At 50.6% G+C, this 105,805-nt stretch overlaps 1 pseudogene and 15 gene segments (V, D, J or C); all 16 read right to left on the reverse strand.

The window, feature by feature from the left end:
* Positions 1 to 3,046: 3,046 nt before the first annotated feature.
* Positions 3,047 to 3,450, reverse strand: LOC120593201 (immunoglobulin heavy variable 3-23-like). The segment is given in 2 exon segments: positions 3,047 to 3,303; positions 3,405 to 3,450. Coding segments are annotated over 2 exon segments (303 nt in total).
* A 2,004-nt stretch (positions 3,451 to 5,454) lies between these two features.
* LOC120593198 (immunoglobulin heavy variable 1-46-like) lies at positions 5,455 to 5,959 on the reverse strand. The segment is given in 2 exon segments: positions 5,455 to 5,771; positions 5,854 to 5,959. Coding segments are annotated over 2 exon segments (363 nt in total).
* Positions 5,960 to 10,274: 4,315 nt separating this feature from the next.
* Positions 10,275 to 11,059, reverse strand: LOC120593189 (immunoglobulin heavy variable 3-74-like). The segment is given in 3 exon segments: positions 10,275 to 10,293; positions 10,554 to 10,854; positions 10,956 to 11,059. Coding segments are annotated over 3 exon segments (366 nt in total).
* Positions 11,060 to 26,042: 14,983 nt separating this feature from the next.
* Positions 26,043 to 26,525, reverse strand: LOC120593200 (immunoglobulin heavy variable 1-46-like). The segment is given in 2 exon segments: positions 26,043 to 26,359; positions 26,442 to 26,525. Coding segments are annotated over 2 exon segments (363 nt in total).
* A 3,963-nt stretch (positions 26,526 to 30,488) lies between these two features.
* LOC120593194 (immunoglobulin heavy variable 4-30-2-like) lies at positions 30,489 to 31,114 on the reverse strand. The segment is given in 2 exon segments: positions 30,489 to 30,844; positions 30,929 to 31,114. Coding segments are annotated over 2 exon segments (402 nt in total).
* Positions 31,115 to 33,889: 2,775 nt separating this feature from the next.
* Positions 33,890 to 34,406, reverse strand: LOC120593197 (immunoglobulin heavy variable 3-74-like). The segment is given in 2 exon segments: positions 33,890 to 34,242; positions 34,344 to 34,406. Coding segments are annotated over 2 exon segments (399 nt in total).
* A 6,800-nt stretch (positions 34,407 to 41,206) lies between these two features.
* Positions 41,207 to 41,690, reverse strand: LOC120593199 (immunoglobulin heavy variable 1-3-like). The segment is given in 2 exon segments: positions 41,207 to 41,523; positions 41,606 to 41,690. Coding segments are annotated over 2 exon segments (363 nt in total).
* Positions 41,691 to 46,433: 4,743 nt separating this feature from the next.
* On the reverse strand, positions 46,434 to 47,123 carry LOC120593184 (Ig heavy chain V region MC101-like; annotated as a pseudogene).
* A 4,459-nt stretch (positions 47,124 to 51,582) lies between these two features.
* LOC120593185 (immunoglobulin heavy variable 7-4-1-like) lies at positions 51,583 to 76,214 on the reverse strand. The segment is given in 3 exon segments: positions 51,583 to 51,899; positions 74,584 to 74,654; positions 75,976 to 76,214. Coding segments are annotated over 3 exon segments (627 nt in total).
* LOC120593196 (immunoglobulin heavy variable 3-11-like) lies at positions 59,758 to 60,335 on the reverse strand. The segment is given in 2 exon segments: positions 59,758 to 60,125; positions 60,227 to 60,335. Coding segments are annotated over 2 exon segments (399 nt in total).
* LOC120593192 (immunoglobulin heavy variable 3-23-like) lies at positions 67,392 to 67,973 on the reverse strand. The segment is given in 2 exon segments: positions 67,392 to 67,747; positions 67,849 to 67,973. Coding segments are annotated over 2 exon segments (402 nt in total).
* A 1,246-nt stretch (positions 76,215 to 77,460) lies between the features above and the next one.
* On the reverse strand, positions 77,461 to 79,695 carry LOC120593186 (Ig heavy chain V region MC101-like). The segment is given in 3 exon segments: positions 77,461 to 77,608; positions 79,068 to 79,452; positions 79,537 to 79,695. Coding segments are annotated over 3 exon segments (579 nt in total).
* A 5,707-nt stretch (positions 79,696 to 85,402) lies between these two features.
* LOC120593187 (immunoglobulin heavy variable 3-74-like) lies at positions 85,403 to 90,454 on the reverse strand. The segment is given in 3 exon segments: positions 85,403 to 85,579; positions 89,928 to 90,238; positions 90,340 to 90,454. Coding segments are annotated over 3 exon segments (537 nt in total).
* A 6,012-nt stretch (positions 90,455 to 96,466) lies between these two features.
* On the reverse strand, positions 96,467 to 96,926 carry LOC120593188 (immunoglobulin heavy variable 1-69-2-like). The segment is given in 3 exon segments: positions 96,467 to 96,655; positions 96,743 to 96,783; positions 96,866 to 96,926. Coding segments are annotated over 3 exon segments (276 nt in total).
* Positions 96,927 to 101,371: 4,445 nt separating this feature from the next.
* On the reverse strand, positions 101,372 to 101,997 carry LOC120593193 (Ig heavy chain V region 1B43-like). The segment is given in 2 exon segments: positions 101,372 to 101,727; positions 101,812 to 101,997. Coding segments are annotated over 2 exon segments (402 nt in total).
* Positions 101,998 to 104,773: 2,776 nt separating this feature from the next.
* On the reverse strand, positions 104,774 to 105,350 carry LOC120593195 (immunoglobulin heavy variable 3-74-like). The segment is given in 2 exon segments: positions 104,774 to 105,126; positions 105,228 to 105,350. Coding segments are annotated over 2 exon segments (399 nt in total).
* Positions 105,351 to 105,805: the final 455 nt, after the last annotated feature.

The following is a 105,805-nucleotide window of genomic DNA, read 5'->3' on the forward strand; positions in this document are numbered from 1 at the left end:
TCCCACAGACCCCTGTCTGACACCTGAGACACTCACCTTGGGGGGCTGTCACCAGGCACAGGAGAAGACCCCACAGTCTCATCTTCACCTCGACCACAGCGCTGCTTCCCCAGAGACCTGAGCCCTGTGTGAGGAGAGAGCTGTGAGCGTCCACAGCCCAGCCAGGTTTTACCCTGGGGCTGGAGGAGGAATTTGCATGTGGGCAGCCTGCTCCTCATAAGTGGGGAGGGACCGGGTCAGGCTCCCTGGTGTCTCTGGGGTCCAGCTGGGGCTCTTCCCTTTAATACATACGGTGTCTGAGTGTGGGATGGCAGAGCAACCGATCTCTAAGATACATTGAAACAAGTCAAAGGAAACCCCGCTTTTCATAGTATGCGAATTAACACTGGACTATTGAGTAGGTCACCGTTTTTAAACTTATAAGTGTTTCTCATAATTATGAAAGTGATTAGCATGATGGTCAGACACATTTGTACTTCAAACACATTGAATATATTCACAGTTCCCAACTATTTATAAACATAATTCAAGTAAATAATACTTTTTCACCTTTGTTATAAATTACATCGAAAATAATAGACAGTCTTCTCCAATTCCCTCCTTCACTGAAGCACATGTGAGTTGTCTTTGTCTAAGTAGCTGCCTCTCTCCATAATCAGGCTGGAAGACCCCTGATGCTGGACACTTCAAATTGTGCTTTTTCTTATTTTTTTTTAAATAATAAAGTCTTTCCATATTTTATATAATCTTTTTATGACATATATTTTAATTTACTAGTTTATGTGGAGATTTAACTAATTTTTAAAATAATATTTGAAATATCACATATTTATATTCACCTACATATTCCTTAAGGTCCAACCTGTGTGTGTCACATCTGAGAAATCCTTGGCTGATCCAAGGTCACACACATTCCGGTCTATCGATCTGTGTCATTCCCTCAACTAGTGCCATGCAACCTTTATTATTGCAGGAGGAAATCAGGGCAAAACTGAGTTTATCACACTTAGAATCCTAGAACCTGGAGACCTGGATGCCACCAGGGGCCACATGGAAGACACCAGGGTGTCAGGAGCCATGTATAGGAGGGAGAGGGGAGCTTAGAACTAAGTTTTCCTGGGGTTTCCTGGGTAAAGGATGAGCAGGACTGGTGAAGAGCTTGTGCCTGACTTGTGTGAATCATTTCTGTGGGCTCAGAGCTGGACGTGGTTCTCCATTTGCTGGCAGCTGGGCCTGGGATGACGAAGGTGGAGGAGTATCGTGTCCCGGGATGTGCGGGCAGAGATAGTCGGGTGCCCTGGGGTCTTAGTTTCCATGTGAATGACGTGTGCCAGGCTAGTATCTGTGCTGTATCTAAGAACTGGTGCGGTCATGAGGGGAAGTGTCTCCCATCCAGAAATATTTGTCAAGTTGTTAAACATCATAATGTAGAGAAGGCGATAAAATACGTAAACACACTCAATGCAGGGAGCCTTTGCATTCACACCAACTGCAGCACCTTGTCCTATTCTGCCCCCACTTCATGCGGAAAAAATCACTGCATCATTCATCCTCCACTGTGAACCTTGGGGACAGGCCTGGGACACACAGTCGTATCCTCAGGAGCTCCTCATTTGACCCTGAGCACATCATGAGCGAGCACCCACTTCCTCCCTAACTCTGGGTTCATCTCCCACTGTGTTTCAGCTCAGGCTGAAGCTTTAATATTGGGTGTGCGTGTGGGGGGCTGTATCACTGAGTGATGGATGGGGCTTTTATAGACTAGTGGGTCCGGGGTGTGAATTCCTCTTCATTTACATGCTTCATTTCTATTTGATAAAGGAGAGAAACCCATAGTTACCTGGGACACAATGTGGGTGCTGTAGAGAGGCTTGTTTCCCTAAGGAGATCTAAACAGCTAAGATGGCCTATAGGATAGAGTGATCCATCCTTGTTCAGCTTGTATTAGGGGTGCTGAGTCACCCCATGAGGCCTGGGAAGAGAAATGCTCTTTAGGGTAAAGAGGAGGCCACGTGTGTGGGGAGCTCATAGTGCTCCATCCTCTATCCGACCAGGAACCAGAGAGAAGTCCAAACACACGGGGTCCCTCACCTGAACCCTCACCACCTGCAGCTACCCTCTTACTAGGAGCTTTCTCGGATGTGGGGAGAATATACAGCAATGACTGTGATGGCGTCTGAAGGCACAACAGCTGAGCGACTGTGATGCCAGGACATAGTGCAGAATCATTGGAGGAGACCCATGTCAAAAATTATTAACCCTCTTTGCTGTGACTGGTACGTGGGGAGGGCTTGAGAGTGAGGGGCACGGAAGCACAGGAGACACATGGCTAAACAGATGTCGTGTAACTAGGACAGTAGATGATAGTGGGTGATGTTGGGGTGTTTCAACATCCACCTGAGTAAATGAGGAAAAGAGGTTAACGTGCTGTAGACAGGACAGGGACCCTGTGGGCCAGAGTCCTGAGGGACAGGTCCTCCCATGTGGGCCATGTGTCCTGTCTGAAGGGAGGCCCACGTGGGGACAGCGTGTGTCTGTCGGGGGCAGAGCCTGAGCTCAGCACACAGGTCCCTGCACTGTGCTGTGTCTCTCTGTGTGGAAACAGTTCCCAGTCTCAGGACACAAAGCCCACAGATGGTCTCTCTGTCATGAAATCAGAAAGGACACATTGAAAGCTGCTGCAGGAAAGGTCCCCAGGCCCTGCTGATACGCTGTCAAGAGACAGGTTATTTCTTCATTTCTTGCGTGTGTGAGAATGTGGAAAATGAGAGCCACAAAGAAGCAGTAATTCTCCTGGGAGGAAGCTGAGAGATTTGAGAGGAAATTGCTGCTCCCAACAGGAAGCCCCTTCCCCAGCTCCCTCTGCACCTGCTGCTGGGCTGGTCTGTGTGTGCTGTGCTATGTGTACCCTGAGCGCCCCCTGGTGTCCTGAGCTCCCCTCCTGTCTCCCTCAGGGAGGTTTGTGACTGGGCTCACACTGAAGTCCCCTCACTGTGTCTCTCGCACAGTAATACACGGCCGTGTCCTCAGCCTTCAGGCTGCTCATTTACAGATGCAGCGTGTTCTTGGCGTTGTCTCTGGAGATGGCGAATCTGCCCTTCACAGAGTCAGCGTAGTATGTGCTACCGCCACAACTACTAATGGATGAGACCCACTCCAGCCCTTTCCCCGGAGACTGGCGGACCCAGCTCATGCCGCAGCTACTGAAGGTGAATCCGGAGGCCGCACAGGAGAGTCGCAGAGACCCCCCGGGCTGCACCACGTCTCCCCCAGACTCCACCAGCTGCAGCTCACACTGGACACCTGCGAACACAGACACGTCAGGGTCAAGAAACGGTCACACATCCCTGTTCCAAACTCATATCTAGTCATGTACTCAGTGTCTCTGGTTCCCCATCAGTCACCTCGTAAAACAGCGAGGAAGAAAACCCAGCTGAGCCCAAACGCCATGGTGCGGCGTGCGTGTTCAGACCTGATCCCGGAATGGGGACCCCTGGGAATCGTGGGGCTGGGCTCCTGTCCCAGAGCTGCAGGCTCAGGGCTGGGCTGGCTTTGATCGGCAGAGGGGCCCTACTTACATGCCCTCATTCTATTGGCACAGCTTTGAGACTGGACGTGTGTATGAAAGGCAGTGCCCTGTGCAGGTGTGAGTGTCCTGGACACTTTGGTGGCTGAGATAGCGTCCCATGTATCATGACTTCTTAGTAAGTGATTGTGCTGGGACCATACTCAGCAAGGATTGTCTTCTATTTTTATATGTGCACAAAATACGTGATTTGGGTCCGTTTTCCCTTCCCTTGGCCGAAGCGAAGCTACACGCTGCCGCGCAGGAGAGCTGGGCACTGTGTCGGACAGCTCCCATCTGGGGAGAGTTAGCTCGCATGGCTGTCTCTGTGCCACCCCCTGGGCCCTGCTCCCCTGAACCAGCTCCGGGGTAGAGTTGGGCATGCCCCATGGGATTTGTAGAAACCGCTTCCTATAGCTAAAAGTCGCTTTTTAGCATCGTAGTGTCTGTGTAAGATTGTATAGAGAAATGAAGAAAAATTTTTGAGAGTCTCTGAAGGTTAAGCTGTCATCTATGTGTATACCAGTCTACTGGAACCATCCGTCCATTGTGTACTTGCAGTAGCCCTAATGGTGCATGTCTGACCATTGTAAACTGTACAGCACAGCAGGATGCAGGCATCATTTGAATCTACAGGCACGTTATTGGACCCGGAAGCAAGGAGCACAAGTGCGGACAACCCCAACCACTTGTCCTCTACTGGCGTTCTTCCCAATGACCCTCTAGAGGGACCTGTATAAAGCCCAGCTGAAGCAGGCTTCTCCTGAAGAGACTGACAGGCAAGAGCCACCATCCTCGCAGGAACCAGGGACCCCATCAGTAGGGCGATGCTGTGGGGGACGGTGTTTAATATTAGTGGACCTGTGGGTGGATGAGAATATTTGGTGGGCTGCTAGAGTCTGCTTCATGCTTAAAACCTGTGGCCGTTCCATGGGAAAGACACTTTGTCATTCCAGGTTCATTAGACGTCTTGAGATACAATAACTTTCTTGCGTAATCTGAGCAACACCTGGCAAAGCCACAAGTGTTCACACCGGAACCAGGCAGAGGGAGATCAGACTCCAGGAGAAGAAAGAGGTCTATGACCAGAGATGTGAGGTGACGTCCTCGAGGCTGTGGGGATGGAGAACGGGCCCTGAGGCAGGATGGAAGGAGAAGCCGCTGCAGAACCAGGAAAGACACAGAAACCTCTGTCAGAGGTTCTGGCTGCTGAAAGAGACCACCACATCCTGGGTAGCATGTGACCAACACTGTTGCACGACCCACAGTCCAGGAGGCGGAAATGCAAGGTCCATGCGGCAGCAGGGTCACAACCGGTGAGTGTCCACTTCCTGCTTCATGTGTCCTTGATGTGTCCTCATATGGGAAAGACATGCATGCTCTCTGGGGCCTCATTTAGAAAGGATCTAGTCCCCTTCATGGGGACAGTGTTCTCACCACCCAGCACCTCCTAGAGACCCCACCTCCTAACACTGTCCTCTGTGAGGTTAGTAATTCCACATGTAAATATGGGGAACACACGTGTTCAGACCACAGCACACCCCCAAGATTCTGGGCACATGTGTTCCTGCCAACACCTTGATGTCTGTCCAGGAGACTACTCAACCTAACTCCCCTCATCCAGAGACCAAGGAGGTGCATGTGTGCCCTCTGCAGAAGCAATGACAAATGACAGACACCTGTGAGGAAACGCGGTCCCTGCATCTTCCTGCAGGACACCTGGACTCGTGACACCTTTCCCTGAGTGCCAGGTGTTCCCGTGAGTGTCATTTATAGTGACAGGTTTCCGTCTCTGTGTGAGGAAGTCAGAGGACACTGTTCCTCCCTTCCTCAGCCCCACACAGCTGCCCTCTCCCTCAGGGTTTCTGTCACTCTCAGGATGTGGGTCGTCACACTCTGTCTCTCGCACAGTAATATGTGGCCGTGTCCTCAGGCCTCAGACTGCTCAGCTCCATGTAGGCTGTGCTGGTGGACTTGTCTGCGGTCATGGTGACTCTGCCCTTGAACTTCTGTGCGTAGTCCGTGCCACCATTATTAGGGTTAACGCGTCCCATCCACTCAAGCCCTTGTCCTGGTACCTGTCGCACCCAGTTCATATAGTTATCGGTGAAGGTGTATCCGGAAGCCTTGCAGGAGACCTTCACGGAGGCCCCAGGCTTCCTCACCTCGGCCCCAGACTGCACCAGCTGGACCTGGCTGTGGACACCTGTGGAGAGGAGACAGCAGTGGGTGCAGAGCCCTGACTGGCCCTGGTGCCCTCGTCAGCCCAGGGCTGGGGATCCCCTTACCTGTGGCCACTGCCACCAGGAGGAGGACGCTCCAGCTCCAGTCCATGCTGAGGGTGGTGCTGTCAGGGCCTCTGTGGGGGAAGGCGTGATGGTGGGTGCTGTGAGGACACAGATCCCTACTTAACCTAGTGCACCTTGGCTCATTTGCATATTCATGAGACAGAGTATTCATAGCTGAAGATTTGGCCCCACCTGACAGAAGTTGATAACACAGAAACCTTGATCAATGAGCATATGGTTTCCCAGGTACAAATGCTTGTTGTGCATATGTGTCCCTGTCAGGGGTCTGATCTCTGTGCAGACAGAGCTTTTCCCTCTGAGGAACGAGTCTGACAGGACGTCTCCTCACTGTGCACCTTCCTTGAATGACATGGGAGACTGGGTGCATTTGGGCTCTGATATTAGACCTCGTATTCCTGCGTCAAGTTGTCTCTTAAATGTCACACTGAGTAAAACATACCCTGCCACCAGCTCCCCACATTCAGATGTCTAGATGCCCTAGACCTGCCCCTTGGTGTGTGGTTCTTATTGTGTTCTCAAGATTGTCAACTGATCTTGACAGAATAGAACCTTTATTGTTGCTTCTCCAGTCCCAATCTATTTGTAAATTTAGATGATTTGTGTAAAGAGGAAGCCCCAGGCCCTCAGAGAATTCCCTTGCCCACATCCTCTGCACCTACTATACGTGCACAATACTTGCTTGGTGGGTCCGGAGTGGCCCCTGCAGCCCAGCCCCCATGCTGCAGGGGAGGGTCCTGTCTGGGCTCAGAGGGCATGACCTCACAGTGGTATTAAGTGTCCGTGCCCTGACTTCAGGATGCTCCCTCAGGGACACCATATGCTTTTGGCTTCACTTCTTGATATAGTGAATTGGCCTCACTCGTCCCCAATTTCTGTGCGGGTAGGTCCCAAGCAAGGGCTTTGTGAACCACGAGGGAACCTTTTCTCTGGGGCTGACACAAGCCCTGACGCAGTCAGCATTCTATGAGTTTAGAAGCTCTCGAGGGTTTGAGGGAGATTCTCTATCCTTTAGGTCCCTCTGTTTGAAGGTGACACGTGACAATACATGCAGATACAGAACATCTGGCTTGAAACAAAGTCCACTTTTATTATTCAGTACATTAGACACACACAGCAGAGGTTCCCTCAGAGGTTCTATTTGTGCTGTTACTAGATGTAGGGATCGATCTCACCAAGTGTAAGTGGCCCCTGGACTGACATCACTGGACATGAAATCACTGAACATCTGGGCAATGTCAAGTCTCTCCCAGGAAATTAGAATTCAGAACGTACTACAGCCAAGGGACCTCTTAGACCTCCGGTGATGCCCCATTATAAAGGGTATTCATGCCACTGGGTGGACCCAGCAGATGCAACTGCAAACCCACACCAGGGACTGTCACCCCTGAAATATGAGCCAACCCATGAGAGCTCTGTCCCAGGGGGAGCTGAGAGCAGGCAGGAGGAGACGCAGAGTCCTGGCTTCCAGGATGTGCTGGGACACGAGGTCCACGATCACGTCTGAGAGGCACTGGTCTCTGCGTGAGGACGTCTCATAAGCACTGCTGTGAGGAACCTGTGCCTGTGCCGACAAACCAGGAACGTGATGAACATCCTCTGGTCAGTGAACTCTCTCAAAGTTAACCCTGGGATCTTGCTATGTGTGAACTGTATGCCCACCATTCATGTGGTGAAACCTAGCACACCATGAACTGTATGGCAGAAGGGTTCTTAGGAAGTGTCAGGGATAAATGAGACTGTAGGGTGAGTCCTCATCCACTGGACCTGGTGGCCTTATGAGAAGAGGGGGCGAAAGAGACACATCTCTCACTTTCTCCAGCACGTGAGATTGCACCTAGACGTCAGCTGTCTGCCTGTGGGGAAGGATTCTCACCAGGTATCGATGTATCTGGACCCCGTAACTTGACTTCCTGACTCCATCACATGAGACAATAAGTTACTGTCATCTAAGCTGCCTAGTCTTTAGTCTTTGCGATGGCAGCACATGAGACAGACTGTGGTACTGGGGTGCTGCTGGAATAAACACCAAAGATGGTATAAGTGGATTGGAACCAGATGATGGGTAGGAGGTGGGAGACTTTTAAGTGCCTGCTAGAAAATTCGAAGCTTGCTGTGAGGGTGTTACAGGTGGTTGTGCGGAGAGCTCAGAGAGAGGACGGGAGAGCCATGGAGGAAGCTCTCACACTCTGGGAGAAGTGAACACAGTCACAAGGACAGCGGTGGTTGGGGTGTCGACATTGGGAGCCGTTCTGGTGTGGTGTCCATGGAAATGAGAAACACGTCCCGGGTTATGCAGGACATGTGACCTTGTCATAAAGTGTCAAAGAGCTTGGCTGGTGGGTTTGGGGGAATGTAGCGCTGTGAGCAGTGAAAGTGTGTATTTAGCTGTGGGGATTTCTAAGCAAGGGCAGGAGTGGTTGGTTCTTCCTCCTGCATCTAGTGAAATATGTGTGAAGGCTGATGGATCGGAGATGGCAGTGGACATCGAGTGCTAATCAGAACTCGGGGACTTGAAAGGTGCCAGCCCATCCATGCAGCCAGAAGTGTGACATTTCTTATGAAGCGGGCAAGAAAGATGTTGTTGAAAAACAATTTGATAGAAAAATTCATGGGCATGACCAGCAGGTTTCATCAGCCATCTCTGCACCAGCCAGGATTAGAACTGTGGATATTCCAGCACAAACACTGTTATTTTGAAATAAATGAGACAAAGTCATGGGGAAGAATGGAGGAAGGTGGTCAGAGCTCTTACATTGTACAGACAAGGATCATAAGCCACTTTGGCTGTGAGGACACAGTCTGTTTAAGAAAAGGAAGAACAGCCTTGGAGGAGACTCGAGACCATCAGGGAGGACTCCTTGCTTTCAGAGTCTTGAGCCACCGCCTTAGATTTAATAGGTGACATAACCTCCAAGCCAAGCTCAGGTGTGACCGCCACCTAGTGGAGCCTGCGGGTGTGACCACCGCCCAGCAGAGCTGCAGCGAGACTTCTCTTTGGGGCACAGAGCGTGAGTCAGCACCTCAGTGGGTCTGCGAGGTGGGACCGCCATCCGGAGGGTACAGAGTGGGGGCATCCAGCCAGAGCGGACCATCTCCAACCTTAAGGCCTGGCGGGATTGCCTTGCTGGGGTGTGGACCAGCGTTCGCCCCTAAATCTCTCTTTCTTTCCTCTTTATCCCATTCGGGATGGGAATGTCTACCCTCTGGCTGCCCCATCGTCACATTTTGAAGGCCATACTTTGAGAGGACATTTGCTTCAGGATGAATCATACGTCAAGATCCACCAGGATCTGATGAGATGATGTTTAGATGAGAATTTGCACATTAGACTCTAAGTTTATGCTGTAACGAGTAAGACATTTGTGGATGTTGGATTAGAGTTCATTTTACATGAGGGAGAGCCGTGGATTTTGGAGTCCACAGGTGTAATTTTATGGACTGAATTGTGACCCTCAAACTTCGCATGTTGGAGTTTGCATTCTGAATGATGGTATTTAAAACTGGGCTTTTAGGAGGAAGAAAAGGCTAAGTGAGGGCATGGTGCAGTGGTCCCACCCCACTAGGACAGGAACGTTGGGAAAAGAAGAGACATGAGAACTGACAGGCACATCCAACGAGTTCCCTGACCCTGTCTCACCATAGTCACCGATGAGGTGTCCAACGCAGTGCTCTATATAGGTGCGTCCATCACGATGTCCTCTCTCATAAGGTTTCTGAGTTCTTAGTGGTGTCCAATGGTCAGCAGCCAGCTGTGTCCCCACCTGACACAGACCTGTCCTTTAATAGTGCCGATGTGACCTTGAATCATAAGTGTGCATGACACGTAGGGTAAGCAAGTCACCTTTAGACTCCCTGAGTATAACCTGTCTGGGTGTCAACAAATGGACAAACGAGTTAGATTAACGATAGCAGATGAACTAGGGACAGGTGAAGGCCATATATGCACGAAATCCCTCTTCTGTGACTGGTCTGGGTGGAGGCTGTGAGATTGAGCTGGGATCCAGCTTCATGGAGCTCAGACTTAGTGAAATTAGGACAGTAGATGAACCTGGTCATGTTGGGAGGATTTCAAAATCCACCTGAGTAAGTGAAGACCTGGAGGGTACTGTGTTGTAGGCAGGACAGAAATTGCATCGGATAGAGTCCTGGGGGGCTGATTCTACCCCTGTGGCCACGTGTCCTGTCTGAAGGGAGACCCAGCGTGTGTCTGTGGGGGGCAGAGCCTGAGCTCAGCACACAGGTCACTGCACTGTGCTGCGTCTCTCTGTGTGGAAACAGTTCCCAGCCTCAGGGACATAAAGCCCTTAAGTGGTCTCTCTGTCAAGAAATCAGAAAGGACACATTGAAAGCTGCTGCAGGAAAGGTCCCCAGGCACTGCTGATATGCCTTCTACAGACAGGTTACTTCATCATTTCTCGTCTGTGTGAGAATGTGGAAAATTAGAGCCACAAAGAAACAGCAGTAATTCTCCTGGGAGGCAGCTGAGAGGTTTGAGAGGAAATCGCTGCTCCCAACAGGAAGCCCCTTCCCCAGCTCCCTGTGCACCTGCTGCTGGGCTGGTCTGTGTGTGCTGTGCTGTGTGTACCCTGAGCGCCCCCTGGTGTCCTGAGCTCCCCTCCTGTCTCCCTCAGGGAGGTTTGTGACTGGGCTCACACTGAAGTCTCCTCACTGTGTCTCTCGCACAGTAATACACGGCCGTGTCCTCAGGCTTCAGGCTGCTCATTTGCAGATACAGCATGTTCTTGGCGTTGTCTCTGGAGATGGTGAATCGGCCCTTCACGGAGGCAGCGTAGTATGTGCTGCTGCCATCAGAATAAATTAATGAGACCCACTCCAGCCCCTTCTCCGGAGCCTGGCGGACCCAGCTCATCCAGTAGTTACTGAAGGTGAATCCAGAGGCTGCACAGGAGAGTCGCAGAGACCCCCCGGGCCGCACCACGTCTCCCCCAGACTCCACCAGCTGCACCTCACACTGGACACCTGCGAACACAGACACATCAGGGTCAGGAAACTGTCACACGTCCCTGTTCCTCACTCAGACCCACTCACGTACTCAGTGTCCCTTGTTCCCCATCAGTCACCTCGTAAAACAGCGACGAGGAAAACCCAGCTGAGCCCAAACGCCATGGTGCGTCGTGCGTGTTCAGACCTGATCCCGGAATGTGGACACCTGGGAATCGTGGGGCTGGGCTCCTGTCCCAGAGCTGCAGGCTCGGGGCTGGGCTGGCTTTTATCAGCAGAGGGGCCCTATTTGCATGTGCTCTGATGTATAAGGAGCTCTGGGGTTGGGGACCCACAGAGAGGGCAGAACCCAGATCAGGTGTGCGTGTGTTTGGGCCCCTGGTGGCAATGAGGACATTTTGTAAAATATGCCTTTTATTGTGACATGTGTTACTTAAACACTTAGCACCATCATCTTATTTCATTTTACTCATGCACGTAAGTCATGTGATGTGATATCATTTACCCGCATCACAGGTGAACAAAGCCAAACAGGACCACAGAGAGCTTGCTGGTGTCGAGAGCACACGTGTCTAAGAGTGAACTCATGTGTCTGGCCCTGCACGCTCCCCACTGCACCCCACTGCTCCCCTGGGCCACCTCAAGGACAGAGTGGACGTGCCCAGTGAGGTGCAGGTCTGTGTCTTGCATCAGTGCGTGTGGGATTTGCTGCCTTCTAGTGCTAACGGAGAGCACGTGCGAGAACCAGGGTCACAGGTGTATTGCAGGCGTCTGTCCCATCTGCAGTGTCACCTTCCTTGCGTCTAACTTTCTCTGTCCACTGATAAGTGCACTTGTACGGTAGTCGTCTTGCTGTGGTAGAGCTCTGTCAGCCACAGCCACACCAGGATGACGTGTAGAGTTGGAATCGCACACACACACATGATGTCCATGTTACATCCTCAGCATCATAATTTGAAATGCAGTGTGTGGTGAGACCCGGGCTCGCACGAGTCAGTGCTGAGTCTTCTTCTGATGCATGTGTCCACCTTCGTGTGAGTCCGTGTAGCAGCTGAAGGGTGTTGGATTATCCTCAGTCCCTGGGCTCTACAAAGAAAACCAATTCTCAGCCTGTAGATGTAGAGACCTGAGAAAATGTTCTTATTCTTGTGACACACAGCCACAGTGAAGAGCAAGCTGCACTAAGTGCCAATTAATCCATTCCTTTGAACATTTGGGTATGGGAAGTCACACCCATACCTAAGGAAATTGCACCCCGAGGTCTGGAGACTGAGGTTCCTGCAGAAAATAAGGGACCATACTCAGCCTACCCATGATAGCTCTTTGGAGGGCAGAGCCCTAGAAAGAACAAATATTTAACTATAAAGAGTTAATCTTTTAAAAAACCAGTGTGCTAAATCAGGGAGCAGTTCCCCCAGTGAGGGCACAGAAGGCCGTGTGTGAACCAGGAAGCGAGACCTCAAGATGCCGAGTCTGTTGTCTTTACCGTGGATTCGTCTCCCCCAGGACTGTGTGAAGAAAATTCCAGTGGTCTTTTTAAGCCACTTCACTGACTACTATAGTTATATATACACAGTCATCCATTTTCTTCCGCACGTGCCTTATCTCCATTCCCCTTTGCGAATCTGGATCTTTGAATCCTCCCCTTTTCAGTCATTGTTGTCTCAGTTTGTCCCTATGTGTGCTGAACGTTCGTTACTCTCTTGCTATAGCAAATCTCTTGTTATTGTTTAAGCTCGTAATGCCCTGTTCTGAGTAGGAGTTGTACTCCTCTGCTTCTATCACCCTGCTAGTCACTTTACTCCTAATTATGGTTTTTTTTTCTTTGTCAATGTTTTAGGTGAGCTTACCCCTTTCAGTATTTCCTGTAATGCCAGGCTCATAGTGGAGAATTCCCTTAATTTTTGTATGTCTGGAAAGGTCTTTATTTCTCCCTCAAATCTAAAGGAGAGCTTAGCTAGATGTATTACTCTTGGCCGGTAGTTTCTTTCATTTAATCGTTTGAATATTTGATTCCACTCCTTTCTGGCTTGTAAAGTTTGTGCTGACAAATCTGACGATAATCGAATGGGTTTTCCTTTATGGGTTACCGTCTTCCTTGGCTGCCCCAAGAATTCTCTCTTTGTTGTTGATTTTCGATAATTTTAATACAATGTGTTTTGGTCAAGGCCTTTTTCGGTTGAAATAATTGGGTGTTCTGATGACTTCTTGAATTCCAAGCTCCAGCTCATTCCTTAGATTTGGGAATTTCTCATGAACTATTTGTCTGAAAATGTTTTCTAATAATCTCTGCTCCTTTCCCTCCCCTTTGATAATGCCCATTATTCTTATGTTTCCTCTCCTGATGGTATCAGCTAGTTCTTGTATTTCCCTTTCATTATTTTTCATTCTTTGGTTTGTCTCTTCTTCTTTCTGATTTCTTTCTAGATTTCTGTCTGTGCCATCACTGATCCTTTCCTCCATTTGGTCGACTCTATTTGCCAAGCTTGTTATTTCATTTTTCAACCCTTGCAGTGTGCTCGTTATCTCCAGAAGCTCTATTCTGTCCTGATTGAGTTTCAGTTTCCTTGCTAAAGAACTCATTCTGCTCATCTAGTTGTGTTTTCAATTCCTGAAATTGTTGATATGATTCGTTTTGGATCTCATTGAGTTTTTTCAGAAGTATCATCCTGAATTCTCTGACATTTAAGTCACATATTTCTGTGTCTGTAAGCTTATTTTCTGGAGAGTTTTCTCTTAGTTCCTGAGATGCCTTGTCACCTTGGTTATTCATGGTGTTTAATGGACCATTTCTCCACCTGGGCATTAATGGAAATGTTTTTTGCCTTTTTTTCCAGAACGAAGATTTATTATATAAAGGTCTCTCTTTAGCCTGTTGCAAAGATGTCGCTTTTCTTTTGGTTTCCAGTAGGTGGCGTCTAATCTCTTGGATGCCTACTTCATATAAAGACTTAACAGTGTCTTTTTTTTTCCTCGTAGATGTTTAATCACACTCACTACTCTGAGTCTCAGTCCCTGTCTATGTTAGCAACAGTTTCAGGAGCATTTACTCAGATTCCCCTGGGGCTCTGTGGTGATTGGTCTCGGAGGGTATGGGGCAGGGGCTGTCTGGGTTGGGGGTTGGAGGCTGCGGCTCAGCCTCCATTTTGCAGCCGCAGCTGGTAAAAATCAACGGTTATTTCTCTGCTGCCCCCTCTTCTCTGCTGTCCCCACTTCTCTGCTTTCTTCCCCGGTGTCTGGGCACTGATGCTGGCTGCGTAGAGCTCTCAGCTCTCCCAGTCAGGGCTGTTCAGAGAACTCGCCGCACCTTTTCCCCGCCCTCTCCTCCTGCAGGGAGCTCCAGTACAAGAGGCAGCTTCTTTGTTTCTCCCAGACCGCTGCCCGACACTCAGGGTTCTGATTTGTGGTAGCTCTTATGCACAGATCCCACACTCAGATGTGCTGCTGTGCACTTTGGGTGTTTCTTTATTGCTGTTGTTCAGTTTTAGATGTTCAGCTTGTTGTTTCAAGGGGAGAGATTTGGGGACGGCTCACTCCACCATGTTTCTTTAGTGTTCTTCTACCCAGCTCTTCTATTAGGATCGTGTTTAGTGCTTATCTTTTCAGCTGAAGCCTCTTACTCTGTTAACAGCAGCAGCTCTCTCTTGACAAATGCATCTTGGCTGAGGTGTGCATGGAACAAAGTTGTTGCATCCAACTCAGAAGCTATCAACACTCGCTGTGAGTTTTGAGTTGTCTCAGGACTCTGATTTGGAGAAAACTAGCAGAGTCATTTCTGCCTCTGAAAGTGACCCTACGTTTGGCGAAGGAGATAAATGTGATCCTCATTGTCATGAAAAAAGACCACCTTTTGTATCAGAAACATGAGGGGTGAGCTGAGAATGATAAATGTGCAAAGGTTCCTGTGACACTGTTGCAAGAAGAAGAAGCCGCAGAGCACAATAGGAAACCAGTCCTGAGCCTCCATCTGCATGCGCTGCTGGGGCTGAGACACGAGTCCATGGGGTTTGTGTGCCCCCTGCAGGCCCTGACCTCCCTGGAGGCTCTGAACCCCTGGAATCCCTGACCACTCGGAGACCCTAAACCTCTGCAGGTGTAGAGCCCCTGGAAGCCCCGACCCGTGGAGGCCTTGTGCACTGGAAGCCCTGAGCATCCTGGTGTCCTCAGCAGACTTTGTCTTTAAATCCCCCACTGAGAAACAGAGAGTTGCCTGGTCCCTTCCTTTACCCAGCATTCAGTGGTGCGTCCCTCAAGGTATAGACATATGGAGCCTCCTGTGCAAAGCACGTCCCCTCTTAGTTACCTCTGTCAACTGAGCCCGCCCTCTACCCCTTGACTACAAATTCTGAGCTACGTCTGCGGCTCTCAGAGGTACCCTTCTGTCTCTCTCCTATGGCAGGACCCATTTTGCCAGTGTCATAAATAAGACCTTCCTTTCAAATTTAGCAGTTGTTGGAAGAACGTTGTATCAGTCATAGAGACAGAATAAAGTGATTGGAGGCTTTGGAGTCTCAATCATCTCCTGGCAAGACACAGGTGACGAACATATACCTCTTCCGTCAGTTGGCTCCACAAGACCCAGGAAGGTAGATCCGAGGACAGAGTGACAGGTCAGAGGTTGGGTCTGAGCCATAGCAGCTCATCCCCAGGTCTTGAGACCCAATGGAGTTCTCTCAGATGGGCATAGAATCATCTCCGACTGGTGATTTCTAACTTCCATTTTCTCTCTTAAGGAGGAAGGTGTCTGGACTGTGACCATGTGCCTGCCCTGCAGTGTATTTTAGAATGAGGTGACTTGTCTTCTAGGACCACAGGTCTGCAGCTGGAGAGGATTTCACTGAAGAATGCATCCATCAAATTCTCACTGATACCTGATTTAGAGGTTATATTGGGAGGTTTTGAGGTGATCCCATTTGATATTAGGCTCGTGTTAATCTTTGAAGAAGTTAGCATTGGGGGATGTTAGGATGTGCTAAGTGGAACCGATCTGTGGGATGGATGTGAATATCTGCAGGGCTGTTAGCGTCACATCATGCTTGGAGTCTGATGTTACATGGGAAAAGGCACGTTCCAGGACCACTAGACAGCTTGAGGTAAATGGTTTCCTGTTTCATCTGAGAGATTCCTAACGCAGTCACAAGTGTTCACGCCAGAGCGAGGCAGAGGAGATTAGACTCTAGGGGAGAAAGAAAACAATGTGACCAGTGATGTGAGGTGTCTTCCTCCAGACTGTGGGGATGGGGAACGGGGCATGAGTCAGGATGTAAGGAGAGTGGCTCGTCAACCAATAAAGACACAGAAGCCAACTGCTGTCTGAGTTTGTTCAGGCTACAGTAAGAGAGCAAAATCTTCTGAGTAATTTATTGTTAACAACCATTCACTTTCCAAATTTCAGGAGGTGGTAATTCAGGATCAAGGTGCAACATGGTCACCACTGGGGAGGACTCTCTTCCTGGGTCATATCTGGTTTGTTCTTGCTACATCCTCAGGTGGAGGAAGTGACACACATGGTCTCTGGGGCCTCATTTTGTTAGGTGCTAATCTACTTCATGAGACCCCTGACCTTGTCATTGAGCACCACCCAGAGAACTCATCCCCTAAGATGGTCCTCTGTGGGGTTAGGATTTCAATATGTAATGTTGGGGAGCACATGTGCTCTGACTACACCTCTCCCTCAATACTCTGGGCATGTGTGGTCCTGTCAATACCTTGATGTCTGTCCAGGGACACTGACTTCCTGCTCTGACTTCCAGACTGTTAAGAGTCAATGTTTGTAGACTGTACCCGGAGTGTGTGGTACTGTGATTCACCAGGGACAGGGAAGGCTGGACGTGGATCCCATGTCATCAAGTGTCTCCCCGTACTGCTCCCTGTGTGAGAGGACAACAGTCCTGCCCCAGGGACAGGGACACTGGGGGCTGTGGTCGGAGGGGAGGAGCCTCTTCAGGAGCTCAGCCCTGCAGGACAGAACTGAGGCGGAATGTGCTAGAACTTGACTCACCCGTCACCATGACTTTGGTAGCAAGAGTCAGGATCGTCTTCCCAGAAGGTCATGTGACTGGTGTTAGACCTCAGACTGGGCAGTAGGGGTTCACCCTTCAGTCTTTATACTTACCTATATTGAAGCGTAATTCCCTTTCAGAAACATGGGAAAGTGGGAGGAGTGGCTGGGGGATCTGCAGTCCAAACCCTGAATCTGACACCAACACGTAATCCCAGACGATGTCTGAACTAACTCCCCTCATCCAGAGACCAGGGAGGTGCAACTGTGCCCTCTGCAGAAGCAATGACAAATGACAGGGACTTGTCAGGAAATGCTGTCCCTCATCTTCCTGCAGGACACCTGGACTCGTGACACGTTTCCCTGAGTGCCAAACAGGACCACAGAGAGCTTGCTGGTGTCGAGAGCTCATATGTATAAGAGTGAACTCATGTGTGTGGCCCTGCACAATCCCCACTGCACCCCACTGCTCCCCTGGGCCACCTCCAGGACAGAGTGGATGTGCCCAGTAAGGTGCAGGTCTGCATCCTGCATGAGTGCGTGTGGGATTTACTGCTTTCTAGTGCTAATGGAGAGCACGTGCGAGAACCATGGTAACAGGTGTATTTCAGGCGCCTGCCCCATCTGAATGTCACTCTCTGTGCTTCTAAATTTTTTGTCCACTGGTAACTGCACTTGTACGGTAGTCGCCTTGCTGTGGTAGAGCTCTGTCAGCCACAGCCAGGCCAGGATGACGTGTACAGTTGGAATCGCACGCACATACATGATGTCCATGTTACATCCTCAGCATCATAATTGGAAATGCAGTGCATGGTGTGACGCGGGCTCGCACGGGTCAGTGCTGAGTCTCCTTCCGATGAGTGCTTCTATGCCGTGTGAGTCTGCGCACCTGCTGAGGGGTGTTGGTGTGTCCCTTGTCCCTGGCTCTATGAGGAAAGCCAACGCTCAGCCTGTAGATGGAGAGACCTGATAAAATGTTATTCTTCTTATGACACGCAGCCACAGTGAAGAGCAAGCTGCAATAAGTGCTAATCATTAAAGTCTCTTCAACATATCAACTATGTGACATCATAGATGCTGCACCACGAGGGCTGGATACTCAGGTGTCCCAGAAAAATATGAGATCATAATCTGTCTGCCCTTGTGATAGGTTTCCAGAAGGCACAGCCCTAGAAAGAACAAAAGTTCAACTAGAAACAGTTAATCATTCAAAATGCCACTGTCTTAATTTCATGGAACACTTTCCCCAGTGAGGGCACAGAAGGCCTTGTGAACCAGGAAGCGAGACCTCAAGATGCCGTGTCTGTTGGTGTCTTTATCATGGTCTTCTCACCCCTGGACTGTGTGAAGCAACTTCCAGTTGTCCTATAAGCCACTTCATCTCATGTTATTCTTTAATAGCAACTCACATGTGCTATGAAATCAGTACAGAGAGATGGAGGTGCTGCTGTAACAGATACATAAAAACTGCATGCTGCGTTGGAGCCAGGCTGAGAAAAGATGCTGGAAGGGTGTTGAGATGCGTGTTAGAAGAAGCCTCCATGCTGTGGATGGGCCTTTAGAGGAGGATCTGGGGGGAGCTCAGAGAGGAAGAGGGAGCCGGGGAGCAGCCTCAGTCTTCGTGGGGGAAACCTCAGCCGTCCTGAGCAGACGCAGAAATGTGGGTGACGACGGCCATCGTGAAGGGTGCTCAGATGGTGCCGGAAACTTCTTATTGGCACCTGGAGGGAGGCGGTCCTTGTTATGGACGGTGGGGAACTTGTGTGACATGTTTCTCCTGCTGTTCTGTGGAAAGTAGAATGAGGAGAAGGGAATTGGACACTCAGCTGAGGCTCTTTCCACGCCAAGAGAGGCCAGTCAGACTTGTCCCCTGACGGCTCGTGGTGAAGGACAGCAGAGATGGGGCTAAACTGTTCGCATCATGTACGTTTGACCTTTTACATCCTCCACGATAACAACCACAACCACATTTTCTAATAAAAAAAAAGCACAGTGCATTGGTCCTAAGGAAGCCGTCACCTCCACGTAGAGGGTACCCCGTGGGACAGGCCCAGCTACTGCTCCTGGAATCCGATAATCTGGCTAGTGCTGGGACCACACACCTTTGAGTCACTTCAGTCTGGGACAGAAGGGACAGTGGGGAGGCCCATTGCTTGGTGACATGAACGTCCTAGGAGTGACAATTTGGAGGGACGACGTGCTGCAACCTCCGCCCACTGCAGGGCGACTTAGGGACATCACCTGCCAGCTCTCCCTCTGCCTGCTCTCGGGGTCGGACTTGCACTGGGGCCTGACACATCTGCAGCCTCCCCTGAGCCCTCAGCATTTTCTCTACAAGTGTGGAGGTTTCATAACAAAATACGAGTGAATGTTCCAACGAAAGTCATCTGTCGCCGAAGCTGCTTCTCATAAGGCCTTGACCACACCCCTTCTGTAAATGTCTGATAAAATGAACCTGCTTCTTCTGAAAACATAGAATGCTACATGAAACGGTCAGTTCCTTGTGAAAACATGGCTGGCCTCCTCTCTCTATTTTTTCCAGTACCCACTAATCCAGTTGTTGCTCTCAGGTATTCTCCATGTTTTTTTTAAAATCTGTAACCCATGTACTCTAAGTCAAAATTTATCATAAATAACCTCATCTGGGCTGACCCAAACACACCCGAATGGCATGGACTTCCACGGTGGACAGCGGCTTCAGGTTTTGCGGACACTTCCACTATGGCCGTCCCTATGAATTTCCCAAAAACTTTGTCCTGCCCAGTCTGTTTCCACAATTGATGGCACCCGGATCATAAAGCACATCCGAGGTTCCGATCTGCAGGTCCCCTCTAATGCCCACCTGAAGGCCATGACTCAGGAATAGTTGGAGCTGCACCAGGTGTGTTCTCTATAGCATCTAATTTTTACCAGACAACTTATCCACTTGGCTATGGATAGTCATTCGCCTTCCCAATGTGTCCACACTGAGCACGACAGGGCTGTGCAGTGCAGTGAGGAGGGGGCAAGTCCCATCTGCCTCTCCTAATGTGCCTGAAGGTACCAACCTGAGCTTCAGGTAAAGTTCCTGAGTTGCAACATTCCTCCTATACGAGCCTTTTACATGAGCTGATTGCTTGAATTGAGCTCAGACGGTTCGGTTTTAAAGCAGCTGGAATTGTTATGGTTGCAAGTAGTAACATTGGTAGAAGGGCGGGAGCTGCTAAGGGCTACCAATGGTTACAAATTGTTACAGGAAGCGGGAGCTGCTGGGGAACAAACAGTTCCATTTGCCCAGCAAAGAGCAAGTAGGGCAAAGTGCAAGTGAGCTCTGCAGTGAGCTCGTGCACCTGCGAGCATATTGACAGAAGCAGAACACAGAGCTGTTGGCCTTTTGTTGAAAATTCCTCTACTTTTCCTCTTCAAGATGACAGGTGTGGCTACAGGAGGAAGCATAGAAAGGGATCGGGGGAAATAGAGTTTTTCACACTCACAGGTCCTAGAGACGGGTGGTTATGATGCCACAAGGGTCTCATGGAAGACGCCAGAGTGTTCAGGAAGCAGCAGACGGGGTCAGAGGGGACCTTAGGACCTGGGATTTACTGGGTTTTTCTTGGGGAGGGAAGAGCAGGGTGGGCAATCAGCTTAGGGTTGATTATTTTATTGGCCTTGAAGCTGCAGGGGCTTCTCCAGTTGCCTGGCACCCGGGCCAGGAATACTGAAGGCAGAGGATATTGCATCCTGGGGTGTGTGGGCAGACAGAGGTGGTGTCCCCTGGTGGGCTTCTTTGCGTGTGAAAGGCATGTGCCAAGCCAGGCCCTGTGCTGACTCTAAGGATTGGGTTCCCGTGAGCAGAAGTCTGTCCACATCCAGAAAGGGTTATAAAGATGTTAAAACATCGTAATGTCGAGAAGCTAATAAAATACATAAACACGCAATTCAGAGGATGACCTCATGCTTTCTCTACAGCAGCACCTTGTCATAGTCTGTCCCCATTTCATATGGGAAAAGAGTTGTGTCCTTCGTCCTCCACCATGAACCATGGGGACAGTCGTCCCTCAGGAGCTCCTCGATTGACCTTGACCACATCATGTGTGAGAACCGGCTTCCTTCCTAACTCTGGGTTCATCTCCCCCACTGCGTTTCAGCTCAGGCTGAAGCTTTGAGGTGGGGACAGGGGGCTGTACCCTCAGTGCTGAATTGGGATTCCTATAGACTACTGGTCTGGGGTGTGAATATTTCTTCCCTCTACACGATTCTGTTCTGTTAGATAAAGAGGATCCATCTGTCTTTATCAAAGACACAATGTGGGTGCACTAGAGAGGCTCACTTCTCTATGTAAACCTAAACAGGTGAATGGCCCACAGGGTAGAGCGATCAACCCTTGTTTGGTTGCATTGTGGTGCTGGGCCACCCCATGAGGCCTGGACAGAGAAACGCTCTTCAGGGTAAAGAGGAGGCCACATCTGTGGGAAGCTCACAGTGCTCCTTTCTCTACAGACCAGGAACCAGAGAGACGTCCAAACACACGGGGTCACTCACCTGAACGCTCACCACTCTGGTCACAGTTCACTTCTTCATTTATTTTCTCTACTAAGACTATTTCAAACTAGAGCCATGAAGAGAAACAAGAATTGTCCCTGAGGCAGCTGAGAACATTGTGAGGAAATTATTTCCCCCAGTAGGTTAGAACAGGTGCAGAGGAGGGCATCTTCAGGGGGCACGATGTTAGCAAACAGAGGAATCTGCAGACATTGACAGGGCACCCCTCACTCTCCAGCTGCTCTCTCTGTGCGCGCATTGCAGGCTGACCTCTCTCCTCATTAGTCCGTTCACTCCTCGCACTTCCTCAGAGCTCCTGTCCTGAGTGTGCCCTGCAGCCCAGCCCTCCTGACTCCCTCAGAGAGCGTTGTGTCTGGACCCCCACTGATGTCCCCTCACTGCTTCTTGCACAGTCTCACACCAATGTGTCCTCAGTGGTCATGGAGTTCAGTTGCAGGGAGAACTGGTCTGTGGATGTGTCTCTGGAGATGGAGATGTGTCTTGTAAGGGTCAGGCTGTCGTAAGTGTTCCCACGGTAACGCATGTCCCCAACCCCTTCCGGCCCCTTCCATGGGGTTTGGTAGATGCAGCTGTAGAAATGACCACAGACTGCGTTAGAGAATCCAGACACAGCACAGGTGAGTGAGTGGGTCTGCGAGGGCTTCACCTGTCCTGGGCCCGACTCTTGAAGATGCATCTTGGACAGGACACGTGGGGACAAGGAGAATCAGTCCTGTCAGTCACATACTCTCACAGGAATCCCACAGTCCCTTGTCTGACATTTGAGACACTTACTTTAGGGCTGTCACCAGGCACAGGAGAAGGCTGCACAGTCTCATCTTCACCTTGACCACAGTTGCTTCCCAAGAGATCTGAGCCCTGTGTGGGGAGAGAGCAGTGAGCGTCCACAGCCCCATGCTGCAGGGGAGGGTCCTGTCTGGGCTCAGAGGGCATGACCTCACAGTGTTTCTAGGACGGTATTAAATGTCCGTGCCTTGATTCAGGATGCTCCTTCCGGGACACTCTATGCTTTTGGCTTTACCTCTTGATATAGAGAATTGGCCTCACTCAGCCCCAATTACTCTACAGGGAGTCCCCAAGCAAGGGCTTTACGTGACCCTGGAGAGCCCTTTACCTGGGGATGACAGATGCATGACACAGGCAGCACTCTCCTGAGTCCAGAATCTCTTGAGGACTTGCTGGATCATTTATGTTCTTTAGGTTTCTCTAATGAAGGACACTTCTGAGAAACTCTGCAGATACACACCATGTGGTCAATGCACACTCTACTTCCATTATTCAGCGAATTAGATGCATACACCAGATGTATGCTCAGAGGTGACCTTTGACCTGTTATTAGATGTAGGGATCTAATCTCACGATGTGTAAGTGGCACCTGGACAGACATCACTGGACAGGAAATCACTGAACATTGTTAAGTCTCTCCCAGGAAGCTTGAATCTGGAGAGCACAATGAGGAAGAGACCTGTTGGACTTCAGGTGAGGTCACATTTTGAAAAGGCACCTGTCCCCCTGGCTGGACTCAAAAGGAGCACGTGCCACCTCACAGCAGGATCAGGAACTGTCACTCCTGAAACAGAAGCCAACCCATGAGAGCGCTCTGTCCCAGGGGGAGCTGCAGAGCAGGCAGGAGGAGACGCAGAATTTCTGGCTTCCAGGATGCGCTGAGGCAGGAGGTCCACGATCACGTCTGAGAGGTACTGGTCTCTAGGTGAGGACGTCTTGTATGCGCTGCTGTCAGGAGCCTGTGCCTGTGCCGACATAACCAGTGCTCCGGCCAGCGGGACAATACAATGCGGGACGAGGAGGAACCTATGGAGGATGAAGGCGAGACAGGAGACACAAAGAGACGGAGGCAAGACAGTATTCTGATCAAGCCTCAAACTTTATTTTTCAGCGGGTATATTTATACAGGACAAACAAAGGGAGGCGGGGCTAGCTGGCGGAAGACAAGCGCATTGGCTCTTGGATGGTCCGAGTAGGCGGTGCCACACGCCCATTGGGTCTAAGGGGATGGGGTGAGGGTTATTGACAGCCTAAGGGGTGTGTGCTTAGGGGGAGGAAGTGATGAAAGTTAAAGGAAGTAGGGAGTAGGAAGTAGGAAGTAGGAAGTAGGAAGTAGGGCTCCGCAATGTCTGAGGCAGGCAAAACACCCAGTCCTGCAACCAAGCCTCTGCGGCCCGAAGACCCGCGGCTCCCCACACCTCAAGATGCCGAGTCTGTTGTCTTTGTCATATAGACTCCTCGTCCCAGGACTGTGTGAAGTTAAATCCAGTTGTCTCTTTCAGTGCTTCATCGCTGTTACTTTTTTATAGCAGCTCAAATGGACTATGAAATTAGAACAGAGAAATGGGGGTGCTGCTGTAACAGGTACATAAAACTGGACGCTGCGTGGAACCAGGGTGGGCAAAGATGGTGGAAGGGTGTTGAGATGCGTGTTAGAAGCCTCCATGCTGTGGACGGGTCTTTAGAGGAGGATCTGGGGGGAGCTCAGAGAGGAAGACGGGAGCCGGGAGCAGCCTCAGTCTTCGTGGAGGAAACCTCAGCCGTCCTGAGCAGATGCAGAAATGTGGGTGACGATGGCCATCATGAAGGGTGCTCAGATGATGCTGGAAACTTTTTATTGGATCCTGGAGGGAGGCGGTCCTTGTTATGGCAGGACACAGGTGATGAATGGGCTCTTCTTGTATCAGGTGGCTCCTCAGGACCCAGGAACTTAGGTCCGAAGGCACAGCGACAGGCCAGAGGTTGAGTGTGAGCCACAGCAGCTCATCCCCAGGTCATAAGACCCAATGGAGTTCTCTCAGATGAGCGTAACATCATCTTCAACTGGTGATTTCTCTCTAACTTCATTTCCTCTCTTGTGAAGGGCAGAGTCTGGACTGTGACCCTGTGCCTGCCCTGCAGTGCATTTTAGAATGAGGTAACTGGTCTTCTAGGACCACAGGCCTGCAGGTGGTGAGGATTCTGCCCCAGGATACATGCACCCGAATCCTCACTGACAGCTGAGTTAGAGATTACACTTGGGACTTTGGATATGATACTCTTCGGTATTTTAGGCTTCAGGTCATGTTTAATGAGTCAGCTGTGGGGGATGTTGGGATGTGCTTAGTGGAACTGGCCTGTGCGACGGATGTGAATATTTGGAGGGCTGTTTCAGTGGCTCTGTGCTCAGAAGCTGTGACAGTTCCAAGGGAAAAGGCACGTTGCTATTCCAGGGCCATTAGACGTCTTGAGGTAAATGGCTTCCTGTTTTATCTGAGAGAATCCTAATACAGCCACAAATGTTCACGCCAGAGCGAGGCTGAGGAGATTAGACTCCAGGAGAGAAAGGAAGCAACGTGACCAGTGACGTGAGGTGACTTCCTCCAGGCTGTGGGCATGGAGAACAGGGCATGTGTCAGGATGTAAAGAAAGTGGCTCCTGGACCAGGAAACACAGAAGCAGACCACTGTCTGAGTTTGCTCAGGCTGCTATGGGAAAATATGAATCCTCGGTATTATATCAGCAACATCGCTGTATTTCCCACAGTTCTGGAGGCGGCAATTTAAGGTCAAGGTCGAGCATGGTCACCACTAATGAGAGCCCTCACTGGAGTTTGTATCTGGCAATTCTCGCTCTGTCCTCACAGGGGGGAAGGGTCGCACATGCTCTCTGGGGCTTCATTTAGAAAGGACCTGATCCCCTTCACAAGGACTCTGCACTCATCATTCAGCACCTCCAGAGACCCCAACTCCTAACACTGTCCTCTGTGCTGTTCATATTTCAATATGTAAATTTGGGGAGCAGACGTGTTCAGACTACAGAGCCCCCCCAACAAGTACCAAGACACGTGTGGTCCTGCCCACACCTTGATGTCTGTCCAGGGAGACTGACTTCCTGCTCTGACCTCCAGACTGTGAGGAGTCAATGTGTGTAGTCTTTAACCCACGTGTGTGGTACTGTGATTGAGCAGGGACAGGGAAGTCACACAGGCTGGATGTGGGTCCCACGTCATCAAGGGTCTCCCCACACTGCTCCCTGTGTGTGAGGACAGCAGTCCTGCCCCAGGGACAGGGACACTGGGGGCTGTGGTCTGAGGGGAGGAGCCTCTTCAGGAGCTCAGCCCTGCAGGAGCAAACTGAGGTGGACTGTGCTAGAACCTGGCTCACCCGTCACCATGACTTTGCTACTAGGAGTCAGGATCATCCTCCCATAAGGTCATGGGCCTGGTGCGGGACCTCAGACTGGGCAGTAGGAGTTCACCCTTCAGTCTTTATACTTACCTATATTGAAGCATCATTCCCTATTCAGGGGAAATTGGGAGGAATGGCTGGGGGATCTGCAGTCCAAACCCTGAATCTGACACCAACACGTAATCCGAGACGATGCCTGAACTAACTCCCCTCATCCAGAGACCAGGGAGGTGCAGCTGTGCCCTCTGCAGAAGCAATGACAAATGATAAGGACCTGTCAGGAAATGGTGAGCCTGCATCTTCCTGCAGGACACCTGGACTCGTGACACCTTTCCCTGAATGACAGATGAGCATTTGAGATCTTCTTCTCCATCTCTGGTACCTGACTCTGTGTGAGAACTTCAGGGGAATTATTGTTCCCTTCCTTCCTGAGCCCCACTCAGCTGCCCTCTCCCTCAGGGTTTCTGTCACTCTCAGGATGTGGCTCGTCACACTGTGTCTCTCGCACAGTAATATGTGGCCGTGTCCTCAGGCCTCAGACTGCTCAGCTCCATGTAGGCTGTGCTGCTGGACTTGTCTGCGGTGATGGTGACTCGGCCCTTGAACTTCTGCGCGTAGTTTGTGCTACCACTGTTAGGGTAAACCCGTCCCATCCACTCAAGCCCTTGTCCTGGTGCCTGTCGCACCCAGTTCATATAGTAGCTGGTGAAGGTGTATCCGGAAGCCTTGCAGGAGACCTTCACGGAGGCCCCAGGCTTCTTCACCTCAGCCCCAGACTGCACCAGCTGGACCTGGGCGTGGACACCTGTGGAGAGGAGACAGCAGTGGCTACAGAGCCCTGACTGGCCCTGGTGCCCTCGTCCGCCCAGAGCTGGGGATCCCCTTACCTGTGGCCACTGCCACCAGGAGGAGGACGCTCCAGCTCCAGTCCATGCTGAGGGTGGTGCTGTCAGGTCCTCTGTGGCGGAAGGTGTGATGGTGGGTGTTGTGAGGACACAGACAGGTCCCTACTTAACCTAGCGCACCTCATACCATTTGCATATTCATGAGGTAGAGTATTCATAGCTCAATTCTTGGCCCCACCTGAGAGAGAGTCAATGATACAAGGACCATGCACAATGGGCATTTGTGGGTCCAGTCCCAATTCTTGTTGGAGACATTTGTTATCTGCCAGGGCCCTGATCTCAGTACACAGTTCCTGCCACTGAGGAGCAAGTCTCACAAGTCTTCTCCTCACTGTCCACCTACTTTGTGTGACACGGTGACACCAGAACTGGTTCTAGGCTCTTAGTGAGAATGTCTCATTCCAGGATCAGAGTGTCTCCTAAATGCCACACCTAGTGATTTAGTCAACCATCCTTGCCACCAGCTCTTCACTACTCAGAGGACTAGGTGGGCTAGATCTGTTCCTCGTGTTTGGTTCCTATTGCTTTCTTGAGTTTGGCAAAGGGTCCTGACAGAGTAGGACATTGTTGTTTCTTCAGCATCCCTGTCTGACTGTTAATTAAATGTTATGAAAGGAGGAAGCCCCAGACCCACCGAGTAAGGCCCTACCCACTCTCCCTGCACCTGCTACTGGAGCTGCAGCTGCTGTTTAGTGGGGCCTGAGTGCCCCCTGCAGCCGAGTCATCACCCTGCAGGAGAGGGCCCCGTGTGGGCTCAGGGGCATTGACCTTGCAGTGCCTGCAGTCCAGGATTCAATGTCTGTGCCGTGACATTGGGATGTTCCCTCAGGTACACCATATGCATCACCTCCGGAAAGAGTGAATAGACCTCAGTCACCCCACACTATGCTGCAGGGAGTCCCCAAGCAAGAGCTTTGTGAATCCACCAGGAGCCCCTTCCCTGGGGCAGACGGACGCACTGACACAGGCAGCACTCCCCTGAGTTTGGAAGCTCTTGAGGGTTTGGGGACTCCAGTGTCCTTTAGTTCCCTCGGGTTGAAGGTGACATTGGAAAATCCCTGCAAACACAGACCATGCTGTTTGATGGACAGTCTACTTCTACTAGTCTATGAATTAGATGCACACAGCAGAGGTTCCCACAGATGTCACCTTTGACCTGTTACTAGATGTAGGGATCTAATCTCACTACTTGTAAGAGACACCTGGACAGATATAATTGACACGAAATCACTGAATGTCATAATATATTCGAGTGTCACTCAGGAAGCTGGAATCTGGAGAGTACAACAGATGATGACGTGTTAGACCTCAGGTGAGGTCACATTTTGAAGGGGCATCAGTCCCCCTGGCTGGACTCAAAAGGTGCATGTGTCACCTCACTCCAGGACCAGGTGCTGTCATTCCTGAAACACTATTCAACCCATGAGAGCGCTCTCTTCCAGATGGAGCTGAGAGCAGGCGGGAGGAGATGCAGGAGTCCTGGCTTCCAGGATGCACTGGGACACGCGGTCCACGATCATGGCTGAGAGGCACTGGTCTCTGCGTGAGGACGTCTTGTAAGCACTTCTGTCAGGAACCTGTGCCTGTGCCGACATAACCAGGAAGGTGATGAACATCCTTCTGGTCAGAGAGAGGATGGGAGAGCCGTGGAGGAAGCTCCCGCACTGAGAAAACACGCACACAGTCACGAGGACACGGTGGTTGGAGTGTCAACATTGGGAGCCGTTTTGGTGAAGTGTCAATGGAAATGAGAATAGGTCACGGGTTTTGGAGGAAATGTGACCTTGTCACAAAGTTTCACAGAAGTGGGTGGCCAGGTTTAGGGTGAAGTTGAAGGTAGAGCTGTGCGCAGTGCAAGTGTGTATTTAGCTCAGGGATTACTAAGCTAAAGGTGAGTTGGTTGGTTCCTTCTTTGTAATGTTTCCAGTAGAACGTGGTAGGACAGTGATGGATCAAAGACAGCAGTATGAATCAAATGCCTCTCTGAATGTGGAGTTGTGAAATAGGACCATTCATGCATAAGCCAAAATTGTGGACTACGTTCTGAAGAGGGCAGGAAAAGTGTTGCTAAAAACATTACATAAAAAAAAATCTAAGTCCTGGCCTGCGGGTCTCATCGGCCATCTCAGCGTCAGCCAGTGAGGGATGATCCCAGCAGAAGCCACTTTGAAATGAAGGGGAGCAGATGGTGGGGTGGAATGACGGGAGATGTCAGACTTCATGGATTTTACTAAACAGGATCATAACCCACACGGTGCTGAAGATGCAGTATGTTGAAGAAAAGGGCAGAATGACCTTGGAGGAGACTCAGAGGTGATCAGGGAGGATTCTCTGGTCAAGACCTGGACCATCAGCTCAGTGTAACGGGTGACACGGCCTCCAATCAAAGCCTTTGGATTGACCAGCACCTGGCAGTGCCTGGGGGTGCGACTGGCGCCCAGCAGAGCCACAGAGAGACTGTCGTAGAGTCCAGATGGAGGTTCCCACCCTTTGGCGGCCCCTCCATCGTATTTAGGAAGCACATAAGTCAGCAGGTTTTATAGGTTCACAGTTGGAGAGAACGTTAGACTCAGTCTGAATCGTATGTCAAGTCCCACCAATAACTAATGAGATGATATTTAGATGAGACGTTGGACCTAAACTTTAGAGTTGGTGCTGCAACTAGTACTATATTTAGGAAAGTTGGGTTGGAGTTAATGTATTAAGCGTGAGAGAAAGACATGAATTTTGGGATCCACTGGTGGAATATTATGAACTGAGTTCGGTTATTCAAAATTCATGCCTTGGGGTCTGAATTCTCAGTGATGGTGTTTAAATAGGGCATTGAGGAGGCTTGAAAACTAAGTGAGGTCACAGTGTGGTGGTCCCGCCCCACTAGGACTGGAGTTGTAAAAATAAGAACATGTGATAAGTGACCAGCATATCCAGCGTGTTCCCTGACCCCTGGCTCACCATGGCCACAATGAGGTGTTTAGCTTGTGCTCTGGTTCATCAAGATATATTTTTTCATCAGGTTTCTGAGTTCTTAGTGGTGTCCATGGGTCAGCAGCCAGCTGTGCCCCCACCTGACACAGACCTTCAAAATCGTCTGTGTGACCTTGAATAATAAGTGTGCATGACACGGAGGGTGAGCACGTCGCTTTAGACCCCCTGATATAACCTGCCTGGGGGGTCCACAAACAGAAAGACGTGTAAGAGGGACAATAGGAGAGGAAGTGGGGACGTGTGAATGCCACGTATGTACATAATCCCTTCTCTGTGACTGGCCTGGGTAGGGGCGTAGAGATTGAGCTGAGCTCTAGCCCCATGGAGCTCACGGCGTAGGACAGACTTAGAGAGACAGGAGAGGGAGGGAGGGGGGGGGGGGGGGGGGGGAGGGGGAGGGGGGGGGGGGGGGGGGGGGGGGGGGGGGGGGGGGAGGGAAATCTCTGGGATGCAGACATCTGGCCTGTGTAAGGGATGGTGGCAAGGAAGAACCTGAGGAACCTGTGTGCTGCGCGTGACAAAACGGCACACAGTCCCTGGGGGCTGATCCTGCCCCTGTGTCCATGTGTCCTGTCTGAAGGGAGGGCTCATGTGGAGACAGCGTGTGCCTGGTGGCCAGAGAGCCTGAGCTCAGCACACAGGAGTCTGCACTGGGCCGGGTCTCTCTGTGCAGGTATTTTCCGGCCACAGGGAAGAAAACAGCCCTCAGGTTGGTCCCTCTGCTGAGACATGAAAACAGACACATAGAAAACTGGTGAAGGAAGGTCCCCAGCCACCAGTGATATGTCATCTACAGACACACAGGGCACGTTTTCAATTTAGTCTGCAGGGAGAACAGAAAAATTTAGAGCTACATCAAAAAAGTCAGGGTTGTGCTCGTGGGCAGCTGTGAACTTTGAGAGGAAATCGCTGTTCTCACCCAGACTCCCCCTCCCACCTCCCTGTGCACCTGCTGCTGGTCTGGTCTGTGTGTTCTGTGCTTTGTGTGACCTCGGCGCCCCCTTGTGACCTGATCGGCCCCTGCAGCGCCCCCTCCTGTCTCCCTCAGGGAGGTTTGTGTCTGGGCTCACACTGAGGTCCCCTCACTGTGTCTCTCGCACAGTAATACACGGCCGTGTCCTCGATGGTCGCAGAGTTCAGCTGCAGGGAGAATTGGTTCTTGGAGGTGTCTCTGGAGATGGAGGTGCGACTCTTCAGGGACGGGCTGTAGTATGTGTTCCCATTGTAACAAATTCTCCCCATCCACTCCAGCCCCTTTCCAGGGGGCTGGCGGATCCAGTTCCAGCAGTAACCGCTGCTTGTGAGGGAGACTTTATAGTCAGCGCAGGTGAGCGAGAAGGTCTGCGAGGGCTTCAGCTGTTGCAAGCCCCACTGCTTTAGCTCCTCCTCAGACAGGACACCTGGGGACAAGGAGCATCAGTCCTGTCAGTCACCTGCAGTCACAGGCATCCCACAGACCCCTGTCTGACATCTGAGACACTCACCTTGGGGGGCTGTCACCAGGCACAGGAGAAGACCCCACAGTCTCATCTTCACCTCGACCACAGCGCTGCTTCCCCAGAGACCTGAGCCCTGTGTGAGGAGAGAGCTGTGAGCGTCCACAGCCCACACAGGTTTTACCCTGGGGCTGGAGGAGGAATTTGCATGTGGGCAGCCTGCTCCTCATAAGTGGGGAGGGACTGGGTCAGGCTCCCTGGCGTCTCTGGGGTCCAGCTGGGGCTCTTCCCTTTAATACATACGGTGTCTGAGTGTGGGATGGCAGAGCAACCGATCTCTAAGGTACATTGAAACAGGTCTAAGGAAACCCTGCTTTTCATAGTATACGAATAAACGCTGGACTTTGAGTAGGTCACCATTTTTAAACTTATAAGTGTTTCTCATAATTATGAAAGTGATTAGCATGATGGTCAGACATATTTTTACTTCAAACAGATTGAATATATTCACGGACCCCAACTATTTATAAACATAATTCAAGGAAATCATACTTTTTCACCTTTGTTATAAATTACATCAAAAATAAAAGACAGTCTTCTCCAATTCCCTCCTTCATTGAAGCACATGTGAGTTGTCTTTGTCTAAGTAGCTGCCTCTCTCCATAATCAGGCTGGAAGACTTCTGATGCTGGACACTTCATATTGTACTTTTTCTTATTTATTTTTTATTTTTTGTTAAACAATAAAGTCTTTACATATTCTATATAATATTTTTACGACATATTTAATTATATTATTTATTTGGAGATTTAACTAAATTTTGAAATAATATTTCAAATATCACGTATTTATATTCGCCTACTTTTTCCTTAAGGTCCAACCTGTGTGTGTCACATCTGAGAAACCCTTGGCTGATCCAAGGTCACACACATTCCGGTCTATCGATCTGTGTCATTCCCTCGACCAGTGCCATGCAACCTTTATTATTGCAGGAGGGAATCAGGGCAAAACCGAGTTTATCACACTCAGAATCCTGGAGACTGGAGACCTGGATGCCACCAGGGGCCACAGGGAAGACACCAGGGTGTCAGGAGCCATGTACAGCAGGGAGAGGGGTCCTTAGAACCAAGTTTTCCTGGGGTTTCCCGGGTAAAGGGTTAGCAGGACTGGTGAAGAGCTTGTGCCTGACTCGTGTGAACCATTTCGTTGGGCTCAGAGCTGGACGTGGTTCTCCATTTGCTGGCAGCTGGGCCTGGGATGACGAAGGTGGAGGAGTATCGTGTCCCGGGATGTGCGGGCAGACATAGTCGGGTGCCCTGGGGGCTTAGTTGCCATGTGAAAGGCGTGTGCCAGGCTAAGACCTGTGCTGTATCTAAGAACTGGTTCCATCATGAGGGGAAGAATCTCCCCATCAAGAAATATTTGAAAGTTGTTAAACATCATAATGTAGAGAAGGCGATAAAGTACATAAGCACACTCAATGCAGGGAGCCTTTGCATTCACACCAACTGCAGCACCTGGCCCTATTCTGTCCCCACTTCATACGGAAAAAATCACTGCATCCTTCATCCTCCACTGTGAACCTTGGGGACAGGCCTGGGACACACAGTCGTATCCTCAGGAGCTCCTCATTCAACCCTGAGCACATCATGAGCGAGCACACGCTTCTTCCCTAACTCTGGGTTCATCTCCCCCACTGTGTTTCTGTTCAGGCTGAAGCTTTCATATTGGGTGTGCGTGTGGGGGGCTGTATCACTGAGTGATGGATGGGGCTTCTATAGACGAGTGGGTCCGAGTTGTGAATTCCTCTCCCATTTACATGATTCATTTCTATTGATAAAGGAGAGAAACCCATAGTTACCTGGGACACAATGTGAGTGGAGTAGAGGGGCTTGATTCCCTAAGTAGATCTTAACAGCTAAGATGCCCTATAGGAGAGAGTGATCAGTACAGGTTCAGCTTGTATTAGGGGTGCTGGGCCACCCCATGAGGCCTGGGAAGAGAAATGCTCTTTAGGGTAAAGAGGAGGCCACGTGTGTGGGGAGCTCATAGTGCGCCATCCTCTATCCGACCAGGAACCAGAGAGAAGTCCAAACACACGTGGTCCCTCACCTGAACCCTCACCACTCTGTTCACACCACCTGCAGCTACCCTCTTACTAGGAGCTTTCTCGGATGTGGGGAGAATTTACAGCAATGACTGTGATGGCGTCTGAAGGCACAACAGCTCAGCGACTGTGTGATGCCAGGACATAGTGCAGAATCATTGGAGGAGACCCATGTCAAAAATTATTAACCCTCTTTGCTGTGACTGGTACGTGGGGAGTGCTTGAGAGTGAGGGGCACGGAAGCACAGGAGACACATGACTAAACAGATGTCGTGTAACTAGGACAGTAGATGATAGTGGGTGATGTTGGGGTGTTTCAACATCCACCTGAGTAAATGAGGAAAAAGAGGTTAACGTGCTGCAGACAGGACAGAGATCCTATGGGATAGAGTCCTGAGGGACAGGTCCTCCCATGTGGGCCATGTGTCCTGTCTGAAGGGAGGCCCACGTGGGGACAGCGTGTGTCTGTGGGGGGCAGAGCCTGAGCTCAGCACACAGGTCCCTGCACATGCTGTGTCTCTCTGTGTGGAAACAGTTCCCAGCCTCAGGACACAAAGCCCACAGGTGGTTTCTCTGTCATGAAATCAGAAAGAACACATTGAAAGCTGGTGCAGGAAAGGTCCCCAGGCACTGATGATACACCGTCTACAGACAGGTTAATTCTTCATTTCTTGTGTGTGTGAGAATGTGGAAAATTAGAGCCACAAAGAAGCAGCAGTAATTCTCCTGGGAGGCAGCTGAGAGATTTGAGAGGAAATTGCTGCTGCGAATGGGAAGCTCCTTCCCCCGGTCCCTTTGCACCTGCTGCTGGGCTGGTCTGTGTGTGCTGTGCTGTGTGTACCCTTAGCGCCCCCTGGTGTCCTGAGCTCCCCCTGGTGACCTGAGCACCCCTCCTTTCTCCCTCAGGGAGGTTTGTGACTGGGCTCACACTGAAGTCCCCTCACTGTGTCTCTCGCACAGTAATACATGGCCGTGTCCTCAGCCTTCAGGCTGCTCATTTGCAGATACAGCGTGTTCTTGGCGTTGTCTCTGGAGATGGTGAATCGGCCCTTCACGGAGGCAGCGTAGTATGTGCTGCTGCCATCACCACTAATGTATGAGACCCACTCCAGCCCCTTCCCCGGAGCCTGGCCGATCCAGTGCATCCAGAAGCTACTGAAGGTGAATCCAGAGGCTGCACAGGAGAGTCGCAGAGACCCCCCGGGCCGCACCACGTCTCCCCCAGACTCCACCAGCTGCACCTCACACTGGACACCTGCGAACACAGACACGTCGGGATCAGGAAAATGTCACACATTCCTGTTCCTCACTCACACCCACTCACGTACACAGTGTCCCTTGTTCCCCATCAGTCACCTCGTAAAACAGCGATGAGGAAAACCCAGCTGAGCCCAAACGCCATGGTGCGGCGTGCGTGTTCAGACCTGATCCCGGAATGGGGATCCCTGGGAATCGCGGAGCTGGGCTCCTGTCCCAGAGCTGCAGGCTCGGGGCTGCGCTGGCTTTTATCAGCAGAGGGGCCCTATTTGCATGAGCTCTGACTGTATAAGGAGCTCTGGGGTTGGGGCCCCACAGAGAGGGCAGAGTCCCAGAGAGCAGGCCTCGATGTACCTGAGCACATAGTGACAATGAGATTGTTTGGTGAAATATGACTTTTACTGTGACATGTCTTACTTAAACACTTAGCACCAGCTTCTTATTTTACTCATGCATGTAAGTCATGTGATGTGATATCATTTACCTGCATCAGAGGTGAACAGGCCAAACAGGACCACAGATCTTGCTGGTGTCGAGAGCTCACGTGTATAAGAGTGAACTCATGTGTCTGGCTCTGCACGCTCCCCACTGCACCCCACTGCTCGCCTGGGCCACCTCCAGGACAGAGGGGACATGCCCAGTAGGGTGCAGGTCTCCGTCCTGCATGAGTGCGTGTGGGATTTGCTGCCTTCTAGTGCTAACGGAGAGCACGTGCGAGAACCAGGCTCACAGGTGTATTGCAGGCGTCTGGTCCATCTGAGAGTCACTCTTTGTGCCTCTTACTTTCTCTGTCCACTGATATTTGCGCGTATACGGTAGTCGTCTTGCTGTGGTAGAGCTCTGTCAGCCACAGCCACGCCAGGATGGTGTGTACAGTTGGAATCGCACGCACATACATGATGTCCATGTTATATCCTCAGCATCTTAATTGGAAATGCAGCGTGTGGTGTGACACCAGCTCGCACGGGTCAGTGCTGAGTCTCTTTCCGATGAGTGCGTCTGTGAGCCGTGTGAGTCCGCGCACCTGCTGAGAGATGTTGGAGTGTCCCCCGTCCCTGGGCTCTACGAGAAAAGCCAATGCTCAGCCTGTAGATGGAGAGACCTGATAAAATGTTATTCTTCTTATGACACGCAGCCACAGTGACAAGCAAGCTGCACTAGGTGCTAATCAGTAAATTCCCTTCCACATATCAGCTATGTGACATCATGGATGCTGCACCCCGAGGGCTGGATACTCAGGTGCCCCAGAAAAATACGAGATCATAATCTGTCTGCCCTTGTGATAGGTGTCCAGAGGGCCCAGCCCTAGAAAGAACAAAACTTCAACTAGAAACAGTTAATCATTCAAAAATCCGTTGTCTTAAATTCAGGGAGCACTTCCCCCGGTGAGGGCACAGAAGGCCGTGTGTAAACCAGGAAGCGAGACCTCAAGATGCTGAGTCTGTGGTTGTCTTTACCATGGATTCTCTCTCCCAGGACTGTGTGAAGTTAATTCCAGTTTTCTCTCTCAGCCGCTTCATCTCTGTTACTTTTTTATAGCAGCTCACATGGACAATAATTTGGTAAAGAGAAACGGGGTGCTGCTGTAAGAGATACGTAAAAATGAAACACGGCTTTGGAACCGGGCTGGGCAAAGATGCTGGAAGGGTGCTGAGATGCGTGTTAGAAGAAGCCTCCATGCTGTGGACGGGTCTTTAGAGGAGGATCTGGGGGGAGCTCAGAGAGAAAGACAGGAGCCGGGGAGCAGCCTCAGTCTTCGTGGAGGAAACCTCAGCTGTCCTGAGCAGATGCAGTAATGTGGGTGACGACGACCATCGTGACGGGTGCTCAGATGGTGCTGGAACCTTCTTAGTGGAACCTGGAGGGAGGCGGTTCTTGTTATGGACGGTGGGGAACTTGTGTGACGTGTTTCTCCTGCTGTTCTGTGGAAGGTACAATGAGGAGAAGGGAATCGGACGCTCGGCTGAAGCTCTTTCTACGACAAGGGAGGCAGGTCAGGCTCCGCCCCCTGACTGCTCGTGGTGAAGGACAACAGAGATGAGTCTAAACTGTCTGAAAGCCGTACGTTTGATCCTTTACATCCTCCACGATAACAAGCACAACCGTGTTTCCTGACACAAACTCCAAGCACAGTGCATTGGTCGTAAGGAAGCCGTCACCTCCACGGAGATGTGGGCCCCACGGACAGGTCCAGCTGCTGCTCCCCTAATCCCATCACCTGGCTAGTGCTGGCAGCACACACCTGTGAGCCTCTTCCGCTGGGACTGGGAACAGAGGGGACACTGGGGAGGGCCATTGCTGAGGGACTTAGATATCCTCGAAGTGATAATTTGGAGGGACGACGTGCTGGACCCTCCTCCCACTGCAGGACGACTTGGGGACGTCACCCGCCAGCTCTCCCTCTGCCTGCTCTCAGGGTCGGACAGCTTCTGTAACCCCACAAGTGTAGGTGTTTTCCTAAAGACATGCAGTGGGATTTTTAAGCAAAATTAATCCCCCCCATCAGTTTTTTTTTTGCTGGAATCTTCAGAGTTCTCTGTATGTAGTATCATGTCATTGGCAAATCATGAGTTTTCTTTCTTTCCAATTCAAATACATTTTATTTCCCTTTCCTGTCATGTTGCTGTGGCTGTGACTTCCAATACAATAGTGATGAGCAGTGGTGAAAGTGGACATCCTTGTCTTGTTCCTGATCTTAAAGAAAAGGCTTTTGGCCTTTCTCCATTGAGTGTGATGTTAGCTGTTGAGTTGTCACATATGGTCTTAGTATGTTGAGGTATGTTTCGTCTATTCCCACTATGCTGAGAGGTTTTATCATAAATGGAGGCTGGATTTTGACAAATGCTTTTTCTGCATCTATTGATATGATCATATGCTTTTTATCTTTTGATTTGCTAATGCGAAGTGTCACATTAATTCATTGGCAGATTGTGTACCAACCTTGCATCCCAGGAATAAGTCCAACGTGATCATGGGGTAAAGGGTTAAAGAAGTACAAATGAGTAGTCGGTAGATGGACGTGGGGGTGGGGAGCACAGCATAGGGAATGCAGTTAGCCTTGATGTAGCAGCTCGGTGGCGAGCCAGAGGAGAGAAATGGCACTTAGGAAGATCGTTTTATAAATGGCATAAATGTCTAACAAATGGGCCGTATACTTGAAAATAATTAAAAACCATTTTTTAAATGTAATCCATCCATAAAACTGCTTTTCGTAAGGCCTTGACCACAACCCCTTCTGTAAATGTCTTTGGTGACATGAACCTGCTCTACTGAAAAACACAGAGTGCTGCAGACAACGGTCAGTTTCTTGTGGAAACACGGCCGGGCTCCACTGTCCATTTCTTCAGTCACCACTAATCCAGGTGTTGCTGTCAAGGCATTGTCCAGGGTTTGTTATACTGTGTCAGCCATGTTCTCTAACTCAGGAATTTATCCTAAATAACCTGATGTGGGCTGAACCAAACACACCCGAGTGGCATGGATTCCCGTGATGGACAGCAGCTTCAGGGATTCCAGAGACTTTAGACTGGCCGTCCTTGTGGCTTCCCCAAAATCCTGTGTCCTGCCCAGTGTGTCCCCTCCATTGATGGCACCCAGATCACACAGCACATCTGAGGGTCCCATCTGCAGGTCCTCCCCATAGCACCCCTGCATGTGATGACTCCGGGATAGTTGGAGCTGCACCAGGTGCGTCCTCCATAGCATCTAACGTTTACCAGACAACTTGTCCACTTGGCTATGGACAGTCGTTTGTCTTCCCAATGTGTCCACACTGAGGACGACAGGGCTGTGCAGTGCAGTGAGGAGGGGGAAAGTCCTATCTGCCTCTCCTAATGTGCCTGAAGCTGCCAACCTGAGCTCCAGGTAAAGCTCCTGAGTCGTGAGACTTAGAGCACAGACACCACACTCGCTATTTTTAGGGACGAAACTAAGGGAAATGCAAGGAAAAAAATTCTAAAGGGAAAGAGAGTGGATTAAGTAAAAGAACGCAGGACCCGTGCTGAGACATGTTGGTACACATTTGACATCAGGAGAGTTAGAGGTGGAATCCAATGGGTTTTATACCCTGAAAACGGCCTGGTCTCTACCATGGCCTGAGAAGACCCAAAAGTATTATGTGTCAGGGACACCACCAGGGGCTCCTGTTTGAGTCTGATTGGAAAGGATTCAGGAGTGTCCCCGGAGCGTTCTCAGGACTCTGAGCCTGGTGAAAACTGCCAGAGTCATCTCTGACTCTGTACGTGACTATTTTGCGCAGGTGAGAAATGTGTCCCTCATTACAAAGACAAAAACCCAAAACACCACATGTGCATTCAGAAACGTCAAGGGTGAGCAGAGAAGGATAAATGTACACAGGTTCCCTTAGAAACTGCCACATGGACAGGAAGCCACAGATCACACAGGAAACCAGCCCTGAGTCTCGATCTGTAAGAGGTGTTGGTGTGAGACACAAGTCCATGGAGTTTGTGTGCCCCCTGAAGACCCTGACCCCCTGCAGTCCCTGACCGTCTGCAGACCCTGACCCCATTCAGGCCGTGACCACCTGCAGGACCTGAACCCCTAACCCCTGACTCCCTGGTGTCCTGAGTACACTTTTCCTTCAAAGCCCCACAGAGAAACAGAGACTCACCTGAACCCTCCCCTTACCCAGCATTCAGTGGTGCGTCCCTCCCGGTACAGGCTTATGGACCCTCCTGTGCAAACCATGTCCCCTCTCAGTTACTTCTGTCAACTGACCCCACCATCTACCCCAAGGCCACAAGTCCCCAGCTGCCACTGCTGCTCCCAGCGGTGCCCCGGCCTCTCTCCTGTGGCGATACTGCAATTGCAACTGTCTTAACTAAAACCTTCCTTCCAATGTGATAATTGTTGGAGGACATTTTTCAAGTCACAGAGGGAGAATAAAGTGAAAGGAGACGTCAATTCTCATTCATCTCCTGGCAGGACACAGGTGATGAGTGGGCTCCTCTTCCATCAGGTGGCTCCTCAGGACCCAGGAAGGTGGATCCGAGGGCACAGCGACAGGCCAGAGGTTGGGTCTGAGCCACAGCAGCTCATCCCCAGGTCCTAAGAGTCAATGTAGTTCTCTCAGATGCGCTTAGAGTCATCTTCAGCTGGTGATTTCTCTCTAACTTCATTTCTTCTTTTAGGAAGGGAGGGGTCTGGACTGTGACCATGTGCCTGCCCTGCAGTGCATTTTAGAATGAGGTAACTGGTCTTCTACGACCACAGCTCTGCAAGTGGAGGGGATTCTGCCCAGGATGCATCCACCCAAATCCTCACTGACACCTGAGTTAGAGATTAGACTTGGGACTTTGGACATGATGCTCTTTGGTATTTTGGGATTCAGGTCATGTTTAATGTGTCAGCTTTGGGGGATATTGGGATGTGCTTAGTGGAACTGGCCTGTGGGATGGATGTGAGTATTCGGAGGGCTGTTTCAGTCGCTCTGTGCTCGGAAGCTGTGACTGTTCCAGGGGAAAGGCACGTTGTCGTTCCAGGGCCATTAGACGTCTTGAGGTAAATGGCTTCCTGTTTTATCTGAGACACTCCTAATACAGCCACAAGTGTTCACGCCAGAGCGAGGCAGAGGAGATTAGACTCCAGGAGAGGAAAGATGCAATGTGACCAGTGATGTGAGGTGACTTCCTCCAGGCTGTGGGCATGGAGAACGGGGCATGAGTCAGGATGTAAAGAAAGTGGCTCCTGGACCAGGAAACACAGAAGCAGACCACTGTCTGAGTTTGCTCAGGCTGCTATGGAAAAATATGAATCCTGGGTATTATATCAGCAACATCGCTGTATTTCCCACAGTTCTGGAGGCGGCAATTTAAGGTCAAGGTCGAGCATGGTCACCACTAATGAGAGCCCTCATTGGAGTTTGTATCTGGTCATTCTCGCTCTGTCCTCACAGGGGGGAAGGGTCGCACACGCTCTCTGGGGCTTCATTTAGAAAGGACCTGATCCCCTTCACGAGGACTCTGCACTCATCATCCAGCACCTCCAGAGACCCCACCTCCTAACCCTGTCCTCTGTGCTGTTCATAATTCAATATGTAAATTCAATATGTAAATTTGGGGAGCAGACGTGTTCAGACTATAAAGCCCCCCCACAAGTACCAAGACATGTGTGGTCCTGCCCACACCTTGATGTCTGTCCAAGGAGACTGACTTCCTGCTCTGACCTCCAGACTGTGAGGAGTCAATGTGTGTAGTCTTTAACCCGCGTGTGTGGTACTGTGATTGAGCAGGGACAGGGAAGTCACACAGGCTGGATGTGGGTCCCACGTCATCAAGGGTCTCCCCACACTGTTCCCTGTGTGTGAGGACAGCAGTCCTGTGCCAGGGACAGGGACACTGGGGGCTGTGGTCGGAGGTGAGGAGCCTCTTCAGGAGCTCAGCCCTGCAGGAGAGAACTGAGGTGGACTGTGCTAGAACCTGGCTCACCCGTCACCGTGACTTTGCTACCAGGAGTCAGGATCATCCTCCCATAAGGTCATGGGCCTGGTGCTGGATGTCAGAGTGGGCAGTAGGAGTTCACCCCTCAGTCTTTATACTTACCTAAGTTGAAGCATCATTCCCTTTTCAGAAACAGGGGAAATTGGGAGGAATGGCTGGGGGATCTGCAGTCCAAACCCTGAATCTGACACCAACACGTAATCCCAGACGATGCCTGAACTAACTCCCTCATCCAGAGACCAGGGAGGTGCAACTGTGCCCTCTGCAGAAGCAATGACAAATGATAAGGACCTGTCAGGAAATGGTGACCCTGCATCTTCCTGCAGGACACCTGGACTCGTGACACCTTTCCCTGAATGACAGATGAGCATTTGAGATCTTCTTCTCCATCTCTGGTACCTGACTCTGTATGAGACTTCAGGGGATTAATTGTTCCCTTCCTTCCTGAGCCCCACACAGCTGCCCTCTCCCTCAGGGTTTCTGTCACTCTCAGGATGTGGGTCGTCACACCGTGTCTCCTGCACAGTAATATGTGGCCGTGTCCTCAGGCCTCAGACTTCTGAGCTCCATGTAGGCTGTGCTGGTGGACTTGCCTGCGGTGATGGTGACTCGGCCCTTGAATTTCTGCGCGTAGCTTGTGCTACCACTGGTAGGGTTAACCCATCCCATCCACTCAAGCCCTTGACCTGGTGCCTGTCGCACCCAGTGCATAACATAGCTGCTGAAGGTGTATCCGGAAGCCTTGCAGGAGACCTTCACGGAGGCCCCAGGCTTCCTCACCTCGGCCCCAGACTGCACCAGCTGGACCTGGGCGTGGACACCTGTGGAGAGGAGACAGCAGTGGGTACAGAGCCCTTATTGGCCCTGGTGCCCTCATCAGCCCAGGACTGGGCATCGCCTTACCTGTGGCCACTGCCACCAGGAGGAGGACGCTCCAGCTCCAGTCCATGCTGAGGGTGGTGCTATCAGGGCCTCTGTGGGGGAAGGCGTGATGGTGGGTGCTGTGAGGACACAGACAGGTTCCTATTTAACCTAGTGCACCTCATCCCATTTGCATATTCATGAGGCAGAGTATTCATAGCTGTTTTCTTGGCCCCACCTGAGAGAGAGTCAATGACACAGGGATTATGCACGATGTGCATTTGAGTGTTCGGTCCGAATTCTTGTTTGGGGACAGGTATCATCTGCCAGGTCACTGATCTCTGTGCACAGTTCTGGCCACTGAGGATCAGTCTCACAGGACGTCTTCGCACTGTCCACCTCCTTCGTGTGACACGAAGATACCAGAATTGGTTCTGGGCTCTCAGTGAGAATGTCTCATTCCAGGCTCAGGGTGTCTCCTAAATGCTACACCTAGTGATTTAGTCAACCGTCCTTGCCACCAGCTCCTCACTACTCAGAGGACTAGGGGCCTAGACCTGCCCCTCGTGTGTGGTTCCTGCTGCCTTCTCGAGTTTGGCAAAGGGTCCTGACAGAATAGGACATCGTTGTTTCTTCAGCATCCCTGTCTGACTGTTAATATAATGTTATGAAAGGAGGAAGCCCCAGACCCTCAGAGTAAGGCCCTACCCACTCCCCTGCACCTGCTACTGGAGCTGAAGCTGCTGCTTAGTGGGTCCTGAGCGCCCCCTGCAGCCGAGTCATCACCCTGCAGGAGAGGGCCCCGTGTGGGCTCAGGGGCATTGACCTTGCAGTGCCTGCAGTCCAGGATTCAATGTCTGTGCCCTGACTTCGGGATGTTCCCTCAGGAATACCATATGCATCACCTCCGGAAAGAGCGAATAGGCCTCAGTCACCCCACACTACACTGAAGGGAGGCACCAAGCAAGGGCTTTGTGAATCCACCAGGAGCCCCTTCCCTGGTGCAGACGGACGCACTGACACAGACAGCATTCCCCTGAGTTTGGAAGCTCTCGACGGTTAGGGGACTCCTTTGTCCTTTAGTTCCTTCTGGTTCAAGGTGACATCGGAAAATCCCTGCAGATACAGACCATGCTGTTTGATGGACAATCTACTTCTACTATTCCATGAATTAGACACACACAGCAGATGTTGCAACAGATGTCACCTTTGACCTGTTACTAGATGTAGGGATCTAATCTCACTACATGCAAGAAACTCCTGGACAAACATAACTGATATGAAATCGCTGAATGTCATAATATATTCAAGTGTCACTCAGGAAGCTGGAATCTGGAGAGTACAACAGATGACGACGTGTTAGACCTCAGGTGAGGTCACATTTTGAAAGGGCATGAGTCCCGCTTGCTGGACTCGAAAGGTGCATGTGTCACCTCACTCCAGGACCAAGAACTGTCACTCCTGAAACACAAGCCAACCCATGAGCGCTCTGTCCCAGGTGGTGCCGAGAGCAGGCAGGAGGAGACGCAGGAGTCCTGGCTTCCAGGATGCGCTGGGACACGAGGTCCACGATCACGTCTGAGAGACACTGGTCTCTAGGTGAGGACATCTCGTAAGCACTGCTGTCAGGAACCTGTGCCTGTGCCAACATAACCAGGAACGTGATGAACATCCTTCTGGTCAGTGAACCTGCTCACAGGTAGTTAAACCTGGGAGCTTGTTATGTGTGAAATCTATGTCTCACCATTCATTTCTTGAAGCCCTAACACACAATGTACTGTATGGGAGAAGAAGTCTTAGGAAGTTTTAGAGTTAAATGAGGTTAAGTTTAAATTTTTGTCTGCATAAGAAAATGAAAAAAGAGCGATATTGCTCATTTTCTCCAGCACATGAGATTGCAGTGAGAAGTCAGCTGTCTCCCCACAGGAAAGCTTTCTCTCCAGGAATCGATGTCTCTGCACAGTGACCTCGACTTCCTGTCTGCACAATGCGAGACAATAAATTTCTGTCATTTAAGCTGCCCAGTCGTTGGTCGTTGTGATGGCACCTTGAGCACATGAGACAGACTATGTTTCTGAGACGTGGGTGATGCAGGAACAAGCACTGAAGAAGGTGCACGTGGACGTGGAAGCAGATGATGGGTAGGAGGTGGGAGACTTTTAAGTGCCTTGCAGGAAATTCCAAGCTTGCTGAGAGGTGTGTTAGAGGTGATTGTGTGGCGAGCTCAGAGAGAAGACGGGAGAGCCGTGGAGGAAGCTCCCACACTCTGGGAGAAGCGAACACAGTCATGATGACAACGGTGGTTGGAGTGTGGACATTGGGAGCCGTTCTGACAAGGTGTCCATGGAAATGAGAACAGGTCACTGGTTCTGGAGGACATGTGACCTTGTCAGAAAGTGTCAAAATGAGTGGGGGGCCAGGATTTAGGGTGAAGCTGAAAGTAGAGCTGTGAACAGTGAAAGTGTGTTTTTAACTGCAGGGATTACTAAGCTAAGGGCAGGAGTGGTTGGTTCTTCCTGCTGCTTCTAGTAAAATATGCTAGGATGGTGATGGATCAAATACAGCTGTATGAATCAAGTGCACATCAGAATTTTGAATTGTGAAATAGGCCAGTCCATCCATAAGTCAATATTGTGGATTATAATCTGGAGAGGGCAGAAAAGGTGATGCTAAAAATGATTTTATTAAAAAAACCAATGGTATCACTTATATGAGGGATATAAGCCTAAAAGCTACAAATGAAGAGGACAAACAAACAGAGACTCATGGACGTGGACAATGGACTAGCGGTTACCAGAGGGGAGGGGCAGAGGGAAATAAAAAATAAATGTAAAAAATAATTCAATAAAATAATATCAATCAATTGATCAATCTGGGTCCTGACCAGCGGGTCTCATCAGCCATCTCAGCGTCATCCAGGAAGGGAGGTGCGATGAGTCCAGCAGAAGCGATGCCTCTTTGAAATGAAGGGGAGAAGAAGGTGGGATGAAGGGAGATGTCAGACTTCACGGATTTCACAAAACAGGATCATAACCCACACTGGCGGTGAAGATGCAGTATTTTTAAGAAGGGGGACAAATGGCCTTTGAGGAGACTCAGAGAGGATCAGGGTTGACTCCGTGTAACAGGTGACATGGCCTCCAATCAAAGCCTTTGGATCGTCCACCACCTGGCAGTGACAGGGGTGTGACTGCCACCCAGCAGAGTCACAGAGAGTCCAGATGGTAAGACAGCACCTCAGCGTGTCCATGAGGTGTCACCCCCACCCGCCAAGTAAAGAGTGCAGGCATCCAGCCAAAGAGGACTGTCTCCAACCTACTGTCCCACGGGACTTGCCTCGCCAGCGTTTGGGCCAGCTTGGCGCCTTCTCTCCTTCCCTCTCTCCTCTTTAATCATCGTAGAGTCGGATTTCCACCCTATGCCAGCCCCTCCATCATATTTTGGAAGCACATAATTCATCATGTTTTATAGACTCTCAGCTGGAGAGGATAGTAGTCTGAGATTGAATCATATGCCAAGTTTCACCAATATCTGATAAGATGATATTTCATTGAGATTTGGACCTTAGACTTTAGAGTTGTTACAGGACCAAGTTGTTACAGAGTTGGTCCTGTAACAAGTATGACATTTGAGACAGTTGGGTTAGAGTTAATGTATTTTACATAAAGAAAGATGAATTTTAAGTTCCATTTGTGGAATCCTATGAATTGAGTTTGGTTATTCAAAATTCTTACCCTGTAATCTGATTTCTCCATGCTGGTGTTTAAAGTAGGGCATTGCGGAGGCTTGAAAGGCTAAATGAGGTCATGGTGTGGTGGTCCCACCCCACTAGAACTGGAATTGTATAAAGAAGGAGACATGGGATGTGACCGGCACATCCAACGTGTTCCTTGACCCCTGGCTCACCACGACCTCCCAAGAGGTGTTGAGCTTGGTGCTCTGTATACATTGATCCATCAAGATAGTTTCTTTCATAAGGTTTCAGAATTCTTAGTGGTGCCCATGGATCACCAGCCAGCTGTGCCGCCACCTGACCCAGACTGGTCCTTCAATAGTGCCTGTGTGACCTTGAATCACATGTGTGCATGACATGTAGGCTAAGCAAGTCACATTAGACCCCCTGAGGATAATCTGCGTGAGGTTCCACAAACATAAAGAAGTGTTAGAGGGATGATAGGAGATGAAGTGGGGACACACGAATGCCATATATGCACATCATCCCTCTTCTGTGACTGGCCTGGGTGGAGGCTGGGAGATTGAGCTGGGATCCAGCTTCATGGTGCTCACGGTGTAGGACAGACTTAGTGAAGTTAGGGTAGTAGATGACAACTGGTCGTGTTGGGTGGGTTTCAAAATCCACCCAAGTAACAGAAGACCTAGAGGGTACTGTGTTGTAGGAAGGCCAGAAATGGTATTGGGTAGAGTCCTGGGGGCTGTTCCTACCCCTGTGGCCATGTGTCCTGTCTGAAGGGAGGGCTCATGTGGGGACAGCATGTGCCTGTGGGGGCAGAGAGCCTGAGCTCAGCACACAGGAGTCTGTACTGTGCTAGGTCTCTCTCTGTGCAGGTATTTTCCAGCCACAGGGAAGAAGACAGCCCTCAGGATGGTCCCTCTGCTGAGACATGAAAACAGACACATAGAAAACTGGTGAAGGAAGGTCCCCAGCCACCAGTGATATGTCGTCTACAGACAGACAAGGTGCGTTTTCATTTCAGTCTGCAGTAAGAATAGAAGTTAGACCCATGTTGAAAAAGGGTTGTCCCTGTGAGCAGCTGAGAACTTTGAGAGGAAATCGCTGCTCTCAACAGGATGCCCCTTCCCACCTCCCTCTGCACCTGCTGCTGGGCTGTATGCTATGCTTTGTGTGACCTCAGCGCCCTCTAGTGAACAGATCGGCCTCTGAAGCTACTCCTCCAGTCTCACTGGGAGGTTTGTGTCTGGGCTCACACTGAGGTCCCTTCACTGTGTATCTCGCACAGTAATACACGGCTGTGTCCTCGCTGGTCACAGAGTTCAGTTTCAAGAAAACCTGGCTCTTGGAGGTGTCCCTGGTGATGCTGAGTCGAGACTTAAGAGCTGGATTGTAGTATGTGCTTCCACTATATGCTATTACACCGACCCACTCCAGCCCCTTTCCTGGGAGCCTGGCGGGTCCAGTGCACATCAATGCTGGTTAAAGAGAACCCAGAGACGGTGCAGGTGAGTGAGAGGGTCTGCGAGGGCTTCACCAGTCCTGGGCCCGTCTCCTGCAGCTGCACCTGGGACAGGACACCTGGGGACAAGGAGCATCAGTCCTGTCAGTCACGTGCAGTCACAGGCATCCCACAGACCCCTGTCTGACATCTGAGACACTCACCTTGGGGGGCTGTCACCAGGCACAGGAGAAGACCCCACAGTCTCATCTTCGCCTCGACCACAAAACTGCTTCCCCAGAGACCTGAGCCCTGTGTGAGGAGAGAGCTGTGAGCGTCCACAGCCCAGACAGGTTTTACCCTGGAGCTCGAGCAGGAATTTGCATGTGGGCAGCCTGCCCCTCATAAGTGGGGAGGGACCGGGTCAGGCTCCCTGGCGTCTCTGGGGCCCGTAGGGTCTCTTCTCTTGAATCTACAGCATCTCAGCATGTGATGGGAGAGCAACTGGTCTCTAAGATGCATTAAATCACGTCAGAGAAAATCTAACCCTTTCTTATATAAGAGTGAATGATGGACTAGTTCAGAAGATCATCATTAAAAAAACTTGTGCATATTTGTCATAATTATTGAAGTGATTTGCATTATGTCCAGGCACATTTAGGTCACCAACAGATTTGATACATTCACAGTTCCTAAATGTATGTTAACATAATTCCAGTCACATAATATTTCGATGTCCACTTTGTTGTAACTATAGCCCCAAATAAAACACAGTCCTTTCAAATCTTCCACATCCTTTAAGCGCAGATGGCTTTACTCTGGTTTATGTCACTGCCTGAAACCCTTACCAGGCTTGCAAACCCCTCATTGTTGATGCTGAGTGTTTTATATTGTGGTTTGTCCTACTTTTTGTTAAGTAGTAAATTGTCTTTACCTAGTCTATATGAACTTCTTACAAGATATAAATTTTGATTACATTTTGCAATGTGGAGCTTAAGGTCAATTTTCTTGAAATAGAAGTTCAAGGATAAAAAATAGTTATGTGGATAGAGACGAGCATACTGTTCTTTGAAGATCCGAGCCCTCCACGTCTTAGCTAAGAGAGACTTGGCTCATCCAAGGTCCCGCATATTCTGGTAAATTGATCTGTGTCATGCCTTCCACCAGTGCCACACAATCCTGAGTATTGTACCTGTATGACGAGTGTCTGCCAACGATCAGAAACTCATCAGAAGTAATGAAAATAACAAAATGAGTTGGCAGACGGGCTGCGGACAACCTTGTCTCCATGTCGGTCCTCGGCCTCCGTCCCAGAGAGCGCGCACCCTGCTCTCAGGACTTGGGCTTCTCCCTCCTTTATCCTGACGGAGGGCAGGGGCCCTGTGGGTGTCGTTGCGGGGTCGTTGGTGTCTCAGATACATGTGCTCGTGACCCGCCACCCTCCTCACTCCCCACCGTGTTCTGATCCCCATTTGCAACATGGATCGGAGATCTTTGAAGCTGTTCCAGGGCAGGGCTGAGCCTGTCCTCTCTCCTCTCTGCTCAGGGGGGAGCCCGAGGCTGAGCTCAGGGTACAAGGGCCCCTGGGCAGGTGTCAGACCACAGAACACCACACCCTGAGAAGGACACCACCTTTGTCCCCCATTTAGGACAGGAAGCACTGACAGTCCCTGATGAGGCCACACAGAGAGCACCACGCTGTGAACAAAAGTGTCCACTTGTCACCGAGCCTTCCCAGATGGCGGGGCCCGATCACACAGCCAAAAGTGAAGGCAGGCTGTTAGGGGTGTCTCTAAGTCCCCCTGTCAGTACTAGACCTTCCTGTTCATGGTGCCAATTGTTTGTTTTCTTTCAAGAGATATCGGTCCGGTGTGGCCATAAAAAAGACACAGGAGCGGCTCAGGCAAAACAGTTTATCATGGTCACAGGTCCTAGAGACAGGAGCTTGGATGCCAGCAGGGGCCACAGGGAAGACTCCACGGTGTCAGGAGACACATACCGAACGGAGAAGGGACTATGGGCCTGTGCTTTACTGCGGTTTCCTGGTAATGAGGTGAAGGTGGTGAGGAGCTGTGCCTGATCGTGTGAATCATTTTATTGGGCTCAGAGCTGGAGGTGGTTCTCCAGTTGCCTGGCTGCTGGGCCTGGGATGACGAAGGCAGAGGAGGATCGTGACCCGGGATGTGCGGGCAGAGATAGTTGGGTGCCCTGAGAGGTTAGTGTGCATGTGAAAAACGTGTGCCAGGCTAGGAGCTGTGCAGTATCTAAAAACTGGTGACGTCATGAGGGGAAGTCTCTCCCCATCCAGAAATACTTGTAAAGTTGTTAAAACAGCATAATATAGAGATGGTAATAAAATACATAAACACACAATTCAGAGAGTGACCTTATGCATTCTCCACAGCAGGACCTTGTCATAGTCTGTCCTCATTTCATAGAAGAAAAGACTTGTGTCCTTCACCTCCAGCACGAACGCTGGGGACAGGCCTGGGACACACAGTCATCCTCTCAGGAGCTCCTCGTTAGACCCTGAGCACATCATGTGCGAGCACCCACTTCCTCCCCAACTCTGGGTTCATCTCCCCACTGCGTTTCAGCTCAGGCGGAAGCTTTCATATTGGGTGTGAGTTTGGGGGCCTGTATCACTGTGTGATGGGTGGGGCTTCTATGGACGAGTGGGTCCGGGGTGTGAATTCCTCTTCCAGTAACACGATTCATTTCTAGTTGATAAAGGAGAGAAACCCATAGTTCCCCGGGACACAATGTGGGTGCAGTAGAGAGTCTCGCTTCCCTAATTAGATCTAAACAGTGAAGATGGCCTGTAGGATAGAGTGATCAATCCTTGTTCAGTTTGCATTAGAACTTCTGGGAGTCCGCATGAGGCCTGGGCAGAAAAATGCTCTTCAGAGTCAAGAGGAGGCCATGTCTGTGGGAAGCTCAAAGTGCTCCTTCCTCTCTCTGACCAGGAACTAGAGAGGAGTCCAAACACACGAGGTCCCTCACCTGAACCCTCACCACTCTGGTCACACCACCTGCAGCTACTCTCTTAATGGGAGCATTCCCGGATGTGGGGAATATTTACAGGGAGACTGCGATGGGGTCTGAAGGCACAACAGCAGACCGACTGTGCAATGCCAGGGCCCAGTGCAGAATCATAGGAGGGGTCTCCAGTCAAAATTTAAGAATGTAGTGACAATGATAATACAGCATACTCTTCTAAATAAAGCAGAATTCCTGCTTTTGCCTTCTGTTCCATTGAAAGGCATTAAACGATGAACCCATTTTTGGCATAATTGTGCAAAAAGAAAGTCATTTTCTTTTTATTGTAATACCAAGCTGGACTCATCCCACCGGATGTCCTGGTACAGGACTGTGAAGGTGACAGGTGGCTTAACCATCGCTCTGAGTCACACAGGTTGCGTGATGCAGGCACGTGACCAAGTTTCCTTTCCTCCCATCAATGATTTTAGGTAGAAAGACTCACATGTCAGGTCAGCGTTTTGCTGGAGGAAGGGAAGGAATACGAGCACAGACGATGAGAACACTTTGCAGCATTTACAATTATTGGAAATGCAAAAATTAGTCTAGCTAGTTGATTCAATGTACACAATTTTATTATATGGACAACGTTCAAGTGTACAATCCAATTGACACTGTGAGAGAAAGAGAATAAAACAAAGAAAAGTGAGAAAAAAGAATTTAAATGCTTGGACAGAGCATAATTTATAATCATCCTATTCTTTACCCAACTTCTTCAGTACCCGTTGCTCATGTGCTTCCGTTATTTTAAAATTTTGTCTTCTAAACAGACATCCCGTTTGGGGTACTGTCTCAGTCCTGCTCTGAGTGTTTCCCAGAACTTTGTGTCACAAATATCTGAGTGAACATCGGTCTGGTCTGTGGGAGAACAGGAGTGACGAGCACGGCAGCTGTGATTCCTGAGGTTGGTCTCACCACAGCCACCGACACGTGTCCAGCACGGAGCTCTGTCCAATATGTAATGTTGGGGAGCACACGTGTTCAGACTACAGCCCCTGCTAAGCCTCTGGGCACGTGTCGTCCTGTCAACACCTTGATGTCTGTCCACGGAGATCGACATCCTGCTCTGACCTCCAGACTGTGAGGAGTCAATGTGTGTAGACTGTACCCCGAGTGTGTGGTACTGTGATTCAGCAGGGACAGGGAAGTCACACAGGTTGGACGTGGGTCTCAGCTCATCAAGGGTCTCCCCACACTGCTCCCTGTGTGTGAGGACAGCAGTCCTGCGCCAGGGACAGGACACTGGGGGCTGTGGTCGGAGGGGAGGAGCTTCTACGGGAGCTCAGCCCTGCAGGAGAGAACTGAGGTGGACTGTGCTAGAACCTGGCTCACCCGTCACCATGACTTTGCTACCAGGAGTCGGGACCATCCTCCCAGAAGGTCATGGGCCTGGTGCTGGACGTCAGACTGGGCAGTAGGAGTTCACCCTTCAGGATTTATACTTACCTATGTTGAAGCATCATTCCCTGTTCAGACACAGGGGAAAGTGGGAGGAATGGCTGGGGGATCTGCAGTCCAAACCCTGAATCTGACACCAACACGTAATCCCAGACGATGCCTGAACTAACTCCCTCATCCAGAGACCAGGGAGGTGCAACTGTGCCCTCTGCAGAAGCAATGACAAATGATAAGGACCTGTCAGGAAATGGTGACCCTGCATCTTCCTGCAGGACACCTGGACTTGTGACACCTTTCCCTGAGTGCCGGGTGTGCTCGTGAGATTGTCACTTATCGTCTCAGGTTTCTGTCTCTGTGTGAGGAAGTCAGAGGACACTGTTCCCTTCCTTCCTGAGCCCCACACAGCTGCCCTCTCCCTCAGGGTTTCTGTCACTCTCAGGATGTGGGTCGTCACACTGTGTCTCTCGCACAGTAACATGTGGCCGTGTCTTCCGACATCAGGCCGTTGATCTGCAGAAAGGCCGTGCTGGCACTGGTGTCCAAGGAGAACACAAATCGTCCTGAGAAGCCCTGGGCATATGTTGGTTTTCCCGTATTTCTGTTGATCGATCCCATCCACTCAAGCCGTTGACCTGGCGCCTGTCGCACCCAATTCATACCATAACTGGTGAAGGTGTATCCGGAAGCCTTGCAGGAGACCGTCACGGAGGCCCCAGGCTTCCTCACCTCGGCCCCAGACTGCACCAGCTGGACCTGGGCGTGGACACCTGTGGAGAGGAGACAGCAGTGGGTGCAGAGCCCTGACTGGTCCTGGTTCCCTCAACAACCCAGGGCTGGAGATCCCCTTACCTGTCACCACTACCACCAGGAGGAGGACACTCCAGCTCCAGTCCATGATGAGGGTGGTGCTGTCAGGGCCTCTGTGGGGGGAGGTGTGATGGTGGGTGCTGTGAGGACACAGACAGGTCCCTACTTAACCTAGTGCACTTCAGTCCTTTTGCATATTCATGAGGCAGAGTATTCATAGCTGAAGTCTTGACCCCACCTGAGAGAAGTCGATGACACGGAAACCGTGGTCAATGAGCATATGGTGTCCCAGGTACAAATGCTTGTTGTGCATATATGTCCGTGTCAGGGGCCTGATCTCTGGGCAGACAGAGCTTTTCCCTCTGAGCAACGAGTCCAACAGGACGTCTCCTCACTGCGCATGCTCCTTGAGTGACAAGAGGAGACTGGGTGCATTTGGGCTCTGATGTCATAGCTCGTATTCCTGGATCAGGGTGTCTCTTAAATGCCACACCTGGTAAAATACACTTTGCCACCAGGTCCACACATTCAGATGTGTGGTTCTTATTGTGATTTCAAGAGTGGCAAATGGTCCTGACAGATTAGAAAATCTATTTTTACTTCCGCAGTCCCAGTCTATCGGAAATTTAGATGACCTGTGGAAAGAGGAAGCCGCAGGCCCCCAGAGAAACCCCTGTCCAAAGCCCTCTGCACCTGTCTGGGCGCACACCCACTCTGGGGTGGGTCCTGAGCGACCCCTGAAGCCCAACCCCCATCCTGCAGGGGAGGGTCCTGTCTGGGCTCACAGTGTTTCTAGGACGGTATTAAATGTCTCTGCCCTGACTCAGGATGCTCCCTCAGGGACACCATATGCTTAGGGATCACCTCTAGATATAGTGAATTGTCCTCACTCATCCCCAATTCCTGTGCAAGGAGATCTTTAGCAAGGGCTTTGTGAACCACCAGGAAGCCCCTTCCCTGGGCCTGACAAATGCACTGACCATGGCAGCAGTTCCCTGAGTCCAGGATCTCTTGGGGACTTGCTGGATCATTTAAGTTCTTTAGGATTCTGTAATGAAGGACACTTCTCAGAAACCCTGCAGATACACACCATGTGGCTCAATGCACAATCTACTTTCACTTTTCAGTAAATTAGATGCACACACCAGATATGTGCTCAGAGGTGACCTTTGACCTGTTATTAGATGTAGGGATCTAATCTTATTATGTGTAAGTGGCACCTGCCCAGACATCCCTGGACGTGAAATCAATGAACATTGTCAAGTCTCTTCCAGGAAGCTGGAATCTGTAGAGCACAGCAAGCAAGGGACTTGTTCCACCTCTGGTGAGGTCCCATTTTGAAAAGGCATCATTCCCCCTGACTGGACTCAAAATGTGCATGTGTCACCTCACTCCAGGACCAGGAACTGTGACTCCTGAAATGCAAGCAACCCATGAGAGCGATCTGTCCCAGGGGGAGCTGAGAGCAGGTGGGAAGAGACGCAGGAGTCCTGGCTTCCAGGATGCGCTGGGACACGTGGTCCACGATCATGTCTGGGTGGCACTGGTCTCTGCGTGAGGACGTCTCGTAAGCGCTGCTGTCAGGAACCTGTGCCTCTGCCGTCATAACCAGGAATGTGATGAACATCCTTCCGTTCAGTGAACCTGCTCACAGTTAACCCTGGGTTCTCGCTATATGTGAACCGTACACCCACCATTCATGCGGTGAACCCTCACACACCATGGACTGTATGGGACAAGGGTTCTTAGGAAGTGTCAGGGTTAAATGAGACTGTAGAGTGAGTCCTCGTCTACTGGATCTTGTGGCCTTATGAGAAGAGGGGGCAAAAGAGACACATCTCTCACTTTCTCCAGCACGTGAGATTGCACCTAGACGTCAGCTGTGTGTCTGTCAGGAAAGATTCTCAGTAGGTATTGATGTATCTGGATACAATATCTGGAATTCCTGACTGCAACACGTGAGACAATAAATTTTTGTCATTTAAGCCGCCCAGTCATTGGTGTATGTGATGGCAGCTGGAGCATATGGGACAGACTGTGTTTCTGAGAAGTGGGTGCTGCAGGAAGAAGCATCGAAGAAAGTGTACATGGACGTGGAACCACGTGATGGGTAGGAGGTGGGAGACTTTTAAGTGCCTGCTAGAAAATTCCAAGCTTGCTGTGAGGGGTGTTACAGGTGATTGTGTGGAGAGCTCAGAGACGGGACGGGAGAGCCGTGGAGGAAGCTCCCACACTGAGAGAACACGCACACAGTCACGAGGACAATGGTGGTTGGAGTTTCAACATGGGAGCCATTTCAGTGAAGTGTCAATGGAAATGAGAATAGGTCATGGGTTTTGGAGGAAAGTGACCTTGTCACAAAGTTTCAAAGAATGTGGGTGGCCAGGTTTAGGGCGATGTCTAAGGTAGAGCTGTGAGCAGTGCAAGTGTGTATTTAGCTCGGGGATTACTAAGCTAAAGGCGGGAGTGTTTGGTTCCTTCTTTGTAATGTTTCCAGTAAAACGTGGTAGGACAGTGATGGATCAAAGACAGCAGTATGAATCAAATGCCTCTCAGAATGTGGAGTTGTGAAAAATGGCCAGTCATCCGTAAGCCAAAATAGTGGACTACGTTCTGAAGAGGGCAGGAAAAGTGTTGCTAAAAACATTACATAAAAAAAAATCTAAGTCCTGGCCTGCGGGTCTGATCGGCCATCTCAGCGTCAGCCAGTAAGGGATGATTCCAGCAGAAGCCACTTTGAAATGAAGGGGAGCAGAAGGTGGGGTGGAATGAAGGGAGATGTCAGACTTCATGGATTTTACTAAACAGGATCATAACCCACACAGTGCTGAAGATGCAGTATGTTGAAGAAAAGGGCAGAATGACCTTGGAGGAGACTCAGAGGTGATCAGGGAGGATTCTCTGGTCAAGACATGGGCCATCACCTCAGTGTAAGGGGTGACACAGCCTCCAAACAAAGCCTGTGGATTGACCAGCACCTGGCAGTGCCTGGGGGTATGACTGTCGCCCAGCAGAGCCACGGAGAGACTGTCGTAGAGAGTCCAGATGGAGGTTCCCACCCTGTGGCGGCCCCTCCATCGTATTTAGGAAGCACATAAGTCATCAGGTTTTATAGGTTCACGGTTGGAGAGAACGTTAGACTCAATCTGAATCGTATGTCAAGTCCCACCAATAACTAATGAGATGATATTTAGATGAGACGTTGGACCTAAACTTTAGAGTTGGTGCTGTAACTAGTGCTATATTTGGGACGGTTGGGTTATATTTAATGTATTTAGCATGAGAGAAAGACATGAATTTTGGGGTCCACTGGTGGAATATTATGAACTGAGTTCGGTTATTCAAAATTCATGCCTTGGAGTCTGAATTCTCAGTGATGGTGTTTAAATAGGGCATTGAGGAGGCTTGTAAACTAAGTGAGGTCATAGTGTGGTGGTCCCGCCCCACTAGGACTGGAGTTGTAAAAACAAGATCATGTGGGAAGTGATCAGCATATCCAGCGTGTTCCCTGACCCCTGGCTCACCATGGCCACAATGAGGTGTTTAGCTCGGTGCTCAGTATATGTTGGTCCATCAAGATATTTTCTTTCAACAGGTTTCTGAGTTCTTAGTGGTGGCCCTGGGTCAGCAGGCAGCTGTGCCCCGACCTGACACAGACTTGTCCTTCAAAAATGTCTGTTTGACATTGAATAATAAGTGTGCTTGACATGTAGGGTAAGAATGTCACTTTAGACCCCCTGATATAACCTGTCTGGGTGTCCATAAATGGAAAGACCTGTTAGAGGAACGATCGGAGATGACATGGGGACAGGTGAATGCCACGTATGGACATAATCCCTTGTCTGTGGCTGGCTGGGCAGAGGCAGGCAGATTGAGCTCGGCTCTAGCCCCATGGATCAACCCCATTGAGTGAAGAACTGGAGGGTCATGTGTTGTAGGCAGGAAAGAAACGGCATTGGGTAGAGTCCTGGGGGCTGATCCTACCCCTGTGGCCATGTGTCCTGTCTGAAGGGAGGGCTCATGTGGGGACAGTGTGTGCCTGGGGGGCAGAGAGCCTGAGCTCAGCACACAGGAGTGTGCACCGTGCCAGGTCTCTCTCTGTGCAGGTATTTTCCAGCCACAGGGAAGAAGACAGCCCTCAGGATGGTCCCTCTGCTCAGACATGAAAACACACACATAGAAAACTGGTGAAGGAAGGTCCCCAGTCACCAGTGATATGTCGTCTACAGACAGACAAGGTGCGTTTTCATTTTAGTCTGCAGTGAGAATAGGAGAAGTTAGAGCCATGTCGAAAAAGTCAGGGTTGTCCTCGTGGGCAGCTGAGAACTTTGAGAGGAAATCCCTGCTCCCAACAGGAAGCCCCTTCCCACCTCCCTGTGCACCTGCTGCTTGATGGTCTGGTCTGTGGGTTCTGTGCTTTGTGTGTCCTGAGCGCCCCCTTGTGACCTGTTCGGCCCCTGCAGCTCCCCTGTCTGTCTCCCTCAGGGAGGTTTGTGTCTGGGCTCACACTGAGGTCTCCTCACTGTGTCTCTTGCACAGTAATACACGGCTGTGTCCTTGCTGGTCACGGAGTTCAGTTTCAAGAAAACCTGGCTCTTGGAGGTGTCCCTGGTGATGCTGAGTCGAGACTTAAGTGAAGGGTTGTAGTGTGTGCTTCCACCACTCCATATATCACCGACCCACTCCAGCCCCTTTCCTGGAGCCTGGCGGGTCCAGTGCACATCATTGCTGGTTAAAGAGAACCCAGAGACGGTGCAGGTGAGCGAGAGGGTCTGCGAGGGCTTCATCAGTCCTGGGCCCGTCTCCTGCAGCTGCACCTGAGACAGGACACCTGGGGACAAGGAGCATCAGTCCTGTCAGTCACATGCTGTCACAACCATCCCACAGACCCCTGTCTGACATCTGAGACACTCACCTTGGAGGGCTGTCACCAGGCACAGGAGAAGACCCCACAGTCTCATCTTCTTCTCAAACACAGTTCTGCTTCCCCAGAGACCTGAGTCCTGTGTGAGGAGAGAGCTGTGAACGTCCACAGCCCAGACAGGTTTTACCCTGGGGCTGGAGGAGGAATTTGCATGTGGGCAGCCTGCTCCTCATAAGTGGGGAGGGACCGGGTCAGGCTCCCTGGTGTCTCTGGGGTCCAGCTGGTTCTCTTCCCTTTAATACATACGGTGTCTGAGTGTGGGATGGCAGAGCAATCGATCTCTAAGATACATTGAAACAAGTCTAAGGAAACCCTGCTTTTCATAGTATACGAATAAACACTGGACTATTGAGTAGGTCACTGTTTTTAAATTTATAAGTGTTTCTCATAATTATGAAATTGATTAGCATGATGGTCAGACACATTTGTACTTCAAACACATTGAATATATTCACCGTTCCCAAATATTTAAAAACATAATTCAAGTAAATAATACTTTTTTCAACTTTGTTATAAATTACATGCAAAATAATAGACAGTCTCTTCCAATTCCCTCCTTCACTGAAGCACATGTGAGTTGTCTTTGTCTAAGTAGCTGCCTCTCTCCATAATCAGGCTGGAAGACCCCTGAGGATGGACCCTTCATATTGTGCTTTTTCTTATTTTTTTTAAATAATAAAGTCTTTCCATATTCTATATAATCTTTTTATGACATATATTTCAATTTACTAGTTTATGTGGAGATTTAACTAATGTTTGAAATAATATTTCAAATATCACGTATTTATATTCGCCTACATTTTCCTTAAGGTCCAACCTGTGTGTGTCACATCTGAGAAATCCTTGGCTGATCCAAAGTCGCACATATTCTGGTCTATCGATCTGTGTCATTCCCTCGACCAGTGCCATGCAACCTTTATTGCAGGAGGGAATCAGGGCAAATCGAGTTGATCACACTCAGAATCCTGGAGACTGCAGACCTGGATGCCACCAGGGGCCCACATGGAAGACACCAGGGTGTCAGGAGCCATGTACGGGAGAGAGAAGGGACCTTAGAACCAAGTTTTCCTGGGGTTTCCTGGGTAAAGGAAGAGCAGGACTGGTGAAGAGCTTGTGCCTGACTCACGTGAATCATTTCTGTGGGCTCAGAGCTGGACGTGGTTCTCCATTTGCCTGGCAGCTGGCCCTGGGATGACGAAGGTGGAGGAGTATCATGTCCCGGGATGTGCGGGCAGAGATAGTCGGGTGCCCTGGGGTCTTAGTTTCCATGTCAAAGGCGTGTGCCAGGCTAAGACCTGTGCTGCATCTAAGAACTGGTTCCATCATGAGGGGAAGTGTCTCCCCATCCAGAAATATTTGTGAAGTTGTTAAACATCATAATGTAGAGAAGGCGATAAAATACGTAAACACACCCAATGCAGGGAGCCTTTGCATTCACACCAACTGCAGCACCTTGCCCTATTCCGTCCCCACTTCATACGGAAAAAATCACTGCATCCTTCATCCTCCACTGTGAACCTTGGGGACAGGCCTGGGACACACAGTCGTACCCTCAGGAGCTCCTCGTTAGACACTGAGCACATCATGAGCGAGCACACGCTTCCTCCCTAACTCTGGGTTCATCTCCCCACTGTGTTTCAGCTCAGGCTGAAGCTTTCATATTGGGTGTGCGTGTGGGGGGCTGTATCACTGAGTGATGGATGGGGCTTCTATAGACTAGTGGGTCCGGGGTGTGAATTCCTCTTCCATTTACATGATTCATTTCTAATTGATAAAGGAGAGAAATCCATAGTTACCTGGGACACAATGTGGGTGCAGTATAGAGGCTTGTTTCCCTAAGTAGATCTAAACAGCTAAGATGGCCTATAGGATAAAGTGATCCATCCTTGTTCAGCTTGTATTAGGGGTGCTGAGCCACCCCATGAGGCCTGGGAAGAGAAATGCTCTTCAGAGTAAAGAGGAGGCCACGTGTGTGGGGAGCTCAAAGTGCTCCATCCTCTATCCGACCAGGAACCAGAGAGAAGTCCAAACACACGGGGTCCCTCACCTGAACCCTCACCACCTGCAGCTACCCTCTTACTAGGAGCTTTCTCATATGTGGGGAGAATTTACAGCAATGACTGTGATGGCGTCTGAAGGCACAACAGCTGAGCAACTGTGTGATGCCAGGACATAGTGCAGAATCATTGGAGGAGACCCATGTCAAAAATTATTAACCCTCTTTGCTGTGACTGGTACGTGGGGAGGGCTTGAGAGTGAGGGGCACGGAAGCACAGGAGACACATGGCTAAACAGATGTCGTGTAACTAGGACAGTAGATGATAGTGGGTGATGTTGGGGTGTTTCAACATCCACCTGAGTAAATGAGGAAAAGAGGTTAACGTGCTGTAGACAGGACAGGGAACCGGTGAGACAGAGTCCTGAGGGACAGGTCCTCCCATGTGGGCCATGTGTCCTGTCTGAAGGGAGGCCCACGTGGGGACAGCGTGTGTCTGTGGGGGGCAGAGCCTGAGCTCAGCACACAGGTCCCTGCACTGTGCTGTGTCTCTCTGTGTGGAAACAGTTCCCAGCCTCAGGGACACAAAGCCCACAGGTGGTCTCTCTGTCATGAAATCAGAAAGGACACATTGAAAGCTGCTGCAGGAAAGGTCCCCAGGCCCTGCTCATACGCCGTCAAGAGACAGGTTATTTCTTCATTTCTTGCGTGTGTGAGAATGTGGAAAATTAGAGCCACAAAGAAGCAGTAATTCTGCTGGGAGAAAGCTGAGAGATTTGAGAGGAAATTGCTGCTCCCAACAGGAAGCCCCTTCCCCAGCTCCCTCTGCACCTGCTGCTGGGCTGGTCTGTGTGTGCTGTGCTGTGTGTACCCGGAGCTCCCCCTGGTGTCCTGAGCTCCCCTCCTGTCTCCCTCAGGTAGGTTTGTGACTGGGCTCACACTGAAGTCCCCTCACTGTGTCCTTCGCACAGTAATACAGGGTCGTGTCCTCAGGCTTCAGGCTGCTCATTTGCAGATACAGCGTGTTCTTGGCGTTGTCTCTGGAGATGGTGAATCGGCCTTTCACGGAGTCAGCGTAGTTTGTGCTGCTGCCACTACTACTAATGTATGAGACCCACTCCAGCCCCTTCCCCGGAGCTTGGCGGACCCAATACATGTAGTAGCTACTGAAGGTGAATCCAGAGGCCACACAGGAGAGTCGCAGAGACCCCCCGGGCCGCACCACGTCTCCCCCAGACTCCACCAGCTGCACCTCACACTGGACACCTGCGAACACAGACACGTCAGGGTCAGGAAACTGTCACACGTCCGTGTTCCTCACTCACACCCACTCACATACTCAGTGTCCCTTGTTCTCCATCAGTCACCTCGTAAAACAGCGACGAGGAAAACCCAGCTGAGCCCAAACGCCATGGTGCGGCGTGCGTGTTCAGACCTGATCCCGGAATGGGGACCCCTGGGAATCGCGGGGCTGGGCTCCTGTCCCAGAGCTGCAGGCTCAGGGATGGGCTGGCTTTTATCAGCAGAGGGGCCCTACTTACATGCCCTCATTCTATTGGCACAGCTTTGAGACTGGACGTGTGTATGAAAGGCAGTGCCCTGTGCAGGTGCGAGTGTCCTGGACACTTTGGTGGCTGAGACAGCGTCCCATGTATCATGACTTCTTAGTAAGTGATTGTGCTGGGACCATACTCAGCAAGGATTGTCTTCTATTTTTATATGTGCACAAAATACGTGATTTGGGTCCGTTTTCCCTTCCCTTGGCCGAAGCGAAGCTACACGCTGCCGCGCAGGAGAGCTGGGCACTGTGTCGGACAGCTCCCATCTGGGGAGAGTTAGCTCGCATGGCTGTCTCTGTGCCACCCCCTGGGCCCTGCTCCTATGAACCAGCTCCGGGGTAGAGTTGGGCATGCCCCATGGGATTTGTAGAAACCGCTTCCTATAGCTAAAGGTCGCTTTTTAGCATCGTAGTGTCTGTGTAAGATTGTATAGAGAAAGGAAGAAGAATTTTTGAGAGTGTCTGAAGGTTAAGCTGTCATCTATGTGTATACCAGTCTACTGGAACCATCCGTCCATTGTGTACTTGCAGTAGCCCTAACGGTGCATGTCTGACCATTGTAAACTGTACAGCACAGCAGGATGCAGGCATCATTTGAATCTACGGGCACGTTATTGGACGCGGAAGCAAGGAGCACAAGTGCGGACAGCCCCAACCACTTGTCCTCTACTGGCGTTCTTCCCAATGACCCTCTAGAGGGACCTGTATAAAGCCCAGCTGAAGCAGGCTTCTCCTGAAGAGACTGACAGGCAAGAGCCACCATCCTCGCAGGAACCAGGGACCCCATCAGTAGGGCGATGCTGTGGGGGACGGTGTTTAACATTAGTGAACCTGTGGGTGGATGGGAATATTTGGTGGGCTGCTAGAGTCTGCTTCATGCTTAAAACCTGTGGCCGTTCCATGGGAAAGACACTTTGTCATTCCAGGTTCATTAGACGTCTTGAGATACAATAACTTTCTTGCGTAATCTGAGCAACACCTGACACAGCCACAAGTGTTCACACCGGAACCAGGCAGAGGGAGATCAGACTCCAGGAGAAGAAAGAGGTCTATGACCAGAGATGTGAGGTGACGTCCTCGAGGCTGTGGGGATGGAGAACGGGCCCTGAGGCAGGGTGGAAGGAGAAGCCGCTGCAGAACCAGGAAAGACACAGAAACCTCTGTCAGAGGTTCTGGCTGCTGAAAGAGACCACCACATCCTGGGTAGCATGTGACCAACACTGTTGCACGACCCACAGTCCAGGAGGCGGAAATGCAAGGTCCATGCGGCAGCAGGGTCACAACCGGTGAGTGTCCACTTCCTGCTTCATGTGTCCTTGATGTGTCCTCATATGGGAAAGACATGCATGCTCTCTGGGGCCTCATTTAGAAAGGATCTAGTCCCCTTCATGGGGACTGTGCTCTCACCACCTAGCACCTCCCAGAGACCCCACCTCCTAACACTGTCCTCTGTGGGGTTAGTAATTCCACATGTAAATATGGGGAACACACGTGTTCAGACCACAGCACACCCCCAAGATTCTGGGCACATGTGTTCCTGCCAACACCTTGATGTCTGTCCAGGAGACTATTCAACCTAACTCCCCTCATCCAGAGACCAAGGAGGTGCATGTGTGCCCTCTGCAGAAGCAATGACAAATGACAGAGACCTGTGAGGAAACGCGGTCCCTGCATCTTCCTGCAGGACACCTGGACTCGTGACACCTTTCCCTGAGTGCCAGGTGTTCCCGTGAGTGTCATTTATAGTGACAGGTTTCCGTCTCTGTGTGAGGACGTCAGAGGACACTGTTCGCTTCCTTCCTCAGCCCCACACGGCTGCCCTCTCCCTCAGGGTTTCTGTCACTCTCAGAATGTGGGCTGTCACTCTGTGTGTCTCGCACAGTAATATGTGGCCGTGTCCTCAGGCCTCAGACTGCTCAGCTCCATGTAGGCTGTGCTAGTGGACTTGTCTGCGGTCATGGTGACTCTGCCCTTGAACTTCTGTGCGTAGTCTGTGCCACCATTATTAGGGTTAACGCGTCCCATCCACTCAAGCCCTTGACCTTGTGCCTGTTGCACCCAGTGCATATAGTAGTCGGTGAAGGTGTATCCGGAAGCCTTGCAGGAGACCTTCACGGAGGCCCCAGGATTCCTCACCTCGGCCCCAGACTGCATCAGCTGGACCTGGGTGTGGACACCTGTGGAGAGGAGACAGCAGTGGGTGCAGAGCCCCGACTGCCTCTGGTGCCCTCGTCAGCCCGGGGCTGGGCATCCCCTTACCTGTCACCACTGCCACCAGGAGGAGGTCTCTCCAGTTCCAGTCCATGCTGAGGGTGGTGCTGTCAGGGCCTCTGTGGGGGAAGGCGTGATGGTGGGTGCTGTGAGGAGAAAGACAAGTCCCTATTTAACCTAATGCATCTCAGCTCATTTGCATATTCATGAGGCAGAGTATTCATAGCTGAAGATTTGGCTCCACCTGAGAGAAGTTGATAACACAGAAACCTTGGTCAATGAGCATATGAATCCCAGGTACAAATGCTTGTTGTGCACATGTGTCCCTGTCAGGGGCCTGATCTCTGTGCAGACAGAGCTTTTCCCTCTGAGGAACGAGTCGAACAGGACGTCTCCTCACTGTGCACCTTCCTTGAATGACACGGGAGACTGGGTGCATTTGGGCTCTGATATTAGACCTCATATTCCTGCGTCAAGTTGTCTCTTAAATGTCACACCGAGTAAAACACACCCTGCCACCAGCTCCCCACATTCAGATGTCTAGACGCCCTAGACCTGCCCCTTGGTGGGTGGTTCTTATTGTGTTCTCAAGATTGTCAACTGATCTTGACAGAATAGAACCTTTATTGTTGCTTCTCCAGTCCCAATCTATTTGTAAATTTAGATGATTTGTGTAAAGAGGAAGCCCCAGGCCCTCAGAGAATTCCCTTGCCCACATCCTCTGCACCTACTATGCGTGCACAATACTTGCTTGGTGGGTCCGGAGTGGCCCCTGCAGCCCAGCCCCCATGCTGCAGGGAGGGTCCTGTCTGGGTTCAGAGGGCATGACCTCACAGTGGTATTAAATGTCCGTGCCCTGACTTCAGGATGCTCCGTCAGGGACACCATATGCTTTTGGCTTCACTTCTTGATATAGTGAATTGGCCTCACTCGCCCCCAATTTCTGTGCGGGGAGGCCCCAAGCAAGGGCTTTGTGAACCACGAGGGAACCTTTTCTCTGGGGCTGACACAAGCCCTGACACAGTCAGCATTCTCTGAGTTTAGAAGCTCTCGAGGGTTTGAGGGAGATTCTCTATCCTTTAGGACCCCCTGTTTGAAGGTTACATCTTAAAATACATGCAGATACAGAACATCTGGCTTGAAACAAAGTCCACTTTTATTATTCAGTACATTAAACACACACAGCAGAGGTTCCCTCAGAGGTTGTATTCTTGCTGTTACTAGATGTAGGGATCGATCTCACCAAGTGTAAGTGGCCCCTGGACTGACATCAGTGGACATAAAATCACTGAACATCTGGGCAATGTCAAGTCTCTCCCAGGAAATTAGAATTCAGAACGAACTACAGCCAAGGGACCTGTTAGTCCTCTGGTGATGCCCCATTATAAAGGGTATTCATGCCACTGGGTGGACCCAGCAGATGCAACTGCAAACCCACACCAGGAAATGTCACTCCTGAAACATGAGCCAACTCATGAGAGTGCTCTGTCCCAGGGGGAGCTGAGAGCAGGCGGGAGGAGACGCAGAAGTCCTGGCTTCCAGGATGCGCAGGGACACAAGGTCCACGATCACGTCTGAGAGGCACTGGTCTCTGCGTGAGGACGTCTCATAAGCACTGCTGTCAGGAACCTGTGCCTGTGCCGACATAACCAGGAACGTGGTGAACATCCTTCTGGTCAGTGAACCTGCTCACAGTTAACCCTGGGTTCTCGCTATGTGTGAAATGTACGCCCACCATTCCTGTGGTGAAACCTAGCACACCATGGACTGTATGGCAGAAGGGTTCTTAGGAAGTGTCAGGGTTAAATGAGACTGTAGGGTGAGTCCTCATCCACTGGACCTTGTGGCCTTATGAGAAGAGTGAACAAAAGAGACACATCTCTCACTTTCTCCAGCACGTGAGATTGCACCTAGACGTCAGCTGTCTGTCCGTTGGGAAGAATTCTCACCAAGTATAGATGCATCTGGACCCCGCACCTGGAATTCCTGAACTTATCATGTGACACAATATATTTATGTCGGTTAAGCTGCCCAGTCATTGGTGTTTGTGATGGCAGGTTGAGCACATGAGACAGAATGTGATACTGAGAAGTGGTGTGATTTTGGAATAACCACCAAAGAAGGTGTGCATGGACGTGGATGCAGGTAATGGGTAGGAGGTGGGACACTTTTAAGTGCCTTGCAGAAAATTCCAAGCTTGCTGTGAAGGGTGTTACGGGTGATTGTGTGGAGAGCTCAGAGAGAGGACGGGAGAGCCGTGGAGGAAGCTCCCACACCCTGGGAGAAGCGAACACAGTCACGAGGGCAGCGGTGGTTGGGGTGTTGACTTGGGAGCCGTTCTCGTGAGGTGTCCATGGAAATGAGAAACACGGCCCGGGTTCTGCAGGACATGTGACCTTGTCACGAAGTGTCAAAGAGCTTGGCTGGTGGGTTTGGGTTTGGGGGAAGGTAGAGCTGTGAGCAGTGAAAGTGTGTATTTAGCTGTGGGGATTTCTAAGCAAAGGGCAGGAATGGTTGGTTCTTCCTGCTCCTTCTACTAAAAGGTGAGTGAAAACTGATGGATCGTAGAAGGCAGTGAACACCAAGTGCTAATCAGAGCTTGGAGATTTGAAAAGTGACCAGCCCATCCTGCAGCCAAAAGTGTGGAGTTTCTTGTGAAGCAGGCAAGACAGGAGTTGCTGAAAAACAATTTCATAGAATATTTTATGGGCATGACCAGCAAGTTTCATCAGCCATCTCTGCACCAGCCAGGATTAGAACTGTGGATATTCCAGCACAAACACTGTTATTTTGAAATAAACGAGACAAAGTCATGGGGCAGAATGGAGGAAGGTGGTCAGAGCTCTTACATTGTACGGACAAGGATCATAAGCCACTTTGGCTGTGAGGACACAGTCTGTTTAAGAAAAGGAAGAACAGCCTTGGAGGAGACTCGAGACCATCAGGGAGGACTCCTTGCTTTCAGAGTCTTGAGCCACCGCCTTAGCTTTAACAGGTGACATGACCTCTAAGACAAGCTCAGGTGTGACCGCCACCTAGTGGAGCCTGCGGGTGTCACCACCGCCCAGCAGAGCTGCAGCAAGACTTCTCTTTGGGGCACAGAGCGTGAGACAGCACCTCAGTGGGTCCGCAGGGTGGGACCGCCATCCGGAGGGTACAGAGTGGGGGCACCCAGCCGGAGCGGACCATCTCCAACCTTTAGGCCTGGCGGGATTGCCTTGCTAGGTTGTGGACCAGCATTGACCCCACCATTTCTCTTTTTTTCCTCTTCATCCCTTTCAGGATGGGACTGTCTACCCTCTGGCTGCCCCATCGTCACATTTTGAAGGCACATAACATGTGTGTTTTTGTAGGTTCATACTTTGAGACGACATTCGCTTCAGGATGAATCATACGTCAAGATCCACCAGGATCTGATGAGATGATGTTTAGATGAGACTTTGCACATTAGACTCTAAGTTGATGCTGTAACGAGTAAGACATTTGGGGATGTTGGATTAGAGTTCATTTTACATGAGGGAGAGTCGTGGATTTTGCAGTCCACAGGTGTAATTTTATGGACGGAATTGTGCCCCTCAAACTTCGCATGTTGGAGATTGAATTCTTAATGATAGTATTTAAAATTGGGCTTTCAGGAGGCAGGAACGGCTAAGTGAGGGCATGGTGTGGTGGTCCCACCCCCCTAGGACAGGAGAGTTGGGAAAAGAAGAAACATGAGAACTGACCAGCACATCCAACAAGTTCCCTGACCCTGTCTCACCACAGACACCGATGAGGTGTCCAACGCAGTGCTCTGTACAGGTGCGTCCATCACGATGTCCTCGCTCATAAGGTTTCTGAGTTCTTAGTGGTGTCCAATGGTCAGCAGCCAGCTGTGCCCCCACCGGACACAGACCTATCCTTTAATAGTGCCTGTGTGACCTTGAATCATAAGTGTGCATGACACGTAGGGTAAGCAAGTCACCTTTAGACTCCCTGAGTATAAGCTTCCTGGGGGGTCAACAAATGGACAAACGAGTTAGATTAACGATAACAGATGAACTAGGGACAGGTGAAGGCCATATATACACATAATCCCTCTTCTGTGACAGGTCTGGGTGGAGTCTGTGAGATTGAGCTGGGATCCAGCTTCATGGAGCTCAGACTTAGTGAAATTAGGACAGTAGATGAACCTGGTCATGTTGGGAGGTTTTCAAAATCCACATGAGTAAGTGAAGACCTGGAGGGTATTGCATTGTACGCAAGACAGAAATGGCATTGGATAGAGTCCTGGGGGGCTGATTCTACCCCTGTGGCCACATGTCCTGTCTGAAGGGAGACTCATATGGGGACAGCATGTACCTGTGGGGGGCAGAGAGCCTGAGATCAGCACACAGGTCCCTGCACTGTGCTGTGTCTCTCTGTGTGGAAAAGAGAACCAGCCTCAGGCACACAAAGCCCTCAGGGGGTCTCTCTGTCAAGATATCAGAAAAAACACATTGAAAGCTGCTGCAGGAAAGGTCCCCAGGCACTGCTGATAGGCCTTCTACAGACAGGTTACTTCATCATTTCTCATCTGTGTGAGAATGTGGAAAATTAGAGCCACAAAGAAACAGCAGTAATTCTCCTGGGAGGCAGCTGAGAGGTTTGAGAGGAAATCGTTGCTTCCAACAGGAAGCCCCTTCCCCAGCTCCCTGTGCACCTGCTGCTGGGCTGGTCTGTGGGTACTGTGCTCTGTGTACCCTGAGCGCCCCCTGGTGTCCTGAGCTCCCCTCCTGTCTCCCTCAGGGAGGTTTGTGACTGGGCTCACACTGAGGTCCCCTCACTGTGTCTCTCGCACAGTAATACACGGCCGTGTCCTCAGCCTTCAGGCTGCTCATTTGCAGATACAGCGTGTTCTTGGCGTTGTCTCTGGAGATGGTGAATCGGCCCTTCACGGAGGCAGCGTAGTATATGTAACTGCTGCCATCACCACTAATGTATGAGACCCACTCCAGCCCCTTTCCCGGAGCCTGGCGGACCCAGCTCATCCAGTAGCTACTGAAGGTGAAACCAGAGGCTGCACAGGAGAGTCGCAGAGACCCCCCGGGCCGCACCACGTCTCCCCCAGACTCCACCAGCTGCACCTCACACTGGACACCTGTGAACACAGACACGTCAGGGTCAGGAAACAGTCACACGTCCCTGTTCCTCACTCACACCCACTCACGTACTCAGTGTCCCTTGTTCCCCATCAGTCACCTCGTAAAACAGCGACGAGGAAAACCCAGCTGAGCCCAAACGCCATGGTGCGGTGTGCGTGTTCAGACCTGATCCCGGAATGGGGACTCCTGGGAATCGCGGGGCTGGGCTCCTGTCCCAGAGCTGCTGGCTCAGGGCTGGGCTGGCTTTTATCAGCAGAGGGGCCCTATTTGCATGTGCTCTGACTGTATAAAGAGCTCTGAGTTTGGGGACCCACAGACAGGGCAGAACCCAGATCAGGTGTGCGTGTGTTTGGACCCGTGGTGGCAATGAGGACATTTTGTAAAATATGCCTTTTATTGTGACATGTGTTACTTAAACACTTATCACCATCATCTTATTGCGTTTTACTCATGCATGTAAGTCATGTGACATGATATCATTTACCTGCGTGAGAGGTGAACATGGCCAAACAGGACCACAGATCTTGCTGGTGTCGAGAGCTCACATGTATGAGTGAACTCATGTGTCTGGCCTCACGCTCCCCACTGCACCCCACTGCTCCCCTGGGCCACCTCCAGCACAGAGGGGTGCGCCCAGTGAGGTGCAGGTCTCCGTCCTGCATGAGCGCATGTGGGATTTGCTGCCCTCTAGTGCTAACGGAGAGCACGTGCAAGAACCAGGGACACAGGTGTATTTCAGGCGCCTGCCCCATCTGAGAGTCACTCTCTGTGCCTCTAACTTTCTCTGTCCACTGATAACTGCACTTGGACGGTAGTCGTCTTGCTGTGGTAGAGCTCTGTCTGCCACAGCCACGCCAGGATGACGTGTACAGTTGGAATCGCACGCACATACATGATGTTCATGTTACAGCCTCAGCATCATAATTGGAAATGCAGCGTATGGTGTGACGCGGGTTCACAAGGGTCAGTGCTGAGTCTCCTTCCAATGAGTGCGTCTGTGCCGTGTGAGTCCGCGCACCTGCTGAGGGGTGTTGGAGTGTCCCTCGTGTCTGGGCTCTACGAGGAAAGCCAATGCTCAGCCTGTAGAAGGAGAGACCTGATAAAATGTTATTCTTCTTATGACACGCAGCCACAGTGACAAGCAAGCTGCAATAAGTGCTAATCATTAAATTCTCTTCAACATATCAACTATGTGACATCATAGATGCTGCACCCCGAGGGCTGGATACTCAAGTGCCCCAGAAAAATATGAGATCATAATCTGTCTGCCCTTGTGATAGGTGTCCAGAGGGCCCAGCCCTAGAAAGAACAAAACTTCAACTAGAAACAGTTAATCATTCAAAAATCCAGTGCCTTAAATGTCTGGGAGCACTTACCCCGGTGAGGGCACAGAAGGCCGCGTGTGAACCAGGAAGCGAGACGTCAAGATGCCAAGTCTGTGGTTGTCTTTACCATGGATTCGTCTCCCCCAGGACTGTGTGAAGTTAATTCCAGATGTCTCTCTCAGCCGCTTCATCTCTGTTACTTTTTTATAGCAGCTCACATGGACTATAATTCGGTAAAGAGAAACGGGGTGCTGCTGTAAGAGATACGTAAAAATGAAACACTGCTTGGGAATCGGGCAGGGCAAAGATGCTGGAAGGGTGCTGAGCTGCGTGTTAGAAGAAGCCTCCATGCTGTGGACGGGTCTTTAGAGGAGGATCTGGGGGGAGTTCAGAGAGAAAGATGGGAGCTGGGGAGCAGCCTCAGTCTTCGTGGAGGAAACCTCAGCCGTCCTGAGCAGACGCAGAAATGTGGGTGACTACGGCCATCGTGACGGGTGCTCAGATGGTGCCGGAACCCTTCTTAGTGGAACCTGGAGGGAGGCGGAACTTGTTATGGATGGTGGGGAACTTGTGTGATGTGTTTCTCCTGCTGTTCTGTGGAAGGTAGAATGAGGAGAAGGGAATCGGACGCTCAGCTGAGGCTCATTCTACGCCTAGGGAGGCAGGTCAGGCTCCGTCCCCTGACGACTCGTGGTGAAGGACAGCAGAGACGGGGCTAAACTGTTCGCATCATGTACGTTTGATCTTTTACATCCGCCATGATAACATCCACAACCACATTTTCTGACAAAAAAACAACACAGTTTATTAGTCGTAAGGAAGTTGTCACCTCCACATAGAGGGTGCCCCATGGGTCAGGCCCAGCTGCTGCTCCCCGAATCTGATCACCTGGCTAGTGCTGGGAACACACACCTGAGAGCCTCTGCAGCCTGGAATTGGAACAGCAGGGACACTGGGGAGGCCCACTACTGGTGACGTGGACGTCCCTGGAGTGAAACTTTGGAGGGACGACGTGCTGGACCCTCCTCCCACGGCAGAGCGACTCGGGAACGTCACCACCAGCTCTCCCTCTGCCTGCTCTCGGGGTCGGACTTGCACTGGGGCCTGACAGCGTCTGCAGCCTCCCTGAGCCCTCAGCATTTTCTCTACAAGTGTAGGTGTTTCATGATGAAAAGCAATAGAATGTTCACGCAAAAATAATCCAGCCCTCAACTCACTTTTTATAAATCCTTGACTAACAACCCTTCTGTAAATGTCATTGATATTATAAAATTGTTTCTACTGAAAAAGATAAAATCCTCCAGGCAACGGTCAGTTCCTTGCAGAAACACCGCTGGTTTATCATCTGCATTTCTTCAATCAACACTAATCAACTTGTTGCTGTCAACGTATTCTCCAGTGTTAATTAGAATCGGTCATCCATGTTGTCTAAGTCAGGAATTCATCCTAAATAACCTGCTCGGGGCTGATTCAAAGGGAGCAGAAGTGGATGGATCCACGGTGGACGGCAGCTCTGCTCTTCTGAGGCTGACAGCCTGGCCCTCCCGGTGACTGTGCCCATGGACCTTGGACCTGGCTAGGCTCTCCACACAACGGGTCCTTCCCAGAGCTCACAGCACACTGAGGGTCCCATCTGGATGTGTCCCCCAGAGCACAGGAGAAGGAGGTGACACACAGACAGTGTCAGCAGCACCAGGTCAGTTCTACATCACACTCCATCTTCACCACACGAGCTTGTAGCTTTGGCCATGTATAGTCATTTGCCTTTGAAATGTGTCCACACAGAGGACAACAGGGGACGGTTGTGCAATGATGAGGGCGAAAGTCCCATTAGCCTTTTCCATGTGCCTGGAGGTGACACCCGTAAGCTCAAGGTAAGACCCTGAGTCATGAATGTTAGACCACATGACAGATACTCTATTTTGAGGGAATAAAGTATATAAAGAGGAAAGCAAAAAAAAAACTAATAAAGAAGAAAATGGATTGAAGGAGTAGAACACGGGATTCGTGCAGAGACGTATTGACGGTTTTAGGAGCACGAGGGTCAGTTTTGAAATCTAATGGATTTTGTCCATCCTGACACTGGCCCCGTGTCCACCGTGGCTGTGACATGATCCAGGTACATTGATCAGGGATTCAGCAGGGTCTCTGGTCTACCTCAGATTGCTAATTTTTCAGGCAAGTATTTTAAGCTTTCTTAGGATTCTGTTCCTGGCGACAATGGGTAGTCATTTCTGCCTCTGGAAGTGAAACCCTATGGTTTGTGCAAGTGAGAAATGTGTCCTTCCTTACCAATAAAAAACTCAAAAGAACGTGAACATTTTATATACAGAAATGTTGGAGGTGAGCAGAGAATAGTAAGTGTACACAGGTTCCTCTGACACTGCTACAAGGACAGGAATCTGCAGATCACATAGGAAACCAGCCCCGAGTCTCCATCAGCACGAGCTGCTGGGGCTGAGACACAGGTCCTTGGGCGTGTATGCCCCCTGCAGGCCCTGACCTCCCTGGAGGCCCTGACCCCCTGATGTCCTCAGCACACTTTTTCTTCAAAGTTCAACAGAGAAACAGAGATGGTAATAAAATACATAAACACAGAATTCAGAGAGTGACCTTATGCATTCTCCACAGCAGGACCTTGTCATAGTCTGTCCCCATTTCATACAAGAAAAGTCTTGTGTCTTTCACCTCCAGCATGAACACTGGGGACAGGCCTGGGACCCACAGTCATCCCCTCAAGAGCTCCTTGTTAGACCCTGAGCACATCATGTGCGAGCACCCACTTCCTCCCCAACTCTGGGTTCATCTCCCCACTGCGTTTCAGCTCAGGCGGAAGCTTTCATATTGGGTGTGAGTTTGGGGGCCTGTATCACTGTGTGATGGGTGGGGCTTCTATGGACGAGTGGGTCCGGGGTGTGAATTCCTCTTCCAGTAACACGATTCATTTCTAGTTGATAAAGGAAAGAAACCCATAGTTCCCCGGGACACAATGTGGGTGCAGTAGAGAGTCTCGCTTCCCTAATTAGATCTAAACAGCGAAGATGGCCTGTAGGATAGAGTGATCAATCCTTGTTCAGTTTGCATTAGAACTTCTGGGAGTCCGCATGAGGTCTGAGCAGAGAAATGCTCTTCGGAGTAAAGAGGAGGCCATGTCTGTGGGAAGCTCAAAGTGCTCCTTCCTCTATCTGGCCAGGAACTAGAGAGGAGTCCAAACACATGAGGTCCCTCACCTGAACCCTCACCACTCTGGTCACACCACCTGTAGCTACTCTCTTAATTGGAGCATTCCCGGATGTGGGTAAGATTTACAGGAAGACTGCGATGGGGTCTGAAGGCACAACAGCAGACCGACTGTGCAATGCCAGGGCCCAGTGCAGAATCATAGGAGGGGTCTCCAGTCAAAATTTAAGAATGTAGTGACAATGATAATACAGCATACTCTTCTAAATAAAGCAGAATTCCTGTTTCTGCCTTCTGTTCCATTGAAAGGCATAAAACGATGAACCCATTTTGGGCATAATTGTGCAAAAAGAAAGTCATTTTCTTTTTATTGTAATACCAAGCTGGACTCATCCCACCGGATGTCCTGGTACAGGACTGTGAAGGTGACAGGTGCCTTAACCATCGCTCTGAGTCACACAGGCTGTGTGATGCAGACACGTGACCAAGTTTCCTTTCCTCCCATCAATGATTTTAGGTAGAAAGACTCATATGTCAGGTCAGCATTTTGCTGAAGGAAGGGAAGGAATACGAGCACAGACGATGAGAACACTTTGCAGCATTTGCAATTATTGGAAGTGCAAACATTAGTCTAGCTAGTTGATTCAATGTACGCAATTTTATTATATGGAAAATGTTCAATCCAATTGATACTGACAGAGAAAGAGATTAAAACAAAGAAAAGTGAGAAAAAAGAATTTAAACGCTTGGACTGAGAATAATTTATAATCATTCTGTTCTTTACCCAACTTCTTCAGTACCCGTTGCTCATGTGCTTCCGTTATTTTAAAATTTTGTCTTCTAAACAGACATCCCGTTTGGGGTACTGTCTCAGTCCTGCTCTGAGTGTTTCCCAGAACTTTGTGTCACAAATATCTGAGTGAACATCGGTCTGGTCTGTGGGAGAACAGGAGTGACGAGCACGGCAGCTGTGATTCCTGAGGTTGGTCTCACCACAGCCACTGACGCGTGTCCAGCACGGAGCTCTGTCCAATATATAATGTTGGGGAGCACACGTGTTCAGACTACAGCCCCCGCTAAGCCTCTGGGCACGTGTCGTCCTGTCAACACCTTGATGTCTGTCCACGGAGACCGATGTCCTGCTCTGACCTCCAGACTGTGAGGAGTCAATGCGTGTAGACTGTACCCCGAGTGTGTGGTACTGTGATTCAGCAGATACAGGGAAGTCACACAGGCTGGACGTGGGTCTCAGGTCATCAAGGGTCTCCCCACACTGCTCCCTGTGTGTGAGGACAGCAGTCCTGCCCCAGGGACAGGGACACTGGGGGCAGTGGTAGGAGGGGAGGAGCCTCTTCAGGCACTCAGCCCTGCAGGAGAGAACTGAGGTGGACTGTGCTAGAACCTGGCTCACCCGTCACCATGACTTTGCTACCAGGAGTCAGGATCTTCCTCCCAGAAGGTCATGGGCCTGGTGCTGGATGTCAGACTGGGCAGTAGGAGTTCACCCTTCAGGCCTTATACTTACCTATGTTGAAGCATCATTCCCTGTTCAGACACAGGGGAAAGTGGGAGGAATGGCTGGGGGATCTGCAGTGCAAACCCTGAATCTGAGACCAACACGTAATCCCAGACGATGCCTGAACTAACTCCCCTCATCCAGAGAACAGGGGGGTGCATATGTGCCCTCTGCAGAAGCAATGACAAATGATAAGGACCTGTCAGGAAATGGTGACCCTGCATCTTCCTGCAGGACACCTGTACTCGTGACACCTTTCCCTGAATGTCGGGTGTGCTCGTGAGAGTGTCACTTATCATCTCAGGTTTCTGTCCCTGTGTGAGGAAGTCAGAGGACACTGTTCCCTTCCTTCCTGAGCCCCACACAGCTGCCCTCTCCCTCAGGGTTTCTGTCACTCGCAGGATGTGGGTTGTCACACTGTGTCTCTCGCAAAGTAATATGTGGCCGTGTCTTCCGACCTCAGGCTGCTGATCTGCAGAAAGGCCATGCTGGCACTGGTGTCCAAGGAGAACACAAATCGTCCTGAGAAGCCCTGGGCATATGTTGGTTTTCCCGTATTTCTGTTGATCGATCCCATCCACTCAAGCCGTTGACCTGGTGCCTGTCGCACCCAATTCATAGCATAGCTGGTGAAGGTGTATCCGGAAGCTTTGCAGGAGACCTTCACGGAGGCCCCAGGCTTCCTCACCTCGGCCCCAGACTGCACCAGCTGGACCTGGGCGTGGACACCTGTGGAGAGGAGACAGCAGTGGGTGCAGAGCCCTGACTGGCCCTGGTGCCCTCATCCGCCCAGGGCTGGGGATCCCCTTACCTGTGGCCACTGCCACCAGGAGGAGGACGCTCCAGCTCCAGTCCATGCTGAGTGTGGTGCTGTCAGGGCCTCTGTGGCGGAAGGTGTGATGGTGGGTGCTGTCAGGACACAGACAGGTCCCTACTTAACCTAGTGCTCCTCGGCTCATTTGCATATTCATGAGGCACAGTATTCATATTTGAATTCTTGGCCCTACCTGAGAGAGAGTCAATGATACAAGGACCATGCACAATGGGCATTTGTGGGTCCAGTCCCAATTCTTGTTGGAGACATTTGTTATCTGCCAGAGTCCTGATCTCTGTACACAGTTCTGGCCACTGAGGAGCACGTCTCACAAGACTTCTCCTAACTGTCCACCTCCTTTGTATGACACGGAGACACCGGAACTGGTTCTAGGCTCTTAGTGAGAATGTCTCATTCCAGGGTCAGGGTGTCTCCTAAATGCCACACCTAGTGATTTAGTCAACCATCCTTGCCACCAGCTCCTCACTACTCAGAGGACTAGGTGGCCTAGATCTGCTCCTCGTGTGTGGTTCCTATTGCTTTCAAGAGTTTGGCAAAGGGTCCTGACAGAGTAGGACATTGTTGTTTCTTCAGCATCCCTGTCTGACTGTTAATTAAATGTTATGAAAGGAGGAAGCCCCAGACCCGCCGAGTAAGGCCCTACCCACTCCCCCTGCACCTGCTACTGGAGCTGAAGCTGCTGCTTAGTGGGTCCTGAGCGCCCCCTGCACTGAGTCATCACCCTGCAGGAGAGGGCCCCATGTGGGCTCAGGGGCATTGACCTTGCAGTGCCTGCAGTCCAGGATTCAATGTCTGTGCCCTGACTTCGGGATGTTCCCTCAGGAACACCATATGCATCACCTCCGGATATAGTGAATAGGCCTCAGTCACCCCCCACTACGCTGCAGGGAGTCCCCATGCAAGAGCTTTGTGAATCCACCAGGAGCCCCTGCCCTGGGGCAGACGGACGCACTGACACAGGCAGCACTCCCCTGAGTTTGGAAGCTCTTGAGGGTTTGGGGACTCCAGTGTCCTTTAGTTCCCTCGGGTTGAAGGTGACATTGGAAAATCCCTGCAAACACAGACCATGCTGTTTGATGGACAGTCTACTTCTACTAGTCTATGAATTAGATGCACACAGCAGAGGTTCCCACAGATGTCACCTTTGACCTGTTACTAGATGTAGGGATCTAATCTCACTACGTGTAAGAGACACCTGGACAGATAGAATTGACACGAAATCACTGAATGTCATAATATATTCAAGTGTCACTCAGGAAGCTGGAATCTGGAGAGTACAACAGATGACGACGTGTTAGACCTCAGGTGAGGTCACATTTTGAAGGGGCATCGGTCCCCCTGGCTGGACTCGAAAGGTGCATGTGTCACCTCACTCCAGGACCAGGTGCTGTCACTCCTGAAACACGAGCCAACTCATGAGAGCTCTGTCCCAGGGGGAGCTGAGAGCAGGCGGGAGGAGATGCAGGAGTCCTGGCTTCCAGGATGCACTGGGACACGAGGTCCACGATCCCGTCTGAGAGGCACTGGTCTCTGCGTGAGGACGTCTCGTAAGCACTGCTGTCAGGAACCTGTGCCTGTGCCGACATAACCAGGAAGGTGATGAACATCCTTCTGGTCAGCGAACCTGCTCACAGTTAACCCTGGGATCTCGCTATGTGTGAACCTTACGCCCACCATTCCTGTGGTGAACCCTAACACACCATGGACTGTATGGGGAAGGGTTCTTAGGAAGTGTCAGGGTTAAATGAGACGGTAGGTTGAGTCCTCATCCACTGGACCTTGTGGCCTTATGAGAATAGGTGACAAAATAGACACATCTCTCACTTTCTACAGCATGTGAGATTGCACCTAGAAGTCAGCTGTGTGTCTGTCAGGAAGGATTCTCACTAGGTATTGATGTATCTGGATCGAACACCTGGACTTCCTGACCACTACACATGAGACAATAAATTTCTGTCATTTAAGCCGCCCAGTCATTGGTGTTTGTGATGGCAGCTGGAGCATATGGGACAGCCTGTGGTTCTGAGAAGTGGGTGCTGCAGGAAGAAGCATCGAAGAAAGTGCACATGGACGTGGAAGCAGGTGATGAGTAGAAGGTGGGAGACTTTTAAGTGCCTGCTAGAAAATTCGAAGCTTGCCGTGAGGGGTGTTACAGGTGATTGTGTGGAGAGCTCAGAGACAGGACGTGAGAGCCGTGGAGGAAGCTCCCGCACTGAGAGAACACGCACACAGTCACGAGGACACGGTGGTTGGAGTGTCAACATTGGGAGCCGTTTTGGTGAAGTGTCAATGGAAATGAGAATAGGTCACGGGTTTTGGAGGAAATGTGACCTTGTCACAAAGTTTCAAAGAAGTGGGTCGACAGGTTTAGGGTGAAGTCGAAGGTAGAGCTGTGCGCAGTGCAAGTGTGTATTTAGCTCGGGGATTACTAAGCTAAAGGTGAGTTGGTTGGTTCCTTCTTTGTAATGTTTCCAGTAAAACGTGGTAGGACAGTGATGGATCAAAGACAGCAGAATGAATCAAATGCCTCTCTGAATGTGGAGTTGTGAAAAAGTGCCAGTCATCCATAAGCCAAAATTGTGGACTACGTTCTGAAGAGGAGAGAAAAGGCCTTGCTAAAAACGTTTCACAAAAAAATCTAAGTCCTGGCCTGTGGGTCTGATCGGCCGTCTCGGCGTCAGCCAGTGAGGGATGATTCCAGCAGAAGCCACTTTGAAATGAAGGGGAGCAGAAGGTGGGGTGGAATGAAGGGAGATGTCAGACTTCATGGATTTTACTAAACAGGATCATAACCCACACGGTGCTGAAGATGCAGTATGTTGAAGAAAAGGGCAGAATGACCTTGGAGGAGACTCAGGTGATCAGGGAGGATTCTCTGGTCAAGACCTGGGCCATCACCTCAGTGTAACGGGTGACACGGCCTCCAATCAAAGCCTTTGGATTGACCAGCACCTGGCAGTGCCTGGGGGTGCGACTGGCGCCCAGCAGAGCCACGGAGAGACTGTCGTAGAGTCCAGATGGAGGTTTTCACCCTTTGGCGGCCCCTCCATCGTATTTAGGAAGCACATAAGTCATCAGGTTTTATAGGTTCACAGTTGGAGAGAACGTTAGACTCAGTCTGAATCGTATATCAAGTCCCACTAATAACTAATAAGATGATATTTAGATGAGACTTTAGACTTTAGAGTTGGTGCTGTAACTAGTACTATATTTGGGACAGTTGGTTTAGATTTTATGTATTTAGCATGAGAGAAAGACATGAATTTTGGGGTCCACTGGTGGAATATTATGAATTGAGTTCAATTATTCAAAATTCATGCCTTCGAGTCTGAATTCTCAGTGATGGTGTTTAAATAGGGCATTAAGGAGGCTTGAAAACTAAATGAGGTCACAGTGTGGTGGTCCCACCCCACTAGGACTGGAGTTGTAAAAATAAGATCATGTGAGAAGTGACCAGCATATCCATGGTGTTCCCTGACCCCTGGCTCACCATGGCCACAATGAGGTGTTTACCTTGATGCTCAGTATACGTTGGTGCATCAAGATATTTTGTTTCATCAGGTTTCTGAGTTCTTACTGGTGCCCCTGGGTCAGCAGGCAGCTGTGCCCCGACCTGACACAGACTTGTCCTTCAAAAGTGTCTGTGTGACATTGAATCATATGTGTGCTTGACATGTAGGGTAAGAATGTCACTTTAGACCCCCTGATATAACCTGTCTGGGTGTCCATGAATGGAAAGACGTGTAAGAGGGATGATAGGAGATGACGTGGGGACAGGTGAATGTACATAATCCCTTCTCTGTGACTGGCTGGGCAGAGGCTGGGAGAATGACCAGTCATTCTCAGGGTGTAGAAGAGACTCAGTGAAATTCGGACAGTACATGACATCTGATCATGTTCGGTGTGTTTCCAAATCCACCGGATTCGGTGAAGAACTGGAGGGTCATGTGTTGCAGGCAGGACAGAAACGGCATTGGGTAGAGTCTTGGGGGCTGATCCTACCCCTGTGGCCATGTGTCCTGTCTGAAGGGAGGGCTCATGTGGGGACAGCGTGTGCCTGGGGGGCAGAGAGCCTGAGCTCAGTACACAGGAGTCTGCACTGTGCCAGGTCTCTCTCTGTGCAGGTATTTTCTGGCCACAGGGAAGAAGACAGCCCTCAGGATGGTCCCTCTGCTGAGACATGAAAACAGACACATAGAAAACTGGTGAAGGAAGGTCCCCAGCCACCAGTGATATGTCGTCTACAGACAGACAAGGTGCGTTTTCATTTTAGTATGCAGTGAGAATAGGAGAAGTTAGAGCCATGTTGAAAAAGTCAGGGTTGTCCTCGTGGGCAGCTGAGAACTTTGAGAGGAAATCCCTGCTCCCAACAGGAAGCCCCTTCCCACTTCCCTGTGCACCTGCTGCTGGCCTGGTCTGTGTGTGCTGTGCTTTGTGTGACCTGAGCGCCCCCTGGAGACCTGATCGGCCCCTGCAGCTCCCCCTCCTGTCTCCCTTGGGGAGGTTTGTGTCTGGGCTCACACTGAGGTCTCCTCACTGTGTCTCTCGCACAGTAATACACGGCCGTGTCCTCGCTGGTCACGGAGTTCAGTTTCAAGAAAACCTGGCTCTTGGAGGTGTCCCTGGTGATGCTGAGTCGGGACTTAAGTGAAGGGTTGTAGTATGTGCTTCCACCACTCCCTATAGCACCGACCCACTCCAGCCCCTTTCCTGGAGCCTGGCGGGTCCAGTGCACAGCATTGCTGGTTAAAGAGAACCCAGAGACGGTGCAGGTGAGCGAGAGGGTCTGCGAGGGCTTCACCAGTTCTGGGCCCGTCTCCTGCAGCTGCACCTGGGACAGGACACCTGGGGACAAGGAGCATCAGTCCTGTCAGTCACATGCTGTCACAACCATCCCACAGACCCCTGTCTGACATCTGAGACACTCACCTTGGGGGGCTGTCACCAGGCACAGGAGAAGACCCCACAGTCTCATCTTCACCTTGACCACAGCGCTGCTTCCCCAGAGACCTGAGCCCTGTGTGAGGAGAGAGCTGTGAGCGTCCACAGCCCAGACGGTTTTTACCCTGGTGCTGGAGGAGGAATTTGCATGTGGGCAGCCTGCTCCTCATAAGTGGGGAGGGACTGGGTCAGGCTCCCTGAACCCTCTGGGAACCCAATGAACGTCTCTACTCAAACTCAGTCTCTCATACGTCAAGCATATTGGATCACATGGTTTATGAGAGACATTACATTCAGCTCAGGGGACACCCTGACTTTTCAGAGCATAACAAGAAAAAATGGGCTAGATGAGTAGGTTACAGTTTTTAATTCTCATGCACTTTTCAAATAAATTTACAAGGCTTTTCAATCACTCAGGTGCTTTCCGATACCTAACATTCCTATATACAGCCACGATTGCCAAATGTTTATAATCATATGTCATATACAAATAATGCCGACCTTGGTCTAAAATAATAAAAATAAAGAGTTTTCCTTCCCATTATCTTCTTTTCTTAGTTTGTGACCTATTTTCTTACCTTATGACATTTTTGTTACTGTGACAACCAGAAAATATTCTTTGTGCAAATATTCCACCTCCCCAATCATATTGTGGAAAAGCCAAATAAATTCCATCAAAATAACTGAACTTTGGCATGAAGAAAGGTCAAAGCAAAAATGTGAGTATGCAGTGTATAAATTCATCATCTTGCAAATAGAGAAATGTTTACCCTTGATTAACTAACTCATTTTCTCGGCGTTGGTGTTTTCAGGGATGAGGAGCCCACAGTCAGGCAATAGTGAGGTGCCTGAGCAGCTGTGCTCCTGGGACAGGACAGTGTGACCCTGACAGGACTTCCCTTCCTCCCCAGCCTCCCCGCACTGTGGGGTGTGCTTTGTGGTCTGAGGGTCTGGGATCCTGCATAATGTGTAAGGTTTTTACATAATCCAGCAGCAACTTTATACCAGTTATTTGAGTTGAAACTGCACTTTCCCAGTGTCCGCTCATCCTTTCTTTTTCTGGATGGTATCTCTAGTGGATAAAAGATTCCTTTTTTCACAAATTCTGATTGATTGGTATGTTCTTTCTTGGGACTTGTTGTTAAAGTTTTAGCTAATCAATCACTCAGCAGCAAGACCACGGTCACAAAAAAAGCATTGTTCTTATAAAAGATAAATTTTTTATATTTTACACTTAAGTTAATGTTTTGAAGAAAGCGAATTTTTCAGTTAATTTTCAGATGTACTCTGATTTTCCTTTCATTTTTATTAATTTTTGAATATGAATAAATAATTGTTTCATCACTATAAACGAATGAACGTTTGAGTCCCACGCAGCCAATGTATATGATAGACATAACGTCCCGCCTGATGGTGTGTGGAAGTGGTGAACTTGGGTGGTGATGAGGTAATGCAGGTGGAACCATCATGAACAGGATTAGTGTCCAAAGAATAGAGACCCAGGGGCTGCGTCACCCTTCCCCCAGTGAGGGCACAGAGACAGGAAGACGGTGTGTGAACCAGGAAGCGAGACCTCAAGATGCCGAGTCTGTTGGTGTCTTTATCATGGTCTTCTCACCCCTGGACTGTGTGAAGCAACTTCCAGCTGTCTTATAAGCCACTTCATCTCATGTTATTCTTTAATAGCAACTCACATGGGCCATGAAATCGGTAAAGGGAGATGGGGGTGCTGCTGTAACAGATACATAAAAACTGGACGCTGCGTTGGAGCCAGGCTGAGAAAAGATGCTGGAAGGGTGTTGAGATGCGTGTTAGAAGAAGCCTCCATGCTGTGGACGGGTCTTTAGAGGAGGATCCGGGGGGAGCTCAGAGAGAAAGACGGGAGCCGGGGAGCAGCCTCAGTCTTCGTGGAGGAAACCTCAGCCGTCCTGAGCAGATGCAGAAATGTGTGTGACGACGGCCATCGTGACGGGTGCTCGGATGGTGCCGGAAACTTCTTAGTGGAACCTGGAGGGAGGCGGTCCCTGTTATGGACGGTGGGGAACTTGTGTGACGTGTTTCTCCTGCTGTTCTGTGGAAGGTAGAATGAGGAGAAGGGAATCGGACGCTCAGCTGTGGCATTTTCTGCGCCAAGGGAGGCAGGTCAGGCTTGTTCCCTGACGGCTCGTGGTGAAGGACAGCAGAGACGGGGCTAAACTGTTCGCATCATGTACGTTTGACCTTTTACATCCGCCACGATAACAACCACAACCACATTTTCTGACAAAAAATACCGCACAGTGCATTGGTCCTAAGGAAGCCGTCACCTCCACGTAGAGGGTACCCCGTGGGACAGGCCCAGCTGTCCAAATGCTCCTGGAATCCGATAATCTGGCTAGTGCTGGGACCACACACCTTTGAGTCACTTCAGTCTGGGACTGGGACAGAAGGGACAGTGGGGAGGCCCATTGCTTGGTGACATGAACGTCCTAGGAGTGACAATTTGGAGGGACGACGTGCTGCAACCTCCGCCCACTGCAGGGTGACTTAGGAACATCACCTGCCAGCTCTCCCTCTGCCTGCTCTCAGGGTCGGACTTGCACTGGGGCCTGACAGCGTCTGCAGCCTCCCTGAGCCCTCAGCATTTTCTCTACAAGTGTGGAGGTTGCGTAACAAAATACGAGTGAATGTTCCAACGAAAGTCATCTGTCGCCGAAGCTGCTTTTCATAAGGCCTTGACCACACCCCTTCTGTAAATGTCTGATAAAATGAACCTGCTTCTTCTGAAAACATAGAATGCTACATGAAACGGTCAGTTCCTTGTGAAAACATGGCTGGTCTCATCTCTCCGTGTTTTTCAGTCCCCACTAATCCAGTTGTTGCTCTCAGGTATTCTCCATGTTTGCTAAAATCTGTAACCCATGTATTCTAAGTCAAAATTTATCATAAATAACCTGATCTGGGCTGACCCAAACACACCCGAATGGCATGGACTTCCATGGTGGACAGCGGCTTCAGGTTTTGCGGACACTTCCAGTATGGCCGTCCCTACGAATTTCCCAAAAACTTTGTCCTGCCGAGTCTGTTTCCACAATTGATGGCACCTGGATCATACAGCACATCCGAGGGTCCGATCTGCAGGTCCCCCCTAATGCCCACCTGAAGGCCATGACTCAGGGATAGTTGGAGCTGCACCAGGTGTGTTCTCTATAGCATCTAACTTTTACCAGAGAACTTATCCACTTGACTATGGATAGTAGTTCGCCTTCCCAATGTGTCCACACTGAGCACGACAGGGCTGTGCAGTGCAGTGAGGAGGGGGAAAGTCCCATCTGCCTCTGCTAATGTGCCTGAAGGTACCAACCTGAGCTCCAGGTAAAGTTCCTGACTTGCAACATTCCTTCTATACAAGCCTTTTACATGAGCTGATTGCTTGAATTGAGCTCAGACGGTTTTAAAGCAGCTGGAATTGTTATGGTTGCAAGTGGTAACATTGGTCGAAGGGTGGGAGCTGCTAAGGGCTACCAATGGTTACAAATTGTTACAGGAAGCGGGAGCTGCTGGGGGACAAACAGTTCCATTTGCCCAGCAAAGAGCAAGTAGGGCAAAGTGCAAGTGAGCTCTGCAGTGAGCTCGTGCACCTGCGAGCATATTGACAGAAGCAGAACACAGAGCTGTTGGCCTTTTGTTGAAAATTCCTCTACTTTTCCTCTTCAAGATGACAGGTGTGGCTACAGGAGGAAGCATAGAAAGGGATCGGGGGAAATAGAGTGTTTCACACTCACGGGTCCTAGAGACGGGTGGTTATGATGCACCAGGGTCTCATGGAGGACACCAGAGTGTTCAGGAAGCAGCAGACAGGGGGTCAGAGGGGAGCTTAGCACCTGAGATTTACTGGGTTTTTCTTGGGGAAGGAAGAGCAGGGTGGGCAATCAGCTTAGGGCTGATTATTTTACTGGCCTTGAAGCTGGAGGGGCTTCTCCAGTTGCCTGGCACCCGGGCCAGGAATACTGAAGGCAGAGGATATTGCATCCTGGGGTGTGTGGGCAGACAGAGGTGGTGTCCCCTGGTGGGCTTCTTTGCGTGTGAAAGGCATGTGCCACGCCAGGCCCTGTGCTGACTCTAAGGATTGGGTTCCCGTGAGCAGAAGTCTGTCCACATCCAGAAAGGGTTATAAAGATGTTAAAACATCGCAATGTCGAGAAGCTAATGAAATACATAAACACACAATTCAGAGGATGACCTTATGCTTTCTCTACAGCAGCACCTTGTCATAGTCTGTCCCCATTTCCTACGGGAAAAGAGTTGTGTCCTTCGTCCTCCACTGTGAACCATGGGGACAGACCTGGGACACACAGTCGTCCCTCAGGAGCTCCTCGATTGACCTTGACCACATCATGTGTGAGAACCCGCTTCCTTCCTAACTCTGGGTTCATCTCCCCCACTGCGTTTCAGCTGAGGCTGAAGCTTTGATGTGGGGACAGGGGGCTGTACCCTCAGTGCTGAATGGGGATTCCTATAGACAACTGGTCTAGGGTGTGAAAATTTCTTCCCTCTACACGATTGTGTTCTGTTAGATAAAGAGGATCCATCTGTCTTTACCAAAGACACAATGTGGGTGCACTAGAGAGGCTCACTTCTCTATGTAAACCTAAACAGGTGAATGGCCCACAGGGTAGAGCGAACAACCCTTGTTTGGTTGGATTGTGGTGCTGGGCCACCCCATGAGGCCTGGATAGAGAAACGCTCTTCAGGGTAAAGAGGAGGCCACATCTGTGGGAAGCTCACAGTGCTCCTTTCTCTACAGACCAGGAACCAGAGAGACATCCAAACACATGGGGTCACTCACCTGAACCCTCATCACTCTGGTCACACTGCCTGCAGCTACCTTCCTAATGGGAGCATTCCCAGATGTGGGGAATATTTACTGCAAACACTGTGATAGGGTCTGAAGACACAACAGCAGAGCGACTGTGCAATGCCAGGGCCCAGTGCAGAATCATAGGAGGGGACCCATGCCAAAAATTAAGAATGAAGTGACAGCGAGGGCTCAGCGTGCACTTCCGAGTAATGCACGATTCCTGTTCTGTGTCTCCTCACTCAATGGCTGGACAACGACTCCGGCATCTCCATCCTGATTCTGAACAAGAAAGCATTTTTTCACTCTGTTTGTAAACGGGGCTCATGCCACCAGATATCCTACTTCAGGACTATGGAATGATGGGTGCCCTGTGTTCCTTCCCCCAAGGGGAATCCTTTCTGAGTGATGGGCCCATGTGGGGACAGCATGTACCTGTGGGGGGCAGAGAGCCTGAGCTCTGCACACAGGAGCCTGGACTGTGCTGTGTCTCTCTGTGGGGAATGTTTCCCAGCCACAGTGAGGACGAAGCCCTCAGGTGATGTCTGTCAGGAAATAAAACAGGACACACAGAAGGTGGTGAAAGAAGGTCCCTAATCACCAGTCATGTGTCATCTGCGAAAGAATGTTCACTTCTTCATTTATTGTCTCTACTAAGACTATTTCAAACTAGAGCCACGAGGAGAAACAAGAATTGTCCCTGAGGCAGCTGAGAACATTGTGAGGAAATTATTTCTCCCAGTAGGTTAGAACAGGTGCAGAGGAGGGCGTCTTCAGGGGGCACGATGTTAGGAAACAGAGGAAACTGCAGACTTGGACAGGGCACCCCTCACTCTCCAGCTGCTCTCTCTGTGCGCGCATTGCAGGCTGACCTCTCTCCTCATTAGTCCGATCACTCCTCGCACTTCCTCAGAGCTCCTGTCCTGAGTGTGCCCTGCAGCCCAGCCCTCCTGACTCCCTCAGGGAGCGTTGTGTCTGGACCCCCACTGATGTCCCCTCACTGCTTCTTGCACAATCTCACACCAGTGTGTCCTCAGTGGTCATGGAGTTCAGTCGCAGGGAGAACTGGTTTGTGGATGTGTCTCTGGAGATGGAGATGTGTCTCGTAAGGGTCAGGCTGTCGTAAGTGTTCCCACGGTAACGCATGTCCCCAACCCCTTCCGGCCCCTTCCATGGGGTCTGGTAGATGCAGCTCTAGCAATGACCACAGACTGCGTTAGAGAATCCAGACACAGCACAGGTGAGTGAGTGGGTCTGCGAGGGCTTCACCTGTCCTGGGCCCGACTCTTGAAGATGCATCTTGGACAGGACACGTGGGGACAAGGAGAATCAGTCCTGTCAGTCACATACTCTCACAGGAATCCCACAGTCCCTTGTCTGACATTTGAGACACTTACTTTGGGGGGCTGTCACCAGGCACAGAAGAAGGCTCCACATTCTCATCTTCACCTTGACCACAGTTGCTTCCCAAGAGACCTGAGCCCTGTGTGGGGAGAGAGCAGTGAGCGTCCACAGCCCCATGCTGCAGGGGAGGGTCCTGTCTGGGCTCAGAGGGCATGACCTCACAGTGTTTCTAGGACGGTATTAAATGTCCGTGCCTTGATTCAGGATGCTCCCTCCGGGACACTCTATGCTTTTGGCTTTACCTCTTTATATAGAGAATTGGCCCCACTCAGCCCCAATTACTCTACAGGGAGTCCCCAAGCAAGGGCTTTACGTGACCCCGGAGAGCCCTTTACCTGGGGATGACAGATGCATGACACAGACAGCACTCTCCTGAGTCCAGAATCTCTTGGGGACTTGCTGGATCATTTATGTTCTTTAGGTTCCTCTAATGAAGGACACTTCTGAGAAACTCTGCAGATACACACCATGTGGTCACTGCACACTCTACTTCCATTATTCAGCGAATTAGATGCACACACCAGATGTATGCTCAGAGGTGACCTTTGACTTGTTATTAGATGTAGGGATCTAATCTTACTATGTGTAAGTGGCACCTGCACAGACATGACTAGACAGGAAATCACTGAACAAAGTCACGTCTCTCCCAGGAAGCTGCAATATGGAGAGCACAACAGGCAAGGGACCTGTTGGACCTCAGGTGAGGTCCCATTTTGAAAGGACATCGGTCTCCTTGGCTGGACTCAAAAGGAGCATGTGCCACCTCACTGCAGGATCAGGAACTGTCACTCCTGAAACAGAAGCCAACCTACGAGAGCGCTCTGTCCCAGGGGGAGCTGAGAGCAGGCGGGAGGACACGCAGAGTCCTGGCTTCCAGGATGCGCTGAGGCAGGAGGTCCACGATCAAGTCTGGGAGGTACTGGTCTCTGGGTGAGGACGTCTTGTATGCGCTGCTGTCAGGAACCTGTGCCTGTGCCGACATAACCAGGAACGTGATGAAAATCCTTCTGTTCAGTGAACCTGCTCACAGTTATCCCTGGGTTCTTGCTATGTGTGAACTGTACGCCCACCATTCCTGTGGTGAAACCTAGCACACCATGGACTGTATGGCAGAAGGGTTCTTAGGAAGTGTCAGGGTTAAATGAGACTGTAGGGTGAGTCCTCATCCACTGGACCTGGTGGCCTTATGAGAAGAGGGGACAAAAGAGACACATCTCTCACTTTCTCCAGCACGTGAGATTGCACCTAGACGTCAGCTGTCTGTCCGTTGGGAAGAATTCTCACCAAGTATAGATGCATCTGGACCCCGCACCTGGAATTCCTGACCTTATCATATGACACAATATATTTATGTCGGTTAAGCTGCCCAGTCATTGGTGTTTGTGATGGCAGATTGAGCACATGAGACAGAATGTGATACTGAGAAGTGGTGTGATTTTGGAATAACCACCAAAGAAGGTGTGCATGGACGTGGAAGCAGGTGATGGGTAGGAGGTGGGACACTTTTAAGTGCCTTGCAGAAAATTCCAAGCTTGCTGTGAGGGGTGTTACAGGTGATTGTGTGGAGAGCTCAGAGAGAGGACGGGAGAGCCGTGGAGGAAGCTCCCACACCCTGGGAGAAGCGAACACAGTCACGAGGACAGCGGTGGTTGGGGTGTCGACATTGGGAGTCGTTCTGGTGACGTGTCCATGGAAATGAGAAACACGGCCCGGGTTCTGCAGGAAATGTGACCTTGTCACGAAGTGTCAAAGAGCTTGGCTGGTGGGTTTGGGTTTGGGGGAAGATAGAGCTGTGAGCAGTGAAAGTGTGTATTTAGCTGTGGGGATTTCTAAGCAAAGGGCAGGAATGGTTGGTTCTTCCTGCTCCTTCTACTAAAAGGTGAGTGAAAACTGATGGATCGTAGAAGGCAGTGAACACCAAGTGCTAATCAGAGCTTGGAGATTTGAAAAGTGACCAGCCCATCCTGCAGCCAAAAGTGTGGAGTTTCTTGTGAAGCAGGCAAGACAGGAGTTGCTGAAAAACAATTTCATAGAATATTTTATGGGCATGACCAGCAAGTTTCATCAGCCATCTCTGCACCAGCCAGGATTAGAACTGTGGATATTCCAGCACAAACACTGTTATTTTGAAATAAACGAGACAAAGTCATGGGGCAGAATGGAGGAAGGTGGTCAGAGCTCTTACATTGTACGGACAAGGATCATAAGCCACTTTGGCTGTGAGGACACAGTCTGTTTAAGAAAAGGAAGAACAGCCTTGGAGGAGACTCGAGACCATCAGGGAGGACTCCTTGCTTTCAGAGTCTTGAGCCACCACCTTAGCTTTAACAGGTGACATGACCTCTAAGACAAGCTCAGGTGTGACCGCCACCTAGTGGAGCCTGCGGGTGTGACCACCGCCCAGCAGAGCTGCAGGGAGACTTCTCTTTGGGGCACAGAGCGTGAGTCAGCACCTCAGTGGGTCCGCAAGGTGGGACCACCATCCGGAGGGTACAGAGTGGGGGCATCCAGCCGGAGCGGACCATCTCCAACCTTTAGGCCTGGCGGGATTGCCTTGCTGGGTTGTGGACCAGTGCCGGCCCCACAATTTCTCTTTCTTTCCTCTTCATCCCTTTCGAGATGGGTATGTCTGCCCTCTGACTGCCCCATTGCCACATTTGGGAGGCACAAAATGTGTCTGTTTTTCTACGTTCATACTTTGAGAGGACGTTCACTTCAGGATGAATCATACGTCAAGATCCACCAGTCTCTGATGAGATGATGTTTAGACGAGACTTTGCACGTTTGGCTCTAAGCTGATGCTGTAATGAGTAAGACATTTGGGGACGTTGGCTTAGAGTTTATTTTACATGAGGGAGAGCAGTGGATTTTGGAGTCCGCAGGTGTAATTTTATGGACTGAAATGGGACCCTCAAACTTTGCATGTTGGAGTTTGAATTCTCAAAGATGGTATTTAAAATTGGGCTTTCAGGAGGCAGGAAAGGCTAAGTGAGGGCATGGTGCAGTGGTCCCATCTCACTAGGACAGGAGCGTTGGGAAAAGAAGAGACATGAGAAGTGACTGGCACATCCAAAGTGTCCCCTGACCCTATCTCACCACAGACACCGATAAGTTGTCCAACACGGTGCTCTGTACAAGTGCATCCACCAAGATGTCTCTGTCAAAAGTTTTCTGAGTTCTTAGTGGTGCCCATGAGTCAGCAACCAGCTGTGCCCCGACCTGAGACAGATATATCATTCAATAGTTCCCGAGTGACCTTGAATCATAAGTGTGCATGACACGTAGGGTAAGCAGGTCACCTTTAGACTTCCTGATTATAACCTGCCTGGGGGTCCACAAATGGACAAACGAGTTAGATTAACGATAACAGATGAACTAGGGACAGGTGAAGGCCATATATGCACGAAATCCCTCTTCTGTGACTGGTCTGGGCGGAGTCTGTGAGATTGAGCTGGGATCGAGCTTCATGGAGCTCAGACTTAGTGAAATTAGGACAATAGATGAACCTGGTCATGTTGGGAGGATTTCAAAATCCACCTGAGTAAGTGAAGACCTGGAGGGTACTGTGTTGTAGGTAGGAGAGAAATTGCATCGGATAGAGTCCTGGGGGGCTGATTCTACCCATGTGGGCCATGTGTCCTGTCTGAAGGGAGGCCCATGTGGGGACAGCACGTGTCTGTGGGGGGCAGAGCCTGAGCTCAGCACACAGGTCCCTGCACCGTGCTGTGTCTCATTCTGTGTGGAAACAGTTCCCAGCCTCAGGGACATAAAGCCCTTAGGTGGTCTCTCTGTCACGAAATCAGAAAGGACACATTGAAAGCTGCTGCAGGAAAGGTCCCCAGGCACGGCTGATCTGCCATTTACAGACACGTTACTTCTTCATTTCTCGTCTGTGTGAGAATGTGGAAAATTAGAGGCCCAAAGAAGCAGTAATTCTCCTGGGAGGCAGCTGAGAGGTTTGAGAGGAAATCGCTGCTCCCAACAGGAAGCCCCTTCCCCAGCTCCCTGTGCACCTGCTGCTGGGCTGGTCTGTGTGAGCTGTGCTGTGTGTAGCCTCAGCGCCCCCTGGTGTCCTGAGCACCCTCTCCTGTCTCCCTCAGGGAGGTTTGTGACAGGGCTCACACTGAAGTCTCCTCACTGTGTCCTTCGCACAGTAATACACGGCCGTGTCCTCAGGCTTCAGGCTGCTCATTTGCAGATACAGCGTGTTCTTGGCGTTGTCTCTGGAGATGGTGAATCGGCCCTTCACGGAGGCAGCGTAGTTTGTGCTGCTGCCATCACCATTAATGTATGAGACCCACTCCAGCCCCTTCCCCGGAGCCTGGCGGACCCAGTTCATGTAGTAGCTACTGAAGGTGAATCCAGAGGCCACACAGGAGAGTCGCAGAGACCCCCCGGGCTGCACCACGTCTCCCCCAGACTCCACCAGCTGCACCTCACACTGGACACCTGTGAACACAGACACGTCAGTGTCAGGAAAATGTCATACGTCCGTGTTCCTCACTCACACCCACTCATGTACGCAGTGTCCCCTGTTCCCCAACAGTCACCTCGTAAAACAGCGACGAGGAAAACCCAGCGGATCCCAGCTGATCCCATGGTGCGGTGTGCGTGTTCAGACCTGATCCCGGAATGGAGACACCTGGGAATCGTGGGGCTGGGCTCCTGTCCCAGAGCTGTAGGCTCGGGGCTGGGCTGGCTTTTATCAGCAGAGGGACCTTATTTGCATGTGCTCTGACTGTATAAGGAGCTCTGGGGTTGGGGTCCCACAGAGAGGGTGGAGACCCACAGCAGTTGTGGGTTTCTCTGGGCACGTGGTGGCAAGTTGCTCATTTAGTGAAATATGACTTTTACTGTGACATGTGTTACTTAAACACTTAGCACCATCACCTTATTTCATTTTCCTCATGCACATAAGTCATGGGATGTGATATCATTTACCTGCATCACAGGTGAACAAGGCCAAACAGGACCACAGAGAGCTTGCTGGTGTCGAGAGCACAGGTGTGTAAGAGTGAACTCATGTGTCTGGCCCTGCATGCTCCCCCCTGCACCCCACTGCTCCTCTGGGCCACCTCAAGGAGAGAGTGGATGTGCTCAGTGAGGTGTAGGTCTGCGTCCTGCATGAGCGCGTGTGGGATTAGCTGCCTTCCAGGGCTAACGGAGAACACGTGTGAGAACCAGGGTCACAGGTGTATTGCAGGCGTCGGGCCCATCTGAGTGTCACTCTCTGTGCCTCTAACTTTCTCTGTCCACTGATAACTGCACTTGGACGGTAGTCGTCTTGCTGTGGTAGAGCTCTGTCAGCCACAGCCACGCCAGGATGATGTGTACAGTTGGAATCACACACACACACATGATGTCCATGTTACAGCCTCAGCATCATAATTGGAAATGCAGCGTGTGGTGTGACGCGGACTCGCACGAGTCAGTGCTGAACCTCCTTCCGATGAGTGCGTCTGTGCCGTGTGAGTCCGCGCACCTGCTGAGGGGTATTGGTTTGTCCCTTGTCCCTGGGCTCTATGAGGAAAACCAACGCTCAGCCTGTAGAAGGAGAGACCTGAGAAAATGTTATTCTTCTTATGACACGCAGCCACAGTGACAAGCAAGCTGCACTAAGTGCTAATCAGTAAATTCCCTTCAAAATATCAGCTATGTGACATCATAGATGCTGTACCCCGAGGGCTGGATACTCAGTTGCCCGAGAAAAATATGATATTATAATTGGTCTGCCCTTTTGATAGGTGTCCAGAGGGCACAGCCCTAGAAAGAAGAAAAGCTCAACGAGAAACAGTTAATCATTCAAAAATCCAGTGTCTTAAATGTCTGGGAGCACTTCTCCCAGTGAGAGCACAGAAGGCCATGTGTGAACCAGGAAGCAAGACCTCAAGATGCTGAGTCTGTGGTTGTCTTTACCATGAATTCTCTGCCCCAGGACTGTGTGAAGTTAATTGCAGCTGTCTCATTAAGCCTCTTCATCTCTGTTACTTTTTATAGCAGCTCACATGGACTATGCAATCGGTATAGAGCAATGGGGATGCTCCCGTAACATATACATCAAAGTGGATGCTGCGTTGGAACCGGGCAGGGCAAGGATGCTGGAAGGGTGCTGAGATGTGTGTTAGAAGAAGCCTCCATGCTGTGGACGGGTCTTTAGAGGAGGATCTGGGGGGAGCTCAGAGAGGAAGACGGGAGCCGGGAACAGCCTCAGTCTTCGTGGAGGAAACCTCAGCCGTCCTGAGCAGATGCAGAAATGTGGGTGACGACGGCCATCGTGAAGGGTGCTCAGATGGTGCCGGGACCTTCTTAGTGGATCCTGGAGGGAGGCGGAACTTGTTATGGATGGTGGGGAACTTGTGTGACGTGTTTCTCCTGCTGTTCTGTGGAAGGTAGAATGAGGAGAAGGGAAGTGGACACTCAGCTGAGGCTCTTTCTACGCCAAGGTAGGCAGGTCAGGCTCGACCCCCTGACGACTCGTGGTGAAGGACAACAGAGATGAGTCTAAACTGTCCGAAGGCCGTACATTTGATCCTTTACATCCGCCATGATAACATCCACAACCACATTTTCTGACAAAAAAACAGCACAGTGCATTGGTCCTAAGGAAGTTATTACCTCCACATAGAGGGCGCCCCATGGGACAGGCCCAGCTGCTGCTCCCCAAATCTGATCACCTGGCTAGTGCTGGGAACACACACCTGAGAGCCTCTGCAGCCTGGAATTGGAACAGCAGGGACACTGGGGAGGCCCACTACTGGGTGACGTGGACGTCCCCGGAGTGAAACTTTGGAGGGACGACGTGCTGGACCCTCCTCCCACGGCGGAGCGACTCGGGAACGTCACCATCAGCTCTCCCTCTGCCTGCTCTCGGGGTCGGACTTGCACTGGGGCCTGACAGCGTCTGCAGCCTCCCTGAGCCCTCAGCATTTTCTCTACAAGTATGGAGGTTTCATGATGAAAAGCAATAGAATGTTCACGCAAAAATATTCCAGCCCTCAACTCACTTTTTATGAAGCCTTGACTAACAACCCTTCTGTAAATGTCACTGATATTATAAAATAGTTTCTACTGAAAAAGATAAAATCCTCCAGGCAACGGTCAGTTCCTTGCAGAAACACCGCTGGTTTATCATCTGCATTTCTTCAATCAACACTAATCAACTTGTTGCTGTCAACGTATTCTCCACTGTTAACTAGAATCGGTCATCCATGTTGTCTAAGTCAAGAATTCATCCTAAATAACCTGCTCGGGGCTGATTCAAAGGGAGCAGAAGTGGATGGATCCACGGTGGACGGCAGCTCTGCTCTTCTGAGGCTGACAGCCTGGCCCTCCCGGTGACTGTGCCCATGGACCTTGGACCTGGCTAGGCTCTCCACACAGCGGGTCCTTCCCAGAGCTCACAGCACACTGAGGGTCCCATCTGGAGGTGTCCCCCAGAGCACAGGAGAAGGAGGTGACACACAGACAGTGTCAGCAGCACCAGGTCAGTTCTACATAACACTCCATCTTCACCGCACGAGCTTGTAGCTTTGGCCATGTATAGTCATTTGCCTTTGAAATGTGTCCACACAGAGGACAACAGGGGACGGTTGTGCAATGATGAGGGCGAAAGTCCCATTAGCCTTTTCCATGTGCCTGGAGGTGACACCCGTAAGCTCAAGGTAAGACCTTGAGTCATGAATGTTAGACCACATGACAGATACTCTATTTTGAGGGAATAAAGTATATAAAGAGGAAAGCAAAAAAAAAAACTAATAAAGAAGAAAATGGATTGAAGGAGTAGAACACGGGATTCGTGCAGAGACGTATTGACGGTTTTAGGAGCACGAGGGTCAGTTTTGAAATCTAATGGATTTTGTCCATCCTGACACTGGCCCCGTGTCCACCGTGGCTGTGACATGATCCAGGTACATTGATCAGGGATTCAGCAGGGTCTCTGGTCTACCTCAGATTGCTAATTTTTCAGGCAAGTATTTTAAGCTTTCTTAGGATTCTGTTCCTGGTGACAATGGGTAGAGTCATTTCTGCCTCTGGAAGTGAAACCCTATGGTTTGTGCAAGTGAGAAATGTGTCCTTCCTTACCAATAAAACTCAAATGAATGTGAACATTTTATATACAGAAATGTTGGAGGTGAGCAGAGAATAGTAAGTGTACACAGGTTCCTCTGACACTGCTACAAGGACAGGAAGCTGCAGATCACATAGGAAACCAGCCCCGAGTCTCCATCTGCACGAGCTGCTGGGGCTGAGACACAAGTCCTCGGGGTGTGTATGCCCCCTGCAGACCCTGACCTCCCTGGAGGCCCTGACCCCCTGATGTCCTCAGCACACATTTCCTTCAACGTCCAACAGAGGAACAGAGACGCGCCCGGCCCTTCTCCTTACTCAGCATTCAGTGGTGCGTCCCTCCCGGTACAGGCATATGGACCCTCCTGTGTAAAACATGTCCCCTCTTAGTTACTTCTGTCAACTGACCCCACCATCTACCCCTAGGCCACAAGTCCCCAACTGCCTCTGCTGCTCCCAGCGGTGCTCCTGACTCTCTCCTCTGGCGATACTGCAGGAGCAACTGTCTTAACTAAAACCTTCCTTCCAATTTGATCATTGTTGGTGGACATTTTAAAGTCACAGAGGGAGAACAAAGTGAAAGGAGGCATCAAGTCTCAATCCTCACACACAGGGGATGAGCTGGCTCCTCTTCCATCAGGTGGCTCCTCAGGACACAGGAAGGTGGATCCGAGGGCAGAGCGACAGGCCAGAGGTTGGGTCTGAGCCACAGCAGCTCATGCCCAGGTCCTAAGACCCAATGGAGTTCTCTCAGATGTGCGTAAAATCATCTTCAGCTGGTGATTTCTCTCTAACTTCCATTTCCTCTATTAGGAAGGGAGATGTGTGGACTGTGACCATGTGCCTGCCCTAAAGTGCATTTTAGAATGAGGTAACTGGTCTTCTAGGATCACAGGTCTACAGGTGGAGAGGGTTATGCCCCAGGATGCATGCACCCGAATACTCACTGACAGCTGACTTAGAGATTGCACTCGGGACATTGGACAGGATGCTCTTCGGTGTTTTGGGCTTCAGGTCATGCTTTAATGAGTCAGCTTTTGGGATGTTTGGATGTGCTTAGTGGAACTGGCCTGTGGGATGGATGTGAGTATTCGGAGGGCTGTTTCAGTCGCTCTGTGCTCAGAAGCTGTGACTGTTCCAGGGGAAAAGGCACGTTGTCATTCCAGGGCCATTAGACATCTTGAGGTAAATGGCTTCCGGTTATATCTGAGACACTCCTAATACAGCCACAAGTGTTCACGCCAGAGCGAGGCAGAGAAGATTAGACTCCAGAGGAGAAAGCAATGTGACCAGTGATGTAAGGTGTCTTCCTCCAGGCTGTGGGGCTGGAGAACGGGGCATGAGTCAGGATGTAAGGAAAGCGGCTCTTGAACCAGGAAAGACACAGAAGCAGACCACTGTCTGAGTTTGCTCAGGCTGCAGTCAGAGAACAAAACCTTCTGAGTAATTTAATGTTAACAACCATTCCCTTCTCAAGGTTCAGGAGGTGGGAATCCAGGATCGAGGTGCCAGCATGGTCACTATTGGGGAGAATCCTCTTCCTGGGTCATATCTGGTTTGCTCTTGCAGTGTCCTCAGGTGGAGGAAGTGACACGCATGGTCTCTGCGGCCTGATTTAGTCAGGTGCTAATCCACTTCATGAGAACCCTGGCCTTGTCATCCAGCGCCTTCCAAACACCCCACCCACTAACACGGTCTTTTGTGGGGATAAAATTTCAATATGTAATGTTGAGGAGCACACGTGTTCAAATCCAGCCCCCCTAAGCCTCTGAGCATCTGTGGTCCTGCCAGCACCTTGAAGTCTGTCTAGGGAGACTGACTTTTTGCTCTGACCTCCAGACTGTGAAAGTCAATGTGTGTAGACTGTACTCTGAGTGTGTGATAATGTGATTCAGCAGGGACAGGGAAGTCACAAGGCTGGACGTGGGTCCCACATCATCAAAGGTCTCCCCACGGTGCTCCCCGTGTGTGAGGACAGCAGCCCCCCCCCAGGGACAGGGACACAGGAGGCTGTTGTCGGAGGGGAGGAGCCTCTTCAGGATCTCAGCCCTGCAGGAGAGAACTGAGGGGGACTGTACTAGAACCTGGCTCACCCGTCACCTTGACTTTGCTACCAGGAGTCAGGATCGTCCTCCCAGAAGGTCATAGGCCTGGTGCTGGACCTCAAACTGGGCAGTAGGAGTTCACCCTTCAGTCTTTATACTTACCTATATTGAAGCATCATTCCCTTTTCAGAAACAGGGGAACGTGGGAGGAATGGCTGGGGGATCTGCAGTCCAAACCCTGAATCTGACACCAACACGTAATCCCAGACGATGCCTGAACTAACTCCCTCATCCAGAGACCAGGGAGGTGCAACTGTGCCCTCTGCAGAAGCAAAGACAAATGATAAGGACCTGTCAGGAAATAGTGACCCTGCATCTTCCTGCAGGACACCTGGACTCGTGACACCTTTCCCTGAATGACAGATGAGCATTTGAGATCTTCTTCTCCATCTCTGGTACCTGACTCTGTGTGACAACTTCAGGAGAATAATCGTTCCCCTACTTCCTCTGCCCCACACAGCTGCCCTCTCCCTCAGGGTTTCTGTCACTCTCAGGATGTGGATCGTCACACTGTGTCTCTCGCACAGTAATATGTGGCCGTGTCCTCAGGCCTCAGACTGCTCAGCTCCATGTAGGCTGTGCTGGTGGATGTGTCTGCGGTCATGGTGACTCTGCCCTGGAACTTCTGTGCATACCATGTGCTACTATCTTCAGGATCAATTCTTCCCATCCACTCAAGCCCTTGACCTTGTGCCTGTTGCACCCAGTACATATATTTACTGGTGAAGGTATACCCGGAAGCCTTGCAGGAGACCTTCACGGAGGCCCCAGGCTTCCTCACCTCGGCCCCAGACTGCACCAGCTGGACCTGGGCGTGCACACCTGTGGAGAGGAGACAGCAGTGGGTGCAGAGCCCTGACTGGCCCTGGTGCCCTCGTCCGCCCAGGGCTGGGGATCCCCTTACCTGTGGCCACTGCCACCAGGAGGAGGACGCTCCAGCTCCAGTCCATGCTGAGGGTGGTGCTGTCAGGTCCTCTGTGGCGGAAGGTGTGATGGTGGGTGTTGTGAGGACACAGACATGTCCCTACTTAACCTAGTGCTCCTCGGCTCATTTGCATATTCATGAGGCACAGTATTCATAGCTGAATTTTTGGCCCTACCTGAAAGAGAGTCAATGATACAAGGATCATGCACAATGGGCATTTGTGGGTCCAGTCCCAATTCTTGTTGGAGACATTTGTTATCTGCCAGGGCCCTGATCTCTGTACACAGTTCTGGCCCCTGAGGAGCACGTCGCACAAGACTTCTCCTCACTGTCCACCTCCTTTGTGTGACACGGAGACACCGGAACTGTTTCTGGGCTCTTAGTGAGAATGTCTCATTCCAGGGTCAGAGTGTCTCCTAAATGCCACACCTAGTGATTTAGTCAACCATCCTTGCCACCAGCTCCTCACTACTCAGAGGACTAGGGGCCTAGATCTGCTCCTCGTGTGTGGTTCCTATTGCTTTCAAGAGTTTGGCAAAGGGTCCTGACAGAGTAGGACATTGTTGTTTCTTCAGCATCCCTGTCTGACTGTTAATTAAATGTTATGAAAGGAGGAAGCCCCAGACCCGCCGAGTAAGGCCTTACCCACTCCCCCTGCACCTGCTACTGGAGCTGAAGCTGCTGCTTAGCGGGTCCTGAGCGCACCCTGCAGCCGAGTCATCACCCTGCAGGAGAGGGCCCCGTGTGGGCTCAGGAGCATTGACCTTGCAGTGCCTGCAGTCCAGGATTCAATGTCTGTGCCCTGACTTCGAGATGTTCCCTCAGGAACACCATATGCATCACCTCTGAAAGAGTGAATAGGCCTCAGTCACCCCCCACTATGCTGCCGGGAGTCCCCAAGCAAGGGCTTTGGAAATCCACCAGGAGCCCCTTCCCTGGGGCAGACGGACGCACTGACGCAGGCAGCACTCCCCTGAGTTTGGAAGCTCTTGAGGGTTTGGGGACTCCAGTGTCCTTTAGTTCCCTCGGATTGAAGGTGACATTGGAAAATCCCTGCAAACACAGACCATGCTGTTTGATGGACAGTCTACTTCTACTAGTCTATGAATTAGATGCACACAGCAGATGTTCCCACAGATGTCACCTTTGACCTGTTACTAGATGTAGGATCTAATCTCACTACGTGTAAGAGACACCTGGACAGATATAATTGACACAAAATCACTGAATGTCATAATATATTCAAGTGTCACTCAGGAAGCTGGAATCTGGAGAGTACAACAGATGACGACGTGTTAGATCTCAGGTGAGGTCACATTTTGAAAGGGCATCGGTCCCTCTTGCTGGACTCAAAAGGTGCATGTGTCACCTCACTCGAGGACCAGGTGCTGTCACTCCTGAAACACGAGCCAACTCATGAGAGCTCTGTCCCAGGGGGAGCTGAGAGCAGGCGGGAGGAGACGCAGGAGTCCTGGCTTCCAAGATGCACAGGGACACGAGGTCCACGATCCCGTGTGAGAGGCACTGGTCTCTGCGTGAGGACGTTTCGTAAGCGCTGCTGTCAGGAACCTGTGCCTGTGCCGACATAACCAGGAAAGTGATGAACATCCTTCTGGTCAGTGAACCTGCTCACAGTTAACCCTGGGATCTCGCTATGTGTGAACCTTACGCCCACCATTCCTGTGGTGAACCCTCACACACCATGGACTGTATGGGAGAAGGGTTCTTAGGAAGTGTCATGGTTAAATGAGACTGTAGGGTGAGTCCTCATCCACTGGAACTGTTGGCCTTATGAGAAGAGAGGGAAAAGAGACATATTTCTCACTTTCTCCAGCACATGAGATTGCACCTAGAAGTCAGCTGTCCATCTGTCGGGAAGGATTCTCACCAGGTATTGATATATCTGGACCCTGTAACTTGATTTCCTGACTCCATCATGTGAGACAATAAATTTCTGTCATTTGAGCTGTCCAGTCTTTGGCCTTTGCGATGGCAGCACATGAGACAGACTGTGGCACTGAGAATGGGTGCTGCTGGAACAAGTATCGAAAAGGTGCACATGGACGTGGAACCAGGTGATGGGTAGGAGGTGGGAGACTTTTAAGTGCCTGCTAGAAAATTCGAAGCTTGCTATGAGTGGTGTTACAGGTGATTGTGTGGAGAGCTCAGAGAGAGGATGGGAGAGCCGTGGAGGAAGCTCCCGCACTGAGAGAACACGCACACAGTCATGAAGACACGGTGGTTGGAGTGTCAACATGGGAGCCGTTTAGGTGAAGTGTCAATGGAAATGAGAATAGGTCATGGGTTTTGGAGGAAAGTGACCTTGTCACAAAGTTTCAAAGAAGTGGGTGGCCAGGTTTAGGGCAAAGTAGAAGGTAGAGCTGTGAGCAGTGCAAGTGTGTATTTAGCTCGGGGATTACTAAGCTAAAGGCGGGTTGGTTGGTTCCTTCTTTGTAATGTTTCCAGTAAAACGTGATAGGACAGTGATGGATCAAAGACAGCAGTATGAATCGAATGCCTCTCAGAATGTGGAGTTGTGAAAAATGGCCAGTCATCCATAAGCCCAAATTGTGGACTACGTTCTGAAGAGGGCAGGAAAAGTGTTGCTAAAAACGTTTCATAAAAAAAATCTAAGTCCTGGCCTGCGGGTCTCATCGGCCATCTCAGCGTCAGCCAGTAAGGGATGATTCCAGCAGAAGCCACTTTGAAATGAAGGGGAGCAGAAGGTGGGGTGGAATGAAGGGAGATGTCAGACTTCATGGATTTTACTAACCAGGATCATAACCCACATGGTGGTGAAGATGCAGTATGTTGAAGAAAAGGGCAGAATGACCTTGGAGGAGACTCAGAGGTGATCAGGGAGGATTCTCTGGTCAAGACGTGGGCCATCAGCTCAGTGTAACGGGTGACACGGCCTCCAATCAAAGCCTTTGGATTGACCAGCACCTGGCAGTGCCTGGGGGTGCGACTGCCGTCCAGCAGAGCCACGGAGAGACTGTCGTAGAGTCCAGATGGAGGTTCCCACCCTTTGGCGGCCCCTCCATCATATTTAGGAAGCACATAAGTCTTCAGGTTTTATAGATTCACAGTTGGAGAGAACTTTAGACTCAGTCTGAATCGTATGTCAAGTCCCACCAATAACTAATGAGATGATATTTAGATGAGACTTTGGACCTAAGACTTTAGAGTTGGTGCTGTAACTAGTACTATATTTAGGAAAGTTGGGTTGGAGTTAATGTATTAAGCGAGAGAGAAAGACATGAATTTTTGGGTCCACTGGTGGAATATTATGAACTGAGTTCGGTTATTCAAAATTCATGCCTTGGGGTCTGAATTCTCAGTGATGGTGTTTAAATAGGGCATTGAGGAGGCTTGAAAACTAAGTGAGGTCACAGTGTGGTGGTCCCGCCCCACTAGGACTGGAGTTGTAAAAATAAGAACATGTGATAAGTGACCAGCATATCCAGCGTGTTCCCTGACCCCTGGCTCACCATGGCCACAATGAGGTGTTTAGCTTGTGCTCTGGTTCATCAAGATATATTTTTTCATCAGGTTTCTGAGTTCTTAGTGGTGTCCATGGGTCAGCAGCCAGCTGTGCCCCCACCTGACACCTGTCCTTCAAAATTGTCTGTGTGACCTTGAATCATAAGTGTGCATGACACGGAGGGTGAGCACGTCGCTTTAGACCCCCCGATATAACCTGCCTGGGGGGTCCACAAACAGAAAGACGTGTAAGAGGGACAATAGGAGAGGAAGTGGGGACATGTGAATGCCACGTATGTACATAATCCCTTCTCTGTGACTGGCCTGGGTAGGGGCGTAGAGATTGAGCTGAGCTCTAGCCCCATGGAGCTCACGGCGTAGGACAGACTTAGTGAAATTCGGACAGTAGATGACATCTGGTTCTGTGGGGATGGTAAGTGAAGAACCGGAGGGTCCTGTGTTGCAGGCAGGACAAAATGGCATTACATAGAGTCCTGGGGGCTGATCCTGCCCCTGTGTCCATGTGTCCTGTCTGAAGGGAGGGCTCATGTGGAGACAGCGTGTGCCTGGTGGCCAGAGAGCCTGAGCTCAGCACACAGGAGTCTGCACTGGGCCGGGTCTCTCTGTGCAGGTATTTTCCGGCCACAGGGAAGAAAACAGCCCTCAGGTTGGTCCCTCTGCTGAGACATGAAAACAGACACATAGAAAACTGGTGAAGGAAGGTCCCCAGCCACCAGTGATATGTCATCTACAGACACACAGGGCACGTTTTCAATTTAGTCTGCAGGGAGAACAGAAAAATTTAGAGCTACATCAAAAAAGTCAGGGTTGTGCTCGTGGGCAGCTGTGAACTTTGAGAGGAAATCGCTGTTCTCACCCAGACTCCCCCTCCCACCTCCCTGTGCACCTGCTGCTGGTCTGGTCTGTGTGTTCTGTGCTTTGTGTGACCTCGGCGCCCCCTTGTGACCTGATCGGCCCCTGCAGCGCCCCCTCCTGTCTCCCTCAGGGAGGTTTGTGTCTGGGCTCACACTGAGGTCCCCTCACTGTGTCTCTCGCACAGTAATACACGGCCGTGTCCTCGATGGTCGCAGAGTTCAGCTGCAGGGAGAATTGGTTCTTGGAGGTGTCTCTGGAGATGGAGGTGCGACTCTTCAGGGACGGGCTGTAGTATGTGTTCCCATTGTAACAAATCCTCCCCATCCACTCCAGCCCCTTTCCAGGAGGCTGGCGGATCCAGTGCCAGCAGTAACCGCTGCTTGTGAGGGAGACTTTATAGTCCGCGCAGGTGAGCGAGAGGGTCTGCGAGGGCTTCAGCTGTTGCAAGCCCCACTGCTTTAGCTCCTCCTCAGACAGGACACCTGGGGACAAGGAGCATCAATCCTGTCAGTCACCTGCAGTCACAGGCATCCCGCAGACCCCTGTCTGACACCTGAGACACTCACCTTGGGGGGCTGTCACCAGGCACAGGAGAAGACCCCACAGTCTCATCTTCACCTCGACCACAGCGCTGCTTCCCCAGAGACCTGAGCCCTGTGTGAGGAGAGAGCTGTGAGCGTCCACAGCCCACACAGGTTTTACCCTGGGGCTGGAGGAGGAATTTGCATGTGGGCAGCCTGCTCCTCATAAGTGGGGAGGGACTGGGTCAGGCTCCCTGGCGTCTCTGGGGTCCAGCTGGGGCTCTTCCCTTTAATACATATGCTGTCTGAGTGTGGGATGGCAGAGCAACCGATCTCTAAGGTACATTGAAACAGGTCTAAGGAAACCCTGCTTTTCATAGTATACGAATAAACGCTGGACTTTGAGTAGGTCACCATTTTTAAACTTATAAGTGTTTCTCATAATTATGAAAGTGATTAGCATGATGTTCAGACATATTTTTACTTCAAACAGATTGAATATATTCACGGAACCCAACTATTTATAAACATAATTCAAGGAAATCATACTTTTTCACCTTTGTTATAAATTACATCCAAAATAATAGACAGTCTTCTCCAATTCCCTCCTTCACTGAAGCACTTGTGAGTTGTCTTTGTCTAAGTAGCTGCCTCTCTCCATAATCAGGCTGGAAGACTTCTGATGCTGGACACTTCATATTGTACTTTTTCTTATTTATTTTTTATTTTTTGTTAAACTATAAAGTCTTTACATATTCTATATAATAATTTTTACGACATATTTAATTATATTATTTATTTGGAGATTTAACTAAATTTTGAAATAATATTTCAAATATCACGTATTTATATTCGCCTACTTTTTCCTTAAGGTCCAACCTGTGTGTGTCACATCTGAGAAACCCTTGGCTGATCCAAGGTCACACACATTCCGGTCTATCGATCTGTGTCATTCCCTCGACCAGTGCCATGCAACCTTTATTATTGCAGGAGGGAATCAGGGCAAAACTGTGTTTATCACACTCAGAATCCTGGAGACTGGAGACCTGGATGCCACCAGGGGCCACATGGAAGAAACCAGGGTGTCAGGAGCCATGTACAGCAGGGAGAGGGGTCCTTAGAACCAAGTTTTCCTGGGGTTTCCCGGGTAAAGGGTTAGCAGGACTGGTGAAGAGCTTGTGCCTGACTCGTGTGAATCATTTCGTTGGGCTCAGAGCTGGACGTGGTTCTCCATTTGCTGGCAGCTGGGCCTGGGATGACGAAGGCGGAGGAGTATCGTGTCCCGGGATGTGCGGGCAGACATAGTCTGGTGCCCTGGAGGCTTAGTTTCCATGTGAAAGGCGTGTGCCAGGCTAAGACCTGTGCTGTATCTAAGAACTGGTTCCATCATGAGGGGAAGAGTCTCCCCATCAAGAAATATTTGAAAGTTGTTAAACATCATAATGTAGAGAAGGCGATAAAGTACATAAACACACTCAATGCAGGGAGCCTTTGCATTCACACCAACTGCAGCACCTTGCCCTATTCTGTCCCCACTTCATACGGAAAAAATCACTGCATCCTTCATCCTCCACTGTGAACCTTGGGGACAGGCCTGGGACACACAGTCGTACCCTCAGGAGCTCCTCATTCAACCCTGAGCACATCATGAGCGAGCACACGCTTCTTCCCTAACTCTGGGTTCATCTCCCCCACTGTGTTTCTGTTCAGGCTGAAGCTTTCATATTGGGTGTGCGTGTGGGGGGCTGTATCACTGAGTGATGGATGGGGCTTCTATAGACGAGTGGGTCCGAGTTGTGAATTCCTCTCCCATTTACATGATTCATTTCTATTGATAAAGGAGAGAAACCCATAGTTACCTGGGACACAATGTGAGTGGAGTAGAGGGGCTTGATTCCCTAAGTAGATCTTAACAGCTAAGATGCCCTATAGGAGAGAGTGATCAGTACAGGTTCAGCTTGTATTAGGGGTGCTGGGCCACCCCATGAGGCCTGGGAAGAGAAATGCTCTTTAGGGTAAAGAGGAGGCCACGTGTGTGGGGAGCTCATAGTGCGCCATCCTCTATCCGACCAGGAACCAGAGAGAAGTCCAAACACACGTGGTCCCTCACCTGAACCCTCACCACTCTGTTCACACCACCTGCAGCTACCCTCTTACTAGGAGCTTTCTCGGATGTGGGGAGAATTTACAGCAATGACTGTGATGGCGTCTGAAGGCACAACAGCTGAGCGACTGTGTGATGCGAGGACATAGTGCAGAATCATTGGAGGAGACCCATGTCAAAAATTATTAACCCTCTTTGCTGTGACTGGTACGTGGGGAGGGCTTGAGAGTGAGGGGCACGGAAGCACAGGAGACACATGGCTAAACAGATGTCGTGTAACTAGGACAGTAGATGATAGTGGGTGATGTTGGGGTGTTTCAACATCCACCTGAGTAAATGAGGAAAAAGAGGTTAACGTGCTGCAGACAGGACAGAGATCCTATGGGATAGAGTCCTGAGGGACAGGTCCTCCCATGTGGGCCATGTGTCCTGTCTGAAGGGAGGCCCACGTGGGGACAGCGTGTGTCTGTGGGGGGCAGAGCCTGAGCTCAGCACACAGGTCCCTGCACATGCTGTGTCTCTCTGTGTGGAAACAGTTCCCAGCCTCAGGACACAAAGCCCACAGGTGGTTTCTCTGTCATGAAATCAGAAAGAACACATTGAAAGCTGGTGCAGGAAAGGTCCCCAGGCACTGATGATACACCGTCTACAGACAGGTTAATTCTTCATTTCTTGTGTGTGTGAGAATGTGGAAAATTAGAGCCACAAAGAAGCAGCAGTAATTCTCCTGGGAGGCAGCTGAGAGATTTGAGAGGAAATTGCTGCTGCGAATGGGAAGCTCCTTCCCCCGGTCCCTTTGCACCTGCTGCTGGGCTGGTCTGTGTGTGCTGTGCTGTGTGTACCCTTAGCGCCCCCTGGTGTCCTGAGCTCCCCCTGGTGACCTGAGCACCCCTCCTTTCTCCCTCAGGGAGGTTTGTGACTGGGCTCACACTGAAGTCCCCTCACTGTGTCTCTCGCACAGTAATACATGGCCGTGTCCTCAGCCTTCAGGCTGCTCATTTGCAGATACAGCGTGTTCTTGGCGTTGTCTCTGGAGATGGTGAATCGGCCCTTCACGGAGGCAGCGTAGTATGTGCTGCTGCCATCACCACTAATGTATGAGACCCACTCCAGCCCCTTCCCCGGAGCCTGGCCGATCCAGTGCATCCAGAAGCTACTGAAGGTGAATCCAGAGGCTGCACAGGAGAGTCGCAGAGACCCCCCGGGCCGCACCACGTCTCCCCCAGACTCCACCAGCTGCACCTCACACTGGACACCTGTGAACACAGACACGTCAGGGTCAGGAAACTGTCTCACGTCCCTGTTCCTCACTCATACCCACTCACGTACTCAGTGTCCCTTGTTCCCCATCAGTCACCTCGTAAAACAGCGACGAGGAAAACCCAGCTGAGCCCAAACGCCATGGTGCGCCGTGCGTGTTCAGACCTGATCCCGGAATGGGGACACCTGGGAATCGCGGGGCTGGGCTCCTGTCCCAGAGCTGCAGGCTCGGGGCTGCGCTGGCTTTTATCAGCAGAGGGGCCCTATTTGCATGAGCTCTGACTGTATAAGGAGCTCTGGGGTTGGGGCCCCACAGAGAGGGCAGAGTCCCAGAGAGCAGGCCTCGATGTACCTGAGCACATAGTGACAATGAGATTGTTTGGTGAAATATGACTTTTACTGTGACATGTCTTACTTAAACACTTAGCACCAGCTTCTTATTTTACTCATGCATGTAAGTCATGTGATGTGATATCATTTACCTGCATCAGAGGTGAACAGGCCAAACAGGACCACAGATCTTGCTGGTGTCGAGAGCTCACGTGTATAAGAGTGAACTCATGTGTCTGGCTCTGCACGCTCCCCACTGCACCCCACTGCTCGCCTGGGCCACCTCCAGGACAGAGGGGACATGCCCAGTAGGGTGCAGGTCTCCGTCCTGCATGAGTGCGTGTG

The sequence above is a fragment of the Pteropus medius genome, unplaced genomic scaffold (assembly GCF_902729225.1).
Source record: "Pteropus medius unplaced genomic scaffold, Ma_sr-lr_union100, whole genome shotgun sequence".
Lineage (NCBI taxonomy): Eukaryota > Metazoa > Chordata > Mammalia > Chiroptera > Pteropodidae > Pteropus > Pteropus medius.